Here is a 144,179-nt window from a genome sequence, read left to right on the forward strand (position 1 = left end):
TAAACAAGTAACTCGGCATTAACACCAAACAACATTATCTTTATTAACACAATAACAATAAAAATAGAGTCTTCACCTCATGACAAAATTTGGGAACAAACTTTTTTTCTCACTTTTTGGGGCGCCGTTATCCTCAATCCTTAAGACTAATCCAAATTGTTCATTGCATTCTTGAGTTTAGATCATATACACAACTTTTTCTACTTGATGGGAGAAATCTGGCCCAAAGGATGGTCAATAATCATTAATAGAGACCAAGGCATGTGAAAAGGCAAGTACATTAATGGGGTGCAAAACAATTACTCTACTGAAGCCTCTTTTGGTCAACTTACTCTCCACCTATACCCCTACGTGAGAGCATATCACAATTCACATTGACATTTTATATGTGATCTTCAATTTCATTGTTCTTTCCATCATCCTATATGGGTCACCATTGGTTGATTCACAATCTATACATTAGGATTGGATCTAGGACTTCCCACAAATGCCACCCCCATCCACATGTGCATCCCTCGGGCTTTGTAAATTGTTACCAATGTATATGCAGAAGTAACCATAGGAGAAAAATTTCCTCCCGTGATATAGATATCTAGCCAACAACCTCACATGCTCCTCAACTAGTAGCCTCAAAGATGCCCCCAACCCATTATTGGTTAGCTTATCCATTTGATTAGTATACTCATCCTATAAAGATAGGTTAACAACCATGAGGTACGCTAGCCACTAATTTATACAAAGTGATTACATTTAATGTTTAAGCATTTAAGTAAGGATCATGGGTTGAAGTCAGATAATGGATCACGATACTTGGAAGCTATACTTATTGTTTTATTTCACCGCGGTAGTCATCCCTTCCTTCTAGTAGAGTTTAACAACCCAGGGCTTTTCTTTCAATGTCGGGGAGGGGCACAAATAGGAGGCCTTGATAGAGATATTATGTCGACATCCTTCTATACTTAACACTTTCCATCTACCCCTTTCTATATTGTCCTTTCTTTTGAGTTGGTTATTGTCAGATGCTTGAACTAGTTCCTCGTTTTCCTCATATGATGAGAAGAAAGGGCTTGGAAATGCCTAGAGATCAATGTTGTTGTAAGAAAGAAGAACAAAAGAACAAATACAAAATAAATGCAAGAGATGAATATAAATTCAAAATCCAAGATAACTTGAGCTCTACCCCCTCACATGAGGCCATCACCCCAGTCCCATGCATATCATGCCTATCAAAGTAAAAGGGACTTGAAGAAAACATCCCAACCCCTATGAGCAATGAATTTCCATCTTAAAAGGGGATTGAAATGAACCAATGAAAGCTTGCTAGGGAAGCCAATTAAATAAAATGCAAAGGGCTAAGGGGTGGAAAAACAAAGGCCAAGGAACGGGTAACTCAAGGAAAAAGTGCTCTCTCTACAAGGTACTCACCAATGTTGGTCTCACATAACACATGTATAAGACTATGCCACCTCTGATGAAGTCCACCTCTAACCATATCACTTATCATTGAAACCTATTGATTGAATGGTCGGCTTAGGAATTATTCCTCTGCTTGGGGCCTTTTTCTTTCATTGTCATTTTGGAGTATTTGATGACCCTCCCATACCTTAATTTAACAACTTCTATAAGGTCTTAAGCTAGTGTGAAGTTTGAATAATATAATCAATATGATATACTTGAATGGCTTTGATATTAAATATTGTTCACTTTTTATGTTTAATGAATCTTGTATGCATGCTAATATGTCTTACTTGATTCCTTGAGCCCATGCTTGATGATGATCTAGACATGGTCAGGGTCTTTTGGAGGATGTTGATGATGCTTCTCTTGCACTTTGGATGATGTTACGCAGCCTTTGGAGGACATTCCACTTGATGATGGATGTTAGACACTTTATGATAGCTTGGCACACTTCTGGGTACACTCTTCCACTCTTAAGACCTTGGATGCCACCTTTTTTATCAAGGACATTGCACATATGAGATGACATGGTATCTTATGCATGTTATGGGGTCTTGAGTGGAACACATTGGGCTAGATGAGGCACCTTTTGATGATGATACATGACCCTTAGATGAGGAGACATGCTTCTTTCATGATTTGTTGCACAAGTTGAGGAGAGACACGTATTTTGGAGATGATGCCACTTTTTGAGGCCTCTACACTCATATGTTTGTCCTTTTGGAGGGAATTTTTCATATTTTATTATTGTATTTTCATCTTTGAGGCTAATTTGGGGGTCAACTTAATGACCTATCCAACTTATAACATGCATTTTATGTTTTTAGGGATTTTAGTCATAGTTGAGGCTAAGTTTGGTTACCATAGTATAAATAGGAAAGTGCTTCTTCATACGAATCAATGCACAATTGAGAGATGCCATTTCTCTTGGATTACTTGGCATTTTTCTCTAATTTGCCATGGAGCATTAAATGAGTGATTTCCTTTAGGGACTTTTTGATGTGGATTTTGCACTCTGTTCATAGATGCATTATGGTGAAGCTTGAATGAATACACGATAAACTTAATAAGAGACTTTTTTCAATTTTGACTCGTTTTTTTTTAATGATGATAATTAAGTATTAATCAAGTGGGCATTGTATTTTGTCTTCATTGTCATTCTTAGACAAACCCTTTCTCTAAGTCTTTGAGGAAATAGCAAGCAAGTTCTTTCCCTTATTTCATCTTTGATGATTGAGAGGCTTGCTTCAAAACACTAGGAATAAGTGAGAGGACTTACCCTAGTCTTTGATTCTTCAGTCTACTCCAAATCCTTCAAGTTGATCCTAGACTCCATTTGTCCTAGATTGAGAAATACACTAGTCCCATCTCTTCTGTCAATCACTTAAATCTTTAAAATTCATTTGTTTACTTGTTCCGAGGTAAACTAGGATTTAATTACAACAAAATCATGCATTTTCATCATTTATTGCCTTAAATAATATTATCCTAGGGTTAGGAATTGTTTGGAATACATTGGAAAAACAAGTACCATTTTAAGTGTATTTTCCAAACATAAATTAGGGTTGATGTCTAGGGCTTTAATGGTTGTTATATGTCTTGTAACCACATAAAATTGTTGTAATTAATTCTCCTTTACTATTATTTTTAACCCTCATTTTACGGATTCTAGGGCTGAATTTGCTATTGTTATAAACTAGATGAATGTCGCAATTTCTAATCTTACATGCTAACAAAAGGTGATTTCTTGATTGTTCATGTTTGGAGACCTTTAAGCCTTTATTGGTTGACGTAAGCCTCTAGAAGAGCCACAGGACCTTTTGAACTCAAATCTCGAAATTACTTCAAAAACACACAACAAACCTTAATTGTTTGATCTCCTAAATTGGAGGTAATTAAGGTAGAACCCTTATGAGGTCGTTTGATCCCTACAATTTACTAGGAAAACCTCCTTGTGCTGGATATCCACCTTACACTAAAATGAGGTGAGTAATTATGAAGATAATAATGGTAACACTCACATTATTGCTTATTGTCTAGATCACCTAGTAAGCATTTGCACTAAGGTGCTAGATTTTAGTGTAACATACCTTATCACATCTTTGGTGAACATATAACCTTGTCTTACTCCAAATATTTATATCATGATAAATGTATGCTAAACAACTAGTAATTTAAATATGCACTTGTAATCTTTCATAAACAAGTATTAAATAAGCATTATTGCTAGATATATCTTTAAGGTCGACATCACCATTCTACTGAAACACTACTAATCGTAATTTAATGCACCACCAATGCTCCTCTCCCCTTAGAAAAGAAAGCTTCTCATAGATATGATCTCACATGCTAGTTCAAATATCATTTCAGGCCAAGAGAGATACAAGGGAGCCCATAAATAAAATGGCACAAGATGCTCTTTACTCTATTGAAAATATTACACCATGGACCGTAGTTTTCAATTTGGTTATGTTCCTTGAAAGAAATAACAATGTATTTTCCTTTTTTATCACGTCAAGGTAACTTTAATTTTATTGAGAAGGGAAACAGTACAGATGTTTACAGTAAGCCCTGACAGAAAAACAACCACTGAAAGAGTGTGCTATAAAATCAGAAAATTCAAAATGAAGCCAAATTTGATAGCAGTGATTAAGAGTGTAACTCAAACAATATCGCTTCAAGCTTGTCACAATGGCATGAAACTTGCCAATCCAATACTATCCTACATCATAACCAGTCCTTAGCAACAAGAGGACATCTGGGTTGGTGAGCGCAGGGTAGTGCTATAGCCCCTACCAGGGTTTGATTCTGCAATTCTGGTGCACTCCATCAAGGGGAGTGTTGTTTAGCAGAATCAATCATGGCCAGTAAGTTGGGTGTGCAGACCTCTTGAAAGGCAGTTAATGCCCAACACTCATCATTGGAAGCTTTCTTGAGTTCTTTTTAACCAGTCCAGCCAATAATGTTCATGAAGAATAGAAATAAAGATCAGCATTTCTTACATGCTTCTCAATAAGAATAACACAAGTTAGAACTGCAATATCAGTAAAAAATTGCTTTTGCTAAAGCACAGAATAAATCAACTAACTGAATCATGAATAATTTTAAATTTAATCCGTGAAAATTGATCTAAAATTTTTCTTCCTTTTGTAATGGAAGCACTTTTATATGCTCAGTGCAATCCTCCTACTGCACCTCGAAGAGTTTACCAATAATAAATAATATTGACAAAATACAAACACGAGTTGATATTCAATATTTCTCCCTTGGGATGTGGCTTCTGGGTATCTATGCTCCCATCATTTACTGTTCCACCCAAGAATGGCATATAGTAGCCCAAGAAAATCACCATTCAAAAGACACCTCACAATCTTTTGCTTTCTTGTGGTATATGGAGGATATCTTGCCGTGAGATCTCCCATGAAACCTCTATAGAGTACAGCCTTTTTATGACTAAAAGCTTCAAATGAGAACTTGCCATGGTATGATCCCACCCCACTTTCTCCAACCCCTCCAAAGGGTAAATGATGATTTGTAACCTGCAAAAGAGGCATCTTCTGGTCAAAATAAAATAATTCAATAACTGACTGAATATCAACGAAGCATGGAGTTCATCTTGAATTGATTCTTTTGTAGTTCTAAAAAGGGGCCTTCAGGGAACAAAATTAGCAAACCTGCTTTTATAAGTTTACCGCTAGCAATATTCAGGTCTATATAAAATAGAAATGCTTTAATGTAAAAAAATAAGGGTTAAAGGAGTTGAACTTGAAACGCACGTGTAAAGCAGTATCGTTGACAAGCATTCCTCCAGCAGAAATGCTTGCCACCACTTGTCGCTCAAACTTTTTGTTCTTTGTAAACACATATGCTGCCAGTGGCTTGGACAAAGAACCCACAATTTCCAAAGCTTCCTCCATTTTTTGCACCTGCTCATATAATGATAACAGTCAATTTCGTTGTGGGAGGACTGCAACTGGGAATATGCCACAAGCTCTTCATTCAGAAACAGATACCTAATTATGGAAATGTGCTAAACAGGCACAGGTTTTAGTGAATTTCAGGCTCTAGAAGGTTTCAAGTGCAAAAGACATTTTCATTAGCAAATTGACTTCCTAAATGTATTCCACTTCCTGGAATGGAAGTGGAGACGACTTCTGTAAATAAATCCTTTATGATATTGCTGAGGTCTAATTTGAGGAACTGCACGGCATACAATTACTTGGCCAGAGAAAGATTGTTAGTAATAGTGTACTTTTCATTTTAGTGAGGGACAACATTATATGAGGTGTAATGTTGCAAACCTAACCCATATACCTTATGGGGAGGGCACCCTACTTGTGTGTGTATAATAGACACTCAATTATCATTATACGAACGTCAGTTATCATTTATACAGTACCATCTTATCAGTTACTACTCTAATATTAAGTGTTATAAGCCTATGGGCACTTATACATGGCCTTTCTTTCTATTTTGTGGTCTTCTTTGCATGGGTTCATCAGCTATGAATGTGAAGTGACTATGTGATGGTTTTTTATATAATGATGTGTTTATCTATGTAAAATCCCAACAAAGATTGCAAAAGTAAAGTAGTAAAAAGCAGGTCTGTTTATCTATGTAAAATCCCAACAAAGATTGCAAAAGTAAAGAAGTAAAAAGTAGGTCTGTGAAGAAATTTTGTGACAAATCAAAGAAAAAATGAGAACAGGACAAAAACCTTTTTTAATACAAACGCAATGAACAGAATTTCTCAAGGAAAAGATAAGCTTAACATTTCAGGGCAAGCATTTAGGCATTGCAATCAAGAGGCAAAGGTGCTAGATGCGATTTTAGTTCCATCAAATGGTAACAATTTAGTGTAAATTACTACATGATTATAGGATAACTTATCGTTAGAAAAAGCATTCACTGCAATATACGCCCGTTATTCTTGACATCTATGAAATTTCGAGAATCGCTGTCCAATTTTAAGGCAGTTGGCTTGCAGATAACCATCTACCAAATGAATTCACATCAAAGCACAATACAGTTTCCACACAAACTTGCCTTTTTATTGGTCAAAAGGTAATAATTAGGACTTGTCTTAACAACTGGGGCATTGATTTTTAAGATAAAGTTGTCTTCCCAACAATTGATGTTGTTTCAGTTTTTATTTTCAATCTATGATGACCTTACATGTTGAGCATTGAATGTTTTGTCTCTAAAAGATGCAAACTGAAACAAAGAATGGTCTGATTCCAAACTCCCATGAGGGAAGACTAAATACCCTTGTGAACATGTAAGGGATGTAACCATGACTAACAGAAACACTATCCAAGCAATATGCTTTAAATTGAGATATTTAAGATCCCGTAAATGCATGAACATGAAAAATAAATCCTTGCACCAAATAATGTATATATTAGATATGCAAGTAAGAATTTTAAAATATTAAAACAAAAGCCCAAAGTAGGTCAAAGAAAACTTTTATGAATCTCTACCACTTTCAACTACCCTCAACTTATCCTGAATGTTGAAAATCCAGAAGAAATTCCCTTTCAGGTAATATATCTTCCAAAAAATTCCTTTCTGAACTCTAATATAGTCTGCAAGGAATGCAGCTACTTAAAATCCTTTCTAAACTCTAATAGTCTGCAAGGAATGCAGCTACTTGATGTTAATTTGGCAGCTCAGTGACAAATTCCAACCATGGAATGAGACTCCTCTTTTCAAGAGGACCAATTTTGACTACTGAAGCGCTCAATTTGGACAAGGGAAATTGTATTTTGGAAATAAAGCCCACATGTGCATGTCTGATCAGGCCGACCCTAAAGCAAATTGGACACTCTTGGAAGTCTATAAATACAAGTGACATCAACTTCATTTGGACATGATCATGTGTAATATTCCTAACCCAGAATATTCCTCAAACCCCAGCAAAAACTCCAACCAAATATGTGCAATGATAGAATAACCCAGAAGTGATAAAATAACAGTGGAATAGCATATAATAATATAAACTGGAAATATAAGCAGATACACAAGAGATGCAGCGAGAAATGCTAAGCCATTTTATTTCAGGCCGACCCTAAAGCAAATTGGACACTCTTGGAAGTCTATAAATACAAGTGACATCAACTTCATTTGGACATGATCATGTGTAATATTCCTAACCCAGAATATTCCTCAAACCCCAGCAAAAACTCCAACCAAATATGTGCAATGATAGAATAACCCAGAAGTGATAAAATAACAGTGGAATAGCATATAATAATATAAACTGGAAATATAAGCAGATACACAAGAGATGCAGCGAGAAATGCTAAGCCATTTTATTATACAGAGCAATAAAATGAGTACAAGAGGTGATTAGACAGATGGCACCTCGACTTGCTCAAGACAAGTGAAGAAATACTCTCAGAATGACAAGAATGGCCTCTCTGCGTGGATGTTGTTGCTGCTAGAAAACAAATGATGATTTGGGGCTGCTCCCCTGCTCAGAAAAAGCTAAAACTCTGGATTCGGGCTCTACTCAAGAAACTCAGAAAAACCCAGAAAGCTTTCCTAGAATGGCCGACCCCCGAAAACACCCTCTTGGGGTTCTTCGCAGTTCCTCAATGCCCTGTGCTGCCACTGAAGAAACCCCTCTAAAATCTGCCTGAAACATTGCTTGAAACCCTGCCAGAATCCTCCAATGAGACAAGAGTTGGACCCCTACTCAACCTCCCAGCATAAATCCTCCTGCAAAACCCCAATCCAACACTGCTACCAGAAAGAACTGCGTCCCTCTCCCAGTGCTGCGCAGTCCTCCAAAATGTTGCTAAAACTGCTGCTGGAATGCTGATGAAACTACTGCTGAAACGCCAAGGAAATACTTTGCCCGAGCAGGGACTTGAAGTCCCCGGGGCTAAGGGTGAGATCTCCGAATGGAGACACTCAATGCACTAAACAGTGTTGCAGACTAGCTAAACAACCAGCGTGCTTAGAAGTCTAAACGACTAGCTCAAAATGCACATAACTGAATGATCCAAAATGAGGGGGCTCCTCTCTATTTTATAGCCTCTGCCTCTCACAATCCCTAGGCTCACCTCCCCCTGCGTGCTTCTCCTCTTGCCACGTGTTCTTCCCTCCTGCGCAGTCTCTCCATGTGTCTACGTGGGCTCCATTTCTGTGTCCCCCTTTGGCCCCCTTGGCTCCCCTTTAAGTCACAACATTGTGCTACCTAGGAAGTGACTTTTTATTCTAAAGTGAGTTATGTCCCCCTTCCTCACTTTTTATTTACAAATAACTATAGAAAGCAAAAATTGAACAAAATCGAATATTCCAATTAGCCATAGCTAATTAGGAATATCACATCATGAAGCATTCTTCTATTCTCTTCTTTGGTTTTGGCTCGCATAGGTCTGAGGCAGTTCGTGGAGATTGGCTCGCACAGGTCTGAGGCAGTTCGCGGAGATTGGCTCGCACAGGTCCGAAATGGCAGGGTTTGAAGTTCGCACACGTGTCTAGGGTTTTCGGTCACAACTGTTGGTTTGTCACAGGATATTTTGGCTATAACCGCGAGCATGCAAGCCTATGCGTCTTGTTGAAGGGTTTCAGCCGCACGCATGACTCTCTCCATGCGGTTGAGACCTAGGGTTTGAATTTTCAGTTGACCGAAGATTTCGCCATTTGACCACAGACAGTGACAGTGGATCGCAGGCTTCTGAATCAAGGTTTTGGATTATTAGCATCATTGGGTTCATCTCATGATGTTGTTTAGTTGATTTTGCTAGATAAAATTATGGTTGAAGATATGGATCTTTGTACTCTCTTTTGTTGAATCATTCGATGACAATCTAATAAGAAAAAGAATTTGAAAGGGTTTTGTCCATATGGGTTTTGCCCTGGTCTCCGACCAATCCTGGCATCTCTATGTGTGAATGCTTTTCTTCTATTGTTCCTTTATGTTCCGCTGCATTGATGATGATGATGTTCTTTTTACATAATTACATATGTTGTTGAATAATGTTGTAAATCTGAATAATGTTATGAAGTTATGGGGTGAATTCTATATGTAAATGATAAAATGCAATTATCTAAAGCAAAGAACAATAAGCCCTAAGAAAATTTAAAACTTGAGAACTATAACGTCCTGGTCTAACTAAACTAAAAGTTCTAACAATGTCTAACCAAACTAACAATTCTGATGTTCCACTAAGTCTTGGCACCTTGTGAAGGATTTGCACTAAGGTGCACTATGTCTTGTCAGAGGGCTTATCATACACACCTTAGGAATAGCTTCAAAAGTTGATACAGTTCTATAACTGGATATTAGACCAAGACCAAGGATGAATCAATGAAATTATTAAGAATATATAGACAGGTCTGGAAGCCTGTATCTTTTATCGCTGCTTCTTGTAAGGCCATTTTCTATGAGCTTTACACCATTATTTATATGGTTGTTATAAGTTAGCCACTCTGAAAAGATATGGGGTGCATTTTTAACTAAATTTAACCTGCATTGAGTTTGTAACCGCATCCTCACATGCTTTTGAGTCTTGACTATGTTGCAATTTCTTTTATTTTATTTTATTTTATGATACCGAAAATAGAATGTGTTTAAACTTTATTTCATAGTTCTTCCTTGTCAGATTAGTCTTTTTACACATAGTTTGTTTCCCAATCACATTCTTGCAGTTGAATTCAAATTTTATCTCTATCCAGGCAAGGATAAAAAACTGACAGTGATTATTGGAAGCAGGGGACCAAAAATTTCCTCTATCATAATCAAGGAATCCATTGGAGCGTCCAGCACGAGAGTGGGTCCAATCATCCTGCATCAGGAAACCACCAAAACATCAAAACATATAAAATGATATCACTCATGCGAGCGAATGAGAAAACAATGTTTTTCTTTGGTTATGCCAAGACTCTAAGCAAAATATTTGGATATGAAACATTTTAGGAAAGTACAGATGTTTATTGAAAAATTCACAATGGCTAGGCTACAATATCTAGTCCTGCAGTTTGGAAAAGGTATGCAAAAAAATCAATTTAGATCAAACATGCAAGGATTATTTACAAGGGATCATCTTTCAACATCCTATATTTTTGACAAGATATGGTACATATAAAAAAAATATTAATAATTTCTTGAGTACAACTATTGAGTAAGAAGTACCATAGGGTTAACTACAGTTGGAAAGGTCCAGGCATTCATATACGAAAGATTGTTATGAAATGGAATAAAAATAATACTTGGATTGTCTTTGATGATCATATAACAGAATATACACATACTATATCATAAATGCTTCATAGCCTTCTACATGCCCCATGTCCTTGTTTCTAAAACATCGAGGAAACAACGGTTTCCAAAGCTTTAAACCATTTCCCACCCTTGTTTTTGTTTTTTCCAGTGGAACCCACCAAGTAAATGAAAAAATTGAAAAAGAAATTCTCAAGTCCTAAACACAACCCACACACATTTTTGGATCAGCAAAGATTCAAAACTGTATGAACAAAATTTCTGAGCAACATTTGTGTGCAAGGCAGCTGGCAATGAGAAGCATCTGTGGTAACACTTGCAAGGCAAATTTGTGTGGCTGCAAACTTCATTTATTTCTTTTCTATCTTCTCAACTATGTTGCAGGATATGTGGACACCCCCCCTTCTTTGTCATGTCCCCATTTTTATTTTCCGCTATAGTAGAGCCAGGATGGATTTCCAAGGTATGTGATGGTCAATCCGCAGGAGCAGGATCAGGGGTTCCGGAGGAGTTTTGAGGAGTTTTGATGGGATCTGATGGCATTCGCTTGGCATATTCCATCATCCGCACAACGTGTCTTTCGTTCTGTTGCATTCTGGCAACTTTCAAAATACATGATTATTACTAGGCTTGACTTAATTAATTATGCTCAAGGTGGCATTCTGGTAGGATCATTTGATGGAACACCTCAACGTAATAGCTCATTGGAACCGGAATGAGAATATCTACAGGATGGAATGCTGAGAAGTGACTTCTAGTGTCCGGAGAGAGTAGGGTGGGCAATTTACCATTTACCCAGATTAAAAATGACTTTTATTAGTCATTTAATTAAAAAGGGGAAAATAATTAATTGGAGGAAAAGGTCAAAAGTGAGTTAAGTGAAATAAAATAAAATTAAAGTCACTTAAGATAAAGTCAAGGGAGGAGCTTCTAGAATAATAATAAAATAAGATGTTTCTAGAGGCTTGAGGATCTATCTTTGGAGTCTTTAAAAGGAGGAGGAGGAGATCATTTGGCACATCCTTGAGTTGAGCATTTTTCTTGTAGAGATGTTTGGAGAACCGGGGGTTCCCAGCGTTAGCAAGAGCCCCAGGACGGAAACCCTCAAGTGATTCAACGAGAGTGAGCGAGAACCCATCTCTCTCCTTGGTGAATTCATCCAGAATTCACAGGTTGCAGCTTATTGATTTTCAGTCTATTTTGGAGGCCAGTTTTGGCATTGTTGCAGATCTTTTGAGGCCATCACCTCAATGATTTCCATTTTCTTGTATCAGCGTATTACATATTAATAAAATAAGGTTGGGTTTGTTGCATGTGTATCTTGTCTATTCTTTAGATGCAGTTTATATTTTCAATTTTTCCCATTACATTTGTCGCTCAATTTATGCAAATTGTTTAAGGGATTAATGGCTTAAATTTTTAAGCAATTTCGTACAAAATTTTATGTTTGGGACATTACAATGATATCAGAGTTGGTTTTCCTACTAACCTAAGGGATTTAGCAATTAAAGGTCTATTATCTGTTTCTATAGTAAAAAATTTAATGGAGGTTCAAACCCTAGACAAGTGTTCTCTTGCAAGTTGATCAGTTGGATGAGTCAGGAGTTCAAATTTGGGAAGGTTGAATTTCATATTTGAAGGAGACTCCAAATTCATGGGATCCAAATTTATGATTGTTCAGGGCCAAATTTGTCTTGGCTCATAGCCCATCAATTTTCTTGATCGCTGCTACCAGATCGATTATAGAATTGCATTAAAGGGATCAATGTTCAATCCGTGCGAGGATCACATTTCTATTTTCTTGCACTTTACATAAGGATGTTTTGAATCCACTACAATAGTTAGGTATTAGCCAACGACATTGACAGAGATCCCGTAAAAATATTGGATCTTACAACTCACAAAAGCCAAATTCATGGGCCAAAATCCCTAATTCATGGCGGCTGAATTTGTCATATTATATAGGTTGGAGTCATGCTTTAGCTAGGCCAATTCCGTGAGCACTGTCTTTCCACAGAGGCAGTGACTGGTTTTATTTTGTGATCAGAGTCCACATAGAATGGATACGTGTGCGTGGATCGTGAGCACAAAATCTAAATGTTGATCGAATGCCTATGCACCAATCATGATTAACAGAGCTAGCGCAATGTTGACCCCTGCAGCATGATCAAGGGCCAAGCTCATTTTTTACACGGACCAGATTCTTAGGCAGCTGGGCAAAGATCAACTTATCCTGAAGGCTGAAATACACATGCAGTGCATCAAAATGATCGATGGCATACAACTGTGAAGTTTGAGTACATTGTGTATTACAGATGTCGAATTTCATTGAGCTGCCAAAGTCACATGGAAATTTTCTAAATCTCGTGGATCATATAATGTTGAAAGTTGCTTGGTATGCAACGTTGAAAGGGAAAATTCATTGAATTGTGGTTACAAATTGATTTATTACTTTTTTAGATCGTCGCCTAATAATAGAATACCAATCGTTGCTACCCAAAGACAGGGCACGCGCATGAAATCATGGTAATCTGTAGTTGTGGAGCGCAGACAAGATTGTGACAAAATCTTAGCCGTTGTAGTGCATATGCCAGAGATCGGGGAAGCATAGAACTATAATGCATGGATTGCGCATTTCCATGTAGAGTGCTTGCCTATGCGTGGAACAACCAAATTAACAATAGGCGTAGCAAACATATCTCCCTTATCCGCAAGATCAAGCGCAATTTCAGGGCGTGATTTCCTTCAGCAGATCGAGATCACTAAGTCACAGTCAAAGTCAAGTAAGAGGTTATGATCAAACCATCGAATTCCCCAATTAACTAAGTCCATGGCAAAATTACGACGTAATAGTTCGTTGTATGGCCACAATCCATCGACAAATGTTTTGAGCACTACCAACGGTGATAGAAAAGGAAATTTTCAGGTACAAATTATGATCTGCAAAATTTCCAATTATTGATGGTGCGTGCAATTTTCTGGTGATTGATGTTGCACAAATAGATGTGATCTTGAGCTTTGTATATCCTATAGCATAGAAATCAAGTGGCAATTCTCAAAAATTTAATATCAACAAAGGACACAATTCTTAAAATTTTCAGAGGCCGAGTTATATATTATTGATCTCAATCAGTGGAAGGGCGAAGATCTGATTTCATTAGTGAAACTGATTCCCCTGAGTCTTTGGTATTGGTTGGAAGTCACCTTCGATCTCTGGGCATCTCAAGTACTATAGCATTCATTATACCCCTGCATTTTATGTGCTAACAAAGTTGTGATTGCAGGAGCTTGTAATTCGATGAGATTTATATGTTGTCATGTTGAGTATGGAATGGACCATAATATTTTATGTTGTCATGTTTAGTGTGGTATTAGAGCTTGTTCAAAGATAGATCAGTGGCTCAGTGACAAGGTTAAATTTTGCAACTTCAAAGGGAGTCTCTAAGCAAAATTTCTAGGTATGCGCGGAAGGCCAGCCAGGCAGCGTGAATTGCTGGGAAGAGTTTGATTTTCAGTTGCGGGTGGCAAGAAAAATTTGAATAGCCTAGAAGCAGTTCCAACAGATGGTGTAGCCGGGAAGCAGTTTTGGTGAGTAGAATAGAGAATTTGTTGAGTAGATCCGAGCACAGTAATTTTGCAGCAGTAATTGCAGTAGCAGAATAACGCCAGGTGGAAGAGAAAAGCACATGGGGATTTTCTCATAGGGTTTCCAGATTCAATTTTCTAGAGCAAATCTGTGATTTCCAATTGCATGTGGCAATAGTAGCAGGCAGAAATGCACATTCCATGAGGGAGTGCGAGTAGTAGAGCAAGCAGCCAAGTAGGAAAGGGAGGAGAAGGAGATTCTTGTTTATTTTCCAGTTGTGATTTTTGCAAAAAATGGCCTCAACAAGACTTCGAGATCAAGATAGGCTAGATGGAGCATCCAACAAATGTATAGTTGAAATTTCTAAGTCTAACCCGTTAGAAATTTCCCTACATTATCTGGCTTATTTCACCTACTTGTTTAATTACTGAACAAGTTGTTTAACCATATAAATACTAAAATAAACACAAATGCATCTCAACCATCTACAAATCATCAACTGAAAGAAATAGACAAACACACAAGGGACACCGTTATTTTTGGACAATCGTCCCCTGAAAAACCCAACTTGGGAAAACCAGTGCATCAGTTCTAAGGGTTTTATTATTAAGCAACTTTTCTTGAGTACCATTGGATGCCAAACTGGCTCACCCGACAAAGAAATCAATCTGGCAATAATACCTCTCTTCGGAAGTAGATATTTTGAAAGTCTGCTCCACGAAACTCTCTCCAGCGCGAGTAGTAGAGCAAGCAGCCAAGTAGGAAAGGGAGGAGAAGGAGATTCTTGTTTATTTTCCAGTTGTGATTTTTGCAAAAAATGGCCTCAACAAGACTTCGAGATCAAGATAGGCTAGATGGAGCATCCAACAAATGTATAGTTGAAATTTCTAAGTCTAACCCGTTAGAAATTTCCCTACATTATCTGGCTTATTTCACCTACTTGTTTAATTACTGAACAAGTTGTTTAACCATATAAATACTAAAATAAACACAAATGCATCTCAACCATCTACAAATCATCAACTGAAAGAAATAGACAAACACACAAGGGACACCGTTATTTTTGGACAATCGTCCCCTGAAAAACCCAACTTGGGAAAACCAGTGCATCAGTTCTAAGGGTTTTATTATTAAGCAACTTTTCTTGAGTACCATTGGATGCCAAACTGGCTCACCCGACAAAGAAATCAATCTGGCAATAATACCTCTCTTCGGAAGTAGATATTTTGAAAGTCTGCTCCACGAAACTCTCTCCAGCGCTTCTCTGAGGCACTGCGTTAGCCCTCCTGGCCTCTGCGTCAGCCTGAAACCCTCTGTGTCAACCCTTTGATGCTCTACACGACCTTTCTGGCCCTCTACGTCACTCACGCAGACCCTCTACGCAGTCACTGTTGGCCTCTGTGTGGCTCCTGCTGGCTCTACGTCTACCTCTCTGCCTCTGCGCTGGTCTTCCGGCACTATCTCTGCCTCTCTGCTATGCACTCACTGCCCCTCTCTGCCTCTTTGTTATACACTCACTGCAACTGTGATCATTGGTTCGATTTCTCTTAGCAAACCCCACTCTAGAAAATCGAACTAACTGATCACTCTGGTGTATCTCCAACTGACCCTCAAGCCTCCTCTTATACTTTTTTTGTTGAGTCTTCAATAGCCGAGATTACATCACTAATCAACGGCTAAGATTAGATTTGGCTTGATCCATGGCATTTAGAATCTTCTAACCCAGTTTTATATTAATACTCATTAATATTTTTATTTTCCTAAGTTTAGGCTTAGGAACCCATTAAAAATATTAATTTATTTAATATCTCCTTCACCAAGTAGCATTTCCCCAAACCATTTATGGGTCTTGGAGATCTCATGTGCTTTAGCCTCTCCACCAATTTTCATGGCTAGAGCACATTTGATGCTACCCCAAATCAACATGTATCTTGAAAGCTAGAATGTTTTTCCCTGCTAGATGAGCATGGTTTGAAGATGTACATAGAAAGATTTGTAGTCGTACCTACAGACCCGCATTAGCTAGAAAACTACAGAAAGGAGATTGCTAAGGCAAAGTGATTGATCCTTGATGGTGTTCAAGATCATATAGTCTCACACTTAGCGGCCAAGAATACAACCAAAGAAATGTGGGACGCTATTGCTACGCTTTTCCAGAATCCTTCCAAGAATACAAAGATGTTCTTGAAGGAGAAATTGAGGCTGATCAGGATGAATAAGGGTGAATGTGTTACTCCTTATGTCACCAGGATTCAAGATGTCCAAGACAAGCTTCCCGCAGTTGGAGAAACACCTCAAGAGAGTGAGCTGATGCGTACATCTATCAACGGTTTCACTTCAGAGTGGACCACTTTCATCCAAGGCATCACTGGACAAGATCAACTACTTGGTTGGGATCGATTGTGGGCTGACTTTACGCAAGAGGAGATGAGGCTTGCTCTAGTGAAGAGAAATATCAGCGACAAAAGTAGCAAAGGACTGAAGGATGTGTGGGAAGAGAAGAACGTTTCCATTGCATCAAAGCAAAAGGCAAAAAAAGGCCCCAGTCAGGGATAAGGCTCGCAAGGAGGAGAAAAGAATAAAAAGGACCTATCGAAGATCAAGTGCTTCAGGTGTGGTGATTTTGGTCACTGCAGTAGCTAGTTTCCGAAGAGGAAGAAGGACAAGAAGGAGAAGCAGTAGCATGCACCAACTTCGGTGGATATTGACAATTTGTATTCTAGGTTGGAGGATGAATTCGCACTATATGCAGGTATGCCTCCAAGAGAGAAGTGGGGAGACATTTGAACTTTAGTCACCACAATTGCAGAGTTTTGGGCAGGGTCGAAGGAAGATAACATTAGACTGGTGTTTCCTCGTGGATCATTACCCTTGCTACAGGGGCCCACACTATTCAGTAGCAGTTGGATCAGTGTTAGCATGGAGTAGTCAAATCTTGAGGGACAATTGCAGTACCAGTTGCAGTCAGATGCTGAGGGATGCAGTGTAGTTGTAGTGGAGACAAACTCAGTAGACAATGCAAAGTTTAGTAGCAGTCAATGACTCAGTAGACAGTTGCAGTTCATAGACACAGTTGATGCAGAGTTTAGTTTTCAGTTGCATTAGTTGCAGCAGCAACAACATGAGATCAGTCGCAGCGCAGTGCAGAGTTGGCAGCAGTGTAGGAGACATAGTGCAATGTCAGTAGTAGCGCCTATGTCGCACGAAACTTCAAGGAACCTGACGTTTCGGGTCGTATCCGTACCCGAAACTCCGAAACCTAGCTGAAACTCGACCATCATGTAATCATCTATTAGAGTCAATATAGACTTGTTTCTCCTTCTAAATTGTCATCTATGGGTCTAATTCCCTTTTTTCTTGCAAAATAATGTGGTATTCACTTATATATATACATATAAGACGTTTCCGCTGACGTTTCGGCCAGCGTTTCCATTTTTAAAAGGTGACGTTTCTAAATGTACCCGTTTCGGAAACTCCGAAATGTTTCAACGTTTCGTGCAACATAGAGTAGCGCAGATGCAAGGTGATTCAACTCAGAGTTGCAGATAAATCAGAGTTACGTAGTGGCTTAGTGGACAGTGGCAGGTTGTCACAGTTGTCAGACATCAGCATCGTGTATGGGAGGATATTATGAGATAGTAGAACACCTTCCTCGGTAAGAGGGAGTGTTAGTTTTGTAGCATCGGAAAGGTGTTCTAGTCTCAACTTTGGTCAATGAGGCTAAGAAACACAAGAACTCCAAAATCCAAAAAACATTTTAGAAGAAAACACCTAGAGATGACTCAATTAAGTTAATTGATCAATAATTAAATATTTCCCAAGTCTAACTTAGGAAAAGTGATTAATTAACAATAATTAATTGAGAAATGTGAGAATTCTCTATAAACTCATATGGATCAACTCAGAGATGATCTTAGTCGTTGATGAGGATCTAATCATGATCGTTGGTTCGCCAATGAGAGATTACAAGAGGAGATCGATGGGGTTGAAGAGGATACACAAGAGAGGTCAGTGTCCTTGGCAGATTGAGCATCCAACAATTGAGCAGAGAGTTCGAGCCAAAGGGGAAGCAGAGACAGTAAGGGAGCAGAGACAATGAGTCCAGAGGAATTTTTCTAGTTTCGGAGAGGCAGCAGCAAGTGGTAGAGCGATTCCATAGAGAAGTTGCGCAAGGACTACGAGGGGCTTCAATCTCGCAGTTCAATTTAGTTGAGAGGGAGATCGATTCAGCTTCCAATGCTGAGATAATTTTCTAGAGGGCCTAAGAGTCACTTCCAGCAGCAGAGACAAGCAAGACGGCTTGATCATAGGTAAGTCACACATACGAGGCGCAGCGCAGTGACTGCGTAGAGGGCTTGTGCAAGGGTTTGGACAACCAGATTTTCTGAGGCAAGTAGTGTCAGGATTGCTTCTGGAGAGAGAATTTTCTCTCTAATATTTTTGCCAGATATTCGTTGATTGGATAGCCAGTTGGGCATCCATAAATTGTACTCAGATTATCTCACTGCTACATAATAATAAGACCCTGTATCTGCTGCATCAGTTTTCTAACATTGGGTTTTTCCAAAGACATTTATCCAAAAATAATTGTGTCAATTTTATTGTGTGCTAGTATTTTCTCAGTTTCTGGCATTTTATTTCCACATCATTTTTATTTGTGAAAAATTGCAATGTGATTTCTTCGTTGTTTGTCGTAGAAAATAAACTGCATAATTTAATCAGTTAGAAGAATAAATTTCCAGTGGTTGCAATTTAAGGAAATTTCACACTACTTGTTGATTTGGGGTAGCATCGGATGTGCTCTAGCCACGAAAACTGGTGGAGAGGCCAAGGCACATGAGATCTCCAATACCCAGAAAGGGTTTGGGAAGATTTTAAACAGTTTGGGAGATATTAAAATAATTAATATTTTTAAGGGGTGACAGAGTCCCTGCATCATCAAGTTCGAGCCAAGAAGAGGCAGTGCAGAGGCTGAGGGAGGCAAAGACAGGCTCACGCAGAGGCCAGGGGGTCTGACGCAGTTGGCTTAGGAAGCTGATTTGCCAGTTCCGGAATTGCGCAAAGCCTAGGAGCTCTAACCTTCAGTTCGTTGGGGTTTAGAAGGCTATGGGTAGGTTGCAAAATGGAGTTGGTGGGGTACTGTAGTCAGAACAGTACCTAACAGGGCAAGGCCAAGGAGGAGGGAGTTGCTACCGAGGATTTCTAGCCGAGAAATCTAGATCAGTGGTGCAGCGGCACTAACGATCAAAGTGGGGGCATCTCGACATTGGCAGAAGGGTTTCCAGGAGGGAAATCGAGGCTCAGAGGGAGTCACACCAAGAACTTCTAGGAGGGAAGTAGAGGAGCACGAAATGGTAGTGAACGAGGTAAGAGACCAGGATAGATTGGACAGAGCCTCAAACTTCGTAGTCTGGAAGGCCACAATCCTATCTGTTCTAGACAGGAATCGTGTCAAGCACTTCGCCTTGAGGATGATAGCTATCCCAGTTGACCCAACTAATAACGACAAGTACGAGGAGGCAATGGCGAGGAACAAGAGCAACATTCTTGACAGGGTCAAGGACCATGTAGTACCACATATTGCTGAAAAGGACACGACAAATGAGATGTGGGAGGCCCTAAAGAAATTGTACCAGCAAACTTCTATGCAGAGAAGGATGTTACTAGAAAATCAACTGCGATCATACCAGATGCAGAAGGGAGAACAGATCGACCCCTTTCTCGATCTATTGAAGGAGATCCGGATCAGCTGACTTCTATAGGGGCCACGCCGAATCAAGAATTGATGGTGAGAACAGCCCTGAACGCAGTCTCAAAAGACTGGGAGGTGTTTGTCCAGAGCATACTGGGCAGGGAAACCCTTCCAGATTGGGAGGAAATGTGGGTTGCTCTTCGCCAAGAAGAGATCAGAAGGTTGAGCAAGGCGGGAAGCAGCGGCAAGGGGATCAGAATCAAGGAGGAGGAGGTGGATGCTGCCCTAGCATCTGAGGGAAAGTAGGAGAAACGGAAGAAGGACCTCTCCAAGGTCAAATGCTTCCACTGTGGGGAGCTGGGTCATTATGCGACCCAGTGTCCAAGGAGGAGGAGGAGGAGGTGGATGCTGCCCTAGCATTTGAGGGAAAGTAGGAGAAATGGAAGAAGAAGGACCTCTCCAAGGTCAAATGCTTCCATTGTGGGGAGCTGGGTCATTATGCAACCCAGTGTCCAAGGAAGAAGAGCAAGGGAGAGGCCTCCGAGACCAAGGCTGCGCCAGCAAGGGCAAAGAAGGAAGTGGAGACAGACGATGACTGTGCCATGAGTGCACACACACCACTTGAGCGGAAGTGGGGAGACATGGAGCTGTAGTTAGACAAACTAAAGGCAATGCGGGGCAAAATCCTCGAGGTACCCAACCTCTTAGATTAGACCTTGTTAGGGGAGCCCCGAAGAGGAGCAGTAGTATTGGCGATGTCAGTAGAGACGGATGCGGATGGAGCGACAGAGGGAGCTATAGTGCAGGATTCCCAGGACAGCATGAGGCAGCAATGCGAGAAGCACGGGAGTGTTGCACCAGTGCAAGATGGCACAGAGAGGTGTGCAACGGTGCGAGATGCATGGAGTTGTTGCAGCAGCGCAGAGGTCAGAGAGGGAGCACTTGTCAGCGACAGAGGGAGTTTCAACATCGAGGGTGTCTCTAGCCTGACAGAGATGTCAGAGTTGGGAGATCAGTTACTTACTTCTCAGTAACTGAGTTGCAATGCAGCAGTTAGTAGTGCCAGTGCTATGGGCAACACGATACAGCATGATGAGAGGGGTTGCCCTACAGATGCAGCAGTGGCAGTGGCAGGACCATGGGTAGCAATACAGGATGCAGTAGTGCAGGTGATGGGCAGCAGGCCTAACATCGGCACAGGGACCGATGCCGAATGATCAGAGTGATGCTCAGTGAGGAGTATTATTAGAGCACAGTCATCGCTAAGAGGAAGTGTTGATTTAGGGTAGCATCGGATGTGCTCTAGCCACGAAAATAGTTGGAGAAGCTAAGACACGTGAGATCTCCAATACCCAGAAAGGGTTTGGGAAGATTCTAAACAGTTTGGGAGATATTAAAATAATTTAATGGAGTCCAAGTCTAAACTTAGGGAAATTAAAATATTAATGTGAATTAATATAAAATTGTGTTAGAATGGTCCAAAAGTCATGGCTCAAGCCAGATCTAATCTTAGCCGTTGATTAGGGACTTAATCTCGACCGTTGATTTTTCAACGACAAAAGTATAAGAGGAGGCTTGAGGATCAGTTGGAGAACACACCAAGTTGATCAAGAATTTGATTTTCTGGGGTTGGGCTTGCTGAGGAAATCGAAGGAGTGATCAGAGTTGCAGCTGAGGGGTAGTGAATACAGAAGCAGAGAGGCGGAGATAGTACCAAGAGGATCAGCGCAAAAGTCGAGAGAGAGGGACGCAGAACCAACCAGAGGTTCACACAGAGCCAGCCAGGGCTCACGCAGAGGCAGCCAGGAGCTGCGCAGTACCTCAGAGAGCCAGCGTGGGTGATGCAGAGGCTCTAAGGGCTAACGCAGTGCCTCCAGAGGCTGACCCAAGGCGAGCTAGGGTGACGCTGGGCAGACGTTGGGCTAGAAATGGCTGACGGAATCCCTAGAGGCTGACACTGGGGTTTTCGTGAGGCAGATTGGAGCTGGGAGTTGTCAAAGTGTTTATTCGGGGTTTCAGCCAAAATATCTGTCTCCGAGTAGAGAGGTACTATTGCTGAGATTTTTCTCTGTTGGGTGAGCCGGATTTGGCACCCAGGTTGTATTCTGAAACTGCTTAATAAATCAAAACCCTCAGATCGCTGCACCAGTTTTCCCGCATTGGGTTTTTCCGAGGACATTAGTCCAAAAACAACGGTGTCACTTGTGTACTTGTTTCTGTTTTCTTCAGTTGATGATCTGTAATGTGTTGAGCATGTACTTGTATTTATTTCTAGTATTTACATGGTAAATAACTTGTTAATTAACAGAACAAGTAGGTAGGAATAAATTAGTAAAGTACATGAAGGGTTTCTAACCATTAGACGTAGAAATCCAACACTACTAAGGTCTTGGATGTCAAGGTTTTAGATATTGCCATAGTTTGTCATAATAGCTGCTACTAGGGTTTGAGGTGTCTTGTTGGTTTTGTAATGGTCATGTATGTTGTTGTCAGTGAGATGAATTGAGTATCCTTGGGACTGTTGATATCATTGATGAGAGCATGTACGTTGTTGTTATCATGAGCATGGTTGAGTCTGACTTGATGCCAAATGTATGAGCCAAAGTCTAGAAATATTTGTCAATTGCTGGTGACTAAAGTTTGAAGAGATTGTCTATTAGTAAATAGAGAGAAGATATTATTGAGTTTGCTAGTCACGTGTTATTATTCAACTAAAACATGGATCAAACTTTTATAAATTTCCTTAATAAACTAGCAGCAGCAATCAACAAAACCTTTTCCAAGGAGATACTTACTATGCTAAAGCAAGAGCAACCACAGGAAGACCATGCGTTGCGACCCAAAATTTATGCACTCGAGACAAATTTGAGATTCATGGGGTTTACAGTAAAAGCCCTCATCAAATTGGAAGAACTGGCTTCACCCCTTTCCAAGGTGGACTAGTCAGATAGGAAGAGCTTGATTTGGGCTCTAAAACCAGTGATGCTTGCCTTAGTACAACACAAGCTTTTGGAGCACCCTTGTGAAGGGGTTAAACTTCCATTTGCCTCTTGTCTCAGTAGTATCATGATGTTGACCACACCTACACCCCCTTACAATGATGACATTATGAGGAGAGTTTTCAGGTTAATAGTGGAGACCTTTCAAAACTTGGATAATAGCGAGGGCCCCACCTTTGGGAAGAAGCTAGAAATTCTAGAAGTCATGGCATGGTTAGAACATATGACATCATGTTTGATCTAGAGTGTGATGACCTGATTCTCCAAATGTTCCAACTTCCAATGTTTTTTAGCATTAGGAAACATCATCCTGACACAGCCAAAACACACATGCAGTCCATTTTGTCTTCATGTATGGCAGGTCGTGATGCCATTTGTAGGGAGTTGCAGTCTAGATTGTTGGCCATTTGGAGGAAGGAACAGTTGGTCTCACTTGTTGCTTATGAACTAGTCGAAGGTTGGTAGAGAAAAACATTGGGTTGTTCAAAATACAGCTGACCAGGGAGGAGATGCCCAGGATTGGTGGATCATGCAACAAAAATGAGTTAAGGAGGAAGGGTCTTTGCTTCATCTGCAAGGAACCTTGGGGGCATAACCACTCATGTTCGGGTGACACCTTCCTCCTCTATCATGGGCTCAACATGAACCTCCAACTGGCTTTCCACAAATGGCTCATCTTGATAAAGGAGACTCCTTTTGAATTTCAGTCTAAGGATTCTTCTTCAATAGTTAAGTCCATGGGTTTTTACAAGGATACCTCTCAGGAGCATGAGCGATCATGTGGATTTTTTGGCAACAACCCAGATATGCATCCATGTGAGACGGAGGAGTATGATGAGCAACAAATTGTCCAGGGAGCATACTTGCCAGATGAGGGACTAGTGATTCAACATGGATAGCAAATAGAGGAGCATTAGTAAGTTGAAGAGGATGATATGCACAATATACATGATGAACCATTTGTGGAAAGGCAATTTGAGGTTCATGTTGAATCCATGATAGAGGAGGATGAGCAACCATCTTTTGGACCATCCATTGATGAGGAGCAGAAAGATGCACAGGCAGCTAGCAGTGCCACAGTACTTTCAAGCAACAGCCCTCTCCAGGAGTACATAGACAGGGCTTGCAGCACATCTTGCCCACTTTTTCCCATTACAGAGAGGGGCAGAATTTCTTAGATAGATCATGTTGATTGACTAAGAAGAGCAGCATGAGTTTAGCATGGACCAACATTAACATAGTAGGCTTGTTCCATACACAGGTGTCCATGCATTGGATCGACAGGAGATCATGAGTTGGTACCTATTGATGGAGCGATATTTTTATTCAAGGGCATAGTGCAACAGGGGCGCTTAGGTGACAGGGTCACTGCATGTTTCAGTGGGCAGTGGGATGTGGACTGACAGTTCACCGGTATTCCAGTAGCAGTAGCCCTACATCAACAGAGTGGGGTTGATCTCGACCTATGCAAGAGGTTGGATTGGAGAGAGGTGGTGAGTTGGTATTCTGTTGGTGGAGCAACATCTATGGCTAGAGTCATAACACAGTCAGAGCCATGGGACATGGACGATGATTGGCCATGTTGGCATTGGGATCTAGGTGGATCTATTGATAGAAGGTTGAGTCGGAGATGGGCTTGGGATCCAAGTATAGGGGAATCCATTCATGTTTGGATTGCATGGAGGCATGAGGTCGTCTAGTGGTTCATATAGGATCCTGGTATCATTTTGCATACGCCTCTACAGTGGACAAGTACAGATTGCTTGAGGGCAAGCAATCTTGGGGCAGAAGGATTTGTCGTGTCCCTATATTTATTTTCCTCTATAGTACAACCATGATGGGTTTCCAGGGTATGTGATGATGGTCAGGCCGCAAGAGCATGATTACATCAAGGGTTCCATAGGAGTTTTTATGGGATCTGGTGGCATTTACTTGACATATTCCATCATCCACACAATTTTTCTTTCGTTCCATTGCATTCCGACAACTTTCAAAACACGGGGTTATTATTGGGCCTGACTTAATTAATTATGCTCGAGATGACATTTCGGGAGGATCATTTGATGGAATGCCTCAGTGTAATAGCTTGTTGGAACCAGAATGAGAATATCTACAGGACGGGACACTGAGAAGTGACTTCTAGTGGCCGAAGAGAGTATGGTGGGTGATTTACAATTTTCCCAGATTGAAAATGACTTTAATTAGTCATTTAATTAAAAAAAGAAAATAATTTATTGGAGGAAAAGGCCAAAAGTGACTTAAGTGAAATAAAATTAAATTAAAAAGTCACTTAAGATAAAGTCAAGGGAGGAGCTTCTAGAATTATTAGACACAACCATGGCGAAGACAAGATATGAAAGATAAAACATGAATTGCATTTCTATTAACAGATATATACATTTATAATACAGTCTTGTGACTCTTGGATTCATCTTCCAAGGTCTCTTGGACTCCCTTTGACTGTTGAACTTCTACACCTTAACCCTTGGCGGATTAGGTGTCCAACATTCCCCCCCTTTATCTGAGTTAGTATATATGAGTCCAAGAAGAGAGCTCTAATACAAAAATACAACAATGCACGACAACAATAAGTTGAATGTGCTCTCTAAGATGATGGCATAAGGTGGGAGAACTCGAGGTCTCAACCAGCGATGGTTTAAGGATTACCACCAACACTGGAACGCTTAGTGCAGTTCCCGTAACTCTTCCAAATCTGGTAAGAAGCCGAGGTCTTCTAGAGGAAGTGCTCCCAATTCTTTAAAGAGGAAGACCTTCAACCTGGAAAAGAGAGGTCTACAATCTATGGTGGTTTAAGGAAGGCCACCAACCAATGGAATGCTTAGTGTGATTCCTGGAACTCTTCCAAATATGGCATTTAGCTGAAGTCTTCTGCTAGAAGAAGTGCTCCTTAATGCTTTGGAGAGGGAGACCTTCAACCTAGAAAAGGGAGGTATGAAATCTGTGGTGGTTTAAGGAAGGCCACCAACCAAAGGCATGCTTAGGGGTTTTTGTGTCTCTGGCTACAATTCTGAATCTGGGCATGGTTGTCACTGGCTGTAGGCTCGGGCAACAGGTTCACGTTGTGGCTCTTTGAAACTTGTATATGACCATCACTTCCCCCCCTGTCAAATATAAGGTGAGAAGACGAAGAGAACTCAACTACAAGACTTTTCAATACTCTAGAAGAAATTCTGACATATGACTGAAATATCTTCTTGGTTGTTGAAGCCCATTGCCAAGAAGCGATCCATCCAAGGTGAATCTTTGTTCTTGCAAGAGGTTTGTTTTTGAAGCATCTGTGTGAAGAATGAGTGTGCTGACCACAATGCTTGCACAGGTGAAGATCAAAACAGTGATCTTTCACATGGCCAACTCGGTCACAATGTTGGCATTTGACAACTTTTGGCTGCGAATGTGGAGGAGCAGAATCTGGAACATGTGAAGGTGAGTTGTCATGAAGAAATCTGACACTCTGAAATTTGATGGGCTTTGAGTAATCTGGAATATGAAAGGACACCTCCTTATCATATCCAAGACCTGTTTTGTGCTTGCTGTTGACAATCTATTCCCAAGGTCTGATGATGGGCTTGGGAAGTGCAGGCTAAATTTCTGTGTCTACATGCAAATATTCTTTTTTAGTGACTTGATTAGTTTCCGACAGCTGATGTGATTCTGTTTCAGTCTCAAAGAGAGGATTGTCCTGAACAAAGACAAGTTCAGAATGATGACTACGCTTATGTAACTCCTCTTGTTGTAGCTGTGATTCAAGCTGCAAAAATTCGATATTTTCTTGTGCATTTTGCAAATTGGTTTGAATTTCTATGAGAATGGCTTTGCTGACTTTTACCATACCATCATCAGTGGAATGTATTAAAGTATTTAATAGTTCTAACAAATCAGTATGTCTAGCCATTTTGTCAATAGTTCAAGTTCAAGTTCAACAAATGGAAGTATCGACAATTTTCCCAAAATAGATGTATTCACCTATCTTATATGTAAAGGATCATTGATGTATTCACCTATCTTATATGTAAGGACCATTCACCATATACCATGCAATATATATTGGCCCCTTTAAAAGTCCATCTCATAATCAATGGAGTATGTCTTTCTGTTCAAAGTTTTTAAAATACTATTCAACATATGCCGTCGACCACCAATAAAAACTTCAACACACTAGTCAACTCAAGTACCAACAAAACGCGTACCAGCATAACGCATAATCTTAAAAAATGATTTAATGCATAATATACCATACACGACTCCCTTCAGTACACACCATAAAAATAACTTCGAGCTTGAGGTTGGCGTTTGTTAAAATCATAATTTACTGGTACATACCATTGCTCAACACCACGTGGGCCAACTCACCAGGTCATTGAAGCCATAACGAAGCAATGAATTGTTGTCTGCTCTTTAGTACACAAAATTGAATGGGACCCGCATAGGAAATAAAGCAAATCACAACGCATACCAGCCAATCATATAACTAATGGATCGAACTTTGACAAAAATTATCCAAGGCACATCGCAGAGAATAAAGAGTTGTATACACATTCACCAAAGTTACAGGGCTCTATATTTTGGCGAGGATTGGATGTCCAAAACAAACAATTAATTAAACTCTTTTTTTTAGTACTAGAATGGGAAGCCGAATTAATTAAACTCTTCATCCCTTCTGTTGAATTCGCCAAGCACCTTTAGAAAAAACACAGATTCACTGTCACCTTTATTACATGCAAATCGATGTTCTCAGGTTCTCGTCGTCCCTTTTGGCACACAGTTGGAACCCGGATACCTGTTGCAGGAATGAGTTACAAAAAATATGTTCTGCAAACGACAACGGTAATGATTTGGACCTAGCATACGGATTGAGAGATGGATTGAGCGAAACTTCAAATTTGACAGGGGTGCAGTTTTCATGAAGGAGTTGCATAGATCACTCATATGAGGGAGGAGACACAGATAGCCATGAAGAATTGAACTCAGTAGAAATTTGATTTCTACAAGTATTAATACTAACTGGAATACTACCCATTAAATTATTTACTAAGACATAGATTGTCAGAAAGTTGGTTGTGAGAAATATCAAAATATTTCAAGCTAGGCAAAGCCAAAATATCAGGGAGAAGGTCGAACAATGATCGATGTTGTGTTTAGTGAGGGATGTACAGATAAACTGGGTACGAATATGAACATTCCGAGGAAAATATGAAAGGATTCACACCATTAGAAATATTTGCATGGCTCTTGTTAAAATGATTCATTAGGCCAAGCTCAGAGATGTTCTCTTCTTTCACTACAGCGGCCACTGAAATCTTTTTCCATTGTAGAACTCCACCGACTATGACGAGTGTATCGTCTCATGCCATTTCAACCTTAATTTGGGCTTCTTCCTTCTAAACCGCGTTTCAGTGGGATTTTAAAATGTCGCCTATCATAGCAAGAGAGTATTCAAAGTTGATAATCTCCTTGGCTCAACCAGCATAGTCAATTCACATTCTACGTTGGCCACATACAACAAAAAGAACAAGCCTTGAACAATCTCAAGACCGAGTCTGACCCACAAAAACTTGTTCAAAACTTCAAGTGATATGCAAAGAATGGAAACCCACACTGTGCACGGCCTTCAACACATCGCAGAGGTCAGATTTGTAATCACATTCCACAGTCTAAGGCATACGTTGCATATTTAAACATGGACCAACCCATCTGACTCACTACGACGAACGCATCTGACTCACTATTTAAATGCTTTCCATACACCACATTGTTGTATTCGTTCAACGCACCAAATATTATAGATATGCCCAACACAAATATATACAACGAATTCAATGATATATAAAGATTTAGACCAACGCATATATAGAGTTTTAATTAGCAACAGGCATATAAACTTCAAAATGCATACCACTGTTTCAATACTCCATTCCCAGTAGGGCTTCAACACTAGCGTATAGAACTCAACGCAGCTGACCGGAATGAATACAACGTTTAAGTTTTCAATGTTGTCAACCAAATTCACAGTGTCCAACACAATTTAATGTATACATCCCACATATCAAGAGCAGCGGCCATCATTTAGTAAAAGGAATGTCCCTCTCAATGCATAGAGAATACGCAGTTGCTTCAATGCAAAGCTCAGATGCAGAAATTCAGGGAATTAAACGCAGACTACAGAGTTTCTGTAAGTAGGTTTGGTGAGCAGAGGAAACACTTCTGATAGGGAGTAGAAATGTCAGAACTTATATGCACAGATTGGCCACAAAAAACAAGTGGCTCATACAAGATTGAGCAGGTTAAGAGCGTACCCGCTTTGATACCATGGTGAAGACACAATATGAGAGATAAAACATGAATTGCATTTCTATTAATAGATACATACATTTATAATACAGTCTTGTGACTCTTGGATTCATCTTCCAAGGTCTTTTGGACTCCCTTTGATTGTTCAACTTCTACACCTTAACCCTTAGCGAATTAGGTGTCCAACAAGAATAATAATAAAATAAGATGCTTCTAGGGGCTTGGGGATTTATCTTTGGAGTCTTTAAAAGGAGAAGGACGAGATCATTTGGCACATCCTTGAGTTGAGCATTTTCTTGTAGAGAAGTTTGGGGAACCAAGGGTTCCCAGCTTCAGCAGAGCCCCAGGATGGAAACCCTTGGGTGATTCAGCGAGAGTGGGCGAGAACCCATCTCTCTCCTTGGTGAATTCATCCAGAATTCACAAGTTGCAACTGATAGATTTTCGATTTATTTTGGAGGCTAGTTGTGGCATTGTCGCAGATCTTTTGAGGCCATCACCTCAGCCATTCCCATTTTCTTATATCAGCATATTACATATTAATAAAATAAGGTTGGGTTTGTTGCATGTGTATCTTGTTTATTCTTCAGTTGTTTATATTTTCAATTTTTGTCGTTAAATTTGTGACTCGATTTGTTCAAATTGTTTAAGGGATTAACAACTCAAATTTGTAAGCATTTTTCTACAAAATTTTCTATTTGGAACATTATATCCTCCGTGCTATGCAAGTTTTAGTATGGAAACTCTAAAATGTGCTTGAAACACATTTCAAGAGGGATGAAACATGTAAATTTTCGATATGCATTCCAGCCCTCTTGAAACACGTATCAACCTCCATACACTGTGGCAAGCTCTTCATCAACAAAAAGAAATTGGACCACCTATAGTTTTATTCATTTAGTGAAGCACAATAGGTTGGGTTCGCAAAAGGTGGAGGATCTTGTTTATGTACATTCCAACCTTTGCCTTGCATCTCATAGGGGTCCAAAATATAGTACTAGACCTTGTAAAGAATGGGATGTGGATCCATAATGTCCTAACTTGGAAATCTCTCTTGCTGCAATGAATATTGAGGAAAGTAGAAGTGAAATTGGAAATTCTTCTACCAATCCAAATTCGTTTTTTTTTTTTTTTTTTTTTTTTTTTTTTTTTTTTTTTTTCTCGAAAGAAATAAAACCTATAATTTTATTCATCAAAGAGGAATGAAATTACATTTTGCATATGCAAAGACGCATTCCAAAAATACAAACAGGGGATAGCAATCTCTACTGGAAACATAAAACCCAAATGGGTATGCAAGAAGGTTATTTCAAAAGGAACCTTAGTACACATTACAGACAATCTATCAAAACCCTAGGGTACACAAAATAAACCTATAAACAAACCCTAAGGGCCCAGGAAAGAGCAAAGTCGAAACAACAAAAACACGGCAAGGCAAAACAGAAAGATTGTGAAGTCCTCGTTTCTTAGCACCTTCCATCATCTTCTTGATAAGAGTTAAGTTCTAACTCTCCTCCACACTAGCTAAAACAATATCGAATCTAGTCTCCTCCTAGCTAAAATCATCATAAAGCTTATCAAAAGTAAGAAGCTTCTCACAAGCACAAATTTGTTCTCTTGTGGATGAATTGGAGATCTTGGTTGATGATCATACTCTATTTTTACCCATATTTTCTCTCTCCTGATTCGGCCCTTTAAAGGTCGCGCTAGGAAACTAGGGCTTGGTGTGTATCACTAGGAAAGTAGAGTTCTGGTATTTGGAGAGCCTAAAATCAAGGGGATAGTATTTTCCACAAAATATAGCCTTTTGGAGGGCATCCACTTCAATTTCATCCATAAACTTTCTTGCCCTAGCTGTTTTCCTAAGAGAAACCCTAGTTTCGCATTGCTTTAACTTAAGGGCTTTCTTGAAGGTTTCATGAACCTTGGCATTGCTAGTACATATTGTTGGAAACCTTCTCTTTTAGCCTTGACCTTTGGAAACTACAACATTTGTCAAATTTATCAAGCCCTAGGTCTTGTGCCTTCTTTCCTAGGTCTCATCATAGAAAGCAAAATGTCCCTTTGTGGAGTCTTGAACCTAAATTATGCCTTTCTTGAAGTTCTCCTAGTGAGGTCATCTTATATATTAACCTTAGAATATCTAACATAAGTAATCTCTCTCCTACCAAGACTCCTCCCATTGATGAAAGTTCGTAAAGAGTAGGGGGTTTTTGGCTATGGTGACAGTGGACCACTACCCCATTGTTGTCTCTTAGTCTAGTTTATGCCTTGTAAAGTTTCCCTCTCCAAGGCCGAGTAGATTTTGCGACAACAAGACACATGACCTTCAATAAGAAGGTGTTCAATAGACTTTAGAAGCAGGAAGCCTACATGGAGGTGGAATTGGGTGATGATGCCACATATCTAGTTACATATGTAGGTTTAATCTCTCTTTGCAAGCCTTCAAGTGATGTTCTTGAGCTTGGTAATATTTTATATGATCTTGGTTTGATGAAAAATTAGCTTTTGGTTTCACCCATGACAAATCTTAGACATGAGGTTGAGTCTAATGATCAAAAAGGTATTATTAGAAAACACATTCAAGACCCTAGTTAAGTTTTGGCTAGAAGTATGCAAGAGTGTGGCCTTTACTTATTGGTTATGGATCTAGTCAAACATGGAGTCCTAGTGCGTGACAATAACCAACTTTGTGAGCTTTGGCACAATATATTTGGTCATCTACACTATGGAGCATTACCTCCCTTGAAGAACATGGTGCAAGGATTGTTGGACTTCAAGATAGAAAAGACAGAGATGTGCAAGGGCTATGCACTCATCGAGCATGCCAATATTGTTTTCCTTTGAAGTCAGCATGTATCAATGTGAAAGTTTACAAGTCTAATTGCAACAACTGGAAATTTATCCTTCTAACTGTTAATTATGCAATTTATTTGCTACGACAAACAATGAATAAATCACACGACAATTTTTCGCCAATAAAAAAACGTTGTAGAAAATAAAATATTGGAAACTGAGAAAAATAGAGCACACACAAAATTATGATAGTTATTTTTGGACAGATGTCCCTGGAAAATCCCAATGTGGGACAACCGGTGCAGCAACTGAGGGTTTTTATTATTATGCAATAGTGAAATTCTGAGTACAATGAAATGGACGCCGAACTGGCAATCTTTCTTGAGAGAAATGCTGGCAAAAATATCTGAGGAAATTTACCCTCCTCCACAAGCAATCCCGACTCAATCTGGCCACTCGAACTAGCAAACTCAGACCCCTTTGCGCAACTGCTGTATCAGCCTTACACAGGCCCTCTAACTCTCAGCCCAATCCTTCCTCGAATCTACCTCTGAATGAATGTTATTGCTCTGGAAAGGATCTTCTGACCCTATGGAAAATTATCTCGAACTCTGACAGATGAATCCTTCTCCTACTCAGCTAAATCAAACTGCCCTCTTGAGGCTACTACACAACCTCCTGGAGAAATAATACGGCCTCCTCTCCCGACTCTCTAGAGCTGGAAATCTCCTTCGAAATCACTATCTCTACCCCTCTGTGTCCCCTCTGGTTTGAACTCTCTTCCTCTGCTTGACCTATGCGATTGGATAATCGACCTGCCAAGGAACTTGCACAGCTGGATCTCGTTGTGTGTGTTTCTCCTTAACCCCATCAACCTCCTCTTCTAATCTCCAGTTGGATCACCAATGGCCACAATTTAATCCTTATCGATGGCTAACATCATTTATGAGTTGATTCGTGTGAGTTTCTAGAGAATTCTCACCTTTCTCAAATAACTCTTATTAATTAATCAGTTTTCCTAAGTTAGACTAAGGAAAAATTTAAATGATGGTCAATTAATTTAATTGAGCTATCTCTAGGTGGAATTTCCATAAACAATTTCTGGGTTTTGAAGATATCTTGTTATTTAGCCTCTTCACAAAGTTTGAGACTAGAACACCATTCGATGCTACAAAAACAAACACTCCCTCTTAGCGAGGAAGGTGTTCTCTCCCATAACATCATCCATACGTTGTTGATCTATAACAACTGTGACTACCTGTCACTGTCCAACAACTATTGCGCAACTCTGATAATACTACATCTATATTGTTGTTAACACTGCACTATACAACTATACTACTGCCAACTATGCCAATGCACTGCATCTAATTGATCTCGTGTTATTGTTGTTGCTGCAACTACTCCAACTGAAATCCAAAGTTTAACCAACTGTGTCTTCACGCTACAACTGTCTCCAGAGTCTCTGATTACTACTAGCCTGTGCACTGTCTACTGAGTTTGTTTATGTTGCAACTGCACTGCGCTCCTCAACATCTAACTACTACTAGTTTTGTAACTGTCACTCAAGAATTGTCTGCATCAATATGACACTAATCCATTTGCTACTGAATATTGTGGGCCCTTGTAGCAAGGGTATTGATCCAAGAGGAAACATCATCTGATGCTTACCACGATGGACCCTGCCTAGCTATGCTCAACTCTGAAGTCTAGAACTTGATGTCTCCCCACCTCTCTCTTGGAGGTATAGCTGCATACAAAGCGAATTGATCCTTTAGCCTGGAGGATAGTTGATTAATCTCTACCAAAGTTATTGCCTGCTCCTGCTTCTCCTTCTTGTCCTTCTTCCTCTAAGGATCTTGGGTACTGTAGTGACCAAATTCATGACACCTGAAGCACTTAATCTTTGTCAGGTCCTTTTTCTTCTTCTCTCCTCCTCCTTATGAGCCTTGTCCTCGACTGTGACCCTTCTTTGCCTTTCCCTTTGATGCAAGGGCTACATTTTCGACCTCCTCCACACCCTTCAATCCTTTGATATTGCTGCCACTAAGACTACTCTTGACTAGAGCAAGTTGTGTTTCCTCCTGAGTGAAGTCTGCCCACAACTGATCCCATCCAGGTAGTGTATCTTGTCTAGATATAACTTGGACGAAGGTAGCCCACTCCTCCATTAAACCGTTGAGAGCAACACGCACAATCTCTTTGTCTTCTGGCTTCTCTCCTACAACTGCAAGCTCATCACGAATTCTAGTGAGATAGGGGGTAACTCCTCCCTTCTGCATCTTTGTGGTCCCCAACTTCTTCAGAAACATCTTTCAATTCTCAGAAGGATTCTGGTATAGCGACAAGAGAGCGTCCCACATCTCTTTGGTCGTATTCTTGGCCACTAGGTATGAGACTATATGGTCCCGGACTCCATCTAGGATCAACCACTTCGCCTTGGCCATTTCCTTTCTGAAGTTTTCTAGCTGTTGCTAGTCTGTAGGTTCTACTACAACACTCTCTGCATATGTCTTCAGACCATGCTCATCTAGCAGAAAGGACATCCTAGCCTTCCAAATGACATAGTTGGATGCACCATCCAATCTATCCTAATCTCTAAGCCTTGTTGAGGCCATTTTATGCAAATATCACAACTAGGAAATAAACAGGAATCTCCTCCTCTCCTGCGTGGCTATCAACTTTTGTAATTCGCACTCCCTTCTAGAATGCGCAGACCTGCTAGCTAACTCTGGCTCTGCAACTAGAAATCATGAACTTCCTTGAAAGGAAACTCTCTCAGAAAACTCTCTTTGTGTGTGCAATTTCTCTTCCAAACAGCACTGAGTCTACTACTGCAAACTACTACAAACCCTTTGTGCCCAGATCAAGAGTCTGCTCTGCAAAAATTACTACGTTGCTACTCCCTCTGCCTGTTGGAATCACTTCCTAGGCACAACTAGAAATTCGACCCCTTGTCCAGCAATTCACACTGCCTGGCTAGGCACTACACAGCCCCTAGAAAAATTGTGCTGCTGCTCTCTCTGAGCAGCAAATTTCTCCCTCTTTGTCTTTGAGCCTCTAATTCGTCAAACACGCTCTCATACCATGTGAAAATTTACAAGTCTAATTGCAACAACTAGAAATTTATTCTTCTAATTGTTAATTACGCAGTTTATTTGCTACGACAAAAAACGAATAAATCACACCGCAATTTTTCACCAATAAAAAACATTGCAAAAAATAAAATACTGGAAACTGAGAAATATAGAGCACACACACAACTATGACACAGTTATTTTTGAACATGTCCCTAGAAAACCCCAATGTGGGAAAACCAGTGCAGCAGCTGAGGTTTTTTATTATTATGCAGCAGTGAAATTTTGAGTACAATGAAATGGACGCCTAGCTGGCGATCTTTCCTGGGAGAAATACTAGCAAAAACATCTAAGGGAATTTACCCTCCTCCATAAGCAATCCTTGCTCACTCTGGCCACTCGAACTGGCAAACTCGGACCCCTCAGTGTGGAAATTTCTAAGTCTGACACATTAGAAATCCCTAGTGCATTATCTGGTTTATTATCTCCTACTTGTTCTTTCAATTAACAAGTTATTTATAAATATAAATACTGAAATAAACACAAATGCAACCTTCACACGTATATAGATCAGCGACTAAAATAATTGAGACAAACACACAAGGGACACTATTATTTTTGGACAATCATCCTCGGAAAAACCCATTGCAGGAAAACCGATGCTGTAGATATGAGGGTTTTATTATTATGCAGTTTTTTAATACAACTAGGGTGCCAGAAATGGCTCAACCCTCAAAGATTTTCCTTGGCAGAAGTACCTCTCTTCGGAGACAGATATTCCGGCTGATCAACGACCAAATGATGAACCCCACAGTGACTTCGATAGTTCCTTCGCTGGACAATGAAAGTTGCTCCAAGCTTCTCTCTGGAACTGCATCACCCTCCTACGGCTCTACATCAGCTCACCAGCATTAGCCTGCCCCACAAAAATCACCCAACGCAACCTCTTCTGCCCAGCGTCAGCTCTGCAAGCCTTTGCGGCTTCTGCGTCAACCTCTTGGCCCTCTGCGTCCTCTGTGCTAGCCTTCTCAACCTCTGTGTCATCCCGGCTACCTTTGCATCAACTCTAGTTGCCTCTGTGTCAGCTCTCCTTGGCTCAGCACTATCTCTACCTCTCTGCTACGTATTCTCAGCCTTCTACCCTCGCTGCAACAGATCACTAACTCGATTTCTCAGCAAACCCTGCCCTAGAAAATCGAATTCTTGACAACTTGGTTATCTCCAACTAACCCTCAAGCCTCCTCTTATACTTTTCCTGTTGATGATTCAACAGCCAAGATTAAGTCCCTAATCAACGGCTAAGATTAGATTTGGCTTGATCCTCATCATTTAGAAATTTCTAACCCATATTATATTAATACACATTAATATTTTATTTTCCTAAGTTTATACTTAGGAACCCCATTAAAAATATTAATTATTTTAGTATCTCTCCATCTAGGTAGAATTTCCCCAAACAATTTCTAGGTCTTGGAGATCTTATGTGCCTTAGCCTCGCCACAAATTTTCATGGCTAGAGCACATCCGCTGCTACCACAAATCAACACTCCCTCTTAGCGAGGAATGTGCTCTAGTAACGCTCCATCACTGAAACATCACACTGATCCTCTACACCAATACCTGTGTTGATGCTTGGCCTGCTGCCTCACATCCTCTGCACTGTTGCTCCCTGTAATGTTGCCCATGACATTACCACTGCCACTACTACATCTGTATTGCAACTCCCTCTCAACATGCTGCCCCTAGCACTGCCACTGCTAATTGCTTCACTGCAACTCAGTTACCGAGAAGTAGGTAACTGACTTCCCCCAAATATCGACATCCCAGTCAGTCTGGAAGCCTCGTGATGCTGAAGTTGCCTCTGCTGCTATCCTGTGCTCCCTCTACTGCCACTGCGCTGCTGCATACACCTCTGTGCCTCTCGCACTGTTGCAACCTCCACTGTGTTGCCTTGTTGTTCCACTACACTTTGCTCCACCCGACATCTGTCATCATGCTACTATCGTTAAGGGCTCCCATAGTGATGTGATCCAAGATTTGGGCACCTCAAGGATCCTACCCCTAGTATGTAGTCCTCCTAACTACAACTCGATGTTTCCCCACCTCTTCTCTAGAGGTGCATGAGCACTCATGCCACAATCGTCATCATTCTCGACCTCTTTCTCTGCCTTAGCTGGAGTTTTCTTTGAATCGGAAGCCTCTCCCTTATTTTTCTTCTTGGGATATTGGGATGCATAACGTCCCAGCTCCCCACAATGGAAGCACTTAACCTTGGAGATGTCCTTCTTCTTCCTCTTCCTTTGATGTCCCGTTGATGCTAGAGCCGCATCCTCCTCTTTCTTGACTCGACCTCCCTTGCCACTACTCCCCGCCTTGGTCATCTTTCTGATCTCTTCTTGGCGAAGAGCTGCCCACATCTCCTCCCAACCAAGAAGAGTGACCTTGCCCAAAATACTTTGGACAAATGCCTCCCACTCCTCAAAGACTGCATTTAGGGCAGTCCTAACCATAAATTTTGGATCCAGTGTTGACCCCACAGAAGTAAGTTGGTTGTGAATCTCCTGCAACCTAAGAAGGAATGGATCTATCTGCTCTCCTTTCTGCATCTGATATGATCGCAACTGATTCTCCAATAGCATCTTTCGCTGTATGGAAGAGCCCTGTTATAAGGTAGTCAAGGTGTCCCACATCTCCTTTGTTGTGTTCTTCTCAACAATATGTGGTATGACATGATCTTTGACCCCATCTAGGATCATGCACTTTGCCCTTGCCATTGCATCCTCATACTTCTCGTTCTGAACTAGGTTAACTGGGATAGCCAAGGTTTTCAAGGCATAGTCCTTGATGGGATGTCAATCCAAGACTGCCAGGATCCTGGCCTTCCAGATGACAAAGTTGGAAGCCCTGTTCAACTTGTCCTGATCCCTTAGTCCGTTCACTACCATTTCAGCTCCTCTTCTGGAGTCCCTCTGAGTCTTGACTCCCCTCCTAGAAATCTCCCTCTAAGTCCTGATTTTCCTTTTGGAAATCCTCTAGCCAACTGTAGAACTGCTCCTCTCCAATCCTCCTTGCAATTGCAACTCGGATTTGGATTTCTTGGCTAGAAATTTGTCGAGGTAGTGACTCCCTCTACCTTGGTCCCGCCTCCTTAGACATTGTTCTGTATCGACAAAAACAACGTCCCACCAGGTCCTTAAATCACAATCTGCCCACAGCTCCTCAAGCCCTGGCAACTAAAGAAACTAAGCCTTTCAGGCTCTGTGCAATCCCGGCAAAGGTTGAATCTGCTCCTCCTGGCCACAACATCAATCCTTCCTGGCTAAGAAAGATGATTGGGCACTACGTAGGTCTGATCTGCCCCTCTCTGCCTCTACGCCGACCCTCCTCCTGGCTCGAAATGTTGACACAGGCACTGCATCACTTCTTCTCTAGTTGCTTCTGCTCCGGAACAACGTTGTCTCTCGGGACAACTGCTACTGCTGCAAATTTCAGATTTCGGTCGGTGCCTTCAGTCCTCCTGTGATCTGCAACACTCTGATACCATGTGGAAATTTCTAAGTCTGACACATTAGAAATCCCTACTACATTTCTGGTTTATTATCTCCTACTTGTTCTTTCAATTAACAAGTTATTTATCAATATAAATACCCAAATAAACACAAATGTAGCATTCACACATACACAGATCAACAACTGAAATAACTGAGACAAACACACAAGGGACACTGTTATTTTTGGACAATCGTCCCCGGAAAAACCTAATGCGGGAAAACTAGTGCCACAGATATGAGGGTTTTATTATTATGCAGTTTCTGAATACAACTAGGGTGCTAGAAATGGCTCACCCCTCAGAGATTTTCCTTGGCAGAAGTACCTCTCTTCAGAGATAGATATTCCCACTGATCAGCAACCGGATGATGAACCCCACAGTGACTTCGACAGTTCCTTAGCTGGACAGCGAAATCTGCTCCAAGCTTCTCTCTGGAACCGTGTCACCGTCTAGGGACTGCATCACCCTCCTACGGCTCTACATCAGCTCACCAGCACTCAGTCTGCCCCACGAAAATCACCCAGCACAGCCTCTTTTGCCTAGCGTCAGCTCTGCAAGCCTTTGCGGCTTCTGCGTTAGCCTCTTAGCCCTCTGCATCCTCTGTGTTGCCCCTCTTAGCCTTTGCGTCAGTCCCGACTACTTCTACGTCAACTCTGGTTGCCTCTGCGTCAGCTCTCCTTGGCTCTACGTTGTCTCTCCAACACTATCTCTGCCTCTCTGCTGCGTATTCTCGGCCTTCTGTCGAACTGCCCCTCGCTGCAACAAATCACTAACTCGATTTCTCAGCAGACCCTACCCCAAAAATCAAATTCTTGATCAACTTGGTGTATCTCCAACTAACCCTCAAGCCTCCTCTTATACTTTTCCTGTTGACAATTCAACGGTCGAGATTAAGTCCCTAATCAACAGCGAAGATTAGATTTGCCTTGATCCTCGTCATTTAGAACTTTCTCACCCATATTATATTAATACACATTAATATTTTAATTTTCCTAAGTTTATACTTAGGAACCCCATTAAAAATATTAATTATTTTAATATCTCTCCATCCGAGTGGAATTTCCCCAAACGATTTCTGGGTCTTGGAGATCTTATGTGCCTTAACCTCTCCACCAATTTTCATCGCTAGAGCACATACGATGCGACCACAAATAAACACTCCACACAACTCCTGTGTCACCCTTGCGCATGCCCTCTAAAGCTCAACCCAATCCTGCGTCGAATCTGCCTTTGACTGACTATCGCTGCTCTGGAAAGGACCCGTCGGCCCTCTACAAAATTATCTCGAACTCCGGCAACTGAATCCTCCTCCTGCTCAGCTAAATTGAACTGCCCTCTTGAGGCTACTACGTAGTATCCTGGAGAAATAATACGGCCTCCTCTCTTGACCCTCCGGAACCAGAAATCTCCTCTGAAATCACTATCTCTGCCCCTCTGCTTGACCTCTGCAGCTGGATAGCTCGACCTGCCAAGGAACTCGCTCTACTGGCTCTCGCTCTGTGTGTTTCTCCTCAACCCCATTGATTTCCTCTTATAATCTCAAGTTGGATCACCAATAGCCACGTTTTAATCCTTATCGATGGCTGAGATCATTTCTGAGTTGATCCATGTGAGTTTTTAGAGAATTCTCACCTTTCTCAATTAATTAACTAGTTTTCCTAAATTAGACTTATGAAAAAATTAAATAATGGTCAATTAATTTAATTGAGCTATCTCTAGGCGGAATTTCCAGAAACGATTTCTAGGCTTTGGAGATCTCCTGTCTTTTAGCCTCTCCACAAAGTTTGAGACTAGAACACCATCTGATGCTACAAAAACTAACAATCAAGAGGGATTCTTGATCTGATTCATTCAAATGCATGTGGACCTATGTGATCAACTTCATTGACAAGTAACATTTATTATGTTTCATTCAGACTCTTGTGGAAACACCTACATATATTTTATGAAGATGAACAATGATTTTTTCAATAGATTCCTATAATTCAAAGTTCATTTGGAGAACCAAATTGATAAGAAGATTAACGCAACGAGATCAAATGATGGAGGAGGGTATATATCTCCAAGGACTTTGATTTCTTTTGTAAGGGTGAAGGGATCAAGGAGTTGATAGTACCTTAAAATCCTCAGTAGAATGGGATTGCAAAGAGGAATATCAGGTCCATCATAGAGACAACCAGGGCTGTGATTCTTGATCTATATTTGCCCATGTTTCTTTGGGCAGAAGCATGCAATATCAGTCAGTACCCATTGAGAAATATCATGGTCAAGTGGCTTCTCACCCTTGTGAAGATGTTGCTTTGCTCCATGATTGAGAAAATAATAATTTACCACTGAATTAGGGTTGTTGTTTCCATCATATTACTGGCTGGAACAGAATACTCTTCTGATGGTAATTGCTGGCAGATGTCCTATTTAAAAAGAGTTGAAAGAAAATTAAGGATCAACACATATATGCTTGACTTGAAGATATTTTACAGAGATTTAGTTTAAGGTTGGAGTTTAAACACAGTTAGTGGCAGGTTCCAACAGTTCTAAATGTAATCTACTGGAGATTTGGCTGCTGAGTGTGCATAAGCCCTAGACGTTCCCATGGCCATTAATGGATGGTATCTTTATGACACTTTCTTTTGTCAGTTTTAGCAGGCCAATATTTCTTAGTTTCAACTTTCACATGTTAAGTTGCAAGAGTTATAGTTACCTCCCCCTGATTTGTTTTTCTATTCTTCTTCTGTTTATATTCTTTTGCAGGTTTGAGGAGTTGGTTATAATTTGGTTTCTATTTTAATTATGTTTCTAGTTTAGATTTTATGAAAGTCATAAATGACTAGGACTCTCGCAAGCTTAGTAGTTCTAACCAAAAGCTTAGTGTCTCTATCTTCTTCTTCAGATTTTCTTTAAATAATCCTAATTATCTGATAACAAGGTGCCTTCTAAGTTCCTATTTCAAAAAACTAAAATGAAAAAGGTTTCTAATTGTAGTATCAATCAATGTTTCTAATTTATTACATGGTATCTATCGTTGTAATATCCCTTGATATCACACTAAGAATCAATAAACCCTTAAAAGGAAATCATAAAATTCACTTATCAATTCTTCTGTGATCTTTGGATTTGTCTTGAATACATGATTCTGTTCATTCATTTTAGATTTATTTTTGAAGTTCAAATAGTTGCAAGTGAGTCAACTTATCTCTAAACTTGTATCAAGGAAGCAGAAACAGAGATTGTTGGGTTCAATTTTAATCTGTATATGTACCAGAAGTTCCAATGGTAAATCTACCTTAACACTGTCACTATGCCTAAGAGAATTAAAAACAAGTTATACTGATTGGTGATTTGAACGTTTACTAGCTGTCAGGAGATTTATTGCAAGAGGTTTCCTTAAACTCTAGCCCTGCTCTTGTTAGCATCTATATGGAAATAACGAGAGCATAAACATCTTACCAGTGAACAAGTATATGGTCTTCAGAAACATGTCACACTATATGATACTTGTTGTAAAGCTAGAGATTATTCACTAATCCCAGAAGAAATGGGTGAAAGACAGAAATATGATATTATCTCTCCTATATCTGATATATGCACATACACGGAAATGATGCAATGATTCATAATTTCATATGCATATTCTTTAATAGCTTGAAAAAGATCTGTGAATTTGTAACAATGAAAAGATAGAAAATGAAGATGATGATCTGCTCAACAAGATCTTACAATTGCTTTTCATCTCGCTGACCCCCATAGATGACTCTATCTGACACCTTTGGATCATCCAAGAGCCTTGTTAAACGCTCAAAGTGACTTAAATTGACAATATGAGACAAGTCTGCTGACTGAACTGGATCCTTTCCATAGAATTTCTCCAATGTATTTTTTAGAGCATCTATCTGCATGCAAAGCACCAAACAAACATATATCTTACTTCAAGTAACAAAAAAGCAAGTGAAGGGGTTAAAGCTTCCATGACTTGAATGAGAGCTTTCAGATAGCTAGCATAAAGCCTAGAGGGAATTGTCATGCAAATTAAATCTGCTTAACCTCCATTGGCACTCCGAGACATACCAATTTAGGAGCAAATGATTCCAGTGTTATAAGGTAATCCGGGGCAATGCATGCTTGTCCATTATTACTTCCCCACTTGCCAGCTACAATTCGCCTTGCTGTAACCTTTAAATTAACAACATGATTATGCCTTTGGCATGAGTAATATAAACAATGGAAGCATCAGACAAGCTAATCAAACATCATCTTGTTTAAATATATGATAATCTGGTCCAGTAACCAAAAATACCTCTAAGTCCACTGTGGGATCAACAATGACTGGACATTTTCCCCCCAGTTCCAAGGTTACAGGAGTAAGGTGCTTTGCAGCTGCAGCCATCACAATTCTTCCTATTTTTGAACTACCTGAAAATACAAGTCCCCTAACATTCTTCAATTCAAAGTGCAGCATTACTTTAGTTGACATACACCTATGTAAATATTAAACAGTGATATATTATTATATTCTAACAAACTTGGTTCTGAATGTTCTTTTAAGAGGCCCGGCCATTTCATATTAGTAGAAGTATTGTGATGTGCTCATTTTTTAGGGATTTAGAACAGTTTATGGATGGAATTATTGGAACCACGGTGAGTTCATTCCCTTGGCAATAATAGGGACCAGAGTTCCCCATTGCATGGGTGCCTGTCATTGTCATAGGAGGTAGTTATGTGTATATAATAACAGAAGTGATATAATAGCATGGGAATTAACTACAACTTGACAATTTCCACTATTCAACACTAGCCCAACCAAAGTTCCCCATTGCATGGTTACGTGTGACTGTCACAGGAGGCAATGTTGTGTATAGAATAATAGAAGTGAAATGATGGCATGGGAATACACTTGACAATTTCCACCATTCAACACTAGCCCAACATCAAGCCTATGTATCTAGTAAAGGAATATAATTTGTATAGAACAGTAGTTCCAATATCATCATTGATTACTGCCAAGGTTACTACAAGCAATACTATCCAAATGTACCTCATCTTTTCTGAATATGTCACAGTATTAGAACATCAACTTGACGAAAATAAGGGAACCAAAACAGCTGTAGAGCACAACTATTTAGAAGGTGAAACCTTATAAATATAGCAGAATTGGAAGTTAGAATGCTAACATATCAAACAATTAACAAAATTGTAACTTTCATGATCAATACCTGTATAAAATATTTTATCCCATTTTTGTTCCAATAGACTTGTTGTCTCTGCAACACTCCCCTCAACAACACGAATCGCATCATCATCTAGATATTTTGGTATAAGATCCGCAAGCAAAGAAGATGTTGCTGGGGCCACTTCAGATGGTTTCAAAACCACTACATTGCCAGCTGCAATAGCTCCTATAACTGGATCCATGGACAACACTGAAGACCAAAAATATCCAATTAATAAATCTCTTTTTCTCCAACAGAACAATGCTCAGATTTGTTCAGTAGACAGTAAAGCTCTCAAAATATGTAGCTAACCTGAAACAACTATTCGAGATCTAAAGGAAACACAAAAAGAATTCAGTCTACACACTACTTAAACCATTGACATCATGTTGTAATAACAACTTGTATATTTTGAAGTTTGTGCATTTGTTCAAACCATTAAAATACCATGTTGTGATAACTTTTATATTTTTAAGTTTGTGCATTTGTTCATTCTCTGTCTGCATATCTCTACTAACAAACCAACCACTCACTCAGCCCTGCCATCACCCCGCCACCTCTTCCTCAAGAGCGATAAATATGAAAAAGAAAGGAAGAAAATGCTCAAATTTCTAATCAGCAAAACAGAAGCTTTGCTTGATCCACAATAAGCAACTAATGGCATAAAAAAATATTTGTTGCAGGTCAAACAATCAGATTTAACAAGTGGCACATACATAGATGAACAAACCATATACTAATTGGAGATTAGTATACCATTGTTATAAGGTTCCCTTTTTGTTATCATTCCACAGATCTGGAAGCCCTGTGAGGCAATGCGTAAACGGAGTATTTAGTCAGCCACAGCTCTCTATAGAAAAATAAACAAGTTCCAGGGATTGTTTGGGTCATGTGGATGATAATAAATCTTCCCTCCACCACCACCCCTCTTTCTTTATATTTTTTTATTCTATGTCAACCCTATGCATGCATCCCTAGTCTTGGGAGATGCGTACCTGGGCAGGGACACATCCCTGGCCTAGGGAGGAGTACATGGGGTGGGAACATGTCCCACACATCCTGATTGGATGTCTGAGGATGCCTGTCCTGCACCTAGTAGAGAGAGAGCATCCCCAAACCAGCTGAGGGATGCACCCTATGTTCTCCGGAAAAAATTGAGGGACATCCCCATCAAAAAAATCAGAATATTCTGTGACATATAATCAGATAGGAATCAAAATTAAAAGCCAAATGCAATTATACCATCTGCATTTAACGATAAATTTTGGGGTCAAGAATGATGACTGGGTCCCGTGCCTGGGCCGCTGATTGGTGCAATGTTCCAAACTCTCGTGTATATACTGCGAGAAATTGGGGTCAAAGGATCTTGTCCTGACTTCATGGTGGATATGGTTGGGGTTGTCTATGGAGGAGCAGTTGGAGGCTCATGTTGAGTCCATGATGGAGGAGGATGTGCAACCATCCTTTGGGCTAGCCATTGATGAGGGGCAGCATAGAGACCACACGTTGGGATTTCAGCACAGTTCGTTTCAGAGGCACACTGACGAGATCTACAGTGTTATTAGCCCACCCTTACGCATTGGATTGAGGGAGGTAGAGTTGTCTAGACATACTCGAGGGGATGGCCAGGTTAGCAGGACTAAGCGACATGAGTTGAGTATGACACCGCATTAGCTTAGAGGGCTTGTTCCTTCCACATGGGATTGTACATTCGATGCCTCCTTTGGGATTGGATGGCAAGAGGTACTAAGATGGTACTTGATGGAGAAAGCGAGGCGGTTGGATACATCCATGGCCACATTTCAGTAGAGGCCATGGATTACTAGAGGGACTTGAAGGCCAGACTATTGTTGGAATCCAGGTGGGATTTCTCATCACATCATAGAGTCGGTAGGTGAAGGTAGTAGCTGCGTGATGGATCTGACGTTTGGGCGCACACACATTTTCAGATCTCCATCAAAGCCTCAGACAACACTAGTGACAAGATGGTTTGACAGGGGAGCAAACAGATTTCATGAGTTGTCTTGGCATATTGACTGTGCGTGGAGTCACAGGGTGATTAGCCTACTCTAGAAGGAGCTGGTAGGAGGAGGTGGCATCGGCAGTACACCAGACAGGGCATTAAATGGAGACGGTGCTCTCTCATTGGTATATTGGACACTGGAGCTACTGAGGATAGGCACAGTAGTGTCATTCCCATTGGCATATGAGGAGTCAGGCCGCTCAGGTCTTTCAGGGCAGATGGGGAGATGTAGCCCACATCATGCAAGGCTTACTAGCAGAGTGGTGGATGCGTTGGCACATGCAAGATGGCATATGATACAGGGTGGTACAACAGTAGGTAGTGGTACCCAAGCATGCAAAGAGATATGCCACAGAGTCCAATGTTATGTAGAGGCATGTGACCTGATGCATACAGACCCCAATTTTAGACCCTAGCATCCAGTTTTGTATAGAGGTATGCAGAGATGAGCAGTGGCCTGCAGAGGAGCATGGAGATGTGTGGTTGTTTGATGTAGCATGTTGGTTTGCATTGAGCGACTCACATCGCATCGAGTACACGTGGGGAGTGCCAGGTACAATGAAACAGGCGGGATACGAGACAGTACAGGATGGTAGAGCAGTAGCACAAGGTATCCAGTGGTGTATAGGGATAGGCCGCAGGGTACAGTGCCAGGTTGAGGAGTACAGGGATATGCAGTGGGATGCAGGAGCATATGGTGTTGCACAGCGAGGTCTTGGACGGTTGCCTCCAAGGAGACTTATGGACGGAGACAATGGGCATTCCTTTGGGTGTAGTTCAACCCAAGATCGATGGAGACACAAATGAGCGATACTCAATACTATCCATGGGGACTCACACGCCTATCCCTCTTATACATCACTTACAGGCACAGACGATTTTGTTGTTGTCCTTTGACACTCTGGGCGCGAGCATCTGGGGACAGGGAGCTCACCCGAGAGATTGGGATGACACTCAACGCACTAGGGGAGAGACTTCTCACTGGTCGCATTGGGTTGATGCACGAGTTGACAACCCCAGGTTGGGGGATGAGGTGATCATCTGCAAGGGTGGCATATTGTTCATCAGTGAGCCTACGCCTGGGGAGCTAGTCACGAGGGGGACATGTATCACTCTTTCCACAAGGCATGTCAAGACCATGCATGAGTAGAGGATACCGTGTACAACTGAGGCAGTTTTCCAATATGTGTCAAACATCCAAACATTGCATTGGCACATTATCAAGAGGGCGGATGGCAGACTTAGTGGTGATGGTTGGCAGGAACAGGATAGGTCCGCATACACTGAGTTGATTGCGAGTATCAGTGATCCAGATTTAAATAGGAACGCAATAAAATATAGAGATCACCATAAAGACAGATATGTAGCGGAAATAATACTTCATTTCATTAATGGAAAATACTGAAATATGCTTACAAATAGAAATAGAAATAACCCAGCTAGGGCGATGGTAGCTTATCTCTGAGAAGAGATGGGTTGGCTACATGCCTCTGAACTGTTCCGAACTGTCTTTACAATGAGGCTCGAAGGCCTATTTATTATTGAGAAACAATGGAAAACCCTTCACATTCCAAAACCTAACCCTAGAAGATGAAACGCCAAATTGTGGGCCCCGTTTTGGGGTGAGTTGGACAGCCAACTTCCGGGGGTCGCAAATTGGTCGTATTATCTCCGTTTGACGCGCATGATAGCCCGTTAGAAAGATCTCTCCCAGGACTACGACGAAAAAGACGATTTTTAGACAGAAAAATCGCTGCGGTGGATTTCCCAAAAAATGTCGTTTAGGGCCTCAAAACAGCTCCGGAAGTTTAGGACCCGAAAAACTGCTAAAAATAGTAAACTGTGCTATAATTAAGGAAACAGAAAAACTGAAAGAGACAGATGTGGGGGTCCAAATGGGATAGGTGGGTGGCCACCGACATCCACCTGGATCATTCCTCCCCCCTTAAGAAGCAATGGTCCCCATTGCGTTGAGTTCCTCCCTGAGATGACGAAGCTTCTGCTGAGCTGGGTCTCTAGTGAGCTGTTCTGCAATCTTTGATGTGTCCAGAAATGGTGGGGAGCATGGTAGGCGATGGTCCACATTGAACACTCGATGCAAGCGAAGGAATGGAGGAATGTTGTGCTTCAAAGCATTGTTTCCTGTAGCCTTATTACTGGTGTAAGGACCATGTCGAAGTGGTCTGAGTTTCTGATGGGTTCTGGTAAGGCGTTCTCTCTGCAGATGTAACCAAACTTTGTCGCCCACCTGAAACTTGTGTGGTACCCCTTTGGGTAAGGAGAAGTTGTTCCTATGTTCTGTCATGACTGTATCCCTATGTTGCTGCTGCTGCGTGGAGGAACCCTTTGCGGGGGTCATGGATGTAGCAACGATCTTCCCCTTACTTCGAGAGCGAACCAGATAGAAAATAAATTTCCTAGTCTGTGAGATGAGCTTGTTGCCTTTCTTAGCAGTCATCAAAGAGGTGGCGGTAGGTGGAGCTACCTCTAGTATCCTGTATAATGAATTATCCAAAGAAATAATGACAGCGCAAGGCCTTGACTCATACACAGCATGTCGCCTCCACAAGTATGGCTGGCCTAATAGTACATCACAAACATCCAGAGGTGTAATATCACACAATACCTCATCTGCGAAGGGCTTGATGCTGTAGGGAAGGCGGCATTGCTGGCGAACTTTGAGATCTCGTCCTTCGTGAAGCCACCTGATAATGTACGGTTGTGGGTGTGGCGTAGTTGGTAAGCCCAACCGCTTCACGACCTCTGCTGAAACGAGGTTCTTTTGGCTGCCACTATCGACAATGAATTGCAGCGGCGAACCCTTCACCCACATTTGTGAGTGGAAAAGACGTTCCCCCTCCTCTGGCTCTTCGGGCTCATTCTTCTGGATCTTGGCAATGGCAACAGTGGCACTAGGATCCACATCAATGATTTGCTTCCCTTTTCCGTCCCCCTTGTCGGGTTCTAGCTCAGATTCAGAACATGCATCTGATTCGGAAGCCTTCAACTCGGCCACCAGCGACTGCTTGGTCCGACACTCACTTGTGTTATGAGTGGGACTCTTGTGGAACTCACACCACTTTCCTGTGTCCTTCTTCGACTTCGTGGTGTTGTTCTTTTCTTGCAGCTTCGAGGGGTTGTCTTGGGTCACCCCACCTTGGCTTTGTCCTTTGGGCTTCGGATTTGCAGATCCAAAGTCTCGCTTCTTCTGTTTGAACGTTTGCTCGATTTTGACAGCGTATCGGTATGTTGTGCCGAGTGAGGAGATGTTCAAGAACTCCATCTCTTCCTGGATGTATCTGTGTAGGCAGCCGCGGTATTTGAGTACCAGATGCAGCTCAGAATCTTTGATACCCAACTCTGTGCGAAGGGTATGAAAAATATTTGTGAACTCTGGCACATCTTGGTCTCGTCCCTGCCGCAGTGTGGTCCATTTGATGTATTTGTCCTCATAGCTTTTGACAGGGTAGTACTGCTCCTTGATGGCATCCTGGAAGTCATTCCAAGTGGGGGCCGCTGAAAACAGTGAGCCTGTACTTTCATCCTTCTGCTCGCAGTATGTTTCCCACCAGTCCTTGACGTGGGGGGCTGCTTTGAGAAATTTCCCGACTTGAAAATTCATGAACAGAAAAATACCCATCTAGCAGATTTAACCATTTATCTATGGCATCTGCGTCTATTTGACCCTCGAAGATGGGGATTTCAAAATTAACTTGTACCTTAAACGGTGTGGCGTTTCCAGAGTAGCTGTTGGAAGCCGATGCGTCACCTCTGGGTAGCCGCTGAAGGATCTGCGCAAAGCTATCCATCATCGCGTTCCTTTGCCGCTCGAGGGCTTCTTCAAGCAAGATTCTGATAGGATCTCCTGCCCCCTCGTCTTTCTTCTCATCCGCCATGGGAGGTCGTCGAGATTTGCGAGGCTGGTCTTGCAAAGGTTCGACTAATTCAAGCCCTAACTCCTTATATCCCGACCTCGTTGGGGACATGCAAAGAAAAACAGAGAAAAGGCAGACCGCTCTGATACCACTGATCCGGATTTAAATAGGAACGCAATAAAATATAGAGATCACCATAAAGACAGATATGCAGCGGAAATAATACTTCATTTCATTAACGGAAAATACTGAAATATGCTTACAAATAGAAATAGAAATAACCCAGCTAGGGCGATGGTAGCTTATCTCTGAGAAGAGATGGGTCGGCTACATGCCTCTGAACTGTTCCGAACTGTCTTTACAATGAGGCTCGAAGGCCTATTTATTATTGAGAAACAATGGAAAACCCTTCACATTCCAAAACCTAACCCTAGAAGATGAAACGCCAAATTGTGGGCCCCGTTTTGGGGTGAGTTGGACAACCAACTTCCCGGGGTCGCGAATTGGTCGTATTATCTCCGTTTGACGCGCATGATATCCCATTGGAAAGATATCTCCTAGGACTACGACGAAAAAGACGATTTTTAGACAGAAAAATCGCTGCGGTGGATTTCCCAAAAAACGTCATTTAGGGCCTCAAAACGGCTCCGGAAGTTTAGGACCTGAAAAACTGCTAAAAATAGTAAACTGTGCTATAATTAAGGAAACAGAAAAACTGAAAGAGACAGTTGTGGGGGTCCAAATGGGATAGGTGGGTGGCCACCAACATCCACCTGGATCAATGAGATATCCATCTATTGGCTACCTTCAGGGGGCATTTATTTGGCACATGTGGCTTCCAACAGTCAGGGTACTTGGCAAGCTGTTTAGCATGCATTAGATTAGTTCATGATATATAGGGCCTATATGTTGGTTGCATGCAGGGACTAGGGATGAGGAACAAACGGATTCCAGCAGTTGTTAGAGCTATGTCGTAGCAGGTCTGGCTAGGGGATCCAGGGATTCAGTTGGTTGACAAGCCACTCCATCTCGTGAGGAGCAGGACCATAACAGAGGGTGATCTAGCTCACTTTGGGGTTGACACATGGGGGATCACTGAGGCCTCCATTGTTTGGTAAGGCAGGCTTCTTCAGTTGCAGCTCAAGATCGAGACTAGCGATGGGTGGATAGATATTGACATCATAGAGACCTCTGGGCAGGATGAGCTTGGCCTTCATCGATATTTCGCCTCCAGGTTTCAGGGGAGGAGGCTGCAGACTGCAGTGTGCACACGATGGGCAGCCTATTTGAGTCAGAGTGGCGTAGCGACAGCATGGTGGCGCTTTTCGGAGAGGAGCATCAGACCCAAGCATCGCAGTACTAGACAGCTCAACGAACTTTAGGGATGAGCTGACTGTTACAGGGGGAGATCACTCAGATTTTCCATTGGGCTTCAATGACTAGCTGATGGCGTGGGGGACTTCATCAGCATGGCAGGTTGGTCAGCATTAGGATATAAGGAGGAGCACATGCGAGAGAGACTTCGTCCCCACAAGGATTTGGTTGTATCTTCAAGAGTTTACTCTTGGTGTCCATGAGGTGGACTACTTGGTAGGGAAGCTTCATGAGAGTTGGACAAAGTCCTACATTATCATGATTCTCTGCATATTGATAGAATGCAAAGGGCTTCTGGAGCTTATACCTGGTTGGACGGTGAATGGAGCAAGGGGTGCTTCACATTGATCAGGATGCCTTGGGATCCTGGTATTGAGAGATTCCTTCATGATCAGACAATGCAAAGATCGAGGTTGAGTTAGTGGCACATTTGGGACCCTGGTATTATTGGTGATGATAGTGGTGATTAGCAGGCAAAGGGGGCACTTGTTTCGGCATTGCTTGAGGACAAGCAATTTTTTGGGGGGAGGACTATAATATTCCAAATTTTGTAAGCATGGGAATTTTGCCTAATTTTGGTGATATTAAGTAAAGGGGGCAAATATTATTTTGAAGAAAGGTGGCAAGTATTATTTTATTGGAGATTGGCGGCAAATTGTTATTTTATTAAAATGGAGGCAAAAGTCACTTAGTGGAAAATGGCCCCCACCAAAAATATAATAATAAAAAAACAGAGTCTAGAAACACAGGGAGAAATTATAAAAGGAGGATGATATTAAGTAAAGGGGGCAAATATTATTTTGAAGAAAGGTGGCAAGTATTATTTTATTGGAGATTGGCGGCAAATTGTTATTTTATTAAAATGGAGGCAAAAGTCACTTAGTGGAAAATGGCCCCCACCAAAAATATAATAATAAAAAAACAGTCTAGAAACACGGGGAGAAATTATAAAAGGAGGATGGACTCATTTGCTAATCATATTTTGACTAATACGTTTCACCTTTCATCTTCTCTTGTGGTTATTTAGCACAAGAGGAAAAGTGTTGTTTAGCACCAAGAATTCCAAGCGGAATTCCACCTCTACCTTCGTTGAACTTCGAGTATCACCCTAGGGGAGTAAGAAGGAGTCCATCTCAAGGCTTCTCTAGGAGCTACATTGCATACTATTTCTAGTTGGAGCGTGCTTCTCTTAGGGCGCAGAAGGAAATTCGAAGGAGCTGAGAGAAGCTAGCAGACAGTGGAGTTTTGGCCAGAAAATTATTCATAAGGAGGACAAGTTTTTCCTTGGGGATTTGCAGGGCCGAGAGTACTGCATTTTGGAGGACCGAATTTATCTATACTAGGGCATGCACAGGGGTTTACTGGAAGCTTTTGCGCACTTGAATAGATTCAAAATTTAGGGAGCTTTCGAGCTGGCATCTGCTTCGTGATTGAGGGGAGAAATTTGCAAGAGTTAGGGAGGATTTATTCGAGGAAGATTTGGGCCATATTTAGCAATATCTAAACTGTAGGGCGTTTTCTTGCCAAATTGAGCAATTTACAGTTGTTAGGGGTCATCGGGGGTCAATGGATTCAGCCCAAACCCTTTTTTCTGGGTTTTTGTGGGTTTGGTGAGAGGAGGCTAGGATTAATTTTACAAAAAAATTTAAGCACTTTTGAGGGCAGAATTCCTAGTTCCATTCAGCAGTGAGCAACATAAATTGTTGGAGGAGGGCACAATTTACCGCAGGACCATTTCCACCACTTGGGTCCGTGAGATATTTCTAGGTTTTGTTGGAGCTGGTGTGGAGAGCCTACATTTAATTTTGCAGAATTTTTGGAGTAGATTTGAGGGCCAAAATCTCAGTTCACCTACAGCAATAGTGGCAATCATTTTTTGGCTAGTGCAAAATCATGGTGGGGAGCTCATCTGACATTTGGAAAGCTTGATCATCACCTGGGTTTGGATTTGCTTGTTGTAGCAAGCCCAGGTTCCTCTTTCATACTCATTTGTACTCTATTTGCTCAGAAATAAATAAAATGGCTCAGAGTTTTGGTGCATTTCCTCTTATGTTGTGATTTCCTGTGTATGTGTTGAATTTCCTAGTTGTTGTCATAGTGCATGTTTTTGTTATTCACTTAATATTTCTGTTAGTAATATTACACTAATTCGGGTCATAGTACTTGACATAGGGATAATCTCCCTAATGTAGGTCACAGTACTTGACATAGGGATAATCTCCCTAATGTAGGTCACAGTACTTGACACAAGGAGAATGTCAATCCATGATGTTATGTCATCATCACTCTCTCTCAATGAGAGAGGCATTCTCCATGAGTCCAATCTTGTCTTTGAAGTATACAAACTTCGCATAGGATAGAGGCTGTGTCAAGATATCTGCAATCTACTTGTCAGTGGAAACATATTGGAGGTTCACCGCTCCCTTTTGCACCATGTCATAGATGAAATGGTACTTGTTCTCGATATGCTTCGACCTGTCACAGAACACTAGATTCTCTGTCAACTTCACACGGCTTTGATTATCACAATATATCACGGTCGGATCAAGCACATTATCAAACAGTCCTGTGAGTAACATTTGAAGCCATATTGCTCCACAACTCGCTAAGCTAGCTGCAATGTATTCTTCCTCGACAACACTGAGTGTGACAGATAATTGTTTCCTGCTCATCGAAGCCCAAAGTGAAGCAACCTTCAGATGCACTCTTCATGTCTTCAACACTCCTTGCCTAATCTACATATGTATAGCCCTGCAGCTAAATATCACTGTTTGAGACATATCTTAAACCAAAATCAACCGTACCACACAAGTATCTCAATATGTGCTTTGTGGCAATCTAATGATTGTGTCTAGGTTCCAACTAGAACTAACTCAACATGTTCACAACAGAGCAAATGTTCGGCCTAGTGTTAACCAGATACATCAGCAAGCCAATCAGCTTCTGGTACATCGAAGGTTCTATTAAATTAGACTCAAAGTCTCTTAGCTTCCTCAAATTTGTAACCATGGTAGTCTGCATCAACTTGCAATCCATCATACCAAACTTCTACAAGATCTTGATAATATATTTTCCTTAGCGAAGAAATATTTCATTGGGCTTTTGCCATACCTCTAGCCCCAAGTAGTAGTGCATCAATCCAAGATCCTTCATGTCAAACTCAAAAGCTAGCTCCCTATGACACCGAATAATCAAATGCTCTATACCTGTCAAAAATAGGTCAACAACATACAACAATAGGATTACAGGTTCATTCTTCTCGACCTTGAAGTACAAGTTTGGATTAGCACCACTTTTGGAGAAACCAAGTCTTGGCAGATAATTATCAATTTGTGTATACCAGGCTCTTTGTGCTTGCTTAATTCCATACAAGGCTTTCTTTAACCTACATTCATGAGACTCTATACTATGGACCTCAAAACCTTGAGGTTGCTATAAGTACATTCTTCTTCAATCGAGCCATTAAGAAAAACAATATTCACATCCATTTGATGTAGATTCCATACCATAGAAGAAGCAATAGAAATAATGGATCTAATAGTAGTGTACCTGGTGACCGGAGCAAAAGTCTCATCATGATCTTCTCCCTCTTTCTGGGAGAAACCTCTAGCCACAAATACCACCTTATATTTTTCAATGCTACCACCCACTGCATGCTTGATCTTGTATAGCAATTTGGATGACACCGCTAATTTATCTTTTGTTCTAGGCATGATTTCCCACACATCATTTTGCGTGATCAATTGGTATTCTTCCAACATCGCATCCTTCCAAACTTGTTTAACAGATTCTTGATAGGTGGAATGTTCGACATTAATAAGATTAGTCATTAATGCTGCATAACTAGAATACCTCTTTGGCCTCTTGCTTTCCTTGAAGGTGCCAGATGATGCTATATGTCCTTTGGCTTCCTGTAAAGTGGATCTCAACCAAGTTGTCCTTGCTTTATTTCAGGAACAATTGGGTCCACTGGTTCGCTTGGCCCTTTTGGCTCTTCTTGATGATCAATAGGATGTTCAAAAGGACTTGATGGACCAAATCTTTCTTTCTTAGGAGATTCACTTTCCTCATCTTCATGAATTTCCATTTCTTTAGACTTCTTGTAAGCCACATTCTCATCAAAGGTCACATCCCTGCTCACTTCAATTTGTTTTTGTCCTAGCATATATATTTTATATGCCTTTGATGATTCACTATAAACAACGAACACTCCCTTCTTTCCTGAAGGCTCTAATTTTCTTCTCTTTATTGATTTGGGATAGCATCGGATGTGCTCTAAGCCTCAAATTTTGCATGGGGGCTTGGGCACAAGTATTCCAAAGAACCCAGAAAGCGTTATGGGAAATTCCACCCATAAGTAATTTTATTAAAATAATTAATATTTTGAATGGGGTTCCTAAGTCTAAACTTAGGAAAATTAAAATATTAATGGGTATTAATCTAATCAGGGGTGAAACTTCTAGAAAAAGCCATGGATCAAGTCAAATCAATCTGAGCCTTTGATTATGTTTTAATCTAGGCCATTGGTTGCCCAACAGTGAGATATAAGAAGGGACTTGAGGGTCATTTGGAAAACACACAGAGAGATAGAGAGAAAGCAATTTTCTGAAGTGAGAAGTTCTCAAGAGGAAAAATCGATTGAAGGAATCTCTTGCAGTTGAGGGGTAGGGATAGCAGCTTCCGGAGAGAGAGATTCTCAGCCAGAGATACATCAACAGAGAGAGGCAGTAAGTGATCCAGAAGCCTTGACGCAGAGGCTGACACAGGGCCAGAAGGGCCACGTAGAAGTGACGCAGACAATGTTGCACGAAGCGGAAGCGTTTTTTGGAAGCGGGGACGCCAAAGCGTCATTTTCCAAAAATCTAGGAAGCGAAGCGTCCGCAGAAGCGTCTGCTATATATATATATATATATATATATATATATCTATATATTAATATTTTTTTGCATTTATATAAAACAAACATCCCAAATACCAAATTAATTGTAGAAGACATGAAAACATGCATATTTTTGCATAAATCAAGATAGATATAACATCCATTGTACATTAATGATCTAGAATCTAGATTCTTCTCCTCTTGTCTAGCCTTTGCCTCTACCTCGATTCTCTAGGGATATTAGTCAACATTGCCCAATTTTGATCAAACTACCTAATTCAAGACTTAAAATATGGTAGAAAAAGCTTAACATGTTTGATCGATGATTTTGACTTGATTGAAAGGTAATTTTTTGCTAAGGGCGTGCCGCGTGACAAAGGAGTTCAACAATTAACACCACCAACACTAGGGTACATATAGGGCTTGGTGCTCTTGATTAAATGCTAATCGCATACCTTCATACTTGATATAATCTAATGAAATGCCACAATCCCATTGATCCTGAATTCCTGAAAACTGTTAAGTCTGCTGAATTTTGAATAGGATATGAAATTCTATTTTCTCCACATGAAGTCCAATGAGGTTGGAACCACTCTCAAACATCATGAGTCATTTCATAGTAATGTTAAAAATTTAAGTAAAAGGATGAAAATGAAAAATAAAGGAAAATGTCACTTTTACTTTAAGAATTTAACATTACCATGAGGGAGCATCTGCTATATTTATATTTTTTTTTGCCTTCATTCGTCACCCTAACCCAAGGTGGACCCACCCCCAACAAGCAAATTCACCTAAAATTAAAAAAAAAATTGAAAAAAAAACGATTTTCTAAACGCTTTTCCGAAAGCTTTTCTGGAAGCGTACGCTTCCTCCTCCGAAGCTCCACGCTTCCTCCTCCGAAGCGCCACGCTTCTGACGCCCGAAGCGTTGTACGAAGCACGCTTCAGCGCTTCGGAAGCGGCGCTTCCGTACAGCGCTTCCAAATTTCTAGGAAGCGGCGTTTCCGAATTCGGAAGCACCGCTTCCGGCCAAGCTTCCTAGGCGCTTCCGTACGGGACGCGCTTCGGGGCTTGGAACCATGGGGTGGGGGGCGCTTCGTGCAACACTGGACGCAGAGGCAGAGAGAAAAAGTCGAAAATCAGAGCAAAGGGTCAGTTTCAATATCCAAAAGTCGGGGTGTGAGACCAGAAGGCTAAGAGCAGTGACTTTGCGCTTCTGATCGAATTCCCAGCTGAATGACGCAGTGCCTAAAAGGGTTGACGTTGGGACAACCTAAAGGCAGCGCAAAGCTAGCGCATTTCCTGCCAGGGGCATCTCAACCAGCAACCAGGACTTTTCTCAGTGATTGTGACGTAACTCACAAAGCCTCTGCCAGTATTTCTCTCTGTAACTAAATAACCCTGTGAGGTATCTAGTGATGTATTCAGATTTCGCTACTGCTTAATAATAATAAACCCTCATAGTTGTTGCAACGGTTTTCCCGCATTGGGTTTTTTCGGGGACTATTTGTCCAAAAATAATTGTGTCCTATGTGTTGCATTGTTCTTTCTTGCTCAATATTTTGTTTCCGCAAATATATTACTTAAGTGAAGGCTGCAGATGTATTTACTTAAAAATTTACCGTAGAAGACAGTAAATAACTTGTATGATTTAATCAAGTAGGAGAAGTAACATCAGTTTGCTGCAGTAGGGATTCCAGCGTAGGAATTTTCACACTCTTATCTTTAGGAATAGGAATATAAACAAGACAACCAAAAATTCTTAAATGACCAACCTGGGGGTTTTTGTCTGGTGAACACTTCTTCAAGAGTCTTGTCTTCCAAGATTCTATGAGGAATTCTATTTTGAATACAGAAAACGCACATCGATGCTTCACTCCATAGGAACATGGGCAAGTCTTGGTCATGCATCATTGCCTTGACAGATTCTTCAATTGTTCTATTCTTTCTTTCAACAACTCCATTCTTTTGTGGATTACAGAGGACTATCAGCTCCCTCTTAATCCTAGCTTCTTTGGAAAAGGCAATGAGCTCCTTGGATGTATATTCTCCTCCATTGTCATATCTCAAGATTTTGAACTTCTTTACATTCAAGTTTTCGACTTCGGCTTTGAATTCGTAGAACTTGTCAAATACTTCATCTTTCGTCTTCATGAAGTAGATCTACGTCTTTAGAGAGAAATCATCAATGAACATTACATAATACAAAGATCCTCCAAGAGACTTTACTAGCATAGAACCACATACATCAGGATGTATTAATGTCAAAACTTCTTTGGATCTACTTTCGATATGTGGAAAAGGTTTCTTGACATTCTTTCCAAGTGCACATCCTTTGGACACTCCTTCATGCTCTTCCTGCAAATCTGGAACCCCTGAAACTATCTTCTTTAAGGTTGACAAAGATTTATAATGAAGATGACCATGTCTTCTATGCCAAACCTCACAAGGATTAATATCATTATGTGCAAGTGCTTGAGTAGCATGTTTCAGAAGCCTATATAATCTTCCTTCACGAACTCCAATTACTCTAGCAAAATCAATACTAGAGCCTTTTGAACATACAAGAACTTTACCATCCACAAAAGCTACTCTATTTCTTTTATCTTCCAAGCATGATGTAATATTCCTAGTGGAAAATTAGCAGTGATAAACAAAGCATACAAGGTACATATAACACAAAATACGCACACAAAATTAAATACCCATGAATGCTCCAAAAACTGCGCCAATATGGACATTTTATTATAATTCAAATGGGGTACAATATGAGAATGGAGTGAGTGCGCCTGGGCTTGCTCTAGGCAAGCTAACAAGTCCTAGGTGATAAAAAACTATTGCCCAAGTGTTGAAGAGAAGCCCCCACAATGATTTGCTTTGGCCCTAGAAAAACAGTAAACTACACTGTTGGCCAGAAGAATCTGTTGTTTGGACCAATTCTACTAAGAAAATTCTAAGAAATTAACCTCAGTCTCCTCTCAGATAACCCACCAAAAACCAGAAAGGGTTTGGCCTAGTTCTAACCCTCGAAATTACCCTCAATTTCCATGTGCTCCTCCAATCACTGGGAATTTTGGCCCACCTGAAGAAATTATTGTTTTTCACTTCAAAAATGATGCCAAATGCTAACAAAATTTCCCCGTGGATGTCTCCTCCAAACCCAGCTCCAAATGCCCATCCTCTCAACTCCCATGTGTGGCTCAAGGAAAGCCTTTGCACAGACCCACGCAGTCACTAGAAATGGGTGATGAAGCTACAGCAAAGACCTTCCAAAAACATGCCCAATCAGCCCCCAAAACTCCAGCAATTTGGAGTCCAATCCTCTCCCTAAAAGCCCAACAAAAACGTTGCCCCACAATTGCCTTTCCCTGGGAGATTGTACTCCCTTACTGCGTCCAATCTGCTAAGAAAGACCCATGAATTTGCCTGAATAATCACCGGAACAACTCTGCAATGTGAAATGGAACTCCTATGGATGGCACTCAAAGTCCACCGAAGGTTGGGTGAGATTTCCAATTGGAAATCTCGTGTGTTGAACAGCGCTCTATTGACTCAACTGAACAACTTGAGCAAACAATGGTTTGGTTGTAAAATGAGCAAAATGTCCCAAAATGAGTGCTTCTCCTTCTATTTGTAATTTGTTGGCCCCTTCTTCCCTTGTGGGATCCACCACATCAAACTCCCTTCTTCCCTCTTCTCTCTCCAAATCAAATTCTCCAAGGGGTGCGTATTCCCTTTTCGAGTGGCCACCACAAATACCACGATTTTCTCCTTTTTCTTATAGTAGGGTCCCTTCTTATTAAAAAATTATGCCTCGTTTGCATTTACCCACTTTTCCTAAGATGTGAGTCCAAAATTTAATAACCTTAGGCAAAATTGCAAAATTGGTGTGGTTGCCTGGTAATTTTAATTAGAGGGGATATCACACATGAAATAGAAACCAAATTATTCTTTAAACTAGGCACATCTAATATTTCATTGAGATGAACTTTATCACTTGATTCTAACTCAATGGATGTCTTCCCAATGCCTTTTACTGCATAAGTATGGTTGTCTCCAAGTTTCCACCTTTTGTGTTGGCCTTCTTTCCATCAAACTATTGAGGTTATCTCGATCCCCTGTCATGTACCTTGAGGCACCACTATCTACTAGCCATAAATCTTCGTTATCTGTAATAGAATCAGTAAGAGTGGAGAAATAAAAGAATTCTTTATTACCTGGTTCTTTATTCTTTGGTTTCTTTGGAAATTCTTCAAAATCTATTGCAAAGGCATGTTGCTTTCCCTTTCGCTTTCTATCATTTGATCTTTCAGGACATTTGTGCTTGAAGTGACCATACTTGTGACATTGTTAGCATTGGACCTTTGACATGTCTCTCTTTCCTTGAGGAGCATATCTTCTTTCTTCTGGTCTTCTTCCTCCTTTTCTTCCCTGAAATCCAAACTTCGTTCTTCCTCCACCTTTCTTGAAACATGTTGCATATGCTTGAGAATCTCTTTCATCAGATCTTTGAATCCTTCCTCTTGATACGAGCATTGATTCTTCTTGAGGACAACTGGCCCAAAGTTCATCAAACTTTGGAGCATCTTTTCTAGCACATATTCCTGCTGCAAAATCATCCCACGATTCAAGTAGACCATTAAGTGTTGTAGTCACTAATTCCTTATCAAAGGTGACTTCAACTATTGCTTGTAGTTGATCTCTTAGTTGAGATATCCTTCTGAAGTATGAGGCTATATTATCATTCTTCGTCATTCTAACATCACAAAGTTCATTATTCAAAATCATGGCTTGAACAGTATTATTGATAGTAAATAAATTGATTAGAGCATCATACATCTGCTTTGAAGATTGAAGACTTGAAACATAGGGAATCAAGTGCTCTTTGATAGATGATGCTTATGGTTGTAATATCATCCTTCTCAAACTTTACTTTCTCTTCATCTTTTTCAGGTTCAGTGACCTTTCCTTTCACAATGCCCAAGAGACCTTCTTTTACAAGGAGAAGATCAATCCTTGTCTTCCAAGCCCTAAAGTTTGGATCTCCTTCTAACTTGTTTCCTTCCTTCATGCGGGAACCCATAGTTATAAAAAAGCAAATAGATTGTACATCTAGGGTTTCAAGAGTGATCCCTTACCAAGAGTGAAAACTTCTTCAATAGTGATCTCAATGTCCTTTTTCGTCACCAAAGCTTTAATACCATGTTGAATTTTCAAGTGCAATAGATACAAGCACAATATTTCTAAACTATTGGTAATTACTTCAAATGATATAGATCTTCTTTTAACAATTCCAATTTATCATTAAGCAATTACACCTCAGAAATTCAGCCATAAACCATAAAGACATTAGAGATCACAATGCACAAAGAGAGAACACAATATTTACCCAGGAAAACCCACTTGGGGAAAAACCCACCAACCTTTTTCTTAGAGAAATTCTTCAGTTCAATAAGAGATACATCTAATGCGGCTAATCAACTATAACATCAACGAGATCAACAAGCTATGGCCAAACCTAGTCTTCAACCCTCAAGTCAAGTCAAACTTCTGCTCTTCAAGAATTCAGCTTATTACCCACCACATGTGGGTGATATCCATATGAGAATTTTTTTCCCTATATGGTCCTCAGCTGGCAGCCAGCAGCCCCTTGCAGTCACCAGATAGCTTGATGTGCTACCATCTCTGTGACCTAAACCAGCCATTATGCTCCCTAGCCCATCTGCTATGATTGTATGTTTGAAGGTGAACCTTCCAAGCCCGAAGGTATGTCTTTCATTATGTAGTTGGGTATTTTTGTTTACTTATCATGGACATTTTTGGGCATTGGATTAGGGGGGGGATTCGACGGAAAGAATGGGTTTGGTTTGTACTCTTGTCCCCTTTGTCCAACTCGGTGGTTAACCTTGTATCCTAGTCCCATGGGATCTCCTTTATTGGCCACTAGCTTTAGGAGAGGCACTACATGGGATGTAATATTCCTAATTAGCCATGGCTAATTGGAATATTCGATTTTGCCCAATTTTTGCCTTCTATAGTTATTTATAAATAAAAAAGTGAGAACGAGGGGCATAACTCACTTTAAGAATAAAAAGTCACTTCCTAGTAACACAACGTTGTGACTTAAGGAGGAGCCAAGGGGGTCAAAGGGGGACGTAGAAATGGGGCCCACGCAGACACATGGAGGGACTACGCAGGAGGGAAGAACACATGGCAAGAGGGGAATCACGCAGGAGGAGGTGAGCCTAGAGATTGTGAGAGGCAGAGGCTATAAAATAGAAAGGAGCCCCCTCATTTTGGATCATTCAGTTATGTGCATTTTGAGCTAGTCGTTTTGACTTCTGAGCACGCTAGTTGTTTAGCTGGTCTGCAGCACTGTTTAGTGCATTCAGTGTCTCCGTTCAGAGATCTCACCCTTAACCCCGGGGGACTACGAGTGCCTACTCGAGCAAGGTATTTCTATCGACATTTCAGCAGTAGTTTTATCAGCATTTCAGTAGCAGTTTCATCAGCATTTTGGAGGACTGCGCAGCACTTGGAGAGGGACGCAGTTCTTTTTGGTTGTAGTGCTGAATTGGGGTTTTGCAGGTAGAGTTATGCTGGGAGATTGAGCAGGGGTCTAGCTCTTGTCTCATTAGAGGATTTTCGGCAGGGTTCAGGCAGTGTTTCAGGCAAATTTGAGAGGGGTTTTCTTCAGTGGCAGCGCAGGGCATTGAGGAACTGAGCGTAACCCCAAGAGGGTGTTTTTCGGAGGTCAGCCATTCCAGGAAAGTTTTCTAGGTTTTTCTGGGTTTCTTGAGTAGAGCCAAATCCAGAGTTTCAGCTTTTTCCGAGGTGGGGAGCAACCCCAAATCATCATTTGTTTTCTAGCAGCAGCAGCAGCACCCACGCAAAGAGGCCATTCTTGTCATTCTGAAAGTATTTCTTTACTTTCCTTGTGCAAGTTGAGGTGCCATTTGTCTAATCACCTCTTGTACTCATTTTATTGCTTAGTATAATAAAATGGCTTAGCATTTCTCGCTGCATTTCTTGTGTATCTGCTTATATTTCCGGTTTACATTATTATATGTTGTTCCACTGGTATTTTATCACTTCTGGGTTATTATATCATTTGCACATATTTGGTTGGAGTTTTTGCTGGGGTTTGAGGAATATTCTGGGTTGGAATATTACAGTGGTATCAGAGCATAGATCTAGCTCAACCTATGGAGCTAGCAATCTAAGACACCAGGGGAAAAACCCTACATTTGTTACAAAGGTAGGAGGTACAGAGACACTGGACGTAGGTTGGAGAATACCTACAGGGAGGGAGACTGTGTTCCTGTGGTGGACGCAGAACAGATGGAGCCTGTGATAGACGCAGAACAGAGAGAGCCAGTAGTGGACGCAGAACAGATGGCCGACGAGGACGAGAAGAGATTTGCGGATATGCTCCTCAAATCAGTGCAGGACCTGTCGAGGCAGATTGAGGTGATGGGGCAGAGATTCACGGCAGTAGAGGCCAAACAGCGTGAGAGCCCACGAGTTTTTCAGATTGGTGAGGGATCAAGTGCATCCCATCACTTGCCAGAGCAACGTGATACTGCGCAACAGGTGGCCTCACATGCCCCTACATGCTCTACCATGCCCACTTTCTTAGGAGCAGACACGAGGGTCGTAGCCCAACAGGAGGCAGAGCCCGGACATATGGGCGATTATTTTGCAGAGTACCAGGCCTATGGGCAGAAGTTCAAGGAAGCCCTCTCATTCAAATATTTTGTTTAGCGCCATCGAGATAGCAAACCCCGCGACCATCACGAGGGGTACCGGCATTACCATGATGGCAACACCCACCGTGCAGCGAGTAGATTCCACTTGCCTACGTTTGATGGCTCATCAAACAGTTCGGCAAAGTCTTGGGTGGAGAAGCTGGACATTTATTTCCAGCTTAACCAGATGTTGGAGGCAGAGGCCATCAAGGTGGCAACATTGCATTTGGATGGCGAGGCCCAGGATTGGTGGTTTCATGGGATGGTTACACTCGGGCACTCTACAGTGACGACATATGCTGAGTTTACCAAGAGATTGATGGAGCGATTTGACCGGAGGGATCCAGAGCAGCATTTTGTTGAGCTGACAAGGCTCAAACAGACAGGGAGCCCAGAGACCTACATTGTAAATTTCTTGAGGGTTTCCGTGACGGTGCCAGACCTATACACAGCGCGAAGGGTCTATATGTATGTTGAGGGGTTAGCAGAGCCACTTCAGGGTTTAGTCCGATCCACTAAACCAGCCACACTCCAGGACGCTATCAGCAGGAGCCGGGACTTACAGGATGTCTTACCCAGGACTCGGACACCTTACCCCCAGAGACAGACTTTTCAGTCTAAGGGGAAGGATGTGGGGATTCCTCCTCCAAAGGGGAATCCAGGACGAGTACAACTTGACGACGATGCCAAGAGGGAGCTGAAGAAGAAGCAGTTGTGCTTCACCTGTCAAGAGCCATGGGCACCAGGACATAGATGTGCTGCTAGCAAAGCACATTTTATTGAGGTCTTCTCTGAGAGCAGTGGAGAAGAGGATGACGAGGAGGATGTGGAGGCATGAGATAGCCATGCCATACAGGGGCCTTTGCCACCTCCACCACCGGCAGCAGGTGGTGCATCTTTTGCACCCACCGGAGGGGTCCTTGCAGCGTTGCGAGGAGTCCCCAAGTATCTGACGCTACGCGTACGAGGGACAATACGTGGCCAGCGCGAATCAGTTTTGGTTGACAGTGGGGCAACCCACAACTTCATCGATGCACAAATGGTTGAGCGGAGAGGTATTTCGATAGAGAGCTTTGATGGGTTTTCAGTATTGGTCCCAGGAGATCAGACCATGACGTGTGCTCGTTATGTCCCAGAGTTTTCAGTGACGATGGGCACCCACACATTGACTAACCACTTTTTCGTGGTCGATATTTCGTACACCAACATGATACTAGGTGTTCAGTGGCTTATTACTCTAGGGAAGGTCACGACGGATTGGAAGACCCTAGAGATGGAGTGGGATGATGAGAAGACAGGGAGGCATGAGAAGATACGGGGACAACACACATATCCGCATCAGACTGTGTCGACTCATCGAATGGAGGCAGTCTTCCGAAAGGGAGACATAGAGTGGGCAATGGAGCTGTGTGCATCAGAGGCAGGGACTACAGGGCAGACGATACATCCAGAGATCCAGTCCATCCTCAATCGATATGCCAGTGTTTGGAGAGATTCCACCAGGACAGCGACCGGATCGAGGGTTTGAGCACACTATCGAGCTTGAGCAAGGCATCCAGGCAGTGATCACCACCCCCTATAGGCATCCCAAGACCTATCGAGAAGAGATTGAGCGGGCTATCCAAGAGTTGTTGGCTCTTGGGCACATTCGACCGAGCACAAGTCCTTTTGCTTCTTCTGTGGTGTTAGTGAAGAAGGACGGTACGCTCAGGATGTGCATTAACTACAGGGCCCTGAACAAGAAGACCTTGAAGAACAGGTACCCCATACCCAGGATCGATGAGTTGATGGACAAGTTGAGAGGGGCACGTTTCTTCTCAAAGATTGATTTGAGATTGGGGTATCATCAGATTCGCGTAAGGGAGCAAGACATTCCCAAGACCGCCTTCAGGTGTCACTATGGGCACTTTGAGTTCTTGGTTATGCCTTTTGGGCTAACCAACGCCCCAGCTACATTTCAGTCCTGCATTAATCACTTCTTCCGTAGTCACTTGAGGAAGTTTGTGTTGGTATTCTTCGATGATATTCTCATTTACAGCAGGACTTGGGAGGAGCATCTCCAGCACATTGAGACAGTATTGCGTATCTTACAGGAGCAGCAGTTCTATGCCAAACTCTCCAAGTGTGAGTTTGGGTTAACGAAGATGTTGTATCTGGGACACATCATAGGAATGGACGGAGTGAGAGTCCACGGGGAGAAGATCAGGGCCATCAGAGAATGGCCAGAGCCGAGAAATGTGACGGAACTTTGAGGATTCATTGGCATTTGTACTTACTACCGAAAGTTCGTCAAAGGTTTCTCAAAGCTTGTTGCACCCCTGACAGATTTGACGAGGAAGGGGGCTTTCAATTGGTCAGATACAGCACAGCGAGCCTTTGACAAGCTCAAGGAGGTTATGAGCAGCTGCCCAGTGCTTGCGTTGCCAGATTTTACGCAGCCTTTTGTTTTGGAGTGTGATGCGTCGGGAGAGGGGATCGACGCAGTATTGATGCAGGGAGGTCACCCTATAGCCTTTGAGAGCCGGAAGCTCCTTCCGCATGAGAGGTTGTACTCTATATACGACAAGGAGATGCTGGCCATCATGCATGCATTGGCTAAGTATCGGCAGTATCTGGTGGGTAACAGGTTCAGGGTGAGGATTGATCACAATAGCCTCAAGTTCTTTTTGGAGCATAAGCAGCTACAGGAGAGGCAACAGAAGTGGATCAGCAAGATCCAAGCATATGACTTTGACATTGAGTATGTCAAGGGTAAGAACAACATGGTAGCAGATGCCCTTTCACGTAGACCAACTACGTTGTCTCTTATGACTTGGATACAGACTGGAGGGCTCAACTCTTAGTAGAGTACTCCAAGGACAGGTTTGCATGTGAGCTCTGGATGGGCAGGTGGCAGATGACAGGTACAAGGTGGTCGATGAGATCATCTATTATAGGGACCGGATCTTCTTGACTGAGGGGTCTCAGCTCAAGAAGAAGATACTCCAGGCATCACATGATTCACCGTTGGCAAGACATCAGGGGTTTACCAAAACCTACAGGGCCATTAGGGAGAGGTTCTCATGGAAGGGCCTCAAGGAGGACGTACTCCGGCACATCCGGGAGTGTGATGTTTGCCAGAGGAACAAGGGAGAGATGAGCCATCTCGCGGGATTATTGCAGCCTCTTCCCATTCCGGAGGGGAAATGGGAGAGTATTTCGATGGACTTCATCACAGGGTTGCCCATGGTACAGGGCAAGGATTGCATCTTTGTCGTCGTTGACCGACTGACAAAGTACGCACACTTTTTTGCCATATCCGCACACTATACAGCAGCACAGGTGGTCGAGCTATTCTTTAGAGAGATCTTCCGACTACATGGTCTTCCTAAGACCATCGTCAGTGAATGGGACAGCTGTTTCATGGGCGGGTTTTGGCAGGAGCTTTTCAGGTTGGTGGGGACGGAGTTGACACCGAGTACCAGTTATCACCCACAGACGGATGGGCAGACAAAGATAGTTAACAAGTGGCTGGAGGGCTACTTGCGTAACTATGTCAGTGGGCAGCAGCGAGCATGGTTGAGGTGGCTGCATCTAGGGGAGTACTGCTACAATACTTCACATCACATGTCCATTGGTATGTCACCATTCTATGCTTTATATGGGTATCATCCTTTATCTTTTGCTGATGTGATGTTTGGTGATAGCAAGGCTCCCAGAGCCAAGATATGGATCCAAAAGAGTCAGGATATTCTCCGAGCTCTCAAGGATAACATGGCTACAGCACAGAACCAGCAGAAGTTGTATACCAACAGGGGTCGGGTGGAGAGACAGTTCGAGGTAGGGGACATGGTCTACCTATCGTTACAGCCATATCGGCAGTCATCACTAAAACAGAAGGGGGCTGAGAAGCTTAAGCCCCGCTTTTATGGGCCATACAGGGTGATACGCAGGGTTGGACAAGTTGCATATGAGTTGGAGCTGCCCCAAGGCAGCAAGATTCATAACGTTTTCCATGTATCATGCCTGAAAAAGGCATTGGGGCAGCAGGTGACAGTGACAGATGAGCTACCACCCATGGATGACGAGGGGCATTTGGTATTGCAGCCGGAGGCCATCATTGATACCAACGAGAGGCAACTACGGAGCAAGACGGTCCGGAAATTCTTGGTGAGGTGGAAGAATTTGCCGGATGAGGATGCCACTTGGGAGAGTGAGAAGATTTTGCAGCATCCATCACTTCAGTTGCTTGAGGACAAGCAACATTTTGCCGGGGGAGACTGTAATATTCCTAATTAGCCATGGCTAATTGGAATATTCGATTTTGCCCAATTTTTGCCTTCTATAGTCATTTATAAATAAAAAAGTGAGAATGGAGGACATAACTCACTTTAAGAATAAAAAGTCACTTGCTAGTAGCACAACGTTGTGACTTAAGGAGGAGCCAAGGGGGCCAAATGGGGACGCAGAAATGGGGCCCACGCAGACACATGGAGGGGCTACGCAGGAGGGAAAAACACATGGCAAGAGGGGAATCACGCAAGAGGAGGTGAGCCTAGGGATTGTGAGAGGCAGAGGCTATAAAATAAAAAGGAGCCCCTTCATTTTGGATCATTCAGTTATGTGCATTTTGAGCTAGTCATTTCGACTTCTGAGCACGCTAGCTGTTTAGCTAGTCTGCAGCATTGTTTAGTGCATTGAGTGTCTCCGTTCAGAGATCTCACCCTTAGCCCCGGGGGACTTCGAGTGCCTGCTCGGGCAAGGTATTTCTATCGGCATTTCAGCAGTAGTTTTATCAGCATTTCAGTAGCAGTTTCATCAGCATTTTGGAGGACTGCGCAGCACTTGGAGAGGGACGCAGTTCTTTTTGGTTGTAGTGCTGAATTGGGGTTTTGCAGGTAGAGTTATGCTGAGAGATTGAGCAGGGGTCCAGCTCTTGTCTCATTGGAGGATTTTTGGCAGGGTTCAGGCAGTGTTTCAGGCAGAGTTTAGAGGGGTTTTCTTCAATGGCAGTGCAGGGCATTGAGGAACTGTGCGGAACCCAAAGAGGGTGTTTTTCGGAGGTTAGCCATTCCAGGAAATATTTCTAGGTTTTTCTGGGTTTCTTGAGTAGAGCCTGAATCCAAAGTTTCAGCTTCTTCCGAGGTGGGGAGCAGCCCCAAATCATCATTTGTTTTCTAGCAGCAGTACCCACGCAGAGAGGCCATTCTTGTCATTCTGAGAGTATTTCTTCACTTGCCTTGTGCAAGTCGAGGTGCCATGTGTCGAATCACCTCTTGTACTCATTTTATTCCTCAGTATAATAAAATGGCTTAGCATTTCTCGCTACATTTCTTGTGTATCTGCTTATATTTCTGGTTTACATTATTATATGTTGTTCCATTGTTATTTTTATCACTTCTGGGTTATTATATCATTTGCACATATTTGGTTGGAGTTTTTGCTGGGGTTTGAGGAATATTCTGGGTTGGAATATTACATGGGAATCCTGATTTTGGTTGTGTGGTCCCACTTTCCAACACCACATACATCACTCCCCTCCACTCATTATAACCCCTTTTCATATATTTCACATTTGGGTCCACATTTTTCCATTGGGTCCACAAGGAGTTAGCCTCACCCTCCGCTTGTCCACACTTTGGGTCAGGCCTAGAACGATGCCTCGGAGGTTGATGTAGCTAAAATGAAAGTAAAAAAACATAATTTGGTCACTCTCAATAGGAAATGTACCATAAAATGCAAAAGATGGTCGAGACATATAAATTTAGCACATGGGAAAAAGCTAAACATAAACTCTACCCCCAATCATTATGGACATCACCCTGGTTCCTAGGGCCCCCTATGTTGGTCCCCTGCATCATTAAGGAACCTATGATTGTCCCAACCCCTGGTGGGTGATGAACTGCCCAACCTTAAAGGGGATTTTCAATGTTCATTGCTATATCATTAACATCATGCTCTCATCCCCTGGAGCCCTGAGCAATTATAAAAAGAAAAATCAATAAAAGGCAAAAGGTATATGAAGAAGGGTGGAAAAACAAAGGCCAGGGTAACTCGTGTACCATGATTGCTCCCTCCTACATCTATACACCCAAGTGTGGGCTTCCCACATCATGGCTACCCTTGTACTATGGCATGTGGCTTGGAGCCTTCCCCTGATTCCCCACTTTGTTCCATCATTATATCACATGACACTTGCCACTTGATGGATGTACCATGGACCTATCACTCCCTTTGAAGTTGAAAGCACCTAATAGGGTCCTTGATTAACCTCCTTCTTGAACTTGGAGACACCTGTACACTTGGTTCCATTATGAAGTGTCCACTTCATAAGGGCGTGCCATTATGAAGTGTCCACTTGGTTCCACGGTTTGTAAGCTCATTTACTTAATTACACTAATGATTTGTTGTACCGGAAGGTAAGGAGACACATTGGATCTTATACAAGATAGCAAGTGGGTATTCACCTTGGGGTTTGGTCTCCCTATATGGGGTCCAAGCCCTCTAGAGGGTCATATCGGCATTTGTAAGGTGTGTTGAGATCCATGGGCCTCCACTATAAGAAGAGCAGATAGCCATGCCATGGGATCCTTTAGTACCATCCATTTCTCGCTTGTGTTCCACCTATTTGATGATGATGATGCACCTGGACCACCTTGTCCAGTTGGCTACACTCCTGCACCACACACTTGGAAGTTGATCTAGGGCCCAAATGAGGTTGTGTCTCACCATGGGAGACAAAGGGAGGGCTTGCATCATTGTTCCAGCTCTTACAGATGGGATACAAGCTTGTTCGATCCACTTGGAGATCCATGAGGATGTTTTTGTGCCCCCACAACCACTTGGGAGCACCACAAGTCATTTGCTTGGAGATCAAGGGGCCACCCCCTTTATCACTATTTTTGGAGCCCTTCTACTCAATTTGGCACATATTAGACTCCACTTGGCCTTTCAATGGCCCTCCTAGCTACTTATCTATCATTTTGGCCTCTTGAGAGGCTTATTTTTCATGTCTTGGTGGGCTTGTCACCAAGGAATGTTATTTTGTACATTATTTTATTAGTAGGGGCATTATTAGGCCTAATTAGGCAAATCAGACCCTTAGAGGATCATATATATTGATGAGAGGATCATTTTATTCCTCATCATCACTTGGATTTGTATCTCTCTCTTCTTGAGAATTTTGATATAGATGTTGATGGACGAATTGGATGAATATTGATGCATTTCGACGTTTGGATATCTTTCTTGGTCTTGGAGCTTCAATTTTGTGTCTCTTTGATGATTGGATATACTCACTATAGTTGTAAGTTCTTTTTCATGGTCTATTTTTCTCTATCTTGTATACATGTAAAATGTATGGAATTTTCACTCATGAACTTTGAAATTATGCCCTAATTTAATGTGAATTTGTCAAATTTTGATCTTGTGAGGATATTGAATATGTTACATGTTTGGTTATAGTGAATGGATGTTCCTAGGGGTAAATTATCTCCATAATCACCTTGAGAAGTCATCAAATTGTTGCAATAAGAAGTATAAATTTCTTTAGTAACCTAGTAGTTGCCTCTAGGGCCATGCGAAGTTGCCATAGTACTCCTTGATTGGATAAAAGGGCTCCAAAAGTTGAAAGCACATTGACTCCATTCTCTCAATAGGCTAGGCACTGATCCTATCCTCGATGATCACCCTAAAGAATATCTTTCCTCGCCTCCTCTCCTTCTTTCTAAGCCCTAACCTTAGAAGTCTCCTAGGGCATCAAGCAAAATATTTTTGAGCCATCCATCTGGAGAGCGAGTTAGACCAGAATTGCGTTGGGGTTTTCCTTAGGCACTCATAAAGTTTGAAGGATTTTTCATAGTTAGATTTGGAATTATCCCAAGCCCTAGCTCCAATATCATTCTTGTCCGTAGGTTTCTTGGTTAGTGGCTTCCTTAAGAGTCATTGCACTAAAAACTCAAGTCAAATTCAATTCCATTGACCCTATTCTTCTCCCTTGCTTGGTCTAGATCTTTTGTTTGAAGTTTCACCTCAAACCCTGGGCCTTACTTGGGTCCACTTGGGATTCTTTATGGTCTTGCACCCTTTTCACTCTTATTTCACAAAGACCATTTTAGAAACCCTCTATCTAAGGAGTCTTAGGTCTAGGATACCTCTTGTCAAGCAACGTTCCTAAGCCCTAAGTCTAGACTTCCTTTTAAGCCTTTCTTGGAGAGCCCTACACCTTGCTTCTTGAGCAAGTAAGCCTTATCATTTGAGTCTCTCCTATGAATGGGCTCTTGAAATCATTGTTTCTCCATCATTGATATAGCCTTCATAGTGATTTCCCTTATAACGGGACTCCTCCCATTGGTGTAAGTTCGTAAAGAGCAGGGGACATTCACTGAGGTGACAATGGGTCTTTGTCCCATTGTTGCCACTTGGTCTAGTAGTTGCCCCTTTGGAACCCCTCCTAGTACCCTTGCTAGATTGAGCAATAACACGGCCTTCACAAATTTGCTCAGAAATTTGGCCTACCCAAAAATTCAGCCTATCCAGAAATCTGCCTGGAAAAGTCACACATGCGAAAATCCAAAGAGAGAAAGAGATGTGAGCTAGCAAGAGAAATCCGTCCTCCTTCCGCATCCTTCTTCGTCCTCTTTTCCTTCGCTTGGATGCCTAGAACTTGTCTTCTTGTGATAAGGTCAAATAGTGCTCATGCGGAGGAGATCAAATGCATTTATATACTGTTTTGTCTATCTAGAAGGGGTGTGTCTCTTCACTGGGCCGACTTGACTTGAGGGAGGACCAACTTGAAGAACTTGGGGCCAAAAATTCAAATTTCAAATTTCTGAAATTTCTCTTTTAAATCCGACATCAAGAACATGTCTTGCAATAAATCCTTCTAGATTTAAAAAATCAAAATGATCTTAATAACATGTCATACAAATTCTTTTTACATTACAAAGCCAAAAATATAATTACAAAGACCGACCATAGCTATAAAAATTCAACAAGGATAACATGAAAAAATGCTGAGCCATGCTGTGATTCAATAGAAATAAAGACCCACATAGAACCCATCAAACACTGACAAACCCATCAAACACTGACACCTTTTTCCAAGAATATGGTGGTTATTTTATGCAAATGCTGCTAACAAAAGTTTCTTGTTGTCAAGACTATAGAGTTCACTTGCTGGCCTTTTGAGATTCAAGGTTGTTGAGCATATCTTACAAGTTACAACATTATCTAGCATAACCATAGTCCCTTGTAAAAGAAGACTATGTCATGGATTCGGCCATCAATGAATTTTCAAATAACATAACAACCAGTCTTAGTGAAAAATTACTAAGAATGCTAGAGTTGGGCAGCCATCCTTGATTTCAAGTAATGCTTTATAAAGAAAGTTGTAACTCATGTTTGACGTGCTCACTTTAACTGCAACCAAGCATGAAATCTTCTGATAAACATTTCTAGAAAATACTATTTGCTAAACATGTGATGCTGTTCTTATTCTTGTCCGTATCTATAACTCATGTTCAAGTTCTTGAAGCATTCCATGGGCAAAAGATCCTCTTAGGAACTTGTAAAAGAAAGCATATATAACTGCAGTTGTAAATACAGAAATTAAGCAGAGGATATGCAGCAGAATAACTATATGATAGTTATTACTTACAAAATGGATAATTCCAAGCAGAAATAATCAGTGCAGCGCCCAATGGCTCTGGCACAATTTCAGCTTTGGAAGGGAAGACAGTCAGTGTAGTTGAAACCTGCAAAACATGAATGGCATACCTCTTATATTCTTGATACCATCTGGCCAGCAGAGAGAAACTAACACTCAAGTTACTATCTGCTACAGAATCAAAAGTTTGTTTGTAACTTTGTCTAAAAGTCAACCATGCCTTAAATAACAGCACCCCAAGATAAATTTGTAACCAAGAGAAGAATGTTATAAACATTATGTTTTGTAATTCCTGAGTTAAGAGCAGGAGCATATGAGATCTTATTTTACACCATCAGAGTCCAACTTGCCAGTAAAATAAGTTTCGGCTAACAAGAGAGAGGCAATTGTAAAATTCACACCTTGTCAGGGGCCATCCAACTCTTTAGCTCTTTTATCGCTACTTTGCATGATGCTTTTATCAGAGATATCTGCATGTGATAAATAGAGAAGGTTAAACATATACAATACATGTAAATATGTGGTTACTAGAATAGTTAATCTTGCAGTACTAGTCAAATAAGTACTGAAGGACGCTCAAAATATTAGGTGTTTCTAAATCATCAATCCTTACATACATTGCAAGCAGTATTCTGAAGCGTTATGCATAATAGCAGTGAAGTAACCTATGAAGTGTGTGCAATCTAAGTATGATCCTTTCCATTTGTTAGTTATTTTCAAAAGTACTTGTAGAGATTCTCCAGTAAAGGTAAGGACATGCAAAACAAGCATAACACGGCAATTCCTTTTGTCTCCACTTCTCTTCCAACGACACCCATCTCTCCCTAATCTTCTCCTAACCCCCTGCAACGTTCCCAGAAAAAACAAGGAACAAATAACAAAATACACAAATTGGAAGAGGTCAAAACAAAAAGCAAGAATAAAATGTGGTTATGATGTAAGATGGTGCACCAAAGTACTCCAAGGGATCTGGCCAATGGAATGTAACAAGAATGGGAAGATCTGTGAACACTGAACTTGCAACCAAAAATCACTCAAATGCAATAACATCAGGTTCTAGAGATGAAGATAAATAAGGAAGAGGAAAATAGCACAGCTGCCCCCCTGAGTTAAATTGAAGAACCAATCTCCCATGGAGAAAAATTACTAATATAAGTACATGCTAGAGGCAATAGACTGCCATGTTACAGTCCTCTGTTCATTTACATCAACATCAAAATGATGGCATAGTAATTGCATATAAGATAATATCATAGAAAATGCATACTAGCAAGGATTATGCATTTAGGCGGATAGATAGATGGGTAAGGATTATATCTAGAATATCTGTGTAATTTTTAACAATTGTATTCATATTTATTTCAGAATCCTTACTTTTTGGGCCAAATATCTGGAGTTATGAATTTCTGCATATACCAAGTGATAGTAAATGTAATATGTAGTCCCATTGACCTATTTTGATCTTTTGTGGACAATAGAAATTTCATCAATTTTCTCCTATTTGTAAACCCCAATGTTATCGAAACCAGACTGGAACTAGTCAGTCTGACCAGTTTGGGACCCAAACCAGTCCAGTTCGGGGTTTGAAACCAGAATAGGCCAGTTTGGTACCGAACTGGCCGGTTCCATATGGGTCTCTATGATGCAGCCGAAAATGCCAAAAATCATTGTTTTTTAATTTTGTGAGCTGGCCCGCATCTAATGGAAACCTACGCCGCCCTTAAAGTTATTTAAAGACACCCACCCCTTCTCTTTCACTCACACTATATATTTGAGCTTCTTGAAATACTTGAGTTTCTTGAGGGGAATTGGAGAGATTTTGCAGGGCCGTTTTGAGGGAGTTCTTGGGCAGATTTGAAGAGCTAGTTAGAGAGCTTCTGGGCTACTTTTCTAAGGGAGATTTGGAGCTGCTTCAAGGGCCTTTTTTTCCAAAGATATTTGGCTGTTACTGAGTTGTTTTTGGAGCTAATTGAAGGGGCAGTTTTCAGATTTTGTGGGGGCTGCTAGAGAGCTTATTTTTCTGCTGTTTGGAACTGCTTTTCTTCTCAACATTTGGATAGCGACTCAAGGTATTTCATGGCATCCGTTCTTCTCTTATTTTCTCTTAAAAAATGATGCTTTTTCCCTAGAAATTTAAAAATTCTAGGGTTTTCTATGCAGAGGCTTATATTTTCTTGTAAAAGTTGCCATTGCCTCTATCTTCTATTATTTCTAAACAATTGTTGTTTTGTAGGGATATTATGAGGGAGTTCTTGGGAAGATTTGAAGAGCTGGTTAGAGAGGTGCTATGCTGATTTTCTAAGGGAGATTTTGGAGCTGATTGAAAGGGTAATTTTCTAAGTTACCAGAAACGCCTGAAGAATTTGCCAGAAACGTGGATCCCTGTTTTCGATACGGAAACGGATACGATTCTTGTTCGAAAGGCTGTAAAAACATTTTTGTGCCATTTCCAAAAATTGGAAACTTCAGATTTGGAATTGGATATGTTTCCAAGGGATTTAATTTTTTTGGATCCGTTTCCGGAAATCCTAAAACAGATCCACGAAAATTGTAATCAGAATCCACCCTTAAAATGTTAAAAAGCGTGAAAATTTGTAGAGCCACAAATAAATAATAAAAATGAAGAAATTTGATTTGCAAATAAACTCACTATAAACATAGTCTCATAATGTCTCTTCTAAATCTTTAGAAACAACGACACTACATATATTTATCAAGGATTCTTACTAAGAAAAAGATAGATGTTCAAAAATGCAAACAAAATGGTTTGATGAATGTCTTCGTAAAGAGATCTATTTGAGCGGTTAATTTTCAGTTTGGTTAAGGTTTTGTTAATTGTCATTGATTTTTCCCTTGATTTCATTAATCCCTCCAATATAACAAATCTTCTCTAGCTAATCTTTTGCCTGCATATAGTCAAGAGACCAAGCTGACGTTGAGGAGATTGAAATGTTCAAATAGGCCTTGATGGAATATCCCAATGATCCCATGGGCCTTTTAATTTCCATGCAAGGAAGATAGATATCATCTGCCATGCATGACACATTCTATGAAGGAGTCAAACCCAAAAGCACAAAGACTGTAGCATTTCTGATTACATTACTAATGATGATGATAATATATTGAATGTTATAATAATCACTAATGATGATGACAATGTTTATGCTGAATTGATGGTAATGATTTGTTTATGTTGAATTCATGACGATGTTTATGCATTTTTAGATATAGATTCTAGATTCTAGAAGATGAATGGTAATATGAAATATATATATATATATATATATATATATATATATGTGTGTGTGTGTGTGTGTGTGTTGTTTCCTTGTCGTATCGTATCCTGATTTTTTGAAAATTTGTCATATCCGTTTCAAACCCCATATCCGTATCCGTTTCAGTGCAACTTAGGTAATTTTTAGATTTGTGGGAGTTGCTACAGATCTGATTTTTCTACTATTTGGAGCTTCTTTTCTTTTCAACATTTGGAGACCCTATCAAGGTATTTCATGGTGTCTATTCTTCTATTTTTCTCTAAAAAATTGTTTTTTCCCCTAGAAATTAAAAAATTCTACAGTTTTCTATGCAGATTTTTATTTGTTGTTGTACATGTTGCCATAGCCCCTAAAAACAAAAATGATCCAGCATGGGTTCATTTCCATTTAGATGAACATGGGATAAAAATATACTACTATTGTGGAAAGGAAGTTAAAGGTGGGGGGATCCACAGGATTAAAGAACACCTAGCACATTGGTGAGGCTAAGTAAAACCTTGTAAAAAAACATTGATGATCTTACAGTGGAGATGCCAAGTCGGAATGAAGCCTACCAAGAAGAAAAGGACAAAAACAAGAGACTTAGAAAAGACAGGCAAAAGTCAAAAAGATGATGTTGCTCTTAGTGACCCTAATCTTGAAGGATGTATGCATAGTTTTCTTGTTAGATTTGCAAATAAACATAATTTTGGCTCTAGTTCAACTAGTTTGAAGAGGGCACATAAAGGGATTGACTATTTCTTTGTACCCTACACCACCCCTGGTAGTCAACCCACCATTGATGCTATATATAAGAAGATAGAGAAGGAGGTTGCATATGAATGCATTGCTAGATGGTAGAATGATGCAGACATAGATTCTAGTGCCACTAATTCTGCATATTATCAGCCTATGATTGATGCTATAGTTTCATGTGGACTAGGATTCAAAGACCCTAGCTTGCAAGATATCAAGGGGCCACTTCTACAAAATGAGGTCCAAAGAATAGATAAGTACCTCATAGAGTTCAAATAATCATGGACCAAAATAAAGTGCACAATTATGTTTAATGGATGGGCAAATGGCAGATCTCGCACCATTTTAAATTTATTAATTGCTTACCCAAAAGGTACGATGTTTCTCAAATTTGTTAATGCATCTAATTAGGTGACGGATGCACAATTGTTATTTCATCTTTTGGATGAGGTGGTTGTGGAGGTAGGGGTAGATAATGTTGTACAAGTGATCAAAGATAATGCCTCTGACTATGCTACAACTAGAAGGATGTTGGAGGAAAAACACCCCACCATTTGATGGACTCCATGTGCAGCCCATTGTTTGGACCTCATGCTTGAGGATATTGGCAAAATTGAGTGGGTGAAGTGTGTGGAAAAAGCAAAATCCATAACTAGGTACATCTACAACCACTCATGGGTTTTTAACCTTATGAGAAAGCACATTGGGGGTGAAAGAGCTTATTCGATTAGCCAAACAAACTTTCTTTCATTGCAATCTCTTGTTCAACAAAAAGCCAACTTGAGGAAGATCTTGTGATGAATGGAATGAATCTTAGTGGAGTAGAAAGGTTGAAGGGAAGTAGATGGTTGGCCAAGTGTTTAATTAACAAGTTTGGATGAAAGTAGAGGAGATTGTGCTATTTAGTGAGCCTCTTGTGAGAGTGATATGGATGGTGGTTGGTGATAAACCTGCCATGGGTTTTGTTTATGAGGCCATGAATCAGACCAAAGAGAAAATAAAGTCAGCATATGAGGATAGAAGGAAAAAGTACATTCCTTTATGGAGAATCATTGATGTAATATGGAACAAACTACTTCAAAAACCTTTACATGTAATCGGATACTACTTAAATCCAAGGTATGTAATTTTGATTTTCAAAACTTGTTTCGTCATTCATTAGAAAAGCTTTTCCAAACATTCAAAATCAATTGATGAATATTTTTTCGTTTTTGGAACTTTGAAGGTACCATTACAATACATATTTTGAGGCAGATGGAGAGATAAAAGAAAGATTGTATAGATGCAATGAGCACATGGTCCCAAATACCAAGGTTCAAGATCATATACATACCAAGCTCTTGAATTTTAATGAGAGTACTTACCTTTGGCATGTCTATGGCTATAATAAGTAAAACAAGGGATCCATCAGGTAAGAAATGTCAAAATTTCATCAAATATTTCCCAACCGTATAGGAAAAGTATTTCAGATTTGAGGCTTTTATGATCTAAGTTTTGTAGGGAATTTGTTTCTGGATCCATCATATCAAAGTTTGGAGCTATCGATGTTTCGATCCTGCTTGTGAGGTTCGCCATTAGGATGAGAATGTCAAAATTTGTAGATTATATTACTCATTGCAATTGTTGAGTCCAAGGTTCAAAATCATTTGCTCGTGCTTCTTTGCCTTCAACCATTTTTGTAGTCTACTGGTGTCAACAACTGGTAGCCAGTGCCCTGAATTACAAAAATTTGCAATTCAAATATTGAGCCAGACATGCATTACTTTCATGATGTGAGCAGAATTGGAGCATTTTTAGCATATATGGCGGTTGAATGACATGGTTTATGTTTGGTACACCCTTAGATTGAGGCGTAACCAATCGCTGAATAAAACCCCTAAATTAAACAACATAGCCTTGGGTGACTTTGATCCAACATCAAAATGGGTTGTGGAAAGTCAGGCACTAACATTTGATAATGAAGACTTTTCTTGGTTGGACTTGGACCCACCTCCACTAGCTCCATAGGGAGAGATACCACAAGTAGCACTTTCAGGGCCAAAGGAATCAAGTCGGAATCCCATTGTGGACTTAGAGGCTACTCATTCTACAGATAAGGTTGATGAGAATGAGGATGATGATTTTGATGATGGCCATTAGCACTTGTAGCTACAGTATTGTAGTATCATGCTTATTTCTTGATTGTAGAGGTCATTTAGAGCATGTTTCTTGATGTATTTTGGTTCAGCGATGTATTGCACTAAGTATTAGTTTGATTATATGCACTCTTACTTGTTATATAAATGAGAATTTTTTCTTATTTGTATATAAATGGTCTAGATTCATATGGATGCATGTGAATATATATGTTTTTCTTTAAAATTTGAAAATTTTATGTGTTTTTTGTTGACTGATTTTTTGGTCCAGTTATTTTATCGGTTTCGACCAATTCCCTATTTAACGGGTCTACTGGTTTGATTCTGATAACATTGGTATGTCGCAACCTCCCTCCCGCCTCTCCTCATTGTTTGCACACCCTAACCCCTGCCATGTTTGCATGCCTCAACTTCTCTCCCATCTACATTCCTTGACCTACCCCCTATTCCCCCTCCATATGAACCTTGATCTTTATTATGTGCCTACATTCCTTGAATTTCTTCCCATAGTATCTCTAGTCTATGTGCCCCAATTTCCTTCTTGTTTAAGCCCTAAGCCACCCTCAATCTCCTTTTCTTATCATAGCCCTTGTAGTGCATGAATTACCATTTTCCCTATTGTTGAACACTCTATGTCAACTACCCTATAGCAGTACACATTTTCACAAAGGAATTCCATCATGCTCGAGCATTCAGATCATCCTGGATTCATCATCATCAGTCGCCAGTTTGTCAAAGTTGTAAACCCATTATGTAAGTTTGTAATATAAATGATTTTAGTATGACCATAAATGTATGTAACAACCTAAGTAAGCCTATTATTTTGGTGACGATTTTCAACCTAAGAGGTTTTTCGTCTCACTAATTCATCTGTACTTCTAAACACAGATGATCGACAGAGTTTTTCCCTCCAACCTCACCCCAAAGCTAGAGTGGATTTTGTTGTCGAGATCTTAGGTGAGTCTTAATGTTTTAATCGAGTCTTTTGTAAAAGTGATTTGGGAATAATTTTAGTTAATTAGCTAAATTATTTTATTACAAATCACTTAGTCTATTAAATCATATTGAGTCGCAAAATTGGGTAAAAAATTAAGGGTCTATAACGAACAGGGTTTCTCCCTTTAAAGGTTGAAACATAATTATCTTATGTAAATAATATTTTAGCACCATCGCTAAAATATTAAAGGAAGAAAAAATTATTAATCCCCTCAAGTGCCAACTAATTAAATTTTCTAGCAAAAATAAATTAAAATCCTAAGCCAGAAATTTAATTAATTAAAATCAAAATTAAACTCTTAGGAAAAATAAATTTTCCAAAAGGAAAAATTCGTGAGTCTTCAAGAAATTAATTTTTGGAGGTCTCCCACCAAGGGAATATTGAAAAATTCAAGAAATTTTGGACTCTTGGGCCTTGGTGGTTAAGTCAAAGTCAAATTTTTGAGGAAATTAGCTCAAAATAATTAATTTTGAGCTAATTAAAAATGAATTAAAAGAGAAATTCAAAAATTACTCAAAAAATAGAGATTTTCGACAGTGGAGATTAAAAGATAATCAAATATTTATCAACGGTCAAGATTACTTTGACGGAGATCAAGCCAACTAGCCATTTGGAGAATTTATCTATAAATTAGAAGTCATTTTCTTCTCAAATCATCTAATCTGTGAATCATGTACTAGCTCTCGAAACTCTCTTGTAATTTTTCTGGAATAATAATAACGCAAAAGTCTTTGGGGTTTTCATTGATGGTGGTGTTTCTCTCCTACTTCTTATGGTAATACTGCTCCTAATGCTCTACTAAATAATATTTTAGAAGTTGTTGATCATTAGCCTTTGTGGAATAACTTATTGCACATGTATCTTGCATTGATTATTGGATCTAAGGTAGCATTTTAATTTAATTGAATTAGCAGGTATCTCTAATTCTTGAGGATTATATTGTTATTTTATGTCTCTATTGATTTAACAACTTGATCTTGAGTGTGCAGAGATCCTTTTATATTTGAAAACTTGGGCGTGAGGAGAAGTCCTTGGTTGGACCAACCAACTCCCAAGGCATAAGATTTGAAGAGCCTTTTTTATTGGATCCCAAGACTTATCTAACAAAGACTTTCTTGCAGATTTTCTTGGCTAATGCCTAATCTAAATTAATTATCTCCAGAAAAATTTAACCTATTGAGCTTTAAATGATCTATTTGCAATTTCTAGAGCTACTTTATCTGATCTATGGGCGGAGGTGTCGTCATACCCATAAATTAGATTTGTAGATTATCTTGTAAATACTTGTAATATTCTTTAGATTTATTTTGTAAATAATTTTTAGATTTCAAAATTGTAAATATTTATTTGATTTAAGTTTTAGTTTTGTAATTTAAATTGTTTAATTAGATATAACTTTTACTCTTAAATTTTTTATCCCACATTCAAAATTTGAAGATAGTTTCTCTAATTTGTGTCTATATATACTAACCTTTACGTAAATTAATTTCCTAACCTTTGTGTATGATTTCCTTTAAATTTTTGTATGTAGTTTGGGGTTTTCTAATGTGGGTTTTACAGACTTTGAATGGAGAGATAAGGGTTTTGTTTTGTTTTCTTGATAAGGGTTTTGTTTTGTTTTCTTCTTTTTTACAAATTCGGAAGGGAAAGCAGAATTTTGAAGGTCCTAGCCATTAAAAACCCTAGACGGCTACCATTTCTTTTAGGGTCGTCCAGCATTTTGTTAGGGCTGTGAAGGGTTTAAGGCCTGACAAGGGCATTAAAGGGTTCAATTTGCAATATTGTGACTCTTTTATTCTTCAACGAAATTTTCCAAGGCAGCCGCAGCCCCTATTGAGGCTAGTTTCATTTGCAAATTGAGGGTTTGCAAGAGTTTATATTTCAGAAAATTGTAGATAAGTTTTTGGTGGGTACAATTATATTTCTAGCATCAGATCTAACTTGATTTCTAAAGCAAGTTTGTTGGAGACAGATTTGATGGTGGAGAGTTCTGAAATATTACCCCATAGAGGCAGCCACAGCCCTAGAGAGGCTGAATTAGCCTAGGCCACAGGTTTTCCAGGCGAATTGGCAGGCCGCAGAGGTTTGAGTCTATGATTTGGCTGTTATAGCCCTAGTGTAGCCCAGAATGAGATCAATAACCTAGATGCGAGGCATTGAGGGCTAATCGATGGTTTTCTTGGGCTAGCCACAGGCTTTAAGGGCATTTTGGAAAGATTTCATCATAGTTTTGTGGCTCCTCTTAGCATCCTGCTAGCTTTTTCTGCCCTTTTTAATTTATATTTTAACTTCTTGCTAACCCTTGATTGGTCTTGCAGAGGTTCTGCTCAGAAAGTTTAAGAGGGTTTGCAATATATTTCTGAGCATAATTTTGGCACATACAGGCTTGTTATCAGTAGCACTATTTCTGAGGCTTATAACCACTTTTGCAGGAGCTTTGTCATTTATTCTTGGACCAGTGGCTAGGCTTCTCTGATCTGATCTTTTGCAGAATCATTCTAGCTCAGCCTCAAGGTTGTTTATGGTATTTTCTTAGCTTCATTCTCTTCAGGCTAACACATTGTGGTTGCAGGGTGCCCATCTTATTTTTTGGAAGGATTTTATCATCATTTTGTGACTTGGGATTAATTCTCCTTGTATCTGATCACTAAGAGACTCTTTCAAGGCCTGATTGCAATGCCTAGAGGCTGCTTTCACCATAGCCGCAGGTTCCTTAGGGCTGAATCTTTGCTTGTATGACTTGAAAGTTAATAATTGTGAATGTAGGAATATCATTCCATCATCTGAGAGCCTGTTTCTTCTACTGTCATTATCATCAGATCTGAAGTCATAAGAACATTAAATCAATCCCAAGAACTAAAGAATTAACACATAGCAACTGCATATTAGTCATAAATATTTTGGCTATTATCTTACAAAAACTGGTAGCTGATTGAAGAATGACTGCTCCCTTTAATGATGAAAGTCTGATGTAAGCTACAGCAGTTTTGAAAGTATTTAGCTTTCTTTCCTTGCTATCTGGGTAACTAATCTTGGTTGTTGGAGGACTGATCTTATTACTACTGTTGACTGATCTTGCTCATTTAAGGACTGATATATAGTTAAAAAGGAGGCGACAACAGCCTATTCACGGTGACATATTTTGAGGTCTGTTCTATATTATATATAACCCTCTGTGATCATAGTACAGCGTGACATTAAGAAAGGGATTTCTAGGACCCCTTTTATCATTGTTTTGTCGCTAATATTGGTGGTTGCAGAGGCTTATCTTGCGCATTCAAGGACAAAACAGTCATCTTTGTCTCTCAACTTGCCAAACCATCCACTGAAAGAGGGCTGCTAGTACTAAAGGGTTTGCTCCATCCCTTTCATCTCTTTTTCATTTGACTGTCATAAATAAATCAAACCTGAAGCTAATGCAAATAATGGTATAATTACATCATATCACTTAAAAGAGATCCTAGAATACACCCTAATAAGCCTAAGAACCTAAGAGGTTAGCACGCATTAACTAAAGGCTAAATCTTCATTGAGTTTGCTGGCTGCTAATGCCAATTCTGGAATTAATCTCATGGTTAAAACAATCTGATCTGATTTATTGAAGTCTGGTACGTTTTTTCAAATTGACAGCATTCTGAAGAATAGTTGATGAACTAATTGCATCTTGAGGATAAGCTAACTCATTCTTGCATCTAGTTGCATTTGCATATCTCTAATATTCATTGCTAATTATATTGACTGCATTTCATTGTTAGCAATATTGTCAATTTTGTTGTGGTTTCTCATTCGCTCTCATATTTTTACTCTTGTGTTGTGCTCAAAAGAATATTGAAGTCTCCTTTGTTTCTAATTGCTAAGCTATATAAGTTGAAGAGAAATTCAAGGAGTCTTAATAAGAAACACATTTGAGTTCATTGTTGACTAAAGAGCTCTAATTGGGAATCATAATAACTTCAACTCTTGCTAATCTTGTTTCTTGAGAAAAGTTCTGAAGTTCTTGCAAATCTTGTGCTTAAAGAAATTGTTATTGCAAGTTGTTCAATTGTATAATTGTACCTGATTGTTCACTCTGAATACGAGCGATTAATTGACTTGAAGCACTTGGAACATTGGGAGTAATATCGTTTCTCATTAGAATCAAGTAACTTCATTTGCATTGCATCCATTGGTAATCAGACTTGTGAGCCTAATTCCATTAATTGCAATTGTTGCAATTTTTCTTCTTGCTCATAATTTTAATTGTTAAGCTAGTTTCCCTAAGCAGCACTTGTTATCTTGTGACTTGATAATCCATTTATTCTGCAAGATTAATTTTTCTGAGCATTGTAGTTGAAGGCACTGGTCTTGTAACTTTAAATATAAATAGTCTAATTGAGTAGCCTAAGCCCTGCTCAATTAATCGTTCTTGTATTTAATTTAAGTTGAGTTAATAAAATAATTATAAGTGCATCTCCTAGAACTTGTTGGTTTCCAACAAGTTTCCCTTCATCATCCACCCTTTCACCCTTTAGAGACTACCCTCCTTAGCTTTCCTAGGAGATAGCTAGAACGGAGTGGGCAGGGATCAAAGTGACAGCCCCTGCCTTGAGCGTTGTGGCCCTTGGTGTACACCTCGGGCAACAACACCTACCATTGGACATGATCTATTGATGTCATAGGTTTTGGTACATTTTGAGTGGAAAAATGGAATTTTTTGACTTGTATAGTCCATTTTAGGGGCAAGTGCTATTTTGGGGATTTGAGGTCTTAAAAACCTTTGGAGCCTAATTGGGAATTAAATGGTTGATTTTGGGGTCTAACTTTGTATATGGACTGCATAATGCTTTGATGTTGTTCTACACATCAAAAGCATTATATCAATTCAGAGGTCACCTCTTTGGAGTTCACATGAGGAACTTATGTCTTCCACAAGTTGACTGATGCTTTTTAGCACCACAATATCGAGTGTATGCCATGTTAGTTTCCATTACTCACATGTAAAGCTAGTCACAAGTGGAATTTCAAGAAAATTCTAGAGGGTTTTGTTAGCCATGTACATGTCAACAGTCCAAGAAGCAGAGTATAAAGCAGTGGAATAAAATATTTGAGTTGATATCATCATCGTAATCCCAAATTATGCTTTTGTATTGTAAAAATGATTCTAGTATGGGTATTAAGCCATGTCACAACACCTAGGTAACAAGCCTATGATTTTTGTCCAAAGAGTTTCACTCTAGGGAGTTTTTTAACCTCCCAAAATTATTTGTGTTTGTAAACACAGATAATTGGCAGAGTTTTTCTCCCAGATATACCCAAAGCTAGGGTGGAGCTCGTTGATAAGGTCTTAAGTGAGTCCTAGTGTTATCGAGTTATGCATTTTATCATACTAGATCATGTGTCTTGTGGCAGAATTTGGTCAAGTCTAAAGAGATCTATGTCTATGTGTAATTTCCCCTTCTAAGGGTTGATTTTGTATTATCTTGGCGTAAAAGTGTTGTCTAGGAATATTTTGGTTCAGTTCCTCATAATTAGAACACTATTACCAAAATATTTTTTTGATACACTTAGAGGGTGGAAAAATATTTAATCCCCTCTTGAGTCTAATAATTAAATTTTTGGCAAAAATAAGATTAAAATTAGCCAAAATTATCAAAAAAATAAAATGAAGGGAAAAATTAATTACCCTCCAAGTGGAAAATTTATCAAAAAAATTATTGAAGCTATTTTCAAAGTGAAAAATTCAAGTCAAAAATAAAAGGCCTCATTTGCAAGGCAAAAGGACCCAGTCCAGAAATTCAATGGGCCAGAGAAAAATATTTTCCCAGCTAATCGAAATTTTTGTACAAAGCAGTTAATTATTTTGCACAACTAATGACAATTCTATTTTTTGGAGGTCCTCCATGGTCCAGAAGTCAAAGTTTGACCCCTCCAACACAGTGAACAAAGCAGATCGAAATTTTTTGGAGATTTGTGTCAGCTAATAAAGGGTTCAAAATCTTTCCACAAGGATCAAGCCATGGATCGATGCAAGTAACTGTTATTTCCACTTAGAGGGGTTGATCCCTCTCATTTTCTATATAAGGAAGCTTTCAAGCTCTTCATTACAATTTCATTGGATGAGAATTTTTTTGTACTGAGCTAAGCTTTGCTAGAATACTTTCAATAAAAGTCTTTGGGGTTTCAATTCAAGGTGTCTCTATCTTGATGATTCATGGTATGTGTTGAATGGGTTTAATGCTCTAATTTTGTTCTTTAACTAAAGATTATTATTTCATAACAAGTGTTTGGATTATCTATTAGCACAGGTATCTTGCTTTAGGTATTGGGCTAGAATTTACACATTGAAGCGAGTAGATCTAGCAAGTATCTCTAGATATCTAGTGTATTTGTGTGAATCGAACCCCTTTGTGTTGAAAATAGCGACAAAAAATGTTAAAAATAGCATCAAGAAGAAAATCCTAATTTAATTTTGTCCTTGAATTAAATTGAGAATTAAATTGTCATTATAATTTTCATAGCAACTTGTAATAGTTAACTAAGTTAATTTGACTTAGTTGGCTCAGTTAATTCGAGTTGGGAGTCTATCTAGAGTCATGTAGAGTTGTTCCTAAATTTTAAGGGCCCAAGTTGAGTTTATTTTGAGTTGTAATTATTTAATTCAGTTTAACTAGTTCCAACTGATAGAGGAGTTAGTGGGAGATCCAGTAGTGGGGTGTAACCAACATTGCTCAACCAGTAAAATGAAAATTCACTCACAATTAACTCATGCATGTCAGATCAGAGAAAAACCCAGTTGAGATTGGAGTTCAGGGACAGTGTACTATCAGTTGTATAATCATCTAAATTGTACAAGCGGTGCATGCAATCAGAGGAAGGCCTATGAGGATTAGCAGTTCATTATTGATGAATTTCCCAATTAAATATAGGCTAATTCCCTAGGAAACTGCGCAAGGAAATATGAGCTTGGCAAGTAGCAAATTTGGCTAAGTATTGGCTTGAGCTAGTTTGTGAAGTAGTGAGATAAATTGAGATAGTGCAGAGGTTGCTCGGGCTTGAACAAAGCATTGTAATCTTTTCATATTTTCTGATTAATGCAATATACAAATAGCAAGGGTTTTTAGCTGTGGCTTTCCCCAGAAAATTATTGTGTTATGTGTGATTGAATTCTTTCTCTTTTATGCTTCGTGATTTCATCAATCATTTATTGTTTTCGCTGATGAGTAGAGTAGATTCAAGTCAATTGTTTTAGCATATTACAATCTATAGTTTGAATCTACAAGGAATTTCTACATGGTATTGGAGCTAGATTTGTAGAAATTTCTACATGGTATCGAAGCTAGATTTGTAGAAGTTTCTACATGGTATTAGAGCTAGATTTGTGGAAATTTTTACATGGTAGCAGAGCTGAAATCGCAATAGAAGAGAAGAATTCGAATTTGTCCTTGCAGATTGATGGAGCTCTAGTTCAAGACAAATCTAGAATACCCTATGTGCAGACTTCTTAATGGAGCAAGAAGGTTGTTAGTGGGCAGATCAATGAGCCAATGTTTAGTGACACAAAAAGGAGTTTTGGTCATTGATATTGGTATATTGAGGAGTAGCGAGATTTCCCATAGGGAGATCGAGACTCAGAGGGAGTCTAGTTTTAGAGGGAGAAGCCCTATGGACATTGGAAACTAGTACTTCAAGATCTGGGGAGATCAGACTCATTATTGCAGTAGTCGCAGCAGCTGTGCGGAAGTAGTAGCAGAGCAGTAGTAACAGCAATATGAGTAGAACAGATTTAGCTTGTGCATGCAAAGCCTTGAGGAGAAAGGCGGAGACTAGAGATATGGTGGTTGAGAGGGAGCATGTTAGACCTCTCAACATGCATACTCAGAAGAAGCCTCAAGAAGTTGTGGAGCAGCCACAATTGCAAAAGAAGAGAGGAGACAAAGTGGAAACATCTACTCAAGCACAGACCTCCAGTAGGGGGGAATTTCAAGCCAAGTGGGCAGAGGGAGCACATGCAGCCATACATCCAGGTGTGAGGTGGGGCGATGTGAAGCAATAGTCCCAAGAGTGCAGAAATTTGGGCAGGATCCATTGAGGTGTTTTTGCCTCATGGATCATTACCTTGCTATAGGGGCCCACAGTATTCTGCAGCAGGAGGATCAGTGTCAGTCAGATACTGAGGAGTGCAGCGCAATGTTGACAGCAAAGCAGGACGCTCAGTAGCAAAGTCTGCAGCAGCACAGTTTTCCTAGTAGACAGTTGCAAACACAGTTGATTCAATTAATTTTGCTTGGATGTTTTTTTGGGTTGCAGATGTTGCAATAGCAATACCAAATCAGGATAGAGTTGAATTCCTTTCTTGTTGAGAGGGAGTGTTGAAAATAGGAACAAGAAATGTTTAAAATAGCATCAAGAAGAAAATCCTAATTTACTTTTGTTCTTGAACTAAATTGGGAATTAAATTGTAATTATAATTCTCACAGCAACTTGTAATAGTTAACTAAGTTAATTTGACTTAGTTGACTCAGTTAATTCGAGTTGGGAGTCTATCTAGAGTCATGTAGAGTGGTTCCTAAATTTTAGGGGGCCAAGTTGAGTTTATTTTGAGTTGTAATTATTTAATTCAGTTTCACTGAGTTGAATTCAGTTAAACTAGTTCCAACTGATGGAGGAATTAGTGGGAGATCCCGTAATGGGGTGTAACCTGCAGTAGTGGGGTGTAATCAGCACTGCTCAACCAATAAACTGAAGATTCACTCATAATTAACTCATGCATGTCAGATGAGAGAAAAAACAGTTGAGATTGGAGTTCAGGGACAGTGTACTATCAGTTGTATAATCATCCGAATTGTACAGGTGGTGCATGCAAGCAGAGAAAGGCCTATGAGGATTGAGCAGTTCATTATTGAGGAATCTCCCAATTAGATATGGGTTAATTCCCTAGGAAACTACGCAAGGAAATAGGAGCTTGGCAGGCAGCAAATTTGGCTAAGAATTGGCTTGAGCTGGTTTGTTAAGCAGTGAGATAGATTGAGATAGTGCAGAGGTTGCTCGGGCTTGAGCACCACTATATTAGTTTACAAAAAATGTATAAAAAACATAGACCCACCTCTACAATGGCAATAATCAGGAAGCGGTATAAAAAATAATTTTTATCAGGTAGGCGATGGTTCAAGGATCAATTGTCAAGGAGGGGGGCCCACCATCAAGGCTGGCCGATGGATCTTCTCATATTTTCTGATTAATGCAACATACAGATAGCAGGGGTTTTTAGTTGTGGCTTTCCCCAGAAAATTATTGTGTTATGTGAGATTGAATTCTTTCTCTTTTATGCTTCGTGATTTCATCGATCATTTATTGTTTCCAATGATGAGTAGAGTAGATTCAAGTCAATTGTTTTAGCATATTACAATCTACAGTTTGAATCAGGTGATTCGGCCCTTGGGAAAAACCCAAGTTTATGGACTTTGAGATGACCACATCTTGTTTGGGCTTCGAGCTTATCTAACGATTTATGGTGCAGGGTCTTGGCTTGTACATTAAATTAAAAAAAAAATCTCTCATTTATTTTCAAAATCTAATTGTGCTTTGAATGATTCATTTGCTAATTAGAGATAATATTTATCTTGTAGATATTGTAAATAATTTGTAAATAACATTTCTAACCCTTGTATTTTAAATTTTCCTATTTTGTATATAATTTGGGGTCTTGGGGTTTCATTTTTCAAATCTCTTCTAGATCTCATGGATGGATATATCTATTTGATTTGTAGGTGCCATTAGCTCAAGGATTCAAAGACAAATCTAAAGATAGAAACCTGAGACCTAAGTTGCACGAAACGCCGAAACGTTACGGAGTTTCCGAAATGGGTACATTTAGAAACGTCACCTCCCAAAAATGGAAATAGTAGCCGAAACGTTGATTGAAACGTCATATATATATATATATATATATAAGTGAATAACACATTATCTTGCAAGAAAAAAGGGAATAAGACCCATAGATGACAATTTAGAAGGAAAACTAATTATGTATTAACTATCATAGATGATTACATGATGGTCGAGTTTCGGCTAAGTTTAAAAGTTTCGGGTACGGGTACAGCCCGAAACGTCAGGTTCTTAGAAGTTTCGTGCAACATAGCTTGAGACCCTAACCTAGCCTAAACAACTAGGGTTTGGGCCTAGATTCACCCTTGGAGGGGTCGTCCAACCAAGAGAAAAAGTGTGTTCATTGTTCAACCAAGGAGGGTTGATCTAAGGTCTGGAGACCCTGGTCGACAAGACCCAGCTCCTGAAACTCCAACGCCTAGCCTCTAAGAGGGAGTCGCTAGCCCTATAGGGCATTTTTACTACTGCAATTGGGTTTGTCGCCAGAGTTTGTCATTGGAGGGCTTGGCAAGCTAATTTTCATGGAGAAAACAAAATTTGTTGTGGCTCATACTCATCCATTTTCCTCATCAAGGGTAGTCGCAAGCCTAGAAGGCCTTTTCCACCAGCCGTTGGGGTTTTGAGACCCTTTTTGGCTTGGACACAAGGGTTTCTAGGGCCTTTAGCCCTAACCGCAGCCCCTAATAGGCCTCTTGGACTAGGCCACAGGCCTAGTCAGGGTTAAATTTTATATTTCAATCGATTTTAGCACTAACAATTTGTGATTGCAGACCTAAAGTGAATTTTGGCAAGGGTTTGGAGTGGTTTTTACTGTATTTGTGTCATTGATCCATGAAGTTGACTTTATTGGCTAATTATTGGTTTTGCAGGGTCAATATCAAATTTTGAGGGGGCTTTGTGGGTATAATTGCTACAGCAGTGTAACCTCTGAAGTTTGGTCCTAAAAATAAGCCTAATACACTTAAAGAATCATCACATTAGCTTAAAGGTTCAATAAGTATTGTCTTGGTTGATCTACTAGTAAAATTTTGGGAGTATTTCCATGCTAACAGTGGGCTGATTTGAATCATATCAAAATCTGGTGCATTATCATTGTGCTCTTGAAATGTTAAAATTGGCAACTAGGGCCAAACTCCATGTGGGTCATCTTATTTATGGCAGCTAATATTTTTCTTGGATTCCTCTCGTCGAGAGGTGTAGGATTGATCTAAAGATCATCCGATTCTGACATGCATTCATGGAGATATGAATTTATTTGTGTTATGGGACAATTCGTCAAGGTCAGCCAACAACCAAATTGCCCCCACTTGTACTCAACATTTTAGTATAAAAAGAGTTGGCTTGCTAGTCATTTGCACACACTCTTCTTGTGATCTCTTCCTCTCCACTTGTCTTTGGGTTTGGTTGGGAGGAGAGATCCTAAAGAGACAATGTTGCCCTAAGGGAGAAGGCTCTACGCTATCATGGAGAAGGCTAAACGTTGGTATGAAGCAAGCCCTAACCGCTAGCCTAATGATGCGCTAAACGCAGTCATGATGAAGAATGCAAGCCCTAAAACGCAACAATGGTTAAGCCCTAAGCGCAACAATGGTTAGGCCCTAAAACACAGCAATGGTTAAGCCCTAAATGCAGCAATGGTTTCAATTGATCAAGGGTTCACCACATTGGGGTTTGTCCCTGGCTGGCGCCACATCTTGTGTCCTCTTGTCTTGGCTTGTCTTCTGCAATTTATGTTTATGTTCTGTCTACATTTTACTATCATTCTAAATGTGATTGTTAATCTGGAATTGATATTGAGCTAATATGGAAAATTGAAGTAAATTTGCCATTAGCATAGAACATACCTAAAATTAACATGAAAGGATTGATCAACCTGTTGCATTGGTTTCTCTCTGCGCTTGAGAATAAACTCTCATTCTTGCATGCTAGCTCTTGCGTCCTTGCATAAGCATTTCACTGGTAATTGAATGCATATATTAGTGCCTTCTTATACTGCATATCACTCAAGTGGATGCCCACCAAACTTGGAGCATAGGTAGCCTAGACCTTGAGCTTGATGTTTGGACCTTCGAATTCCCGAAAAATCACCTCCTTAAAATTTCGCTGCAAGCCCTAGATTTCTACCCTACCTTTAGGGGACCGAAATTTAGGAGGAGAAAATATGGAGAAAGAGGAGTTTGATCACTTAAATCCTTGGACTAGTGCCTAGTCCTTTGGGATATGGAGTCCTATATGCTTTTGAATTGGCCAAAATTGTCCTTAGGGAGGCTAAAGGTTGATGCCCTACCTACCAACCTTCAACATTTACCTACTCAAAATTTATGGAGTTTTATGAAAGAAGGACAAAACTTCATCCAATAGGAACATTCATCATTTTCCACCCAATGAGTAACATATGCAATTGAGAACCAAATAGATTTCCAAAATGATATAAAACAAATTATGGCACAAGAGCATTAAACTAATTACAACAATTCCATACCATAGTTTTAAAAACCGTTCCGGTCCAACCGGTTACCGGCCTAACCAGCCGGTTGGGAGGCTCACCGGTCAGAACCGGTGAAAAAACCCGGTTTACAGCACCCTTTGCCCGGAAAATTGCCCTAACCGGTAAAAACCGGCCGGTTTAGGGCGGAACCGGCCGGTTTATTGCTAACCGGCCGGTTCCGTCCTAAACCGGCCGGTTTATGGACACTGTTCACTGTTACTTCTTATGATCAATAATATTGTTGCTAAAACCAAAATAGGACAGTCAATATCTTGTTGTAACTTGTCCTACATCATTTGAACTTTCCTAATAAATACAAAGTCACCTTCTACAAAAGACTTTCTCAAGATACATCATACACTGCTACTTGTCACTGTTAGTGTCACTGTAAATGATGAAAACCCTTAGTTATGAACTGTGTAGTTTTTAAAATTCTCACTGTGATTAAATATGAAATAATAGTCCCTTTTTTGGTTATATTATCAAGATGCTTTTGCTTAATGTTGTTGCCTTTTGACTTGCAAAGATGACTCCAATTGTTCTTAGTATAACTAAAGCTATGCCTTCAATTATAATGCTCTGAGCTAAAACACAACACTAAATTCAATCATTGGCTTAGTGCATTTTGATACTTTAAGTTGTTCAACAAGACAATGAGATTGCGGAGGGGGTCAATGTCATATATTCACAATGGGATACCTAACAAAGGTGTCTTTTATTCATATATCACATATGTCACTTCAACACTTGCTAATCTTTTGCTTATTGCAAAGTCCGAAAACTCATAAATCCAGGGCTTATCAAGATTCACCAATGACTGCAAAAGGATAGCTTTGATCTGTTCAACAGTCAACTCAAGGATCCTAATAATATTTATTCACCAATAAGAGTTGAAATTTTTCCCTTAACAAGAGATGTCCTACTCCTAACTTCTATAGATTTGTAGAGAGAATAAATATGCAGACTGAAAGACATTACATCCGGCCGGTTTATAACTTAACTGAAGACTTGTAGTAGGCCAATGGCCTCATAGCTTGCAGCATTGTTTTTGGACTTTATAGGCCATTTAGAGCCTCATTTCTTATGTATTTTGCTATTTTGTCGATGATATGTATTGCACTCGGTGCCATTTTGATATATTCACCTTTGCATGGTATATAAATGAGCAAACTTTGCATATTTTGTCTCTATTGGCTTGGAATCATGGTTTTACATCTTAAAAATAGTTTTGTTTCATTAAAAATTAATTATTTAATGTATTTTTTAAAAACCGGTTCGTTTAGACCAAACCAGTCCCGGTTAGACCGGTTCCGGTCGGTAAACCGGTTCATTAGGTGGACCGGTTCGGTCACCGGTTCCGGTTTTAAAAACACTGTTCCATACATGAGACATTATTTCAAGAAAATATTCGTCAATAAGCACTTACAAGATGACAATATGATATATCCATCCATAAATCATGAGATAGCTCCAAAGAAGATCGAAAATTTCAGCTCCAAATGTCAAAATGCATCAAAGAACCCTCCAATAGTTTTAAAGAAAAAGTGTGAGTTCTTTTACAAGAGAAGAATCCAAGTGATGATGATGAGTTCTCACAAATGAGACTCACTTCTATTTATATGAGTCTCTCTAAATCGAATTAGCCTAATGAGCCCCCAAAATTATAAAATAATGTGCTAAAAACAAGTCTTGGTCACAAGCCGACCAAGTAGCTATCACAAGTTATGAATTAGCCATCCATATGCAAGCCGAGTTGATGATGTCATGATGATGTAGGGTTGTTGGAGGGCCACATTGAGTCCTCTAAGTGCCATGATGAGAGAGAGGGCTCCAATAAAGATGAATTAGGGGATGGCCCCTAATTTTCCATGCAAGTCATCATGTGGGGCCCCAAAGTGGGTTTGGGGCACAATTGTTGATCTCATGGATCTCCAAATGAAAGAAAAACTTGTACAATGCTCCATATGAGGACTCTAATGATGTTTCCTGCCCTCCCATGTCTCAAGGGTGACACAAACCTCCTCTGGGCATTACATTAACTGTCATGATCATGCTAAGTCGGTCGGGGCATGTTAGTCCAAGTGCATCATCTTAGGAATAATGTGGGGCAATGAACAAATTGTTGAAGGTGTTGAGAGTGCCCATGGCATGAAATGATGCTCTAACACATGATGGAGTCCCATGGCTCTCATCGCATCCCTTAGGGGTGTCAATATGATCCTCTAGTGGGCTTGAGCCCCAGTTAAGTTGCCCAACTCATGATGAACCCACCTACCAATTACATATAAGATCTAATGTGCTTTTTCACCATCAGATACAATAGTTCATTAGTGCATCTACGTGAACCAAGCTTGTTAATCAAGAGCACATTGAGACTTCATAAAGGGCTTCCCTTCCAAATTTGGGGCTTTCAGCTTGTAACAGTGGTACCTCCCTAGGTAGGAGTGGCTAATAAACAACCCTATTAAGTGTTCCTAGCCCCTAAAGGGAAGGACAAGTCCAAGGTACATCCTTCAATTGATAGGGGTCATGTGAATAATGATGAGATGAATAGGGACATAGGGGTCTCAAAGCCAAATGTTGTGGGCTCAAGGATGGCAATGATGAGAGATGTCCACATATTTGGGTGTATAGGTGTGGAAGGGACCAATCGTGGATACATGAGTTACTCCAACCTTTGTTTTTCCACCCTTCTTCATTTGCCTTTTGCCTTTTCTTGATTTTTTCTTTGTATTACTGCTCGGGGCTCTAGGAGATGAGAGCATGTCGTGTATAATATAAGCAAATATTACCCCCTTAGGGTGGGGAAGTTCATCGCACACCAGGGGTTGGGAAGTGCATGGATTCCTTAATGATGTGGGGGCACTCATGTAGCCCTAGGAACCAAGGTGATGTCCATAATGATAAGGGGGTAGAGCTCATGCTTTGGCTTTTGCCCACATGTTATTTTAATGTCTCGGACATCTTTTGCATTTTATAATTTTATTTTCTTTTGTTTCTTGCTTGTGGTCATGATATGCTTTTAACTTTTTATTTTAACTCCATCAACCTTCAAGGCAAAATTTCCACACTTGACCCAAACATGTGGACAAGGGGAGGGGGTGAACCAATGCCTTGTGGACCTAGTGGTCATGTAGACCCAAACAGGGAAGATGATGATATAGGGCTTGTAATGTGCAGAGGGGAGTGAAAAATGTGCCATGGGAAAACGGGACTGTGTTAGTTTTTGTAGCAACGAATGTGTTCCAGCGTTGAAATTTTGTGGAGAGGCTAGAATACATGAGATCTCCAAAACCCAGAAATCATTTCTAGAAATTCCGCCTAGAAATGACTTAATTAGATTATTAACCAGCTTTTAAATATTTCCTAAGTCTAAACTTAGGGAATATGGTTAATTAATCATAATTGATTAAGTTAGGGCGTGAATGATCTAGAAACTCACACGAATCGACTTCAAGTTAATCCTAGTCATCGATTAAGATTTAGTCTTGGCCGTTAGAGTCCTAACAGAGGATTATAGGAAGAATTCGATGGGCACTTGGAGAAGACACTTGAGCAGTTTGATTTCATGAGCAGATCAATTTCCAGAGTAGCAACAGGCAGTGGCCAGAGAGAGTCAGTGAGATCAAAGCAGTGAGAGAGGGGCAGAGACTGTGAAGCCACAGGAAGGATTCCAGATCCGGTGAGTGCATTTGCAGAGAGGCAGAGAAGCCATAGAGAGGTTGACGCAAAGCTACGTTTTCAGTTCTAGAGGCTGGGAAGGAGTCCAAGAGTGCCAGAGAAGCGTCTTTCTGATCAGCAGAAGGCAGAACGACTTCATCAAAGTCCAGTCTGAGGCAAGACGTCCAACCAGCTATGTAGAGCAACGCAGAGGCTCAGCGAGGCCAAAATTTTGAAGGCAAATTGTGTCGGGAGATTCCCTGTGGGGTGAGGAAAATTCCTCTCCAGATTCTTGCCAGTATTTCTCTATAGGATTGAAAGTTTTGGCATCCAGTTGTACTCGGATTATTTCACTATTGCTTAATATTAAAACCCTCAGTTGTTGCACCGGTTTTCCCAAGTTAGGTTTTTCCAGGACTTTTGTCCAAAAATAACTGTGTTACTTTATGTGTGTGTGCTAACATTTCTTCCAACATTTATTCTTCCGTAGTTTTATTTGTGTAGGTTGCAGTGTGATTATTCGATATTTGTTGTAGAAAACAATAGATGAATTGTTAAATAAATTAACAATTAGGAGAACAATTTCCAGTTACTGCAATAGGATTCCAATTGTGGAATTTCACATGGTATCAAAGTGCAATTGATCAGCCGAAGAGCTAAGAGACGAAGACAGAAGGAGTTTCGTTGTTTAGTGTGGACAGCAGATCAAAACTCTCAAGGGAAGCATAGTCACTTTGCCAGAAGGCCGAGTTACTTGAGGAGATTTGATTTTTCTGAGTGAGGGTCTGAAAAATTCAATCTCTCTAGATCGAGTGATTCCAAAGGCAGAGGGAGCAGTCCAGATTTTCGTAGCGCAGATCTCTAGCTAGCTACTAGACGCAATGGTTTTGCTGCAGTTTGCTAGAGCAGAGCCAACATCAGATGGAAGGAAGAAGAGAACACACTGAGGGAAAAATTTCCTCAGGGAACTTCTAGTCTCAAGAAGTTCGATTTTCCTTGCAGATCAGTAGTCATTGTGAACAGATTTTCTCACTCCGAAAGGGAGTGGGAATAGTTGGGCAGCAGCTGAGCACAAGGGAAGAGGATGTTTTCGACATTTGTTGAAATGGCCAGTGCTGGGCTTCGTGATCAAGACAGGTTGGATGGAGCTTCCAATTATGTCATCTGGAAGGCAAGGATGTCCTTCCTTCTAGATTAGTTTGGCCGGAAGATGTATATTGACGCAGTGGTAACAGTACCTCAAGATGCAGATCAGTTGAAGGAGTACATAAACGAGATGGCGTCGGTGGAGAGATTGGTCCTAGATTGTGTCTGGGATCAGTGGTTTCTCACGTAGCTAGCAAAGATACTGCCAAAGAGATGTGGGATACACTCTCGACGCTATACCAAAGAACTTCTGCGAAGCAGAAGATGTCCTTAGAGGAGAAGTTGAGGCTCATCCAGATGTAGAAAGGGGAAGGCATAGACTCCTTCCTCACCAGGATTTAGGAGGTCCAAGACCAGTTGTCAACTGTTGGGGCAACGCCCCAACCCACAGAGCTAGTGCAATTGGCACTAAACAGTGTCTCCTAGGAGTGGCAAGTATTCGTCCAAAGTATTTTGGGCAGAGACACCTTACCAAGGTGGGACAAGATGTGGGTCGATTTGCAACAAGAGGATTTGAGACGAGCTCTATTAAAGAGCTCCATCAGTGGCAGCAGCAACGGATCGAAGCAGGTGAAGGAGGAGGAGAATGTGGCCCTCACATCGAAGGGTCCAAATCAGGGGTAGGGGGAGCAGAAAAAGAAGAAGAAGGACCTGTCGAAGGTCAAGTGGTTTTGATGTGGTAAACTTGATCACTACAATACCCAGTGTCCTCTCAGGAAGAAGGGCAAGGAGGAGAAGCAGGACCAGCAGGCAACATTAGCAACGATCGATAGGCTTTCCTCCAGGCTGGAGGAAGACTTTGCCATGTTTGTTGCTATACCTCCAGGAGTGAGGTGGGGAGATTGGGTGTTGTAGCCCCAAAGCACTACAGATGGGCAGGGTCCTTGAGGAGTCCACCTCTTGGATCAATACCTTGCTATAGGGGCCCACAATTTTCAGTAGTAGGATGGATCAGTGACAGTTGATGCAATCAGATGTCAAATTGACAGATGCAGAGACTAGTAACAGTCAGATGCTGAAGACCGCAATGCAAAGTTGGCAGCAGTGTAGTTGGCACAGTGCAAAGTCAGCAGCAACACAGATTACTCAGTGATAGTGCAGATGCTAGTAGCAGTTAGAGACTTGGGAGATAGATGCATCATATTGATCACAGTTTATTCAGTATTTAGGATGCTTCTCAGTTGTAGCTGTTGCAATTGCAGTTGTTGCAGTTGCAGCAACAACAAATGAGAGGGAGTTGCAGTGCAACTGTAGTGTTGGAAGCAATTCAGCAGGGTCATCAGCAGCACAAATGCGGCGTATATCAGAGTTGCGCGGTAGTTGGTGGGCAGCAACAACCTGACATCAGCAGCATGACAGGAGATGATGCAGAAACAGGGTGTTGCTATAGGGTGTGCAGTAGCACTTGAACACATTCCTCGCTAAGAAGGAGTGTTAGTTTTTGTAGCATCGGATGTGTTCTAGCCTTGAAATTTTGTGGAGAGGCTAGAATACATGAGATCTCCAAAACCCAGAAATCGTTTCTGGAAATTCCGCCTAGAAATGGATTAATTAGATTATTAACCAGTTTTTAAATATTTTGTAAGTCTAAACTTAGGGAATATGGTTAATTAATCAAAATTAATTAAGTCAAAACATGAATGATCTAGAAACTCACGCAGATCAACTTCAAGTTAATCCTAACCATCGATTAAGATTTAATCTTGGTCATTGGAATCCCAACAGAGGATTATAAGAAGAAGTCGATGGGCACCTGGAGAAGACACTTGAGCAGTGCGATTTCATCAGCAGATCGATTTCCACAGTAGCAGCATTCATTTGTCGGAAAGAGAGCCAGTGAGATCGAAGCAGTGAGAGAGGGGCAGGGACAGTGAAGCTAGAGGAAGGATTCCAGATCCAATGAGTGCATTTGCAGAGAGGCAGAGAAGCCACGGAGAGGCTGACGCAGAGCTGCGCAGTAGCCTCAAGAGGCAAAGTCGATTTGCTGGGAGAGATTGTGTTTTCAATTCCAAAGGCTAAGAAGGAGTCCCAGAGTGTCGGAGAAGCATCTTTCTGATCAGCAAAAGGCAGAACGACTTCATCAGAGTCCAGTTCGAGGCAAGACGTCCAGCCAGCTACGCAAAGCAACACAGATGCTGACGCGGAGGCTTAGGGGACCGAAATTCTGAAGGCAAGTTGTGTCAAGAGATTGCCTGTGGGGTGAGGAAAATTCCTCTCCAGATTTTTGCTAGTATTTCTCTGTAGGATTGCCAGTTTCGGCATCCAGTTGTACTTTAGATTATTTCACTGTTGCTTAATATTAAAACCCTCAGTTGCTACACCGGTTTTCCCAAGTTGGGTTTTTCCAGGGACTTTTGTCCAAAAATAATTGTGTTATTTTATGTGTGGGTGCTAACATTACTTCCAGCGTTTATTCTTCCGCAGTTTTATTTGTGTAGGTTGCAATGTGATTTATTTAGTATTTGTTGTAGAAAACAATAAATAAATTGTTAAAGTCAATTAACAATTAGGAGAATAATTTCCAGTTGCTGCAATAGGATTCCGGTTGTGGAATATTCACAGACTGCACTACCAAAATCGGGGTTTCCCAACTCGTGCCCTTCCTGAAGCTGTAAGCCAATAAGGGAGATCCCACGGGACTAGGATTAAAGCTTAACCCCCCCCTCCATTTAAGGTAACGGAACAAAACTACAGTGAAAAACCCTCCTCCTTCCAACCCACCCAATAATCCATGCCCAATATCCCCAAGGAAAAGCAAGCATAAGTACCCAATTGCACAATGAAAAACATACCTTTAGGATTGGATTGCCCCCCTTCAAAGGTATGCTCTTGACAGATGGGCGAGGGGACATGATTGGCTTAGGGAGCGGAGATCAAGTGGCACAATACATTGGCTACACTAGTGGCTGCTAGGGGTTATTGGTTGTCGGTTGAAGACACATCTAGGAGAAAAATTCTCCTATGGGGTCACCCATTTTTGGTGGGTAACATGCACTAACCAGAGAATGGATGAGAGGTATTTGAGGCTAGCTTGTGGATTAGAGTAGGGGTTGTTGGCTGGCAAGCTTCATCAGAGGATAAAATCTTATCCTAGGGTTACCCATGTATGTGGATGGGTAACAATCCCAAAAGCCATTGTCCAAGTTGTGTTTAGGGTTGTGTTAACTCCCAAACTTGCACTTTAAATGTTACAAAGTCCTTTAACAAAGAAAAACAATAGGGGCACCTAGGAAGATTTCCCAATGTCGCCACAACAATACTCCCTCTTGCTTTAAGCTAGTTCTTTCTCAGCACAAGTGGGAAATCCTAGAAAATAGATATCTTTGTATTTTTAGAATAAGATCAATGGTGGAATTTTCCAAAGCCAATGTCTATCCAATTTGGGATATATAGTCAAGGTCAATGAACCAAAGGGTTTGAATATAATGAAGAGGTGCAGTTAGGGTGTTAAGTTTTAACAATATGCTCTAACCAACCATAGAGATATTTTCAATACAAAGAAATTAGAAGGGGGTTGCTCCAAAGATGCACCTCCCAACACCTGTAAAATAGCCAAATCTATTGTGCAACCATGAATGAGGAAAGGGGCAACAACCTCTTAGTGTGTAGAAATGATAGTAGTAGTATATATTAAATGAACAATGATTACAACAAGAGATAGGGTGGGTTACACCCATAGTATTTAAAACCGGAACCGACGACCAACCTGGCCACTTATCAAACCGGTTTTTGAACCAAAACCAAAGAAACTGGTCTAGTCAAATCTCAAAGAACCAGTGTTTAAAAAAATACATGAAATAATTTTTCTTATGAAAAAAACTATTTTTAAGATTTAAAACCAGGATTCCAAACAAATAGAGACAAAATATGCAATGTTTTCTCTTCTATATACCATGTAAAGATGAATATATCAAAATGGCACTGAATGCAATACATATCAACAACAAAATACATAATCAATGAGACTCTAAATGGCCTCTAGAGTCCAAAAATAATGCTATAAGTTATGGGGCTACTGGACTAGTAAAAGTCCACATATCAGCGATCAACATGATCACTCATCATGATCAAACTCATCACCACTACTCAACATGGGATCATCAACAAGAGCTACATAAACATCATATGGCTCAGAGTCTGAGGACTCCTCATACTCCTCTTCAACCTCAATAGTAGTAGTAGTAGCAACAAAACTAGACAATTGTTGATGGCCCTGATGGCCCTGATATGTGATTTCCGGTCCAATTGTTGATGTAATGTCAATTATTCATGTTCTCTCTTTTCTCTTGAAGAATAATTCATTCGCTCTGGAGTCTGGATATAGAGGATCATCTTCTAGAGAATTTTTTTTGTGGAAAAAGACCATTAAGAAAACAAAGAGAAAAATTATCTCCTTTCAAATTGATTTTCAGAGAAATAAACAAGCTTTAGTACACTGGTTCTTTTCTGCCCGCTAAGAATACAAGGACGCTAGATTGGTTCTTTTCTGCCTGCTAATTTAAGGGCGTTGTATGCCAATGTCATATGAAGAATAATACGGCAACATCCAATACTTATCAATTTGTGGGATGCGGTGCATCCAACTTAATGTCCATGACGGTGCCACTATTTCAAGGGACAAAACAATACAGCTTTAGTTAATTGGGAATATTCTGCCTGTTAATATCAGGGCATTAGCTTGTTTCTTTTCTGCCTGGTAATATAAGGGTGTCAGTCGTATACAAAGACTAATACAGCACACTTATTTCATCATCAATGTATGATCGGAGGGCATCGAAGGAAAAGGTAAGGCATAGATTTGTTAAAAGGGAAAATTAGCTTTTGGGTCCAGAGGAAAGTTAAAGCAGAAGACTAAATCCCTTGCAAATGGACATAGATACTTTAACAAGGTACCCATTATCATTAATTTAAAAACAAAACCAAGATTTAGGTCAGGTATACACTATTATTAATTTAAACATAAAATTAAGATTTATCATTAATTTAAAGATAAAATGGAGGCCTTCATGACCAACCAAAAGAGTCTTTGACAAAGTACCTATTATCACTAATTAAAAACTGAACTTCATGACCAATCAAAAGAATCTTTGACAAGATATCGATTGTCACTAATTAAAAACCTTGTCATGATTAGCAACAAACTAATAAATGTTATATATGCTGGAATATATACCTTTGAATTTATGTTTGGATATATGCTGTTAAAATTTACTGGTATAAATCTTACATATACGGTTATACTATTGGATTTTAACCATAACCATAGATATTTCAGCATATACAACATCAACTAATCTGTTAAAAAAAATGACAATTGACAAGTAAATATTATTAAATGTTGTATATGTTTTGAATGTATACTGTTAAAAATCCAATAATATATCTCACCATATACAAATATAAGAAAAGGTTGTAACAGTATATACCTCAGACAACATATATCCGAGCATATACAACTATACCATTAAATTCGGCCACTATATTTCTCACCATAAATTCCGTGACATATATCTCAGCATATACCGTATTTATTGGTCTAAGAGATACAGCATTTAGTACCGCTGCTGGTTGTTTATTGATCACCGTGTTTTTAGGCAATGTACCAGCTATCATTAATTTAAAGACAAAACCGATCTCTTCATGACAAAACCGACAAAAAACAAGGTCTTCATTAATTCTTCGAACTGACAGAAAGAGGTTTTCATTAATTCAAAAGACGACCACCACCACTATTAATTTTTCACATTGGAAAGAAAAATAGCGGCATAATTCTTTGAATGTTCTTATGCTGATTTCCCATGAGGCGGCAACAATGGAGAACGAGAAATGCAGACAAGAAGGGGCCAAGGGTAAATACCTCTGCAAAGAAAGACTCGAAGGGAGGCTTGCAGATATCTTGACTGAGAGCCTCTATAATCTCATTCTCATTTTCATTTACCAGCTTCATGGTTTGCTTGAGCTGAGCAATTCTCCATTCGTAGCTTCTTGTCCGGCCGGAGGAAAAGGTATCCCGAAGCTTTCTCACGACACGAGCTGCGTCGGCCATCTGATCTGAATACAGTGGCAGGAGGAACAGAAAGAACAGGTGTAGTAAGAGTGAGAGTAAGAGGAAAAGGGTATAATGTCCTGAAACTGATGGACCCCTGGGTTAGGGCATTTATAGCTGGTCCTGTTGTGGCGTGAGGAATTGAAAAACCGCCACTTCCAACTCTATTTCTCCCCTTTTTTTTTCTCCATCATTCACTGGTTCAACGGTGAATGCCACCGCCGACGGGGCATTGCGCCGGTCTTGGATCGTCGGAATTATTTTGGAGGAAATCTTCCTCTCCAACCGGAATGAGTGGTGGATGCTTACGCTATCAACCACGTGCAAGGCTTAGAGTGTTCTCAGCAGTCAGCATAATGGAAGGCCGCTGTCGTTAGTGGAATGAAAACAGTGGTGACCGGATGATACTCGATGAAGACTTGCTGTCCTTTTGATCTGTGTGTAACAACACAGTCCCACATGTAAAGGACGCAAATCAAGATTTCACCATTCAAGTCGATTAAAGAACATACTTTCTTGATTAAAAAAATTTACAAACAGCACGTCATCATTCATCCTAGGCTTTGTCTACCGAGGGTTGCTGCGAGAACCAAAACAGCTGTAACCGGGATTTCGTGCCTAAATTTTCATTTCCATTACTTTTGGAGCAAATTTGCAGTCTCATTAGACTACGCGCTTGTTTTACCCGTCCGTCGTTTGTTCCGCTGCCTAAAATTGACTACTGTTATGGCAGCCTAAATTGACTATTTCTATTTTTATAAAATCAATTTTTATTTTTATAAAATGGTTTTATCGCTGGGAGATGATGGCAGTGGTTCTTGAACGGCGTAGCTTAATGAGGTGGAAGAGTGTCTGAAAAGTAATGGATATTTTGGTCATATTTAGAGAAAATTGCTAGATTTTTGTAAATCCAACTTATGGTGCTGAATCTATTTCCACCATAAAACAAACAATGTTCTTACAAAAAAATTGAAAAAAAAAAATTGCTGAGATTATGAGAACTCCAAAGTCATAAAATGTGGTCTATTTGTCAAAAGAGGAGTGAGGAAAAGGATTATTAAACTGGTGAGATATTTTTGATAAAACAAAGTGTTTACTAATATGAGTAAAATAAATGGACTTTTATAGTAGGGGAGGAGAGCCATTATTAAATAGGGTTAATTATTTGGTCTCGGGTCTTAGTCAAAAAAATGCTATGATAATGATTGTTAAGACTTTTTTAATTATGGAAACCTTAATTATGAATTTTTATATAATTTAAAATATTAAAATTTAGAATAAACAAACAAAATTAGATAATGGAAAAGTTTTATTAACTAACTTTCAAAAAATGGTAATTTTGTCCAAAGTTATTTTAAAATTTATTTTTTATCTTACATTACCATGTAGTATCTAAAATCAAATGGAAGATGTAAAATGAGTTGTTTTAAAAAATGTTAGTCTTATTAAAAGAGTCTAAATGTATTTCATAATTAAAAAAATGAATTCCTCTAATATCTTTTATAATTCAATAAAAATGTTTTTTATTATTTAATATAAATAAAATTTGTAATATAACTTTTTATAATTTTATTTGAATGAGACTTATAATATAGTTTTAGTGACCTTAATAATTAAGAGCATCTGTTTTTTCTGAGAAGTTACAAGGTCAAAACCAAAAATAGAGTAAGTATACTTTTTTTTTGTAAGCTTCGGTAGTGCCTTTCTTTATCTATTTATAAAATCAAGTTGATCCATATACAACAATTTGGTGGCCTCAACTTGCCCAAATGGGAAACCAAGTCTATTGGCCACCTGAGTCTATTATAGGCCATCCAGTAACAAAATTTAATAAGTCTTTCAATCCACGCTAGGTAAACCTCACAACTAACATAAAACTATTGAAAAGAAAATGCTATCCGCAAAATGAAGCAAACTAAAAACTACATGAACTATTCCTTTCGGTCATCTTTGTCAAAATCCACCCTTGCAGGGGCTGCCGCCGAGTCACCCTGGAGATAACTTCTTCAGTTGTTGTTGGATTTCTTCTAGCTTGTTGTCTTGCATAATCATGATGATTTTCAGGTTTTTCATATCCTTCTTGATATTTGGCATACCTTGGGCGATTTCTGCCATTTCACCCGAGTCACCCTGGAGATAACTTCTTCAGTTGTTGTTGGATTTCTTCTAGCGTGTTGTCTTGCATAATCATGACGATTTGCAGGTTTTTCATATCCTTCTTGATATTTGGCATACCTTGGGCGATTTCCATTTCACTGGCCACCTGCTCCAGTGGAATAGGTATTTTTTTATAGACTTACAGTGATAAAATTAGTTTTTATATATAAATTAATATAAATTAATTTATCTTTATTTTAAATATAGATGTAGAAAATTAAAAAATGCTTTTATAAAATTAAAATGTTAAATCAATTTTTAAAATATATATATTTTCTATCGAAGAAAAAAAATAAAAATAAAAATAAAAAAATTACCTTGTATCAACCTATAATATATTAGTATTACTTTATACATGCATTCACATAATAAACATCAAATTATAATGTGTGATTATTAACATTTTTCATTTGTGTAAAAAATAAATAAAACTCCATATTTAATTCTCTGTAAAAAATAATTAAAACATATATTCATATTGATCCTTTATACTTACAATTAAAACATTAAAACATAATCACGGTTGTTTCTTGCTCAATTTTTTCGCGCTGTTGTAACCCTAGCCGCGCTCGACTAGTCACTCTCTCCTCCGCGCGGTCTTCTCCTCTATGGAGCTCGGAGGTGGCCCTGAGGCCCCTCCTCCCCCGTCTTCGGAGCTCGAAGCTTTCAGATCCCTCATAGCAGCTGTAGGGAAACGACCGATCACTAGTTCACAGCAAAAGTTCGTCAAAAAATTGGAAAGCATCCCCACGGTGACCTTGCCTGTGGAGGAAACTTGCAGAACAGCGCTGAACCTAGCCGAAAGAGGCCTCATCGGCCAGTTCACAGGGCTATGGCCATCCCCGAAAGCAGTTGAAGAATGGATTAAACGAAACTGGATACCACTGGTTAATGAAGGAATAAAAAGCCACTTTGTAGGCAAAGGGTTCTTCGTTTTCGTGTTTGATAACGTAGACGACAGAAGCCTGATCTTCAGAAATGGGCCATATTTCATGGGTCCCCAAGGCCTATACCTGAACAAATGGTCCCCAGACTTTGATCCAACACAAGATGTGCCCACGGCTATACCTGTTTGGGTGCATCTCCCGCACCTTCCCCTTCATTGCTAGAGTTAGAACTCACTACAATCCATTGGTAATGCCCTAGAAAGATACATAGATCAGGCACTGAGGAAGGATCAATATTCCTGCGCCCGCATCTGTGTAGAGGTCGATCTGGAAGTCGGGCTACCTGAAGCAATCAAACTCTTGGTGGCAGACTGGACACACATCCAAGAGCTCGACTATGAACAATTACCCTTTAAGTGTCGACATTGTCACGAATACGGGCATTTTGCAAGATACTGCAAAAAAAAATGAGGAGACATCAGAGAAAGAAAAAGGCGAACAATGGAAACAAGCAAAGAAAACAACAAGTAGCAGGCAGAATAACAAAAATAAAGCTAAAGAGACAGGGAATAAAGCAGGGCAAGAAAGTGCAAGCAATCAAAACACTGGAAGCAGGGAAACCATTAGCATCGTGGAGGACAAAAATCCCTTTGAATCTCTCAAGTCACCCCCAGATCCTCCAGAGACAGAGCGGGAAGATCTTCCTCAGCTGAACAATACCGACACTTTAGAGCCAGGTAACAATCCAAACCTGACCCCAAGTAACACTTCTTCTCCTTCTTATGCTGATATAATCAAACAAAAGAAGAAGAACATAGAAAACACGGGCTCATCAGATGATGAGACCTTCGAAAGGCCATCAAAAAGAGTTGGAAGGAGATCAAACAAGGAAACCAGGGAAGAAGAGTCAGAAAGACAAAAAACCCTTGGCAGTCAAGCTACAATTGAGATGACCCTCGGGAGGAATGCCAAACCAAGGGTCCCCAAGGTAGGAGGGCCTACCCCAACAAGTGGTAAATGAGGCAGTTGGTCTCTTGGAACTGCAGGGGTTTGGGTAATCCCACTAAGGCAGAGGCCATTAAAGATTTATTGAAAATGGAATCCACAGACATTCTCATGCTCCAAGAGACAAAAATAGAAGGGGAGATCCTTCTAAATACTAGTAATACAAAATGGAAATTTGATTCTGGAAAGGTTTTCAGTGCTAGAGGCTCGGCTGGAGGAATAGGTACATTCTGGTCAAAAAACTCCTTTTCTTTAGAGAGATCCTTTGAGACCCAACATTGGATATACACTGAATTGCGTCACACAGCAAGCAACCTCATCCTAGCTTTGTTTAACATGTATGTCCCTGTACACTATGATGAAAAGAAAGAGTGCTGGAAGACACTCTCGGACTTTCTAGAGCGTCTTAATCCTATGAATATAGTTATAGGAGGCGACCTGAACATAATTCTAGATTCCAAAGAGAAGAGAGGAGGGACCTTATCAAGAGATCCTTTTCTCTCCACAGTGGAAAATCTGATTCTACAGTGGGACCTAGTAGACTTCAAGCCAGTGAAAGGAGAATACACCTGGACCAACAACAGAACAGGAGAAAACCACATAGCAGCAAGGCTGGACAGATTCCTCATCAGCAGCTCTATAATGATGGATAAAAGAATAGTTATCAACAAGATTCTTCCAAAACTCACCTCGGACCACAAACCAATTCTCCTCTGCCTGAAAGAAGAAGAAGATTTAGGTCCCCTCCCCTTTCGCTTCAGTCCTCTCTGGGCAGAAAGAGAAGGGTTCTTTGAAACAGTTCAATCAGCTTGGAGAATAGATGTTTCAGGCTCCCCAAGCTTTGTGTCAGAGCAAAGAATGAAAAATGCAAAGAAGGCCCTAAAAGAATGGATAAAGAAACCTATGAATACCCCCACCAGTCACAGGAAAGAGGCAATCATTCAGCTGGAAGAAATCCAATTTGAATTGGAAGAGAAAGATATTTCCCCCATGGATTTAGACAAGGAAAAATATGCACAAAGGAAACATTGCTCCTTCAGAAGCGAGGAAGAGTACTGGCGCTTAAATTCATGCAGTCATAGACAGTACAGGGCTCGTCTTTCCCGAAATCATATAGCAGAAATCACCACATCTAATGGACAGGTATGTAAAGAATTTGCCCAAATCAAGGAAACTGCAGTGAAGCATTTTTAGAATCTTCTTACTGCAGAAAGGGATGGGAGAGAGGAGGACATATCAGTTCCTCACAAACATACCAAAGCTAGTCAGTATAGAAGATAATGAAAATCTTATGAGCCCAGTCACGGAAGAAGAGATTTCTAATATTGTCTGGTCCATGGAGCCAGACAAACCACCAGGACCTGATGGATTTTCAATCCACTTTTACAGAATCTGTTGGGAGTTAATCAAATCTGATCTCCTCGGAATGATACGTGGCTTTATGAGGAAGGAAAAGGTTGGAGGCAGAATAAATTCCACCTTCCTCGCTTTAATCCCCAAGGAAGCAAACCCAGGATCATTTGACAGATACAGGCCGATCTCACTCTGCAATTCGTCCTACAAGATAGTGGCCAAACTTCTGGCGAACAGAATCAAGCCTCTCCTGCAAAAGCTCATTTCTCCAGCCCAAGGGGGATTTGTGAAAGGAAGACATATCCTGGACAACGTCATCCAAGTCCAAGAAGCCCTGCACTCGAGCCACTCACGCAAAGAACAAGGTATGCTTATAAAATTGGATATGTGTAATGCTTTTGATAGAGTTAATCGCTCTTTCCTGTACAGGGTTCTCTCATCCTTCGGATTTAACCAGGACTTCATAAACCTAATCAAAGCTTGCCTAGAGAAGATCTGGATAGCCCCAATGGTAAATGGGAGACCAGCAGATTTCTTTTTAGCCACCAGGGGATTGAGGCAGGGCTGTCCGCTTTCACCATTTCTATACATTCTAATGGAAGACTCCCTGAGCAAAAAGTTGACCTTGGAAAAACAAAATGGCAACATTCCTGGGATTAGAATCATGAAAGGAATTGCCCCAATGAATCACGCGTTGTTCGCTGACGACTCACTTTTGCTCGGGGATGCTTCCCTAAGAATAGAAAACTCCTTCAGAACCATCCTTAAAAAATTTTGCAGCATCTCTGAAGCGTTAATTAGTGAAAGGAAAAGCGTTGTTTATGGATGGAACATAGAGCAGCACGCAATTGACAGAATAGCCAGCGATCTGGGCTTTAATGGATATGCAGATTGGGATAAAATAAAATATTTGGGCCTTCCAATAACGATGGGATCCAACAGAAACCATTTGTGGGAGGAGGTGATCTCGAAATTCAAAAAAAAGATTGCTACGTGGGGTGGCTTTTGGCTTACCACAGGAGGAAAACTCACGCTCATCAGATTGGTTCTTTCGACACTTCCAACGTTCCAGGCTTCCTTAATGATGGCTCCAAAACAAATCTCAGACCAAATCTCCAGTCTCATGCGCAATTTTCTGTGGAATGGAGGACGAGGAAACGACAACAGAATACATTTAATAAACTGGGAAATAGTGAAACGACCATTAGAGGAAGGCGACCTTCAAATCCGAGATCCCCTGCAAGCAAACTTAGATTTGGGCTGCAAATTACTGTGGCAACTTTTTGCTGAGCCCAGTCATCCAGTCAGTCAGATATTAAAGCTTAAATACCTCAAAAACCAGTCAATTAAATCTTTCACTCCGGAGAAAGTCCCAAAAGGAACGCAGGCTTGGAAGCTATGCAGCAAAGGCATCGAATTTTTCAGATCTCACCTGTATAGAATCCCCGGGAATGGAAAAAATACATTGCTATGGAGAGACAGAGTTATGGGTGATCCCCCTCTAACATAAAACAATGAAATCTCAGAGTTAAGAGTTTGGTTACACACAAAAGGAATTCGGAAAATTGAGGATATCTCAGGTTGGGACAGAAAAGGAATTTGGCAGCGCTGGAATTTTCCTAAAGTACAAGCGCATCTAAATCCCCAGCTAAACGCCCTTATAGAGGCAATTTCAGACTTTGCTCCAGTACATAAAGATGATGAAGATTCCTGGGGATGGGGTAAGACGGGGGTGTACACAACAAGACAAGGATATTTACAGATGCAAAGCAAAAAGGATTCACCACATCCGAAATCAGTGTGGAAGCAGGTCTGGGACAACTTTAGCATCCCTAAGATCAATTTCTTCTTTTGGACACTGTTCCATAACAAAATCCTGACTGGAGAAAACCTGTGCAGAAGGAACATAGCAGGTCCTCATCGATGTGCTCTTTGCAAAAACGCATTGGAAACCTCAGAACACATGTTTATCGATTGTGAGTATGCGAAGAAGGCCTGGTCTATCTTCCTGACCGGACTGAATGTGAGACCCCCAACACAATGTTCGATTGCAGATATGTTCTCCACTTGGAAAGCCAGTTATCCTCACAATATTGCTGGCAAATCTCTATGGTACAAGGTGTGGATTGCTGCCCCAAAATATGTATGTTGGAAGCTATGGTTAGCCCGGAATGAAATCATCTTCAACCATAATGAAACCCCTACAGAAAAAGTGGCAGACCAGGCAAAGAAACTCCTTTTAGAAACTCTGAACCATTCTCCAGTCAAAGATGATAACTCCCTCCGAATAGAAGAAAGGGCGTGGCTGGATGCCTTCTCTTGCAAGACCAGACCTCCAGCAATCACACGGCCATTTCATAAGGAAAGATGGCAGATTCGAGATCCTGTGGACAGATTTCAGCAGTGGTGGAAATCCCAGGGCAAGTGCACTATCTTCTTCGATGGTGCCTCAAAAGGCAATCCAGGTAGGTGAGGAGCAGGAGGGGTAATCTTCTATCCGAACGGGGAAAAATATGACTTCAGTTGGGGACTTGGACTAAAAACCAACAACCAGGCTGAAGCTCTCAGCCTTTTAAAAGCTTGTCAATTAGCCAGAAAAGAAAATCCAAGCGAAATCCTAATCTTTGGAGATTCAGAATTGTTAATAAAGTCAATAATAAGCAAGAAAGGGCTCAAGGATCCAGCGCTAAACAAACAGCTCTCAAGAGTGAGCAGAATTCTGAAGGACTTCTCCTCGGTTCAAATTTTCCACATACTCAGAGAATTAAACAAGGAAGCGGACAGATTGGCAAATATAGGATGTACCCTACAAAATGGAATGATCAGCATAAATGCAGGTGCTTTGAAAATGGCAATTATTCCCTAACCGGAAAAGGAGCCCATGTAAAATCTGTGAATTGTAATGGTTGATTAGGCTTCACCCAACCTGAATTTTATCAATAAAACATAGTCGTTTCAGTTTAAAAAAAAAACATTAAAACATAATACTTATTAAATATAACTTAACCTTTTTTTTTCTATTTTTCAAAAGACAAATCATTATATTTCATTATTGAAATATCGTTCACCCATCTAATAAAACTCCTATGTCAATTGGAACTTGAGCATTGAAATTTATGAACCAATAAATAAGACTTTGGGAGAAATGTCTAGTAATGACAAGTTTGTTTTCATGCTATTTTTCAAAAGACAAATCATTATATTTCATTATTGAAATAGTGTACGCCCATCTAATAAAACTCTTATGTCAATTAGAACTTGAGAATTGAAATTTATGGACCAATAAATAAGACTTTGGGAGAAATGTCTAGTACTGACAACTCTTTCTTCATGCTTTATAGGTTGATCTATTTTGATGCTTTTAAATCAGTTTCATATTATAAACCAACATCATAATTCTTGAAGAATTAAAAATGCAAAATAAGTTGTTATTTTATAGGTTGATGTTTTAGATGTATAATGTTGAGTAAGTTATTGTTATTGTTGTTGTTGTTATTATTATTATTATTATTATTAGGTTTTGTAAGAGTTTTAGCATAAATCTTCCTCTTTGAGTTTCTCTTTCAAAAAGAAAAAGGCACAAAAAACAAAAAGCAAAAAAACCATTTTACAGTCTACCTTTTCCTAACAATTATACAATTGAGATATACTTAAATCTCCGTGACAACAACCTCCAATGGAAGCCCTTCACAAATCTCATGTATCACCAGTTGGTTTGAGCATTTGTTCCTCTACTAGGTGAATACTATATATCATAATAATGTGCTTGGTTTATAAGCAGGGCACTGCCAACTTCAAATGTGGGTAGATCTCCCTGCCATGCTCTATCGAAGAAACCCTAGGGAATGCCATCTTCCAACAATGGCATGATAGGCACACTTTGGTTCTTCTCTTTTACCTCTGGTTTGGAATTCTTAATAATGATAGTGTCAATGACAATCGCAACAGGGAAATATTTGTCCCAGAACATGGCATAGTTCCTTTCCCCTCAAATAATGTGAACAAAAGACATTGGGAAAACCATCAAATCCTTCACTGATATATTAGTTGCCCAATCGTTCACACAATATTCTAGTGTTGGCTTATCCTAGGAAGCAAATAATGGATTGAAAATAGGCTTTAGTAGAGATCAAACCTGCCTTGAAAATAGACAGCATGCAAATAGATGGTCCATGGTGTCTTCGCTAGTACAATAGAGAAGGCGTCGACTTGGCCCAACCCATCCTTGCTTTAATCTGATGTCCCAAGTTAGCAATCGATTTTCAAGGGTGAACCATAACGCCAATTTTCACTTCAATGACTTTGTCGTTTCCAAACAAAAAACCACCACCACTCTAATTGTTCCCCGTCAATGTTTTGAACTAAATATGTTAACCAATTTTGGTAGAGAATATTCCTATAGATTAATTCTTTGTCCACACTAATCAATCTTCTTCGTCTTTTGACAATCTAATCATTGAAGAAGAAAGTAATGCTACATAATTTGTCCATTCCTTCGCTAAAGTGCCAAATAGTCCAAGATCCTAAACAAACTTCCAAGCATGTGATACCCAATCTTGTTCATTATGTGCACAGGCGTCTACTAAAGTAAAAGCACCCACTTCATGGAGTGTGAAAATTGTTCCATGTGAGAGCCTGTAATTTTCACCTAATCTCGACCATGGGTCTAACCCCAATCTAACACTTCCCATAGCCCACTCTCCAAGCAATCCATTGCCCACTAAAAGGAAAAGTATCAATGAACATTTTCCGAACAATGGAAGAGTTTGACACCATTTTATTTGGATGACATATTTAGTCAACTATTGTTTTTCCCGCAAAATAGTTGTTCACATATGTTCATTGTGGACAAGTTTTAACTCCTATGTCCCCAACATAATAGATAAAACCCTTAAGATGTGAACATAATTCATGAGCGCGCAAGTGGCAGAGTGGTTCATTTGTGGGAGACGCAAATTCCCCAACCAATAAGATTTTAGGAATTTTGCAACAAATTCTTCACGGAAAAGAGTGGAATGGTCAAACCATCAAATTCCTTAAATGAATGTTCATTGAAATCTTGGCAAGTCTATGCATAATTTGATCACAAGCTACATGATGCTTTTAATAAAAAATGATGAAGATGTTGTAAAAGCACAATACATCTAATAATAATTCTATTCCTTTCCTCCAATTGTTTGCATCATTATTCAAGGTATGAAGCCCTTTCCATATGCAGATGCTCTATAAAAAATTATACAATGTTGTCTTAAAATCCTTTGCACTTGCTAATATCCAAACTCTAAACTTGGAACAACAAATATAAACCTTATAATATTAGGTAACATAAATGAGTTCACAAACCTTAGGAAAAAAATTGATGGAATATTTTATAAAATAAAATTCCTAATTAAGTTATGCCAATCCCATCCTTGTTTCCACTTCAACTTGCTAAAAAGTACCATGCCCAATTAAAAATACAAAAACATACCAATTCATCCTAAATTGCTTGAAACAAAATCAAAATGATCATTACACATTAAAACATCTGAAGTACAAAAGATTTAGGTAACAAAAAGACCAATTCCCTAGCATCACCAATTATCATCACATTAATAACATCTAATACGCATAAAGTTTAGATAATAAGAAGACCAATTCCCTAGCAGCGTCAATTTACTATTTCAATATCTTTCATTGGCTCCAATCTAAGTTAGTTTCCATATGGTTGCGAAATATGGGGGAGCAACATGTCAAGCCACAAATGGCGACAAATAGAAAGAATTCAAAAACACCTAATCACAAGCAGCATCGAAGTCAAATCAACGGTCACATATGATATCCTTTTAGCTAAGGCTGGTATATTTCCAATTGAGGCCTCAGTGATCATTCATTTGCTAAGTTACCTGAAGAAGGTTGGAAATATGGATAAGCACAGGTGGCCCAAATTTGTTGTTGAAGAAGAGCTAAATCTCGGAAAAATGCATGGATGAAGCAAAACAAAAAGTGGTTGGAAAAATGGGACATAAATACGCATGATTTCCCTCACCTTGAGGAGGAGATAAAAAAGTGGGTGTTAGAAAAATTTAGGACAGCCATGTGGACAAGTCACAAAACAGATAGGCAAAAAAAAGTTTATTATGTCAAAGAATTTAACGTGGAAACATGATGATAAAGAGTAGTTGAGTTCCTCAATCAAGTTAAATTTTAATTGCATCACTGAGGACTATCTCCCATCATCTAAGATGTGAAACTGGGAGATGGGCGGTCCCTAAAGAAGATTGGGAAGAACAAACTTGCATTTTCTGCAGCAAAGGGGCGGTAGAAACAGAATGGCATTTTATCAAAGAATGTGCAGCTTATGAAGTTATTCTAACAGCGTAAAGGTGAACAATCTCAATGAGCTTTTAGAGGAGACATGACTTCACAAAACAACCAATTTCTTACTCAAGATCCATAACAGCATAATCAACATAGAAAAAATTCTAAATATAGATTAAGTAATAGTGGGTGGTCCTTTAAACCGCAAAGTCTCATGGACATAATTAAAAAACCATTCATTCATTTTATATTAATATCTTATTCAACCACCTATAACTTAGTGCACCTCCTCCATTCATTTCTACACCATAACCTTAACAATTAAGATAACACTCAAAACTTGATTATCGTATTCTCACTACTTCAGAGTGGGCATCTATAATCTGATGCAAAGATAAAATCAGAAGACGAATCCTGCAGAGGCTGAGCTGCAGCATATGATGTACTATGTAAAGTTGTAATTAGACTTATATAGCCAGCCTCTGCAGCATATGATGTACTATGTACAGTTGTAATTAGACTTATATAGCTTCTTCAAGAAGGTTCGCCCTCCCCTAAAAAAAATCAAAAGACAAAAATAAATGCCTCAGCAATCAAGATAACACTCCAAACTTCATAGTGTCCCTGCAGCCGAGGCATTTATAATCTATAACCTGACTAGGATAAATATAATCTATAACCTGACTAGGATAAAATCTGAAACAAGTTAAATAGACGATATTGATTGAGGATATCACGGAAGGATGAATTACAAAGTAAAAAATAAATGCAAAATGCACAAAACAAGTAAATTATAACAGTTTCTTTTGGATTTGTGAAATAGGAGTATAATTGCAAAGTGCAGAAAACCAATCAATTTTAACAACGTTTGTATTACTGTGTAAACGATGCATAGATGGATATGTGAAGTGAGATTGTAAGAGAGAGAAAGTCTCAACTTTTCCAGATATGTGTACTAGGTTTTATGAATTGGAATATGTTTTTGTTCTTGAACTTAAATGGATTGTAGATTTAAATGGATTGTAGATTTCAGTAACAATAGAGACTAAAGTGAACTGATGTTTGATTATTTGTATTTTGAGTATAGATTTCAGAATATTATATTATAGAAATTTAATCGATATGAAATCAATTGTTTAACTTTACAATATTTTAGAATCTACAATCAAATTAATAAAACTGTGGTTAGCTCAATAAAATGACTAGTCACATGTTCAATTTAGTTATGAAATGACTGGTGGCCAGATAAAGACATTGTCTTTTTGACTTTTGAGTGAAGTGAAGCATGAAAAAGATTCAGGTTCAAAGATTTGACGATGAATATTCATTAAAAGAAATCTATTAATTTTTAGAAGAAGAAGAAATTATTTTAATGTTTATGAGTTTAAAGATAGTCTATTGGACAGATTGCTTTATCATCTAATTCTTGTATTCAGTCATTTTCGTGAAGCCTCACAATAAACGCTCTCACCTTCTCAATAAATGCTCTCAGTTTCTGAGAAATTATTTTAATGTCTATGAGTTTAAAGATAGTCTATTGGATAGATTGCTTCATCATCTGATTTTTGTATTCAGTATTCAGTCATTTTCGTGAAGCCTCACAATAACTCCCACCTTCTCAATAAATGCTCCCAGTTTCTGAACAAACTCCTAGCTAAATAAATTATCCCAAAAACTAGCTGCCAGATCTGCATAACTTTCAGCGCTTTTAGTGAAGCCTCAGTATAAAAGCTCCCAACTTCTCAATAAATGCTCCCAGCTTCTCAACAAACCCCTAAATGAATAAATTATCCCAAAAACTAACTGCCAAATAATCTACATAACTGTCCCCCTATTTTTAAAAATCTCGCATTCTAAAATAAAATATTTTTTGTTTTCATTTTTCTTTTAAAAAAAATCCAAAATCCACCCTTTCTTACTCAGAAAGTTTGCAAACAAGACCTGTCATCCATCCCGTCCTCTCCCACTCTTGTTTTCCTTTCCCTCGTTTGTTCTGCTGCCTACAGTTGACCGCTTCTGGCCGCCTAAATTGACTATTATTATTATTTTAAAAAAATGCACTTCTCGCCCACCGAACGATTGGGATAATGATTTCTTGACAGTGGTCTCGGATCTTCGCCAAGATGCAAAAAGATAGCATAGCGTCATCAAAATCATGTGTACTCAATTGATTGGGCGCATGTAATTTAACGAAGTGGTCTTTAGATAGGTTTCTTTTTATTTCTCATTAGTTTGAATAATCTCTTATAATTTTCTGTATGTATAGCTAGTTTGAATAAATCTTCTATAACTTTTTGTATGGACAGTTTTACACTTTTGGTCAATTAAGAATATGTGTTCTTTTTTTAAAAGCCCGGTTCATATTAAAATGGGAATATTGTATCTATATTTTTATAAATTTTCGCAATTAAATTATCATATAAAGAAGATTTATTGTACAAATTTAATTTATAACATTTATTGTAAAAATTTAATTTATAATTTGTTAAGTTTTTTTGTTCTTTGTTTTGTTTTTGTTTTTTTTTTTAATTTATAAGTGGATTTTTTAATAAAATATATTATTTTCTTGTTAATAAGTGGAATTTTAATAAATAACGTTTTTGCCATAATTATAATGATATTTGATTGATAAAAAGTGTAATTATAATTTATTTATTTATTTATTTATTTTTTTCTATGGAGTGTTAATAGAGATTAGATGGGCGTCGGAGGTGTGAGTGCCAAGGTTTATTCTTTGGTTTTAGTATGTTTATCAATCGATCTCAAGTTAGAGAGAGCTCTCCTCACGGGCTTGCTCAGTGGGTTTTCTTTGTGGGGGGTGGAGGGATTTTATAAGTCCTTCCCTTGTAGGGTTTGGGACGCTGGTGTTATGGTTGTGCGTTTGTCACTGGGAGTCGAAGTAGAGTGCATCTCCTAGCGGCCTGGTATGCAGAGTCTGTAAGTTTTGCTTCCTTTTTTCGGCTTTAGGTCTTTGGGTCTTGGTAGCTTGCATTCCCCTCTGGGTTCGGTCATTCTAGGTGCGCTCTTCTTTGACCCAATTTGGTTTTGTCTTCTATTCTGAGTGTCTTTTGTTTGTTTGGTTTGAGGCTTGGGGCTTTATTTCTTGACTCCTTTAGTGTTATATTACGAGTGTCCATGTTGCTAACTCTCTAAAAATTTCGTTGGGGAATTTTGGTGTGGGCAGTATTTTTTGGGGTGTTGTGTGGGTATCTAGGGGTTTCGAATTTGAGTCTAGGTGTTGTATTGTGGTATGTTGGGCCGAAGTCTATGCTAGGTTCTGAACCTGGGTGAAGGGTTATATAGGTCAAATGGTGGAAGAGTGCAAACCTTTCGTTGAGTTCTTGTCGCCTCTAGTGTGTGTTGGTGGTCTACTCTCCAAATATAGTCACTTTATTTGGGGCTATTGTGACGACTCTGATTGTTGGTGCCATGACCTTGTAGAAGATAGGGGTTGGTCATTTTGTCCTTTTGCAGACAGGGGAAACCCCTATAAAGATCTACCTTAGACCCTCTTTGATTCTAACATGCCTCCAAGGCAACGTCAACGAAGTTGAAGAGGTGGTGGCAACATTGCTCGAGTTGTTCAAAAGGGCGTGTCATTGTTTTTCCATGAATCAGTTGCTTCATACTTCAACATTGTCCCTCCTGACATGCATTTGGAAATTAGATATTTGGAAATGAAGGCTGTAAATAAAGGAAATTGATGTTTGACTCAGAGCTCCTTGAAGATTTGGGTGGATGGGTTTTAGACGCAAGTCATACAAGAGGCAGGAAGAAACAATTTCTAAACTCAGTAGCCCTTTATTGGCAAATGAAGATTCTATTAGGTTTAGTCCTCAAAGACAAATAGGTGGAGAAATACAATCTATTTGCATCATTGGAGGATCTTAAGAGAATGTTTCGTAATCTGCATTTCACGGTGGATGAAATTTATGCCCTACTAAGGCATGTAGAAAGTCATGTTCCTTGTGAGTCAGAGGGTGGTGGCCATAAGGAGTCACCTAGTTCTAGTGTTCGTGCGCCAGTAACGGTCTCCTCGTCTGATAAGAATTAAGAGCGTTTGGTTTCAACGGTTTCGAGAACAATGACTTCCCAAGCAATGTTTCACGTGTCTCTAGCTAACTCAGCATGGGAAACTTTCAAACGAGATGATGACAACAAATTATGTTGCAACTTGTTTTTTTGGGCAAGATAGTATGTTTTTCCCCCGTCAAGCAATGGTTTTTTGCTAGTTCTATGAGGAAAGGTGCCTCTTGCTATTCATATTTTGAGAATTGGTTTTGGTTACTCGGCTATTGTTGGGGGCACACCATGTCTTCTAGTTGGTCTTTGTTATGGTATTTGTCTTATAAGCCCAAATGGGCAGTGAATGTGTATTAGGGTATATGTGTTTAGTTATCTTGAGTCTTTGTGGGAGAGGTAGCATTTCCCCAACTGGAACTCCCTCGGCTCGCACTAGTTTATCCATGTACCTTTGTTTGAAAGTCTAATATAAAGTGCTAAATTTTACAAATATATATATTTGGAATAAACATCTCATAACTTCTTGTATGTATACTTTTTTTAGTAGAAGAATTAAACTAGCGTAGCGATATAAATTAAATGGCAACTAAGAGTTGATAGGCATCAATCCATAAGAATCATCAAAACACTTACTTCATTATCCATCTCACATTGTTAAAACTAACAAAATCACAAAATCTCTCTAAATTATAACTTTATTATTATTGTTGTTATTTATTATAAAAAGAATTAGTATAAAAGTTAAACATATATAGATTTTCCCCGATTGGGGTGAAGGAAAGAACTCCGGGTAACTTAATGATAATGGGTAGGGCTTATCAGTACAAGCCTCACTTGTGGGCAATCATAATAAAGGATGTGAAGGGAGATCAATGTGAGGAGAGCGCACCGAGACATGGCTCCAAGATCATCATGACAACAGAGGGGATGGGAAACGGTGGCGAACAGGCGGTAGTGGACAGAAGAGGTGGCAATAATTTAATGGGAGCAACAACAGACATTGATGCGGAGAATTTAATGACATGCAAGGTGGCGAGGACGGTGGATACCTGGAGTAAATTTCCTGGAAACAGTTTTCGTAAAAAGCAAGAGACCATGGCTAAGGGTGGCAGGCAGGCTAGAGTATATAGCGAAGAGGTTGGTAGAAGGAAGAAGACGACGAGGCAGAAGAGGATTCAGGAGGAAGATAGCTCTCAGGGGACTGATAACCACCAGAACGTAAAGGATAGCGTGGAGAGGTTAAGGCGAAAGGACTAGGAGGTGTCGACAGAAGGAGGAATATACAGAGAAGGCGAGATGAGAAATATGCAGGAGGAATGCAGGGGGAGAGGGAGGTTCGAGGTCGGTCAAGGCAGTCGGAGTTGCATCCGTGGTCGGCCTTCAAGGAGAGGAAAGGGCAGAGGAAGCAGGGGACGAGGAAACATTGGGCATGCTGGGGACTATGTTTCGGAACCTCAATCTCCCAATCAACGGAAAAGAGGTCGCCGCACCATGAACCAGGTGGCCAGAGATGCGGAGCGCGTATACAACAAGGAGGTCAATGTGGAGATAAGAAGAATTATTGAGAATCTGGAAGAGAGAGTCCTAGAGGAGGCCTCAGACCCTGAGATGAATGAATGGAGCCCTCTTCTGCCGGATCCTGGTAACACCAGGGGCCGCCTCTCCCAGTATAAACAGGCCCTGCATATATATTGGGTGATGAAGTGTCTGCTGGCCAAAGCAATGGAACAGATAGCGGAAGAAATGACTGAGATTGCGTAAAGGTACCCGAGCCTGAAAGAGGAAATGAAGAGCCTGCAAGTTGCAATGCTGAAACATGATAGAAAGCTGGAGGATATCCAAAACACTCTGAAGCTGATAACCAAGGAGCACCGCGAGGAAGAGGTGAAACCGAAGATTATGGATGACTGATAAGTCTTCGTTCTACTTTCAATTTTCAATTGATAGGACCAATAGTAGCAGTTTTGGCATAGGATATGGAATGCATAAGATGATAGGGTATAGCTTCGGCTGATAGCTAGTCTATAGGTTCTGTTTTACACTTGTTGATGTACTGTCTCAGCTTTATGTTGAAAACTTCTGACTCATGGTGGCCCTCCTTCTCAGTTTCCCTTCGGGGCGAGAGGAGGATAACTGTTTTTGTACATAGTTTCACTGGTGGATGTTAATAGAAAAGGCCTTACCTTAGTTTACAAAAAAAAACATATATAGATTTAAAAAAAACATGAAACAAGGTTCTTAACCATGAAGATTTACCTCTACTTTAACATAGAGATTCTTAATTTATAAATAGACTTTGTTGCAATAACATGACTTATCAAAACTGCATGCCCAAAAAGCTATATCTTTTCATATGGCACTTGTGCATATGAGATTTTTTTAATTAATCAAGTTAATTAAAAGGTAAGAAAGAGCATAACTACTTTGAAGATAAATTTCAACTTTTTATTTGTGTACATTACTATGATAGAATATTATGTGAAGATTATATTCTAACATCAACCCCATAATTATTGATAATTAAATTAATAAACTTTATTCTAAAATAAACATATCTATTGAGATTAAAAAAGTAAAAAAATTAATAAATGTATTATTTGTTTACCTAAATTTAATAAAAAAATTACCATAATTATAATTATAACTACATTTTGTTAATAAAAATTTCAATAAAAAACTTTTTGCTTTATCAATTTTGACACATTCTAATACCATCTTAAAACATTAAAATTTAGAAAATAAGTAAATAAAAACAAATTTGTGTTAGAAATGAAAAAAAGGAAATTCTTTTTATCCCACCAAAAACAGAAAAACAAACCAACAAACCATTACTTTAAAATAAGTTTTCCCTTATATATTATCTGGAATTCCCATGTAATATATAAACTAATTTAAAAACACAAAAGCTTTTCCCTTACTAATTTTGACGCATTTCAATACAACCTAAAACATTAGAATTTTGAAAAAAGAAAGAAGAAGATTGTTAAACGCAGAATTGTCTACAAAAATTGAGTTTGAACATTTATAAATTCACTTCATAAAAATACCTCCAAAAACAACTTTAAAATATGTTTTCCTATTATATGTTATCAGCATTACCATGTAGTTTATAAAACTAATTGAAAAACACAAAACTAATTTTTCAAACAAATGCAAAACCATAAACACCACCAAATATTAGGTGCTCAATCCCTTCAAAGAGAAGAAGATGCATTTTATAGTTTAATGTTTTTTATACACTTTACTACTCAATGTGGATAAGATGTGTTACTTAACGCATTACAAATAAACTAAAATTAATTTAAATTTATGAAATATCAATAGAAATCAAATATAGAAGTGTAAAAAAAAGTTACATCTGCATAAATTTGCACTGTTTAAAAAAATTTACACTTAAATGTGATCATTTTCATAACTTTATATATGATATTAAATTGATTTAAATATTTTTTTATTTATTGGTATTATTAATTTAATTTATTATTAATCTATGTCATATAGATTACTTTAAAAAAAATTCTGGGACTTGATCGTAGAATGAAAAAAGTTGAGATATATCATGTAAAGTGAAAAATGTTAAATCTAATAATAATGAAAAAATTATAACAATAAATTAGGCTAGTGTATAATTCTACCTTAATTTTTATTTTTTAAGAATAGAGAAGTTTGGGTTTGGTTTAGGTTTCTTTTTTATCTTTAAGTGCTTAATAGACGTTAAATTACAATGGATTTGTGGTGATAATACTCCGCTCTTTAGATCCTTAAAAACATAAGTTTAAAGATTGAATTTTATGTTTAGTGTGACAAATAAGAGCAATTCCAATTCTAATTATTTTTTCTCTTTATCTACTATGTTGTGAATATCATTTATTCCTACACTAGTTAAAGAATGGAGGATATGCCTCGAGGTAAAAGCTAAGTAAAGACTAGCCAATCCAAATTGGTGGATCTTGTATAAGGAAGGGAAAATCAAGAGTTAACAACTAAGTAAATACTAACCAATCCAAATTGGTGGATCTTGGGCAAGGTCAAGGATTTAACTCGTGACTATCTCTTTATAAAACTAGTTTGCAAACCCCCAAGGTCTAGTGGAAAGATTGCAAGTGAAATAAGTTGGATTCCTTCACCAAGGTTAATATTGTTGATGGTTACAAGTGGATGTTTTAGAGGCTCATCCTAGATAATCATCTAGACAAACTTATGATGACTAAAAAAGAAACAACAAACTTGCTGGTTTTGTTTTTTTGTTTTTGTTTTTGTTTGTTTGTTTTGCTTTGTTTTTTTTTTGTTTTTTGTTTGTTTTTTTTTGTTTTGTTTTTGTTTTTGTTTGTTTGTTTGTTTGTTTTGTTTTGTTTTTTGTTTTTTGTTTTGTTTTTTTTGTTTTTTTTCCCTATGTGTGGAAGACTTAAAACTCAAAAAAACTTCATGTGGAATGACTACTCACTAATTTGTCTAAATATGTACATGTAGTTTCTTGTTCGTAAGTATAGAATATTGAGTTAGATATGGATTACATGCACCAATTGCTCAATTTTAGGGGGTGACCCATGTACAATGCTTAGTAGTTTCTTTTTTTCTCTCTTTCTAGTTATGACTACTCTATAAATCTAACACCATGATCAAGGCCTCATCATCAAGCTAGACATGCAATGAAGGAGTGCTAGAAATGACAACATAATTGGTTATCAACACCCACTTACTAGATTGATAAGGCTATAGTATAACTCTTCTATGTTTGGGCCTTATTTTGATCATCTTTTTTTAATCAGTTCAACTTGAAATCTGCAAGAATTTGTTAGAATCACATATTTGAGTTGTGCAATTTGCACAATCTGAGTACCTCAGGAGGTTTTTCAAGGTGTCGAATCCATCTATATATTGAAAAACACATTTTAAGTAATGAAAAATAACAATCTTTTCAAAAAAAATATCAAATTTAAATTTCGAGAAAAAAAACCACAATGTAGAACAAATAGACTATGTCGATTGATTAGTCCCCTATGCTCCCTCTTGACATATCAAATTTTGAAATAATTTCAAAGCTTGAACCCAATAATGGTGGCTAGGAGATTATTATTCTTGATATGGAGCATTTGTTGATGAATGGGGTGACATTTCCAACCTATCAATACTACTCTTCCTAGCTTGATTAATCCTATATAGATCCCTACCTCTTGGACATAGGTTCCTTATCGTCTTAGTTAAAACATGGACACCTGCTTCTTTCTAGGCATGGTATCCCATTCCTCTTTTTCGATAATTTCACATCTTACTACACCAACCAATCATACCCATGTCCTTATGAACTATTTGTAGATCAGTTAGCTTATATTCTATTTATCACACTTCCTTAATGGATTAGTTCATGTTTGCATTGATGGGATTATTCTATTCCATGATGTGATGTAATTGATGATAAAATAGTTAGCTTGATAAATAATTATGGAGTAATATTATGCATATTCTTAGTAGGCTATTTTTTGTTAGGTGTCTAAGTTAAGGCATACAAGATGCACCACTAATTCTATTGTTGAAATAATATTCATTCCTACATTGCAATGGGTATATTTGTCTCATAACATGGGGAAAAATGTAGTTGACTCTACTCATAATCACATTTAAAACACTTTTAAAGTTGAGAGGAAAAATAGAATTAGAAATTTAGGTGGCCCCTTTTTCTTTCTTAGACATCTCATGCAGAGGTCAACAAGGCCTTTCCTGAAGGTATATAGTTTGAATATTTTCATTTAGTTCACTTTTTAAAATTTTCTTTTAGGCAAATAACACCAAAAATATATCCATGGAGGAATAGCCAATAGTGGATTTTAAGAACTTAGTTAGTTTTTCTATGGAAATCTTGGATTTTAAGGAAGACTAGAACACCTCTCATTCCCTTGCTCATTCATGCACTTTGACAATCACTGCTTATTAATAATAAAGCAAACACTAGTTTGATAATTGCATAACTTTTTGTGTAGTACACTATAGCCAATTCTAGAATAGTTGTAGAGAGAGTCATGGCCCAATTTACTCTTGTTATCATTAGGAAACTTATTCCCTAGGTCTTTCTTTATCATTGCTTGACATAAGACACATTACATATGTTCATATAATGAATAAATTTCCAAGCCTTATATCCCCAACATAACACGTGGAACCCTTAAGCTATGTCATAATTCATAAGCACATATGTGGCAAAGCAATTCATTCGTGGGAGAAGTAGATTACTCAAACAATAGCATTTTAGGAGCTTCAAGAAAAATTCTTCAAGGAAAAGTGTGAAATGCTCCAACCATCTACAAGCACTCCTTCCTTGATAAATGTTCATTGGAATCTTTATGAGTTTATGAATGATTTGATCACAAGTTACATGAAGCTTTGGATAGAAATGGTAAAGATGTTTTAAAAACATGGTGCATCCAATATATATTCTATTTCTTTCCTCTAATTTCTTGCATCATTATTCAAGGTATAAACAATATATATACTCTTTAGAAAATTTACAATTTTGTGATATTGCCTTGAAGCCTTCTGCAATTTTTCAATATCCAAACATTGAGCTTGGAACAATTGTATTACAAATTTAAGTTAATAGGTCACATAACTTATTTCACAAGCCTCCTAGATTTTTTGTTGATATTTTTAATAAAACTATTTCTCCAATTAAGTCATCACGGTCCCACCCTTGCCTTAGATGAAAGCACCTCCAAACATAGTACCTATGTTTCCCTTTCTCACGCATGCACATTGACTATCCCTTCACTACTAACTAATTGTAACACAAACACTAGTTCGATAATCATAAAAAAACTTTGTGTAGTTTCCTATTGTCAATACACTTGTTATTGTAGAGATAGTCATGGACCAACCTATTATTAAGATATTTAGACACTTGGGAGTTAACTAAGATCAACTTGTTCTAATGTGTCTTTAGGTAATGTGTGTTTTCTTATTATGCATTAGTATGCATTTGTATTTATGTAATCACATGATCATGGTATTTTCTAGATATAAGTGATTCAAAGATTCAAATTCTCTTTGGAACTTATTGATATATTGATCCATGGCTTAACACCTTTCTAGTGCATGACCTCTATTTAAATAGCATGGAGTATCATTTGCTAATGGTTGGTTGTGAAAAATGCATATGTGAAAATCTTTTCTTTTGCATAATATATTGCCTCAAGTGGTTACATTGGCTAGGGTTGTGGACCACTTCCCTCTTTGAGTGTTTTACTTATGTGATACACTAGTGTACCTATCTTTGATTTCTTTATGTGAGTATTTGCTTAAGGTGTTCAACTTGAGAGGAAATACCTTGTTTTTTTAACATGGTATTAGAGCTTGTATAAAGACCCCCTCTAGTTGTTGATCAATATCTTGAACCTATGTCAGTGCATGCATTAAAATATTTCTAGGTTTTTCTATTTATGTGCATCTTTGAGTTGAGTCGACTATTCTATTAGGTATTGAGTGTTACTTTTAGTTTCAAGCACTTTTCCTTTAACATGAATTTTGTTTTTTTTTTCCTAAGATACAATCATTTTTGTCAAATTCAAAGGTATAAAGTTTCATTACAATTTTTAAATTTTTTCATACTCTATTAATATTCCAATTTTCTGTTTATTTTCTTGGTTTTCTACCCTTTCTAGTCTATATATGCTCTTTGTCGAGTATTTTGTGTGATGTCAACAAACTAGAAATAGAGTGTTTTATTTTTTGTTTATTCCATTTTCTGTATGCTTTATGCAATCTCAACAAATTAGAACTAGAGAGAAAACTTGCACTTTTTGAGTAGGTTAAGTAATATCTAACTTTGATCTTATAAAGTTTCATATACATATATATAAGTAAGTGTTTTTGTTTGTGAATGCGTTGACCATTTTTGCAAGAAAAAATAAGGGTCTTGGGTGTGCACTTCAAAGTATAGAGTTTAAAAAAAATGCATACTCTCTCTATCAACAATATTTCACTTCCTCAAGTTTGCCTCTATCATGGCTTAATGAATGACACATTGCATATATTCATAATGGACAAATTTCTTAGTCCTATACCCCTATAGAAATTATGACTATAGATTAACCTGATTATGCAATATAACTAAAGCAAAATACTTAATTTACTTCTACAATCAAACTTGCGGAAGCTTAATAGATTTGAGCAAGATCAAGCGGAACACATATAACAGAGAAGAATCAATGCATAGGAAACATAGAAGAATACTCTAGGGAAAGCCTCATCTAAAAACCTCGTTATCTGTATTATCATACAAGTGGAAATATATTAGGATTACACAAAGCTTTAGCTGTCACAGCTATCCAGCTCTCAGTACAATCCCTCACTGCTGCTCATAGACAGAATAGATTGCGCATATGCCTTCTCCTCTGCCCTCCAAGCCTCCTATTTCCTTGCTTAGTTTTCCCTGGGTGATCCAATTGTAACCTTGTGTGACACTGATCTCACACACTACTCCAACACACTGTGAAACTACACAAATCTCAAGGAATGAATTCCTTCTGCATGCAAGAGATTTTCTTATAGGAAAATTCTTGCAACTGATAGTACACTGTCCTTTTCTTCAATCTCAACTGGGTCTTTGTTTGAATAGACATGCATGAGTTATTTATGAGAGAATATTTAGTTATCTGGAGTACACTAGTTGCATGCATGCATGCATTAACTGACTAAACTCACAATTAGTTCCTCAAACCGTTTGGAACTAATTTAACTGGACATAACTTAGTTAACTAAGTTAACTAATTACAACTCATCCTTATCTCCTTAATCAAGGAATAATCTCCTTAATTTAAGTGATAACTGTTGCATGACTTCACAAAGACTTCTAGCTTGAATTTCTCCAACTAATTAACTCAAGATGAATTAATTAATTATTTTTCAAGCAGCTGGTGAGACTAAATTCGAATTTTAATTCTCAATTTTAATCAAGGACAAATTAAAATTGGAATATTCTTTTTGCCACATTTCAACACTCCCTCTCAACAAGAAAGGGATTATCTGCCACCCGATCCTGTCTCTATGGAACTCGAATATACACTTTGACAATGCCTTAATTAAAATGTCAGCATCTTGCTCCTCAGTCGAAATATACTGCAACAACATGATCCTCTTCGCCACACTGTCTCTGAGATGATGATACCGGATGTCGATGTGCTTGGACCGATCATGAACTACTAGATTTTCAGAGAGTTTGATACAACTATGATTATCACAATAGATCACAGTTGGATTCATCCTCTGATCAAACAGACCAACTAGAATTTTCTGCATCCAGATGGCCTCATATGCTGCCTGACTTGCAGCCATGTATTCAGCCTTTGCTGAGCTGAGTGTAACCGACCTCTTTTTCCTGCTGTACCAAGAAAATGTAACTGACCCAAGGTTGAAAATTCCTCTTGATGTGCTCTTCTGATCTGATGGACTCCCTACCCAATCTGCATCAGTGAAGCCCTGTAGCTTCACTCCCTCTGTCCGTTTGTACCATAATCCATACTGAGATGTGCCTATGAGGTATCTCAAAACATGCTTAACTGCCTTCCAAAACATATTGGTAGGCTGAACCATAGCTTGACTCAGTTGGTTCACCCCATAGCATAAATCTAGTCATGTGTTCACTAAGTACATCAGCGAACCCACAAGTTGCCGATACACAATAGCCTCTACTACTTCTCCTGAAGTAGCATCCTCCTTCCTCCAGTTACCTGCTAGAGGAGTCTGCATGGGCTTGCACTTCTCCATGTGGAATATCCTGAGTATCTCATTGGCATACTTGCCCTGAGACACAAACAACTCCCCATCCTTCTGCCACACTTCCATGCCAAGGAAGTAGTGCATGAGACCCATGTCTTTCATCTCGAATTCTCTTGCAAGGTCCTCCTTGCAAGACATGATCAAATGATCATCACCTGTCAATATGAGATCATCAACATAAAGTACAATGATCAATTGCTTACCTTTTACCATGATGTGGTACAGGTTCGTATCCGCTTCACTTTTTGTGAAGCCCAACCCGGTGAAGTAGTTTTTGATCCTGGTGTACCAAGCATAAGGTGCTTGCTTCAACCCGTACAAAGCTCTCTTGAGTCGGCACACATGCGACTCACGATCGAAGGTCTCAAAACCTTCCGGCTGCTCTATGTACACCTCTTCCTCAATCTTGCCATTGAGGAATGCAGTCTTCACATCCATCTGATGGATCTTCCAACCCATCTGTGTTGATAGTGCCAACATCGATCTGATAGATGAGTACCTTGCTACAAGAGAAAAAGTCTCATCATAGTCGATCCCCTCGACCTATGAGAAACCACGGGCAACAAATCTTGCCTTATGTTTCTCCACACTACCATCAACAGCTTGCTTTACCTTGTAAAGCCAACAGGAACTCACAACTAACTTGTTCTCCAGTCTTGGAACCACATCCCAAACACTGTTCCGAACTATGGAGTCATACTCCTCCACCATAGCATCAACCCAAATCGGTTGTTGCACTTCTTCCTCAAAGGAAGATGGCTTAGTCTCAATACATTCCCCAACAAGGGCCATGTATCCAATGTACCTATCAGGTGACCTCCTCTGTTTGCGCTGAGAAGATGGTTCTCCCACATTCTCTCTCGCATCTGAAAACAATCTGTCAACTTCTCTTGTGCGCTTCCGTCCATCTCTGGAAGACTCTGCTTGAGTGGATGTCTCCACTCCTGGAACCTCTGCATGTGGCTGCTCCGCATTAGTCTGAGGCTCCTCCTCCTTAGGAACCAACAGTTCCTCCACAACCTGTAGTTGGAGCTCCCTCTCAAGGGAAACTCACATGGCCTTCTGCTCATCAAACTTGAGATCTCTGTGAACCACTATCCTCTGACTGGTAGGCAAGTACACCCGATAGTTGTGGGGTGTATCAGTGTACCCCACAAGTATCCCCAACTCTACTGTTGGATCAAGCTTCTTCCGGGCATCCTTGGTCACTTGGCAATATATCGATGAGCCAAAGATCCTAAAGTGACCCACATTTGGTCTCTTACCGGAGAAAGCTTCCTCTTGTGTCTTCATCCAAAGTATGCGATGCGGGCTTCTATTCTACAAATAGACCGTTGTGTTGCATGCCTCAGCCCACAAATGAAGTGGTAGGCCTTGGTCATGCAACATCGCCCGTGCTGCCCCTATAATCGTTCCATTCTTCCTCTCAGCCACCCCATTCTGCTGTGGGTTATGGGGTGCCGTCAACTCCCATTTAATTCCTTCTGCTGCATAGAAGTCCTTAAACTCTTCAGAGACATATTCTCCACTGTTGTTGCTTCTCAAGGCCTTGATCTTCTTCCCAGATTCTTTCTCAACCAAAGCTTTGAACTCACAAAACTTTGAGAAGGTTTGGTCCTTCTTCTGCATGAAATAAATCCAACATTTATGAGAAAAATCATCAATGAAAATCACATAATACCTTTGCTTCGTAGTGGATGTTGTCGAGAATGGTCCACACAAATCAGTATGAACTCGCTCTAAGATTGATTCAGCTCGACTATCTCAATCATGAAAGGAAGACTTGGTGTACTTTCCCAAGGTACAACCTTTGCATGTGTCTTCTTGCTCAAGTTTACCTTTGGGAAGTCCGGTAAAGATCTGCTGCATTATCTTCAATGCCCCATGATGCAAGTGGCCCAACCGCCTATGCCATAACTCGCCAATGTCATGGCTTTGCACCAATTCTGCTTTTGAACTCAATGCAACACAATCATCCACCTCTAGTTTATAAAGATTCTTCACTCGAATCCCAATCCTCTTCGTCTGACCCATGGCTATGTGTATCAAGGACGCCTTTCCTTTACTGAAGGAAACATTGTAGCCTTTGTCCTCCAACATCGTGATCGATACCAAGTTATTCTTCAGTCCAAGGACATACTTCACATCTGTCAAGGTGAGAGGAGATCCATGCTCCCTCTGAAAAGCAACCATGCCCACTCCTGAAACACTTTAATTTCTATCGTCACCCATCTCTATGCACATCTTGAGGTCTTTCTCCTCTAAGGTACTGAATAAACTTTTATTGTCGGTCATGTGGAATGAGGCTCCACTATCAAGATACCAAACACAACCCACCATCGATGAAACCATGCATGTGATGAGGGTAAAATCCAATTCGAACTGAGAGGCTAATGCCTCACCTTCTGATCCTTTTGAGGATCCCTTCTTGGATTTATTCAATGGGAAATTAGTTGCATAATGGCCCATCTCATGACAATTAAAGCATCTCACTTTAGATTTGTCAACCTTCTTCCCTCCATGAGAAGAATTCGATTTGGAATGGGAAGCCTTCCCTTTCCCTTTCCTTGCCTTACTTGCTAAGGCCATATTTTCTTCATCATCATTCTTTGATGAAGAACCATCTTGAGTGCTTCTCCTGATCTCCTCCTGCATGAGATCCGACCACAGTCGTTCCCAATCCGACAGTTTCTCTCTTCCATTCACAGAGTCCTGGTAGCTATTCCAGCTCTTTGGAAGGCTGAGCAGAGCAAGGCTTGCCATATCATCATCGACAATAGTTATTCCCACACTACTAAGCTCATCTCTGCAGGTGGTGAGCTTGTTCAGGTATGTGGAAATAGTGTCTCCCTTCTCCATCTTGATTCTCCGAAGCTTATCCTTGAGCGCCAATTTCCTTTGGTCGCTATTGTTCTGGTAGAGGTCCTTCAATGTCTTCCACATTGAAAATGGAGTATCCTTCCCATGGAGACTCGAGACAATATGGTCTCGAACTCCCTAAAGGATGATCAGTCTCGTATTCACCACATACTTCTTCCATTCAGCTAATTCTTGTGCATTAGTTGAAGTAGGCTTTTGGATTTCTTTATCAATGAATTCCTTCAAGCCTTTGTCTTCTAATACATCCTCCATGCGATCTTTCTATGCTATGTAATTCGAGCTTCCATCTAGAGCATACTTGAGTCTCAAGCCATTGAACACCATTAGTGAACTTTGAAGTATGATAAGAATTCGATTTTGCACCTGCAACCAAGAATTCAAACTTCGAATTTCCCTTCTCAGTATACTGTTCACAGCTTTGATCACCTTTGCTCCGATACCATGTAGAAATTTTAACTGTAGATTAACCTAATTATGCAATATAACTAAAGCAAAATACTTAATCTACTTCTACAATCAAACTTGCGGAAGCTTAATAGAATTAAGCAAGATCAAGCGGAACACATATAACAGAGAAGAATCAATGCACATGAAACACATAAGAATACTCTGGGGAAAGCCTTAGCTAAAAACCATACTATGTGTATTATCATACAAGTGGAGATATATCAGGATTACACAAAGCTTTAGCTCTCACAACTATCCAACGCTCAGTACAATCCCTCACTGCTGCTCATAGACATAATAGACTACGCATATGCCTTCTCCTCTACCCTCCAAGCCTCCGATTTCCTTGCACAGTTTTCTCTGGGTGATCCAGCTGTAACCTTGTGTGACACTGATCTCACACATTGCTCCAACACACTGTAAAACTGCACAAATCTCAAGGAATTAATTCCTTCTGCATGCAAGATATTTTCTTATAGGAAAATTCTTGCAACTGATAGTACACTGCCCCTGTCTTCAATCTCAACTGGGTCTTTGTCCGAATAGACATGCATGAGTTATTTATGAGAGAATCTTCAGTTATCTGGAGTACACTAGTTGCATGCATGCATGCATTAACTGACTAAACTCACAATGAGTTCCTCACACTGTTTGGAACTAATTTAACTGGACATAACTCAGTTAACTGAGCTAACTAATTACAACTCATCCTTATCTCCTTAATCAAGGGATAATCTCCTTAATTTAAGGGATAATTGTTGCATGACTTTCCAAAGACTTCTAGCTTGAATTTCTCCAACTAATTAACTCAAGATGAATTAATTAATAATTTTCAAGTAGCTGGTGAGACTAAATCTGAATTTTAATTCAAGGACAAATTAAAATTGGAATATTCTTGTTGCCACATTTCAACAACCCCCGACATAATAAATAGAACCCTTAAGATCACATAATTCACATGCACAAATGTGGCAAAGCACTTTAATGGTTGATCCGGACTTTAAACAGGAACGCAACCAATTACAGAGATAACTATATACACAAAGATGCAGCGGAAATAATACCTCATTTCATTAATGGAAAATACTGAAATATGCTTACAAATAGTAATGGAAACAAACGAGCTAGGGCGATGGTAGCTTATCTCTGAGAAGAGATGTTGTGGCTACATGCCTCTGAACTGTGTTACAATGAGGCTCGAAGGCCTAATTTATTGTTGAGAAACAATAGAAAACCTTTCACATCCCGAAACCTAACCCTAGAAGATGAAACGCCAAATTGTGGGCCCCGTTTGGGTAAATTGGTACATCAATTTCCTGGGGTCGTAACTTTGGCATACGATCTCCGTTTGACGCGTACAATAGCTTGTTAGAAAGATCTATCCGAGAACTACCACTTTGGGAGGCAACATGATGTTGTCCCAAATTTCCCAAAAAACGTCGTTTAGGGCCTCAAAACGGCTCCGGAAGTTCAGGACCTGAAAAACTGCTAAAAATAGTAAACTTTGCTACAATTTAGGAAACTGAAAAAGCTAAAAGAGACAGTTGTGGGGGTCCAAATGGGATAGGTGGGTGGCCACCAACATCCACCTGGATCATTCCTCCCCGCTGAGGAAGCAATTGTCCCCATTGCATTGAGTTCCTCCCTAAGATGAGGAAGCTTCTGTTGAGCTGAGTCTCTGGTGAGTTGTTCTGCAATCTCTGATGTGTCCAGAAATGGTGGGAAACATGGTTGACGATGGTCCACATTGAACACTCGACGCAAGCCAAGGAATGGAGGAATGTTGTGTTTCAAAGCATTGTTGCCCGTAGCCTTGGTACTGGTGTAAGGACCATGTCAGAGTCGCCTGAGTTTCTGATGGGTTCTGGTAAGGCGTTCTCTCTGCAGATGTAACCAAACTTTGTCGCCGACCTGAAACTTGTGTGGTACCCCTGTGGGTGAGGAGAAGTTGTTCCTGTGTCTTGTCATGACTGTATCCCTTTGCTACTGCTGCTGCATGGAGGAACCCTTCGCAAGGGTCATGGATGTGATGGAAATCTTCCCCTTACTTTGGGAGTGAACCAGACAGATGAATTTCCTGGTCTGGGAGATGAGCTTGCTGCCTTTCTTAGCGGTGATCAAACATGTGGCGGTAGGTGGGGCTACCTCCGGTATCCTGTATAACGAATTATTCAAGGAAATAATGACAGCACGAGGCCTGGACTCATACACAGCATGTCGCCTCCACAAGTATGGCTGGCCTAATAATACATCACAAACATCCAGAGGTGTAACATCACACAATACCTCGTCTGTGAAGGGTTTGATGTTGTAGGGAAGGCGGCACTGCTGGCGAACTTTCAAATCTCGTCCTTCGTGAAGCCACCCGATACTGTACGGCTGCGGGTGCGGTGTAGTCTGTAGGCCCAACCGCTTCACGACCTTTGTTGAAATGAGGTTCTTTTGGCTGCCACTGTCGACAATGAATTGCAGCGGCGAACCCTTCACCCACATCTGTGAGTGGAAAAGATGCTCCCCCTCTTTTGGATCTGTAGGTTCATTCTTCTGGATCTTGGTAGTGGCAACGGTGGCGCTAGGATCCACATCAATGATCTGCTTCCCTTTGCCATTCCCCTTGTCAGGTTCTGGCTCAGGGTCAGAACATGCATCTAATTCGGAAGCCTTCAACTCGGCCACCAGCGACTGCTTGGTCCGACACTCACTTGTGTTATGAGTGGGACTCTTGTGGAACTCACACCACTTTCCTGTATCCTTCTTCGGCTTCGTGGTATTGTTCTTTTCTTGCGGCTTCAACGGGTTGTCTTGGGTCACCCCGCCTTAGCTTTGTCCTTTGGGCTTCGGATTTGCAGATCCAAAGTCTCGCTTCTTCTGTTTGAAATTTTGCTCAATTTTGACAGCGTATCAGTATGCTGTGCCGAGTGAGGAGATGTTCAAGAACCCCATCTTTTCTTGGATGTATCTGTGTAGGCAGCCGCGGTATTTGAGTACCAGATGCAGCTTAGAATCTTTGATACCCAAATGTGTGCGAAGGGTATGAAAAATGTTTGTGAACTTCGGCACATCTTGGTCTCGTCCCTGCCGCAGTGTGGTCCATTTGATGTATTTGTCCTCATAGCTTCCGACAGGGTAGTACTGCTCCTTGATGGCATCCCATAAGTCATTCCAAGTGGGTGCGGCTGAAAATAGTGAGCCTGTACTTTCATACTTCTGCTCGCAGTAGGTTTCCCACCACTCCTTGACGTGGGGGGCTGCTTTGAGAAGAGCGAAAACAATCTTTTCCCATCTTGAAAATTCGTGAACAGAAAAATACCCATCTAGCAGATTTAACCATTTATCCACGGCATCTGCGTCTATTTGACCCTCGAAGATGGGGATTTCAAAATTAACTTGTACCTTAAACAGTGTGGCGTTTCCAGAGTAGTTGTTGGAAGCCGATGCGTCGCCTCTGGGTAGCCGCTGAAGAATCTGCGCAAAGCTATCCATCATCGTGTTCCTTTGCCGCTCGAGCGATTCTTCGAGCAAGATTTTGATAGGATCTCCTACCCCCTCGTCTTTCTTCTCATCCGCCATGGGAGGCCGTCCGGATTTACGAGGCTGGTCTTGCAAAGGTTCAACCAATTCAAACCCTAACTCCTTATATCCTGACCTCGTTTGGGACATGCAAAGAAAAACAGAGAAAAAGCAGACCACTTTGATACCACTGATCCGGACTTTAAGCAGGAGCGCAACCAATTACAGAGATAACCATATACACAAATATGCAGCGGAAATAATACCTCATTTCATTAATGGAAAATACTGAAATATGCTTACAAACAATAATGGAAACAAACCAGCTAGGGCGATGGTAGCTTATCTCTGAGAAGAGATGTGGTGGATACATGCCTCTGAACTGTGTTACAATGAGGCTCGAAGGCCTAATTTATTGTTTAGAAACAATAGAAAACCTTTCACATCCCGAAACCTAACCCTAGAAGATGAAACGCCAAATTGTGGGCCCCGTTTGGGTAAATTGGTACATCAATTTCCCGGGGTCGTAACTTTGGCATACGATCTCCGTTTGAAGCGTACAATAGCTCGTTAAAAAGATCTATCCGAGCACTACCACTTTGGAAGACAATGTTGCCTCAGATTTCCCAAAAAATGTCGTTTAGGGCCTCAAAATGGCTCCGGAAGTTCGGGACCTGAAAAACTGCTAAAAATAGTAAATTGTGCTACAATTTAGGAAACTGAAAAAGCTAAAAGAGACAATTGTGGGGGTCCAAATGGGATAGGTGGGTGGCCACCAACATCCACTTGGATCAATGGTGGGAGAAACAAATTCTTCAACCAATAGTATAATATTGTAGGAAGTTTGTGACAAATTCTTCGAAGAAAAAAGTGAAATGATAAACCTTGGTAACTCTATAAATGATTTGATGGCAAGTTACATAAAGCTCTTTGTTGAAAATGGCAACAAGAAATGCTAAAAATAACATTTCGGAATAGATTTAAATTTTAGTTAGCCCCTGAACTAAGATTCGAGTTTGTTCTTAGCAGTTGTTTGATTAATCATTAATTAATTCATCTTGAGTTAATTAGTTGGATAAAATCAAACATGAAGTCTATGTGAAGACATGCAACAGTTTCTCCATTGATGGAGGAATTTATCCCTTAGTTAAGGAATTTATCCCTTAGTTAAGGCGATGTGGAGTGATAGTCCCAAGAATGTTGGAATAGGGGCAGGATCATTGAGGCACCTGTTAGCCTCACTGGCAAGAGGCCCAAAATTGGATCCATATATTCTCTTAAAGTATCCAAATTTGCTTAAAATTCATGCCAAGGGATCCAAAAATGCTCTTGAAATCTTCAACATTTGCTCAAAATCATCCAAAGGTCAAAATCAGCGCAAGAGGAAAGCCCTTGGAAGGGCGGAAATACACTATTGGGAGGTAAGAAAACCAAAGAAAACAATGAAAATCAAGTATCACAAGATTTAAAAAGTGAAAGAATACCAGCCGTTAGATCTTGCTGATCAACGGTCTAGATCTAAGCAGCTAATCGCAATCGGCCGAGTAGAGAGGATGATTTAAGTATGGGTGCAAGACCCGCCGATCAGCGATCTCTGATGATCGGATCGGCGAGTCGCATCGACGAGGCATCGACTATTAAAGTAAAAGGCCCCGAGCATCAGCGACATGCGATTGCGATTGATTGCATCGCTATATCGCATCGGCTATACAAGGGGAGCAAGCATATACACATGGGCGACCCGATAACTAGACCTGACGGTTATATACAACATATTCGATAAAATTTCAGGTCCACAGTAAGCCTGTTTTAAATGAATTTTAATGTATTTTGTCATATAACGAAATACAAAGGGAAATAGGGCGGTGCCGATTGTGATGAAGCCCAAACCCGAAAGGGTCCGGGAAGAGAAAAATATAATTTTTGAAGTTCGCTAAAGTCCATTTTTAATGATTTTCAATGTTTTGGTAAATTTTGAAACACAAAGAAAATGATAAAATTGGCAGGATTTCGAGGGAGCCAAAGGCGATAAGTGGTTTATGCCAAACTCCGCCTGATGCCATACAACGGCCGCCACGTGTCTAGGACAAGGAGAGAGAAAATTGCCCTCATCGGGTGATTAACTCCAGTACAAAAGAGGCGCCCGAAATAGATCACCACCGTTGGATCTATGACTCCCAAATCAACGGTGGAGATGTGCTATCACTGCAAGGGTGGACCTTAGAGGAGAATAAGCCATATCTGAGGAATTTTGAAGTCCGAAAAGGACACAGAGGGGCAAGATTTCTCAGTGTTGTTGTGTTTTCTGTTTAAAACAAAGACAATCATTATTTAAGGCATAAGTCCACAATATGGCAGTGTTGTTCTGTTTTAACAGAAAGCATGCATTGTTAAACCTTTGAAAGGGCCACAGCATGCGCAGTTCATCCCCAAACTAACAAAGAGGCCGAGGAGCAGCACAACGCAACACAGCACGCGCAACTGTCCAAAACAAACAAAAATATCAAAGGCCACAGTGCAGCTCCTCAAAACAAACATCATGGGGCATCTTCGGCATGAGAGAGCCCCCAGACAGTGCATCAAACTACCTGAAGGTGGTTATTCCTCTATTAGAAGGAAAAAACCTCCGAGCCATGCTTGCCTCTTCATAGAATCAATCAGTTAACAAGACATATTAGACAGATTAAGACTTTGAGCCTTTGAGAGCTCAGGAGCATTGTAAAAGGCCTATAAAAGGCTGAAAACTAGATGTAACAAGGGTTCAACTTCTGGAGATTGTTCCTCCTCTGTTCCTTCAAGCTTCTCATCTTCATTCTAGCAATATAAGCTTCTTTTGCTATTATATGTTCAATTTCCATTCTCTTTGTTGTTCTATGCTTGCACTTGAATAGGTTATTCAGGTTTTCTGTTGTGTCTAATGCTAGATAATTGTCATCTTATCTCTGCATTGATAAATTAGATTTGCAAGTCTCATTTACTTCCTGTAGCTGGCCATTCATATGTGTTTATGTATGCAATCTCCTGGTACTATTAGTATTCTCCATCTATCCATTGAATTTATAGATTATTGAGCATTAGCGGCTAGAGACTTTTATTAGCGAGAGTGTTCATGCATGTCTTGAGTGATAATAGAGCTGAAATGGTTATCTGACTTGATCCAAACCATCATCCATTCCAATAGTTCTGAGAACAATATTGAAGATTATATGTTACCAGGCATCTTCGATTTGCAACCTAGGAGAGTTTCCTAGAGTCCTAAAATAATTGGCACCGTTGCTGGGGAGAGGAAACTGAAGCTCAGCTTCCCTGGGAAAGGACATAGATCCAAATTTGATGATAGACAAACTCTGGACACTTTTTTGTTTGTAATCATCTATCTGGCAACTCTACTGGAGGTCGAACCTCTTGGCGACTCCACTTCATAGTTTTGGCTCAGTTTGTGAGGCATACTAGAAGAAATCCTCAGAAGCTACAAGCTGACCTGGTACCTGACCTTGAAAAAATCATCAAAGAGATAGAGGTATTGTAGAAAGGAGCATTAGGTTGAGGTAAACCTAAACAATCTCCTATATCTCTTAAAGAATGGCCTGTAATAGAACAAATACATGTTGAGAGTATAGCATCTAATACTAGCAGTGAAGAAAAACTCTCAGAGATTCATAAAGCTCCTTATTTTTTAGGTTCTCCTTTTGCTTTAAGCCCAAAGGAAACCTCACCTCCTATCCATCATATTTCTTTAGTCTTATCAATCACTCATCAGCCCTCTATCATTCATACTGCTAATACTTTTTTAGCCACCATAGCTATGGCAGGTCCACAAGCACCTACCAAAGAATCATTGTTGTTAGGTATGGACCTCTGATACTGCCCACTCCTTTGAATGCCATGCCTACTGGAGAATATCAGAAATATAGGCTTAAGTTCACTGGAACTAAAGGTGTTTCAGTTGAAGAACATCTTGAGTCATTCTATAGCTATGCTGATAACCTGGACATTAGTGAAGATGATGTCTGGATGAGAGTCTTTGTCCAAAGCCCAGATGGAGAGGCTAGAAAATGGTTCAGAGAACTAACCCCAAGATCTATAGTAGATATTGAGGCTTTCGATGATGCATTTATAAAGCATTAGGGGGATAAGAAGTATCTCCTCTACTACCACATTGAGTTTTGGAACTTAAAGAGGGAAAATGGTGAGTTGTTGTTTGATTTTAATAAGAGGTTTAACCATATGTACAATAAGATACTAGCTGAAGTAAAACCCACTACTACCTCTGCTAAACTCACTTATGCCAGTGCTTTTGATTCTGGCTTCTGCCTACTATTGAGGGAGAGGCGATGTGCTACTTTGGTTGACATGCAGGATGCAGTGTTAGAAGTGGAATCAAACATCATGGCTTCAGAGAAGCTTAAGGGAAATGTTGATAGAAGAAGACAAAGGGGCGAGTCTTCATCATCCTCTGATCCTAAGATAGATAAAATGACCAAAATGATAGAGTCATTAGCCTCTGAAATCTCTAAATTAAAGGTTGAGCAACACCCGAGGAAAGGAAGAGTGCCTAATACCTTTGCTCCTAGAAATCCAAATCCAAATCCATATAGACGAACTAATGAGCAGTTGCAGATTTTGCAAAGAAACAAAGATGCCAATGAAGACCAAAGGGTGAAGGCTCCTTTTCAAAATGCAGTCATGGAAGAAGAGCAGTTTGAAGAAGATGATGAGATCCATTGTCTGGAAAACAAAAGCAATGCTTCTTTTTTGACCTCAGCTGCCTATGAAAAGTCATTATTTAATGACCAGATCAGCCGAGAATGGGATGGGGAAGCTATTCTGCAAATTGAAGATCAACACAGATATAATCTGAGGTCAAAGATGAATAATGTCAAGGAGATTCCTGTTCAAAGAGCTGTTGTCCCTGCAGTACAACAAGCTAATAAGAAAAAGCAATTGATAGTTGATCCCATCATCCTCAAAGCTCCAACTCATGAGGTAAGAGGCCTTGACAAGTCTCCTTCTCCTTTCAGTTTTCAATTAGAAATTCAAAAGCTAAGAATACCTACGCTCTGATTGAACTGGTGAAGAATGAGTCCTTCAAAAGATCCATCCTCGAGGCCCTTGAGCCTAAAGCCATCCAAGCCTCCACTGACTATGTATATCTGCAAGATGACAAGCCAACTGTTATTCTCAACCTAATGATTGAAAATTGTGAAGACAACTCCCCATCATTCTATGTCTCTTTGACTACTCATGAAAAAATCCTTCACAATTGCCTTTTGGACACTGAAGCCAGCCATAATCTAATGCCCAAGGCTGTCATGGATGAGTTGGGTCTTGACATCACTAAGCCTTATCATGACCTATTTTCTTTTGACTCTAGAAAAGTGAAATGCCTGGGATTAATCAAGGACCTAGCCATCACTTTGTCTGAGCTGCCCATGAAAATCATGATGATGGATATTGTGGTAGCAGATGTACCCCCCAAGTTTGGCATGTTACTTTCCAGAGGTTGGATCAAGAGATTAGGTGGATCATTACAAAATGATCTGTCCTATGCTACTGTCCTAGTCTTCGGAGGTGAAAGCAAGAGATTATACAGAGAAGCTCAGTTGGCTTATATCATTAGTGATGAAAGAATCCCACCAATCATCCCATCTATGTTGTTGACACTGATTTTGGAGCCTGTATTCTTCATATTGAAGAATCTCGGTTGGCCTCCTCGCAGCGTAAAAAACCAGTTTGCCAGGTCGCTGAGGAAGAAAGCCCACATATTTGGGACATGTTCTTTGATGGGGCTTCCTCTAAGGAAGATATAGGGGCAGGTGTAGTCCTTGTGTCCCCCACACAGGAATACATTCATTTATCTTTCAAATTGACCTTTCAGGTCACAAATAACATAACAGAGTATGAAGCTTTGATTTTGGGCTTAAGTGCTGCTAAAGAAATGGGTATCAAAGGCCTGAAAGTGTTTGGAGATGCAGACCTCATCATTTAGCAGGTAAATAAAGCGTTCCAAGAAAAGCATCCAAGGCTAAAAGCATATAGAGATGAGGTATGGAGGCTCAAGGATTCTTTTAATAATTTCAACATTTCTTATATTCTGAGAATGAAGAACCAGCTTGCCGACTCCCTCGCTGTGTCTAATAGCATGTTTATTCCTCCTTTGCCTTCTAAATTGACGTATGAAGTTCAGGTAAAATATAGACTGTATCTACCTGACAATGTCAAATATTGGAAAGTTTTTGAAGATGATGATGAAATTAACAGGTTTTTACAAGTCGTTGAATAATTTTTTGAAACACACATTGACCAAGAAAATGAAACCATGGAAGAATGTGGCCAGTCCAAGCTAAAGGACGAGATCGTCCGAGGAAGCATTGTCCAGCTGCCTAGTAATTGTATACCAAAGGGATTGGTGCCTCTAGATAAGCTTTTCAATCATAACGATGTGCCTTATAAGCCCGCCAAAACAAAAAATGGGTTTGTTGTTCGTAAACACAATATAGGGAGCCTAGCCCATCTGAAATACATCAATATGTCCACTCATTTGTCTTCTACCCAGAATTCCAAGTATTGTGCCCTCATGAAGCAATTCGCTGATATTTTTGCCTAAGAATACAATGATCTTAAAACTTATGATACAAACATCATACAACATAAGATTCCACTGGAAAAGAATACCACCCCTTTAAGCAGAAGTTAAGACCTATCGGCTCTCTCTTATTTCCTTTGATTGAGAAAGAGATCAAGAAGTTGTTGGATGCCAAAATCATAGTTCCCCTAAGGTATTCAAAGTGGATAGCTAACCTTGTGGTATTAAAAAATAAAAATGGAGAAATCAAGCTTTGTGTTGACTTCAAAAATCTGAACAAGTGCTCTAAAAAAGATAACTACCACTTGCTTAAGATGGAACACTTGCTGAAAAGAGTTTCAGGGGTCAGAGTCATGTCTGTCTTAGATGGATTTTCAGGTTACAGTCAGGTTGTTGTACATCCAGAAGATCAGGAAAAGATTGCCTTCACTACTCCTTGGGGCACTTTCATGTACTCCAATATGCCTTTCAGACTGATGAATGTTGGGGCTAATTTTCAGAGGCCCATGGACATAGCTTTTGTGGGAGAGAAGGAAACGTTTGTCCTTATTTATCTTGATGACATAACAGTCTTCTCCAGTAGCCACAAAGACCATTTACAACATTTGAAGAAGGTCTTCCTAAAGTGCAGATAGTTTGGAATTTCAGTGAACCCAAAGAAGTCACAATTTGCTTTAGAAGAAGGCAAACTTCTGGGACATATTGTTTCTGCTGAAGGTGTGAAGATTGATCTAGCAAGGGTTCAAGTCATTTAGACATTGTCCATCCCAAGGTGAAAAAGGGACATTCAATCCTTCCTAGGTAAGATTAACTTTGTAAGGAGGTTCATTCCAAACTTTGCAGAGTTAGTAAATCACATCACTTCCATGCTGAAGAAAGGATCAGAAATAAAATGGACAGTTGCTTCAAGAAACTCTTTTGAAGCCATCAAGCAAGCCATCATGGAAGCTCCCACTTCAATCAGCCCAGATTACACTAAGGAGTTTTGTATCTTCTCTTTTGCCTCTTATGATACACTTGCAGCAGTTTTGTTGCAGAAAAATGATGAAGGCATAGAGCAACCCATGGCCTTTTTTAGCAAAACTCCAAGGGATGCTGAACTAATGTATGACCTTATTGAAAAATAAGCTTATGCTCTCATAAAATCTTTAAAAGCATTCAGAATTTATATTCTGCATTCCAAGGTGGTTGCATATGTACCTTCAGCTTCAATAAAAGATGTCTTAACTCAGCCAGATATTGATGGAAAGAGAGCTAAATGGATTGCAAAATTCATAGAGTTTAACATAGAGGTGAAGCCCACTAAGCTTGTCAAAGGCCAGGGCTTGGCTAAACTTATGGCTGAAGAAAATTGCAGCTTGTTAGACATAAATTGCATGGGTCTAAATTCAGATGATGAGCAGACAGAGGGAGCAACAGAAGAACAAAAGCAAAATCAGTCTCTGGCTGAAAATCTAGCCACCTGTGAAT

At 39.8% G+C, this 144,179-nt stretch overlaps 1 protein-coding gene across 1 annotated transcript; it reads right to left on the reverse strand.

Moving 5' to 3' along the window:
* Positions 1-4,546: 4,546 nt before the first annotated feature.
* Positions 4,547-103,991, reverse strand: ALDH3H1 (aldehyde dehydrogenase 3H1). The gene is made up of 10 exons (XM_089394629.1): positions 103,605-103,991; positions 73,849-73,917; positions 73,439-73,535; positions 43,907-44,113; positions 42,991-43,106; positions 42,762-42,866; positions 42,414-42,586; positions 10,163-10,253; positions 5,235-5,384; positions 4,547-4,997 (listed from the first exon to the last, which is right to left on the reverse strand). Exons 1-10 carry the CDS (start codon positions 103,791-103,793, stop codon positions 4,758-4,760), a joined length of 1,437 nt encoding a protein of 478 aa, XP_089250755.1. The 5' UTR covers positions 103,794-103,991; the 3' UTR covers positions 4,547-4,757.
* Between the last annotated feature and the right edge of the window lie 40,188 nt (positions 103,992-144,179).

Source organism: Pinus tabuliformis, chromosome 1_2 (genome assembly GCF_031772625.1).
Source record: "Pinus tabuliformis cultivar Carrire ecotype Pingquan chromosome 1_2, CPIR1, whole genome shotgun sequence".
NCBI lineage: Eukaryota > Viridiplantae > Streptophyta > Pinopsida > Pinales > Pinaceae > Pinus > Pinus tabuliformis.

Excerpts from the sequence above, each read along its gene's own strand:
- ALDH3H1 (XM_089394629.1), bottom strand. The coding sequence starts at position 103,793 with ATGGCCGACGCAGCTCGTGTCGTGAGAAAGCTTCGGGATACCTTTTCC. Across the intron at positions 42,867-42,990 it reads ATCCCACAGTGGACTTAGAG|GTTACAGCAAGGCGAATTGT; the intron begins GTATTTTTGGTT and ends GTTAATTTAAAG. Across the intron at positions 4,998-5,234 it reads TCAACGATACTGCTTTACAC|GTTACAAATCATCATTTACC; the intron begins GTGCGTTTCAAG and ends CCTCTTTTGCAG.